The 124324-nt window shown below is 43.6% G+C and overlaps 5 protein-coding genes and 1 long non-coding RNA gene across 11 annotated transcripts in view; 4 read left to right on the top strand and 2 right to left on the bottom strand.

Moving 5' to 3' along the window:
• Positions 1-3091: 3091 nt before the first annotated feature.
• On the bottom strand, positions 3092-46557 carry cnksr3 (cnksr family member 3). Of its 2 annotated transcripts, XM_069719674.1 has the most exons (25): positions 46390-46557; positions 32082-32245; positions 27864-28066; positions 26551-26638; positions 22975-23016; positions 22053-22172; positions 21841-21900; positions 21109-21177; positions 20859-21005; positions 19324-19442; positions 18541-18728; positions 18351-18437; positions 17338-17594; positions 15130-15167; positions 13413-13455; positions 9153-9206; positions 8751-8790; positions 8119-8288; positions 6725-6798; positions 6398-6469; positions 6250-6314; positions 5846-5955; positions 5341-5668; positions 4683-4873; positions 3092-4510 (listed from the first exon to the last, which is right to left on the bottom strand). In XM_069719674.1, the coding sequence occupies exons 1-25, from the start codon at positions 46439-46441 to the stop codon at positions 4310-4312; spliced, it is 2982 nt and encodes a 993-aa protein (XP_069575775.1). In that variant the 5' UTR covers positions 46442-46557; the 3' UTR covers positions 3092-4309. The 2 variants fall into 2 exon arrangements, with proteins under 2 accessions (XP_069575775.1, XP_069575776.1); XM_069719675.1 differs by lacking the exons at positions 3092-4510; positions 4683-4873; positions 5341-5668; ... (7 more) ...; positions 13413-13455; positions 15130-15167 and having other exon boundaries at positions 16329-17594.
• A 2325-nt stretch (positions 46558-48882) lies between these two features.
• qpct (glutaminyl-peptide cyclotransferase) lies at positions 48883-56318 on the bottom strand. The gene is made up of 7 exons (XM_069719660.1): positions 56187-56318; positions 53638-53784; positions 52922-53203; positions 51490-51657; positions 50760-50859; positions 50204-50320; positions 48883-50117 (listed from the first exon to the last, which is right to left on the bottom strand). The coding sequence occupies exons 1-7, from the start codon at positions 56262-56264 to the stop codon at positions 49909-49911; spliced, it is 1101 nt and encodes a 366-aa protein (XP_069575761.1). The 5' UTR covers positions 56265-56318; the 3' UTR covers positions 48883-49908.
• Positions 56319-56732: 414 nt separating this feature from the next.
• On the top strand, positions 56733-63294 carry mocs3 (molybdenum cofactor synthesis 3). Its single transcript, XM_069719659.1, has 13 exons — positions 56733-57016; positions 57829-57961; positions 58953-59045; positions 59153-59273; positions 60067-60141; positions 60320-60437; positions 60606-60714; positions 60808-60870; positions 61363-61526; positions 61688-61735; positions 62293-62389; positions 62507-62614; positions 63089-63294. The coding sequence occupies exons 1-13, from the start codon at positions 56930-56932 to the stop codon at positions 63244-63246; spliced, it is 1374 nt and encodes a 457-aa protein (XP_069575760.1). The 5' UTR covers positions 56733-56929; the 3' UTR covers positions 63247-63294.
• Positions 63295-63395: 101 nt separating this feature from the next.
• prkd3 (protein kinase D3) lies at positions 63396-97448 on the top strand. Of its 4 annotated transcripts, XM_069719655.1 has the most exons (19): positions 63396-64357; positions 64998-65647; positions 80804-80942; positions 84681-84812; positions 85470-85627; positions 86485-86677; positions 87112-87189; positions 87277-87463; positions 87942-88065; positions 88287-88364; positions 91224-91500; positions 92294-92346; positions 92750-92822; positions 92926-93032; positions 93178-93339; positions 94295-94393; positions 94484-94751; positions 95227-95312; positions 95866-97448. In XM_069719655.1, exons 2-19 carry the CDS (start codon positions 65360-65362, stop codon positions 96037-96039), a joined length of 2676 nt encoding a protein of 891 aa, XP_069575756.1. In that variant the 5' UTR covers positions 63396-64357; positions 64998-65359; the 3' UTR covers positions 96040-97448. The 4 variants fall into 4 exon arrangements, with proteins under 4 accessions (XP_069575756.1, XP_069575757.1, XP_069575759.1 ...); XM_069719656.1 differs by having other exon boundaries at positions 63396-65647; positions 86488-86677; XM_069719658.1 differs by having other exon boundaries at positions 63396-65647; positions 92297-92346.
• Positions 97449-107282: 9834 nt separating this feature from the next.
• Positions 107283-109855, top strand: foxa2 (forkhead box A2). Its single transcript, XM_069719662.1, has 2 exons — positions 107283-107512; positions 108245-109855. Exons 1-2 carry the CDS (start codon positions 107441-107443, stop codon positions 109418-109420), a joined length of 1248 nt encoding a protein of 415 aa, XP_069575763.1. The 5' UTR covers positions 107283-107440; the 3' UTR covers positions 109421-109855.
• A 1711-nt stretch (positions 109856-111566) lies between these two features.
• The window catches only part of LOC138633448 (uncharacterized), a 15517-nt gene continuing 2759 nt past the window's right edge, over positions 111567-124324 (top strand). Inside the window, exons 1-5 of one of the 2 annotated variants that reach the window (XR_011311885.1) lie at positions 111567-111692; positions 112729-112837; positions 112937-114145; positions 114830-114856; positions 123669-123829. This is a non-coding gene — a long non-coding RNA (uncharacterized lncRNA). Of the gene's footprint in view, positions 111693-112728; positions 112838-112936; positions 114857-123668; positions 123830-124324 lie in introns of both variants that reach the window. The other variant, XR_011311884.1, reaches the window with a different exon arrangement.

Here is a 124324-nt window from a genome sequence, read left to right as displayed (position 1 = left end):
TAAATATTTTAAAATAATCTTGAGAAATCCGTTTTGCATTAATTACAAGAAACAATGAGACTCAGTCTGAGAATGAAACGTGAAAAAAAAATCAATATCTGCTCCACATTTTGTTTGGATCTCCTCTGTTACACAGATCTATACTTTAATATGCTGATAGCTGTATAATGATGACCATTTCATACCTGCCTCATCTTAAACAGGTCATACTTACTTTGATAGCCTTGATTCCAGACTTGGTGATCTGAGTCATCTTGGCCTTGGAGATCGGCGGCTTGTACTCATTCAACGAGTAAAGCTGCAACACGAGAAACAACACAAATCATCTTTAGTCGCTCAGTGAGCGTAAAAACAACTATAATATATATATATATAAATATATATATATAAATATAAATATAAATATAATATATATATAGATATATATAAAATAACCACGGAGAAGCAGAAGTTCTCCATCCTCCCTCCTGGTCCGCAGAGCTTTGTTCACCATCTGGATGTTTCACCAGGAGACGATGTGCTGATCTGACTAACAACCTGTTTTGGTCTCTTTCAGACTCCTCAGATCTGTTTTGGTCTCTTTCAGCCCTGCAGATCTCTGTTTTGGTCTCTTTCAGCCCTACAGATCTGTTTTGGTCTCTTTCAGCCTCCTCAGATCTCTGTTTTGGTCTCTTTCAACCCTACAGATCTCTGTTTTGGTCTCTTTCAGCCCTACAGATCTCTGTTTTGGTCTCTTTCAGCCCTACAGATCTCTGTTTTGGTCTCTTTCAGCCCTACAGATCTCTGTTTTGGTCTCTTTCAGCCCTACAGATCTGTTTTGGTCTCTTTCAGCCCTACAGATCTGTTTTGGTCTCTTTCAGCCCTACAGATCTGTTTTGGTCTCTTTCAACCCTACAGATCTCTGTTTTGGTCTCTTTCAGCCCTACAGATCTCTGTTTTGGTCTCTTTCAGCCCTGCAGATCTCTGTTTTGGTCTCTTTCAGCCCTGCAGATCTCTGTTTTGGTCTCTTTCAGCCCTGCAGATCTCTGTTTTGGTCTCTTTCAGCCCTACAGATCTCTGTTTTGGTCTCTTTCAGCCCTACAGATCTGTTTTGGTCTCTTTCAGCCTCCTCAGATCTCTGTTTTGGTCTCTTTCAGCCCTACAGATCTCTGTTTTGGTCTCTTTCAGCCCTACAGATCTCTGTTTTGGTCTCTTTCAGCCCTGCAGATCTCTGTTTTGGTCTCTTTCAGCCTCCTCAGATCTCTGTTTTGGTCTCTTTCAGCCCTACAGATCTCTGTTTTGGTCTCTTTCAGCCCTACAGATCTCTGTTTTGGTCTCTTTCAGCCCAGCAGATCTCTGTTTTGGTCTCTTTCAGCCCAGCAGATCTCTGTTTTGGTCTCTTTCAGCCCAGCAGATCTCTGTTTTGGTCTCTTTCAGCCCTACAGATCTCTGTTTTGGTCTCTTTCAGCCCTACAGATCTCTGTTTTGGTCTACAGATCTCTGTTTTGGTCTCTTTCAGCCCTACAGATCTCTGTTTTGGTCTCTTTCAGCCCAGCAGATCCCTGTTTTGGTCTACAGATCTCTGTTTTGGTCTCTTTCAGCCCTACAGATCTCTGTTTTGGTCTACAGATCTCTGTTTTGGTCTCTTTCAGCCCAGCAGATCTCTGTTTTGGTCTCTTTCAGCCCAGCAGATCTCTGTTTTGGTCTCTTTCAGCCCTGCAGATCTCTGTTTTGGTCTACAGATCTCTGTTTTGGTCTCTTTCAGCCCAGCAGATCTCTGTTTTGGTCTCTTTCAGCCCAGCAGATCTCTGTTTTGGTCTCTTTCAGCCCTACAGATCTCTGTTTTGGTCTCTTTCAGCCCTGCAGATCTCTGTTTTGGTCTACAGATCTCTGTTTTGGTCTCTTTCAGCCCTACAGATCTCTGTTTTGGTCTACAGATCTCTGTTTTGGTCTCTTTCAGCCCTGCAGATCTCTGTTTTGGTCTCTTTCAGCCCTACAGATCTCTGTTTTGGTCTCTTTCAGCCCTACAGATCTCTGTTTTGGTCTCTTTCAGCCCTACAGATCTCTGTTTTGGTCTACAGATCTCTGTTTTGGTCTCTTTCAGCCCTACAGATCTCTGTTTTGGTCTACAGATCTCTGTTTTGGTCTCTTTCAGCCCAGCAGATCTCTGTTTTGGTCTACAGATCTCTGTTTTGGTCTCTTTCAGCCCAGCAGATCTCTGTTTTGGTCTCTTTCAGCCCTACAGATCTCTGTTTTGGTCTCTTTCAGCCTCCTCAGATCTCTGTTTTGGTCTCTTTCAGCCCAGCAGATCTCTGTTTTGGTCTCTTTCAGCCCAGCAGATCTCTGTTTTGGTCTCTTTCAGCCCAGCAGATCTCTGTTTTGGTCTCTTTCAGCCCTACAGATCTCTGTTTTGGAGACGGTTGAACCCGCTCGGTCCGCTCACATCATTTCTGTAAACATGCCAAGAAGCAGTCAACAATGGCTCGACACACGTTGTCTGGCGGACTGAGCCTGGTGTTTGAGTCCATGTCGAGCAGTTAGCTCACCAAGTTATCACGCAACTGAGGCGGCTTCGCTAACTTGGAGCTAGCTGGTTAGCACGAGCCTGTTGAGAATATTTGTTCATACTTTTAACCCAACTCGGTGTTTGTTCACATAAAACATTGACTTCAGAGCTGCAGGCTGGATTGTGAAGGTGGATCACCCCCCGGATAAGTGTCCGGTGCCGCTGCGTGTCTGTGAGCAGACCGAGGCCTGCTAGCGACGCTCCGCTCCCTGCTGCTACCTGATGCTAACGTTAGCCAACTAGCTGCCGCAAACGTGAAGAATCCGATTCGGAGCCGAAGATCCGAACCGGGAACGAACCTCGTTGTTAAACGCTTTCACGGCCTCCATGGTTCGACTTCGGCTCGCAGGTCACCGTTCACAGTCACAGTCGTCTCCTCAGTACCCGGTTAAAGACATGCATGCCCGACGTCAGGCGAGATGGAGGAGACTGCCAATATGGCGCATCACCCGATGAGGACTCTGCGGGGGGACTGGCGCCTCCTACCGGCGCCGGTGGTGTACTACAAGCTGCAGCACTAATAAATAAAGGAGGCTGGGAAATGTCTCCTCTTGTGACAATACTTTATTTCCCTGTACACAAATGAACATACTGGCTTTAATACCACAGTTGAAAAAAAAAAAAAAAAAGGAGAAGTAACATCACACATTCATTTACATTTATTTACACCGAGTTAACACAAGCCGTGTTTGGCCTGAGGTTCCTGAAGCTGATGCTGGGCAGTCACAGAATATCTGATGTCTGGATGACATCATCATTTTTGTGTGAGTAGTACAGGCTCCGCTGGGTCCACTGGACTTGTTTTTTGTCTCCTGGGGAGTTTGTCCTGAGAATCATCCATCAATCATCTAAATACAGATGACAAATGCTACATCCTGCCTTGAGCTCAATGTACTGTATATACAGTTAATATCAGTTAGTCATAAAGTCTTTATCACATTTGAAAAAAAAAACATACATTAAATTGTCTCATACTGTCAATGCTTGTGGTAAAAACAATCTATAGTGAATTTTTGCTTTCAGGAACGAATTCTTTATTTAAAAAGAATTGGTTTTGGTTTAGTGGAATGGATCGTTAGTCTCTTCTACTAAAAATGAGGCTTTCACATATTGTGGCTTTAAATTACATCACAGTAACAAATGATTTGACACTTCTGACTTTTACAAAATCTGAAATAATCGTGATGTGACCTTAATTAATTCTGTTAGTGCAGTCTGGAAAGACTCACTGATCAAATATCATTTCTATGGCAAACAGCACAAATCCTTCACAATAGTTACTGTAAAACAGGTGTAACAGACATCGATGGTGCATGGCACCAATAATTGAACAGTTTAAAAAAAAAATAATAATAATGTGCTCACTACAGATGAATTTAAAGACCACAAAACATAACGTAAAAACAAGTGTTTCCATGTTGGACAATGGATCCATTATTTCAACATCCTCCATTATTCCAAATGTTAAAAGAATTTATGCACAGGTTCACAGAATTACAACATGAAGACAATCAGCTGTAAAATTTGTTGTAAAAGTAATACTAAGACACAGTTCACATTTAATGTGATCAGATCATGTCTCCAGCTCCATTTTAGGAACTAAACACTCTTCAATGATCCAGTTACTTGTTGAATAGCACTTAAATATCCACTTATATGGAAAAGAGGTGTCAACTGAAAGACTGACAGCAGTGTGTGTGTCCAAAGTATGCGACTGTAAAGTCCTCAGAGTCCAAACACAGTAAAAACAATCAGGAGGAGTCTTTATAAACTGGTCTCAACAACAGGCACAGCAATGACTGATGCTGCCGCCTTTGTGGCCTCTGACGCCACCTGCTGGATCTGTTTGGCACAGATCTCGTGCACCAAGGGCGCATTGGCCTCCTTCCACTCTCTGAACTTGTCTGAGGTGAGCTCGGTCTCCCACAGCAACTGATCTATTGCCTGTAAATCAGCTTCTTTTGACTGTGCAAGAAAAGAAAATAGGGAAAAATTAAACACTGGCATGAATCTCTGCATTCAGCTACATTCCTTCGCTATTCACAAACCAAGAAATCCTCAAATTGATTAAATATGTGCACTTTGGTCATGAAAAAAAGAATCAGATCTTTAGTTTTTAAGAAGGCAGAAAATGTACCTTTAATGTGCTGTTCAGTGTCCTGATAAGGTGCAGTTTGTCATTGACAGTGTGGTTTTTACAGCGTCGTATGAAGGAGGCCCTGAATTCCCTTTTGGTGGATGGTTTACGATCTCCTATGGGTGAGAGGCTGGCCTCTTTTAGATGAATATACAGCTTCTCCATCTCATCAGAGCTGTTCCCTTGATCACCTGCAACAAAAGACGGTTGCAATATATCCTGTCGTCACCATACACGACAGACATTTAATTGCGTAACTTCCTGTTTGTGGGAGGATAAGTCATAGAGACAGAAAAATGAAAGAAAACCTTCAATTCAAAAGAGACTCAGGTCAACAACATAATTTGTCAAGTCACAAAAGGAAAAAAGATAGTGACCAAAATACATTAGAAAATTTGAAACGGAACAAAAGTGACTCAGAAATTGAATCAACAACCATAACTTCTGTTGAGCACTCATGTTAATAAAAGATGTGACAGACAGGAAATGTTTTCTTACAAGTGGAACGATAAACCAGAAGATAGTCTCCTTTACTGAAGATGAAAGTTTGCTTAAAAATACAATCAGCTGAATTTGTTTGAGGAAAACAAATATCCAGTGGTTTAATGATAAGACCGTCCAGAATGAAAATGGAAAAAAGACTAAAATAAAGATTCACCTTCATCTTGAGCAGCTGAAGCATCGCTCTGCTCCCCCTGGGCTGCAGGGTTTTCCTCGTTGGACGCGGTGTCTGAGGAGTCCCGGGCGGCCGAGCTCTCCAACACCGTCTCCTCCGGTGGAGGATGATGCGAGTGCACCTGGACCGAGCACACCACCGCCGTTTCCCCGGCGGGAGGAGCCGCCTGCGAGACCAGGTCCAACCAGGACTGCCGGTGTTTGGCGAGCGAGGAGGCGGAGCTCTGCGAAGTCATCGTACTGACGGGCGAGGAGAGCGAGCCGTTAGCTTCGGTGGTGATGGTGGAGGAGTACGGTGGAGGAAGGGTGCCCTGCAGGACGCACATCACGGGCAGTTCTGTTTACCAAATACTGCACATTTACTGAATTATGTGCTTTTTAAAACAACATTAGCAGCTCCAGCAATATAAGCATAAATCAGGAAATAAGGAGGACTGCAGAAATTGAGTTTAGTGTCGCTTGTGTATCCAGCCAGAGACGTGACTGACCTGATGTGTGCTACCAGCTGGATCAGATGCATCCACAGAGTCGGAGTACGGCGGAGGAGGGATCTCCGGGCTCTCAGCTTCCTCGTGGTCGCTGGCTTCACTATAGCACTCTGAACATTCATGTTTGAGTGGGAAGACACAGAAAAAGACAGAATTCATGACAAATGCGGCACAAAATTATTTCCGGGGAGACAACAGTACTTTAAATTTGGACCTAAAATCTGTACTAACCAGAGAAGATCAGTGCTGCTTCGGAGTGAAAACTTTTTAGTTTGATTTTGTGCATATTGAGCTCTCAGAGAAGAAACTAAAAACAAGACTATGTTCTTTAAAGAGTTGACAACTTGGAAACCCAGAGTTTCCATGTAAAACCAGTGACAGTAAGCTGAAATCTGTGATCTTACCAGCTGCAGCGTTTCTCTCTGTCGGCTCATACTGAATGGAGGCCAGCCCGAGCTTATTCAACCACCTGAAAAGAAGGAATCAATCCATCAATCATTTCACCACATTTCAGATAAAACAAGACGATAAAGTACATTTTATGTGACTTACAAGTTCATGTCCTCGTGGCTCTCAGCAGCAAAATAAAACATCATGACTTGTGGGTGACAGGCTTTGAATGCACTGGATGAAGAGAAGAGGACCGAATCAGCAAAACAAGTTTTCACCGCAATTAATGAAAAGTGGGACTTTTCTACTTCATTGATCACTTTCAGGTTGTTTCCCGACTTCACTTCCAATCAGTGTGCAAGAACTCTTTCTGCGTTGCTCATTACAACAACAGATGTACATGTAGTTCCTTTTTAATTCGACCCCCTGCAGCTGGGAGGTGTCTGATGGCGCTGACCACAGACTGAACAGCGTAACGACGGCGCTTACTGTTTCTTCTTGCACTCGATGGCTCGGTCTATGATGAAGTTGGTGAGATCAATGTAGCCTTCAGCTTTTTCTGCCTGCAACACACAGATTGAACAACAAGCGAGCGTTAAAACACAGACATGACTTCAAACCACTTCCTGACAATGACACCGGCCGCCGTCGTATGGCAGGAGGCTACTTCTTCTCTTTTCTCCTACCAGACAATAGATCTGACTCAAGTCGTGATGCCAGTAAATCTAACATGTCGGTTGCGTACGGAGCATCAGGACCTGACGGGCTGTTAGTGACACCGTCACATTGAGGAAACACGGTGACGCTGGCGGGGAGACAGCTGTGGTAGAAACAGGAGTGACTCATCTGCAGCTCCTGTTCCTCAGAGTGCTAAACATTAACTGTGAAAGAGACAGCTGTATTTGTTTTTTTGCTGTAGTTTGCAACAAAACAGTTGTGTATGTAAGCGTATGTAAATAAAACATCTGTGACAAATTGTAAGCAGGTTTTCATTTTGAATTCATTTTCGTTACATACACGCTTATTTTGTTGCAGTTGTACGTTCTTGAAAGTAATAATAAAATGTTTTTTGTTATTCTGTCATATTGTTAAGAATATCGTTATCGTGGAAATACCCTGATATATTAGGATATTGATTCAGGACCATAAAGCGCACCCCGTTCAATATTTGAGTCCAAACTTAACTGATGCATTTAGAATGAAAAAGAACCAATTCAGCCGGTGAGTCGGTGACAGCCGGTAGATTTGTTTAATCTGACGTCGAAACATTGTTTTAATCACATTTAAATATATAAACTATTACATAAAATTCCAGGGAAAAGGTTGACTGATATACTATATTTGTCAACTCAGTGCATGTAAAGACCAAAACCAACACTTGATTTCTGTTAACAGATTGTGTGTCAGCTTCTCTCCATTGTTACTACTAACAATACGTTGAGCCGCACCTCTTCACTGATTTACAAGTTCTGTCGTTATGATCAAAATGATCCTGTAAACATTCACCACCTCAACTAATCCGCTGCTGGAAGTCGTTCCCAATAAATGCACTATTTACTGTTGTTTATCCAAAATACAGTTTCCAGAAGTTTTAGGAAATCACTGAACCTTTAACAGACATTAAAAGCTGCAGCTGTTTTCCATCTTTTCATGGCATTAACATCAAAAAAGAAAATCAGGAATCCCACCGGGAGAGGAAGACAGTATATATTAACCCCCCAAAATAAATTGGGAAACCAGAAGTAGATATACAACATGAGTAAGCTCCTTTAAAATCCTCTTTTTAGTTTTTGTATTTCATCTCTTTTCTGATATGAATCCAATACCTAATGTGTAATTCTGTTCATGAACACATCATAAATGGGTCTCCATCTTTGACTCACCAGCTGGTTGGCGTACCAGTAGAGAGACGTCTTCTTCAGCACGAACCAGTACTTCTTCCATTTGATACCCAGGAAGCCTTTGCTCTCTTTCTTCCGGTACAGCCAGCCCTGGTGGTCCGGCTGACCCAGCTCCTTCACCGAGATACGTCTCCTGCTCATCGTACCATTGCCTACAAACAGAACACACGTGAATGTACAGAGACCTCCTCACCTCCATCCACACAGAAACAAAGTGGAGCCAAAGAGGAAGAAAGAGGTTGCGCAGTCCAACGCCAACAACCAAAACATTTCCACTCGAGTCAAAGTAAACCACAGCGTTCGGTTCAATCACCAAATGAACTCTAAAAATAGCAGTGAACAAACCCGCACAGCATCCAGTCCATTCAGAAGTGCTACAGCACATTAATGCCTACCTGTCATAGCAACAACAATAACATTAAAATGAATGTTTGCTTCTCAGAAGAACCTGTGATGCTGCCAGAGAACCAGAATAGAAAAGAAGTGAAAGTAAGTGAGTGCTGTGTTGAGTCCCTCCGTGCTCACTAATTGTCCTGTCGCTTCACACACGCCCACCGAGGTCCAAATTACAGCTGCGTGCACACGCAGACACAAAGTGACGGGAGCAGACTTACCTCCTCTGATCTTCTTCTTAGATTTGTGTCGCAGGGAGACCTTTGGGAGGAGAAGGAGGAGGAGGAGGAGGAGGAGAGGTCAGAGGAGAAAATCAGCAGCTGTTTGAACATTCAGCCACATGCAGTCGTTCTGATCTTCTACACAGATCAACGACATCCTCATCTCTCACTTCACTTTCAGCCTTCCTCTTTATCTGGTCTCAGCTTCTTTTTTTTTGCCCCTTTAGTGAATTCATTAAAAAAATAAGAAAAGCAAACTATCCACCTGCCGTGTTACTGTAAATGTTTACCTTTGTTATCATAAAATAGGAGAAGCAGAAGTAGTTCCTGTATTAAAGGACAGCAACGTTTCCATTTGAGCAGTTTCAGTAAATGTCACTTAAATAAAGATATGACACTTACAGGGTTGTAGTCATCGGCGGCCATAGAAGGTGTCACAGATATGGGGAAGGCAGCCTGTTACAAGAAACCACAGATGTGAATGTAACCCGACAAAATCAGCCTACCCACAGATAAATGAGCAGAAAGCAACCTCTGCATTTTTCTCTCCAGCGACAAGAGGAAGTGACATCACGGGTAGGCAGAACAGACGTTTCTCAATTTGCTTTTTCTTCTGTTTTTGTAGAGAAAAAAAAGTTGGTAGCAAAAATGGGTCGAAAAAGCAGCATTTCTCCTTCTGTGGAAGTGGAAGTACTAACTCAATTTCACAATGGTCCAAGTCAGCAGTTTAATTCACCCTCTCACACATTAGCGAGTACCAAGAAGTATCAGTGAAACTGATTCTTCTGCAGCATCACACAACAGAAAGCACCTTTAATGAGAGAGAATACAAACTAAAACCTAAAACTGTCCAAAATGAAAACGCATTGAGAAATCCAAGTTGCCATTATTGACTAACTTCCTCTGGAGCTTTGAGTTCCTTTTTTTGTAAAGTCACCCAAGAGAAAGAGACACACATCTACCAACCTAAGACAAGCCTGTCTCCGGAAGTGTAAAGACCAGGTGGTGGTTTGGTCTGAGTCTTGAGTCCTGCTGCAGCTGCTCTCATTCAACCACTCACCACGTGTCTCCGGTGAGACCAGAGATAAGAGACGAGGCTCCTACCTGCTTCTTAAAACTTTACAGATTCAGACAACTGTGACTCTGGAAGTTCTCCCGGTGACAACGAACCAGCAGCTCTTTTCTAAACCAAACTCCACCACACATTTAAGAGTGTTTCTGTGTTGCACAACACAAATACATTATATCTGATTTTCCGGGTGTTTAAGTGAACTGATGATCACCACATCAACCACAGCAGGAACCTGACCGAGGAGTGGAAATGGGTGTTCAGAAACTAACTTACTGTGCGTTTTTTTTGGTTTTTTTTTTTGTCTTTGCAGATATTAACGTGTCATTTTAGTAATCAGATCCTCATTGAACAACCTGGATGAACATTGACAATATTCTTTGGTGTGAGACAAACAACACTTTTTTTTAAGCTTCAGTTCGTTCAGTTGGTGTTAAACACAGTTTGATCTATTCAGAGCATAAACTGCAGCCTGTATGATTCAAAGACAATAAAAACTATATTTGGAAAACACATTTTCCTAAATGTTAAATTACGTACAACATTATAAAACTGCTTCTGAGTTATTTATGAAAAACACTGTAATTTAAAATCAGAAGGCAGTTGGCCTACTGATCCCCTGGTTTGGTAGTTCAGCCAGAAAAGATCACCAAAGTGCTTAATTCAAAGAGTCTGAGAGATTTGAAACAAGCCAGCCGACCGTACCTGCCAGCACGACCTCAGAGAAAGTAGTCTGGCCCGAAAGCTCTGCTCAAAGTCGGACCAAACCTTGGCGAACATATTGGGACAAAGAACCGGACATTCAGAGGAGCTCGGCTGCTTTCAGGTGAGTTCAGGTCCTGCTCACTTCAAACAGGGAACCACAATGAGCCGTTTCCTCCATTTTCACATTTTATTTGTATTATTTGTATTCGTTTTGGGGCTATTTATTTTTGCATCTTTCGAATATCGCATTCAGGGAAAATAATAAGCTACTTTCTCTCAGGGAGATCGCAGTTACCACACATGACCACTGGATGTCGCCATGTTCCTGCTTATGAGCGACCAAAAACTCATCGTTGAGTTACTGAAACTGTGTTCATGCTGTGCAGTGGTGGAAAAAGTACACGTATCATTCACTTTAGGAAAAGAGCCATTACAGCAATGAAAAAATAATAATTACAAGTAAAAGTCCTGCATGAAACGTCCTATTTAAGTAACATAGCCGGTGTATTATATATAGTTGGATAAACTGGGATAACATAAATCTGAGGGGGTATGAGATAATTATCGGGAGAGAAAGGAATAAAAAAACAAAGCTTTCATGTGCAGATCTGTTTCTAAAGACTTATTTGGGTATTTCAAAACATCTGTTATTAACTGCAAAAACATCTTGTAGCCTATATTACAATTTCACATTGCTGTGAAACACCCGAATGCTCCATTCATAGTAACTCACAATAAGTGCAGTGACAGATTAAGTTTCAGAAAGGTTAGGGTCATGTTTTTTTTCTTTCGTGCTTTGAGAGATGTTGACAAAAAAGAAGAAAGAAAGAAAGGAAAAAACAAGTCTCAGAAGAATGAGAAAAACAAGTGCTTGATGTTTCAGAGTCCGCTCATTGTTCAGGGAAGCGGTGGTCTGGACATCAACACCCCTCACTGGTTTGCAGCCATAACATCGCTGCGCGAGCTGCATCCATGCAGAGGCTCGGATGTTCTGTGCCGGGACGGCGGTAAACCAGCACACACATTCCTGAGTCTTGCATTATTATAGTCTCCATTTCATTTCTGCTTAAATAGACGGGCCTCTTCTCTCTTTCCACTTGCTATTGTACTGCAGAGACTCTGAAGTGACTCTGAAGTGAGACCCCCTCCTTTTATATCTCTCACATTCTCACACTGTAGCTTCCTCTTTGCCTCCCTCCCATTTGACACCTCATCTTTCTCATCCATATCGAGTGACTCCCTCGTGTTCCCCCCGAAACTCCCCAAAATCTTTTAACATTGCAATTAAATGTGCTCACATGCTTCTTATTTCTGTGATGAGTCTCACGAAGCCTCAGTATGACACCTCGGGCTGAGTTGAAGGGCCTTTTCCTTCTGGGTTCTGGTGAAAGTGAGGTGATGTGCGACTCGTGTCAAAAGCCTGGAGGATTCACAGGAATGCAGATTGGTCACACCGTTGTGGAGCTCAATCTCCCATCTCGGACCATGCTGAGAATTGTCATGGCACTTAGTTAATGCCCCCCGACCCCCACCGCCCCCCACCACCTCCCACCCTGAAACTGTGTGTCTGTGAGGGAGAGGATTGGGGGTGGAAGAGCAGCTATTATTCCCCAGGGGGATCTCGCACATCGTAAAGGGGAAGTGCTGGAAATCATATCAGTTTCTAGCTCACTCCGTTTGGTTGGTCATCGCCCAGTTGATCTGACACGGATCACGACCCCAGTTTAGATCTAGGGTATATATATATATATATATATATATATATATATATATATATATAATTAATAAAAAAAAATATATATATATATATATATATATATAGAGAGAGAGAGAGAGAGAGAGAGAGAGAGCGCTCTAAATGCATTTACTAAATAACTGAACATTTGGATTTGGTTTGAAATAAATGAGTTTTCTTCTTTGTAGCAGACATACTGTGTCTTTACACACAAATAATCCAAAGAGAAGCTGTAACTATTTCCTCTGTCCTGGTGCTGACAGCAAGGTCGAGGTTACGGTGCAACAACACAATTGGACCATAAATCTGTAGAAATGTGATTTGTTCACTTGCCACTTGTGACTATGAGCCTAATCCATCTGACCCCTGTGGAGGTGTGTGAGTGGGATTGACAGTCATGGCACTGCGTTATGTGGTTTCTGTGTCCAAAGACAGCAAAGCAACCCTCACTTCACCCCTTGTGGTCCGTTCATTTCCACATCTGCCAAAGCTTCCAGGTGCACGATCAATTTTCCACTAGCAGAACATTCAACAAAGAAACCAGCCATGAAGGCAGTGATTTGAGCTAAATGCTAATACCAGGGATAATGCCAACATGTTGATTTGTAGCAGGTATGATCGGTGTCATTTAGTGCATCAGCATGCGAACATGTGCTGATTACTGACAGTACAAAACACAAGTAAAGCTGAAGTTAACAATCGAATAATACAAATTTGGACCTATTTATTGTGCAAGAAGGAAAGTTTAGAGATCATCAGTTACAATCTTTCCTGAAGGGGACATGAACGTGCAAGAAAATCCATCTGACAGCAGTTATATTTCTTATCAAATCTGCAGAAAGACTAAGATGCTTTAGTTGGGACTAACGCTGCCATCCCTGCAGCGATGGCACGAACTAGAAAGGAAGGTTGCATGTGTGTGTGCTGGTCTGCTGGTTTGTGTGTGATACAGGAAGCATGTATGTCGTCTTCGCTCTGTGTGAAATGTAATGAGGCTGTAATTGAGGCTCTCAATTTCACCGCCTCTCGCCACGACTCCGGCCAGCAACATTCCTCACATGGACGTAGAAAACACACACAGATGTACACAGGCGCCGTCACACTCTGTCCAACTGCCCATACGTCATGTTCAGGCTGATTTTTAATTACTTACTGCTTGAGAAAAGGACCAGGACCGTATATGTGGTTGATTATACCTGTAAGAATGAGAGAGGCATTAAAAGTCAACACCTTTCATGGTATAAAACACATAAACTAACATCAAGCAGCACTTTCCAGTAGAGTTACCTCAGACACCGAGGAGCTTAGATAACGCCATCATACTTCAGATCACACTTAAGTGTCCTTTGAAAAGTTCCAACACATACTTATTGCTTCCCAGCTTATTCGGAACCACTCATTATTTTTATCTGCGTTCCAATCGGGCTCACTTTGATTTGAGCCAAACAAAACAAAACTCCACGGAGACTGTTAAAGGGGTGGTATTTGGCTGGTGTACCAGGGGTCCTGATAATACAGTTGGAAACCAGCCAGTGCAGCACGGTGGACGAGACGCTTGTTCCCGAAGCTCAGAATACTCGATCCACCTCAGCTGGGCCTCACCCTGCAATTTCAGGGTATGAAATTGACTCTGGCTCATTTTTCCTGCCTTTCGATTGCTCTCCTCCTCCCGTCATCCATAATTCATCACGTCTTTATCTCCTCCTTAAATTACTAGTTTGCTAAAAGAGATTTTTTTTTTCACATGATGCAACTTGTTTATGGTGGTTTTAAGAAATGACAGAGAGAGAAAGCTGATTCACCTTTTCATATGTTGTGTGTTGTCATGAAAAAAACCCAAAAAACAGCTCTGTTTTTATAGATTGACCAGCCAAAAATTAATATGACACTTGATTAAATCCTCTGTCAATCAAATTCCATTTCCTCCATCAGTGTCACATGTTCATTACCACCAGCAGCAATGAGTCAACTGATTATCTACGAGACTTACTACAGCATCTGTCTATAAATCCTGAATGTGAGTAATGTGTTTTGATTGAGCATGCAGTAAGCCGGATGTCGTGTGCTCCCAGAATAGAACTGCCGGGGAGGGTATATGTATATATGTGTGTGTGTGTGTGTGTGTGTCGAGGGGGGGGTGTTATTGTGCAAGGCATTTAGTCATCGATCATGGTGTTAATGTGGGGAGTCACACCTCCTCCGGCCATACATCCGAGACCAGAGGAGACGCAGGGGCCACGGATGACGGTGCGGCGCAGCGATCCTCGCATGGCGTCATGTTGTGCAGTGGGATGAAGTTATTTATAGTTGGAAGAATCACGATTTGCCATAATAGTGACATTTCTAAAGAATCTCCGGATTGTGAAGGTGTCTTGGGGGCGGGTGGACACGTCGGTGTGTGAAACATGCTGGAGTTTCTGAGTTAAAAAAAAAAAGGTTTAAAAAAAACATGTACTTTTTTTCCCCTTTAAAAAGCACACAAACGCATCTTCCAATTTAATAATATGGATTTAGAAGAGAAAAGTCTGTTTTTTACTGCTAAGAAAAAATAAATGTATTACCTGCAGAGGTTTGATAAGGCTGGTATTTCTCAATCTCAATGATGTACGTTTTACTTTTAACACCCAACCAGCCTCCGCAGCTCAGTGTTGTGAATCTATAGCATATTTTCGCTGATCATAAAAGCAGCCGACCCACTGACCCGTCACCCCGTGGCTTGTTTTAACAAGACTCCACAACCTGATGAAAAGTAGACCCACCCTGCTCTTATGTTCCTCCTTTGACCTATAGACTGCATAACACTGTGGGGGGGGGGGGGGGGGGGGGAGTGAGTGAGTGAGAGAGAGAGAGAGAGAGAGAGAGAGACTCACCGGTTGAGGAAGTCCCTGCTCGAGTGCCAGTCAGGTCCCTGTGATACATAAAGATTTACACGTTAAGCCCTGAGATTGAGATCCACGACCAAAGTGTCAAAGTTACGTTGGATCATGATCGTTGGAAAGCGGCCGCGATGATGATTTGTGAGAGTAAAACTGTGGCGTCTTCTCTTGTCGTGAACTAAAGTGTTCGTCTGATACCTGTAATGTTTGCTGATTGTGTGTGTTGGTAAAATGAATTACTCCCAAGAAGACAAACAAATTAACAACAGAACATTCATTCATCCGTATTCTGTACGTCGGTTTGTGATTTCACATCAGTTAACAAAACATTGTGATGCAGTTTTTTTTCCACATGCGTAAACTAGCAATAATTCAGCATGTAACCATTGGTGATATGCAGGCATGAAATGTTAGTGGTTAGAAAACGTATGCAGTGGGTTAGAGGGAGTGCAGGAAGCACTCGGCCGACAACAGGGTTTCAGAAGGTGCAAATTAGTGAAGACCGCAGGCGACTACATCTCAGCGAGCTTGGGCAGAGCGAGATGTAAGGAAAGAGTGAGGAGAGATCAGAAGAAAGGCTCCTCTCCATCAGGGAATACATGCACAGAGGAAACAGGCAGGGGGAGGGGGAGGGGGAGGGGGGTCGTTCTTGATAGCAGCAGATCTTCAGTTGCATGATGAAAGGTGCTGATCCTTCTCTGGCAAACGCTTCTTCCAATCAATGAAAATGGCGAAAGCCCGCAGGCGAGGTAACCCTAACCTGCCGTTTAAATGTTTAAAAGACAACATACGCGCAGGAAAAAGATCCCCTGATGGAAACACCTGCTTCGACCATATGGTCCCGCCAGCTGGAAGTTCATCATAGAGGGAAGAAGTTACATAACCATCACCATCTGATACAGAGAAATGGTAACTCGACGTGAGCTATCCGGTTTCACCGCACGCTTAAAAAGCAGAAGCAGGTTTTACCTCAAAGGTCACAGCAGGTCAGACGGACAGCCGGCTACAGTGAGCTCATTCATCACGGCTACGGCTTCCTTTCACTTACAAAATGTTTAAAGTATGTAAACTGATACGAGAATAAAATAGCAATGTAGTTTTTTTGAAAAAAAAAAAAAACAAAAACAAGAATCATCCGACATGCGACATTATAGTTCCACATTTAGCAGTCATTCCACACGCACTGGTAAAATAAAGACAATACAAAAGGTCACTGAAATGAACTGCAATTTTTAATAAAACACTATTCAAATCTTACAAAAGGCAGACAAAGCAACAATAGACACTTCTTCCCTGTAGTTTCTGAAATAATACTGTCGTTCTGTCTCTTGGGATTTGTTGTCTTCCCACATCGAGAGCTCATAGACATCAACTTGACCTTTGTGTCCCTAAAAAGATTGATTCAAACTGCTGGCTGTAAAAGACCAGTTCTCACTGCCAAGCAGCTCTGTGTGTTTATAGGCCCTTCAGGTGGGTAACTGCAGAGTAAACTGAAACACAGGATATAAAAGTTTACTGATGAGAGTGCATAGCCTTAAAACATGCACACATATTTGCGAGTGACACGATATGAACACCCTTTTACCAACCGACGCAGCATTGTCAACTAAAGTGACGGTAGAAATCGTATGCATAGCTTACGAGAGGCAACCATTGGCAGACGGTCGTGGAACCAACTGATCACACAAATGGAGATTGAGAAAAAAAAAAGTGACAATAAAACGAAAGCAGTTTCACTAACAAATATATGCTGTTTGTTTCAATTACTTTTATTTCCTTATGCTTCAGTGTCTGAAGTGTTAAATAACGGTACCGTAGAACATGTTAACTGAAACATGGCATAACTTAATATGTACAGAGACGTCAATAAAGAGCACAAAAGGCCAAAAAGTGTATCCTCTTCATAGGCTGAGGCTTGTAGTCAAGAGATGAGGGTTGTGGGCGTGTTAAAGGGGTGATGACTTAATGTAGTGAGTACTACAAAAGCAAGTTTGGTTGAGGAGTAGTAGCTGGTAGTAGTAGTAACACATGGAGGTTTGGGGGGAGAGAGGAGGGTGAGAAAGCCCAAAACTGCCAAATAAAATCAGCTGGGCGTTAAATATCGAAAGGCACTGAGGAAGGACACAAGACAGGAACAGGAAGCCCCGGACAGGAAGCACATCATCAGTGAGTCAATAGCTTAAGCCGCGTGATCCAACTGACCAGTAGTGAGCGTTCTGCCGTGGTGCGCTTGGAGACGGGCGCCACGGGGGCCTTTTTGGTATCTTCCTGGTAGGGGATGGTGGCGCTGTTGTGGAGGTTGGAGTTGGAGTTGGAGTAGTAGCGGCTGCCCCGGATGTGGTCCACGCGGACGAGGTGACGTTCCCCCGGAGGCCTGTAGGGCGGCGACACTGAGGGGACCTCCTCAGCAATGGTGGGGATCCGTTCGTTGCTCAAGTATCGGGACAGGAGGTCGTCACCTGGAGCAAAGAGACCACGTCAAGTTACAGCGTGAATACCGTGTTTCATGAAGCCGCACGTTTAACGGCTCAAAACCTGGTGTCACCAACTGATCGAGTCATTTATCTGTCCAGCGAGAAAAGTAAATATGAGAAGACAAATAATGGGTTCTAAAGATGTTTTAGAATACATCAGGAAGTATGATTGTGAACTTTGTTAGTCCACTGAGGTTTTTATAGGGCGGTTGAACATGTGTTAGTGATCACATGCAGCAACACTGAGCGACGAGAACAATGCAGATTTGTAAGAGTAACAGAAAAACAAATTTAATATTAATTCTTCAAAGGAGTCACAGATCATTCTGCTCCAGTTTTAATGGTTAAAACATTTTTCTGGTGCTTTTGAAGCTTATAAAGTAAAAAAAAAGAATAGAAACATATTTCTACTTTCTCGACTTAGTTCTGCTTTTTTTGTGGATAAATAAATGTGAAACATGATGAGCAGTTAATATTACATGTCTAAAACATGATGTCACAGCAGTTTATATTGAGGATAGATCATATTTTTGGAACTTCCGTTTTATTAAATGTGTTCTAGTTGCAGGTCAACACTCTTAAAACAGGGCACTCATCAGTGCTTCACTAAACTGTAGTTTTGTCGCTGGTAATTTGTATAACTAAATAAGTATTAAAAAGCATCCTTGAGTTCAGGGTTTCTGAGGTTTATACAATGAAATAATATCTTTAAACTGGAAGGTGGCAGCATGTGTTTCATACCTTTCCTCCCCTGTGCCCAGGGCTTCGCGTAAGGATCAACCACTCCGACGCAGGTATCTGCTGGCATGGACAGCGGCCGCGGCTTTCCTTCACACAAGAGTGTCACATTCAGAACTTGTATTAGTTTAAGAACGCATAACCTTTAATAACTGCGAGGCGAGGATCGATGAGAGGATGAGAAGCTGCTGACCTCGTGAGGGCTTGTGCTCCCTCATTCTGGGCTGAATCACGTTGGCTTCGATGGGACAGCCGACGCTCAGCTTGTCATAGTCAGCGATGGTGCAGCGTCTCCGGCTCTCCTGATCCAGGAAGGAGTTGGGTGACTCAGAGCCCTTTGGTCTTTTACTAATGCTGGAGATGCAGTCTGTTCTCAGCTCTCTGCAAGGAACAAATGTTCATGTATTTATAACAGCCCTTCCACAACATTCTAGTATAAAGCAGCATATCACGATTCAGAAGTAATGTTTTATTATTAGCCTTATTAATTCATGTGAAGTTTGCAAACTTCTTTTTTTAGAATTCAGTTCGTCCAGCATGTTAATGGAAGAGGCTGTCCTCTCATCTTCGTAGAGGTGGAAGATGAAACACTCGCTGCATAGGGACTGCGGTGGGACTGGTGGGGGCAGTAGGAGGAGGCGGAGGTGAGGTGAGGAGGAGGAGGAGGTGAGGAGGAGGCGGAGGTGAGGAGGAGGAGGAGGTGAGGAGGAGGAGGAGGAGGTGAGGAGGAGGCGGAGGTGAGGCCATCACGGCGCACGGCACGCTCATTATTCACCAGCTTCAAAGTTCGGAGTCAGGAAATGTGCCAAAGGTCGACTGGAGGCGACGGGATTTCTCTCGGCAGGCCGGCGGACGGCCTCTTCGTTAATTCATCACTCACATTTAAGATTTTAACTTTCAATACCTTAACTTTTAGAGCTCAACATTTAAATAAATCAAACTACATAAGATAATTAGCAATAAATGAAAAGCTCACCGTGGAGTGTATGGCACCGGAGGGGGAGGGGGGATGTACAGGAGAGCTGGCTTCTCCTTCTTGGTCGATCCGTTGGCCGAACTGCAGGGAGACTGGACTCTGATCAGGGAGGAATTATTCTGGAAAAACACGGCACGATTACGAGTTGACATCTTACTGCCGACAGTCTTTATTCCAGCTGCGTGTACCGTATCAGTCTGTGTCAAAAACAAATGAAGTCATTGCTTTCCGTTTCTGCCCACAGTTTGGTTTCTAAAGACTAAATATGACTTGCTGGCAAATGGGAGGAGTTCACCAGATGTGGCGAGACGTTTAAGTGCTCGTGCGCCTCACTGAATACAAGCCTCCGTTTGAGTTATGGAAAGATTGTAAATGAAGTCCAAAATAGCCTGAAACATGTACGCGTTTACCACAGTTATGTTTCCCAACACTCAACAACATCGTGTCTTTGTGTTCACTGCTATTCTCATCAGAGCAAAATGATACACGCGTTGATACGGGATCGTAGATGTGATTTATTAATGACAAACTGAACATCTGATCTGGGAGTTCATGAATCATTCCCCACTTTCCTTCTCCAAATGGCTCCCATGTGTACAAATGATATAGTATTACAAAGCCAGTGTCCTTCATTCTTGAATCGGGGAGGTGAATCGTTTCGTCTGGAGCCTTTTTATCGCAGATAAACTGAGATGGCCGACTCTTGATACCTCGACGACTCGTTAAAACAAGATGCTGCTGGACATGTTGACGTGGTGCTCAGATCCTCTTTGTTGTTTTAAAAACCACTCCTCAAAGATATCATCTCATGTCGTCCTCTCAGACTACAGAAGACGCTACGTGTGATAAGGCAGCACTCGAGCTTGAACCTCGTAGTTTACAAAGAGCATGAAAAGAGGACTCGGGTGCAGAGACGAGGTTAAACGCCGAGTTGAGATTAATGTGTTCACACGGTGCTGAACAGCAAATTGGATCACAGTCACACAACCTTATTGGCTCGGTATTTATTGGCTACCTTTAACCTTTCTTTGAACAACAGATGTTTAAACTAAACTTTAAAAAAGGAGGCAGAACCTAAATATAATATTATAAGTCATATTGTTTAGTTTAATGCAACATCTGGACCATTTGTTTCTAATAAAACCAGAACAAGCTAACCAGACACAAACCCTACAAGCCAGCAGCTTTATCTCTTCGACTGAATGACGTCATAAAACTTTTTGTTGCCTCTTTTGTTGTGCATGAAGAACAACTGGATGTTGTATTCAACTCAGCCGGCAGCTCTTTCAGGGAGGACCTGTCTCAACTTGCTGTTTTGGAACCAACTGCCAAAAACACTGATAATTGGTTCACAATGACTCGACTCACAGGCTTGTTGATTGTCAAGGATGAATGAAGGAAGTGTGTGTGTGTGTGTGTGTGTGTGTGTGTGTGTGTGTGTGTGTGTGTGTGTGTGTGTGTGTGTGTGTGTGTGTGTGTGTGTGTGTGTGTGTGTGTGTGTGTGTGTGTGTGTGTGTGTGTGTGTGTTTATGTACCTGAGGTACTGGTGGCTTCCAGCGCATGTTCTTCAGCGGGGCGGGGGTGAAGCCGGTTGTACCTGTGGGCCTCTTCTTCAGAAGTAGAACCACACCTTTGGGGTCTTCCCTCAGTTTGAAAACAAGGTTTTTCAGCTGCCAACCCACCTGAGTAACAAGATGTGAGCACACGTGAAACCACATACAACACCATGTAAATAAGCAAACTATATATATAAATATATATATAAATATTTAAAAAGATTCTCACCACTGTCTGCTGGTTAACCTGGATCACCTCATCGCCAGCATGGATCTTCCTAGTCAGGTCTGCAGGAGACTAAAAACAATCACACAATAAAGGTTAAAGCTGGATATAAAACTCACAAAACCTCACTGAAATCAGAGCGGTCTTATTTCTGCCTGATTTCAACTGTCTGCCTTTAAAATTCTCTTTTCAAGAAGCAAATCCAATAAACAAACACCCAGAGTTCAAAATGGTGAGAAAATGCCTCCCTGTGTATGAATATCAGTGGAATTGTTTTTCATATCACACAGATGCCAAACAGGATTAACTCGTCATTATTGGTGATGATTCAGGTCCTGATTCACGATTAGTGACTGGAGGCGTGAGGACTGGACCGTGGCCGTGGCGCTGCTGCATTAGTCAGTGGCGGGTTGCCTCAGCGTGGGGAGAAGGTAGGACTTGGTTTTGTGGAGGCTGTTTGTGGTGTTTACTGGTTAGTGGAGCACAGAAACAAACGATTCCCTTCACAGATGAGCAGTTCTCAACTCCTTCAGATGTTGTAACGCCGAGCGCCCTCAGGGTCGCATGAACAGAGTGAAGAGGAAGAGGAGGAGGAGGAGGAGGAGAGTGAAATGTTTTCTCAATCAATATCAGAAACTTTTAAGGAGTTTTAAGGAGTATTTGTAGAGAGGAAATTAATTCCAGCCTGGAGAGGGGCTGAATGTTTTATTGTGGCCATCCTACTGTCGTACTCACATGTTCTGTGGTTCCAGTGATGACATGTAATCCATCGTAGGTTGACTTGATGTACATTCCCTGAAAAACAAAACATTATGGTTTCAGTAAAAATACAATATTCCCACAGGGAGCAAATGTATGATGTCGATGTGAGAGCCACAATTTGACACGCATATCATGCATTCCTGTGCAGAGAATCCAAGAAGCAGACACAATAAGAGACTCCTCACCAGACCGTCGCCCGGATTGATATCGGTCAGCTGGACTTCCTCCAAGCAGGCCGACTGGCTCATCAGGGGGTCCGAGGTGGTTCTCACCGTCTGATCACAGATGACGTTTAAAATCTTAGACTGCAGAAGAAGAAGAGGCAAAACAAAATGCACCCGTGAATAAAGGGAGGAGCTTCAGACTTTCATGAACTCCATAAGCGGCGTGCTAAACGCTCTGATGGTGCACGATGCCTCTTATTGTGTGTTTTACAGGTTCGAACCAGTCAGGTTACGCCGCAGCTCGTTCATGTTTACTGCAAAACTTAATGAGTAAAGAGGGGTTATTAATGTCTTTTCAACTGGATGCTGCTCCCCACCCCACCTTTCTTTATAAAGAACAAAAACTGTAATTTGTCATCATTAGAGGAGATTTTTCTGTTGCACATGCATTTTGTATTAAACCAGCGGTGTGGACTTTATAAAGAGTTGAGTGAGCTAATGGAGAAACACAAAATGAGAACAACAAAAGGCTGAAAATGACAACAAATGAGATGAATTCAGAAGCAGAATAAGGAAAAAGAGGAAGACAAAAAGGAGGGAGTAAAGGATATAGACAAGGAAGAGACAAAGGCAGCTCTACAGTGGGTTGCACTTGGGGGTGTCTAAGGAAGAGACAGAGTGCCAGAGGAAACCCAGTGTTAGTCCGCAGAGTCTGGAGATCGTCAGCAACAGGAAACACTGATTGATGGCTCGGGCGAATTAGAGCCGCCTCCTCCGCTGGCGATCTATAGACCCGTCTGCTCCATTCACCCAGAAAATGGACCTTGCTGCTGAAAGCATGTCACATAATCGCCACGTAAAAAGGCATAAAGGCCTTTTGCTGCTATACGGGAACTTCTGGGTCTCATTTAGGAAAGGAAGAGAAGAGATAAAGTATACTCACAACTTCCAGGATCTTTTCTTCCATCTCATAAACACTGCAGTCCTGTTGCAGAGAAGACGGTGATCATAGATTAGGCTCGTGAGCAGTAAACAACAGAGAAGAGGTTATTCAACGGCTAGAGAGCGGGGAAAGTATAGTGGTTGTGTAAATAGGATATAATCACAATCCCACATATAGAACAGAGAAAAATGGAGAACAGCCACAAATAAACAGCTTTTAGTTTTAAATGACCTCTTTGCCTAAATTCTGCGGATGCTGTAATTACATCATGCCCGCTGTGGTTCAGTATACTGTTCGGGAAGGTAAATACCATATGAACACTCATACAGTAACAATGTGGAGATGACATGGTGGGAAATCATGTGATCATGTTCAGAAAACCCGCCTCCTCCTGGTTTTCTTCAAACATTTGGATGCATTGCAGCTTTCTACAGTTGTGGGTGGGCCGGATGAGGCGGGGGTCTCTACATGTCAAACAAGATGAGCTGAAAAAGAACAACTGATAAAATCTGCTAAGTCAGCGGGGAAACTGTCCACTGTCCCCTCCGAGAGTCCCGGCACAGCTCTCGTGCAGCTGGACCCGACACAGCTGAGGCAACAGGCGCCGCTGACAACTGTGTTGGTGGCGGTGAAAGGGCCCCTGGTTAGAGGTGGGGGGGGGGGCAGCCTGTTTACGGAGTTGCCTCTATGCTGGGAATGCCCAAAGGGAAGACATCCGTCAAAACACAGGTGAAATGCTTCTGTCAAAACCAGAGAGCACCAAAAAAATCGACTTAAACGAGTGTCTTATTTCTCCAGAGCCGTTAAAAGCCACGTCGATGCAAAACAAAGGAAAACTGGTGTCGTGGACTTCACGGTACCGGTGACGTGCAGAGGCATGTGCCAAGTACAAAGCCAACTCTGTTGCTCTTTGTAAATCCATTGTGCAGACAGCGAATGGGGTTTGGGGGGGGGGGGGACGGGGTGGGGCACGTTTTTCCATATTTCCATAGCTTGCAAATTCCACAGGGGGAAAGCAGAGCGTCAGCTTTATCTTGGCTCGTCCTCCTGTTGGTTTGTTTGCAGTGACAAGATTTGCGTGACTGTCTGTGACCGAGAGCGATGGCTTCACATCAAAGCAGAATACATCTCCTGCTCTCTAAATGTTATTTTCTAAATGGCTTGATTGCCTGTTTAAAGGAATAAAGTATCATACATGTGACTTTGCCATGTTTCTTTTACTTGGGGGGGGGGGGGAGATGAAAAGCCAATTTAAACATAAAGTAGGAAAATAATCATGTTTCCACACAATGTATTTTCTAATGTCAGCCAGAATATATGGCGGTTTCAGAAAGAATTTGGCTTTGCCTGCGTAAACAAGCAATTGCATATTTCTTTTCGAGCCTGGTCCGTGTTTGGATGACTGCACTGTGGACTGAGCCAAGAGGGATGAACTAAAAATACATATTTTGATGTTTAGAGGTCATGAAACAAAACAGTATAATTATGAGCTCCAGACATGAGTTGGCATGTCTCCGATCAAGAGTCCACATTTACTCAACCTTTTTTTTTTCTTTTCTTATTTCATCGTATCAAATCATGTGAAAGTGTCACAGATGATTCTTCTAAGGCCTGTTTATAATATAAAGTAATCCTGTATCTTCATCCAAACTAAAGTCCCTAGCAGACGGGCTCCGGATCATAACTAAGCACTGAGAGGCTGAGGGTCCGTTCCCCGGGTGTACTGATCCTTCACATCATGGACCTGATCCTCCAACCACTGTGGATCACATGACTCCCAGCGTGCAGCTCTGCGCTGCTTTGATCTGCCACCACAGCGGATTTGCATGGTCGAGCAATGAAGAGGCGAGAGAGAGGAGCGCTGGCAGGCTGCGGGAACCTGGACGGACTTTACACCAGCAGGAAGTAAAGGAATATTTCAAAACTCTCCCTCGTAACATATCGGCGGCTGTACGCGATGAAGGTTCCAGTTTTAGCTGATAGAACGGAATCTGTTTTACTCCGTAAATTAGAGAGCAATAAAAGTTACATGTCATCCATTAATTCAGGAGCGGGAAGCTCGAACAAAAGCCACGAGGGATCGATGAAAAATGTTCTGTGAAAGAGAACGACCTCCCCGCCGACGGGTCAGCCAAGATGGCCGACGCGTCCACAGTTTATGGCCGTGCTCTATTGTGTGCGTACACACAGGCTCCATTCAGGCACAACACATAAACCGTGATCTGAAAAGCTTTAATTCTTGGCTGAAGTTCATGAACGGCCCGGACGAACCGCACGCCGTCCTCCCCGTCATAAAACCAACCACGGCGGACGTCTCCTGCGCGACCTTTTTATGAAGCAGCCGTTCGTGTGCCGGCCCACATGTCAGACGACAAAGAGTCCGCATGAGCCAGAAACATGAAAAGTCTGTGTGGAAGTTTGGATACTTAAACGACGTGACAGGATGGAAATCAGTTTTACATGATGCTGCTTTATAAACTGCATCTCTGCTTCAGCCACGAGAGGAAACTAATCCTTCAGCACCAAGCAGAAGTTTATTCTGCACCGTAAGCGCTCCACTTCACATGTGGGAAACGTAAACCCCCACTTCTCCTGGACGGCCATGACCGAGACACCCACAGTAAATCACCAGAGGCGCTGAAATCTCAGACTCTGGCGAGGAAATAGGCACTCTGGGAAAGGAATTTATTTTGATGCAATAACCCCTAAAATGACACCTGCAGTCTCAGCAGCCACTTTCACCGGCGACAGCAGCTTCTCATCGCACTCCGCTTCAACCTTTATAGGATGAAGGACTCATGAGACTGAACATGACGAGAAGGCCACTCAGCAGCTCCCTTTCTTCAGCACATGTACGACCAACCGCTGCCAGCTGAATAAAACTAACAGAAGTCGCCTGCTGACTGTACCGTGATGCAACGCTCCGGCAATTCTCTGAAAGTTGTGAAATATTGCGGATGTATGCTGATGCTCCGTTTTATCGGTTAGCCATCTTTCTGGGAGTCAGATGGACTCCCTCCTCATCTCCGCGTTAAAGCGACGCACGGGAGCCGCCGTCAGACAGTTCGGCCTCCGGCTGCGAGCATCTCGGAGCGGCAGAAACAGGAACCACGTGGCTGAAGGACAACGGCAGCCCGAGGACGTCGGCAGACACCTTTAAAAGAACGGCAGCGGCTTTTATGAAGCCACAAACACAAAAGCGACGTTTAGCTAATGTCCTCCCACCGAGGGGGTCTCCTCATTAGGCAGCTTGAGCAGGAAAAGATCCCCAGAAAAACATCAGCATTTGCAATAATGTGCTCAGACTGCTGGCTTCAGGCTTCTGTCATGGCTGCCAGACCACATTTCCCATAACGCTCTTCTCTTTTGCTTTATGCCGCATGTCTGTGCCCCCAGGCTGGTATGTGCTCAGCGGAAAAACCTATTGTGTGTGTGTGTGTGTGTGTGTGTGTGTGTGTGTGTGTGTGTGTGTGTGTGTGTGTGTGTGTGTGTGTGTGTGTGTGTGTGTGTGTGTGTGTGTGTGTGTGTGTGTGTGTGTGTGTGTGTGTGTGTTGTAGAGCTAACGAGCGTGCAGACCTGTTGAACTGTGGTGGTGAGCTCCAGGCACAGCTGGATGATCTTGTTCTTGGTGGCTGTGAAGTCGCTGATCCCCGTCAGAGGCGTCCTGAAGCAGACAGAGAGAAACAGAGAGCATTGGAAACGAGTGACGGGTTGTTGTGTTGGGAGTTTGTTGTGTTGGAGTTTGTTGTGTTGGGTTTGTTGTGTTGGGAGTTTGTTGTGTGCAACTCCCCAAACCACCTGGCAGTCCTTAAAATATCCCCTTGTGGTCAATTATAAATATATTAGACAAAACAAAACAGAGCAGCAGTTCAGGTCGGGAGAATTCAAGCAAATGAAGGATTTGAACCTACGAGATAAACAAACTGGAGGGAAATTCAGAGATATGATGACAAACTTTTCTTCAGTGTTCAGGTGGATCCAGTTCTACCGTCCAAACGTCGGAGCTGCAGCACGTTGAGCGTTCACACTCACTGAAGTGGGTCAACCAGAACTAAAATAACAGATGTGGAAAGTCTGAACCAACAGACCAAAATCTGGTCCAACCCAAAGAGTTGGTTTTGGTCCGGATCAAACTGAACTGGTTTGATTATTTTGCAGTTTGAAAACGTTTTCTGGATGTTGAGACTTTCAGACCAGTTGTTAAGATATTGTCTCCCATTAAACTGTCGAACAGTAAAAAGAAGGAGAAATGAGCAATGATAGCACAGAGAGGAGGAGAGAAAGTATTTAATTGTAATTTGCAATCTGCTGTAAAAATTTTGATTTAAAAATATATTATCATTTGATATTAGTATTATTTTGACAGAATTTGTTTTATCAATTTACAGTATTAAACCATAATAACCTACAAACTGAAGTCCCATTTCTTTGATGAAACCTGTTTTCATGTCCCTCGGATGCTCATTCACAGAACGGACTGCTGTTCTCATCTCAGCATCACAAACACCATTTACTGCACATCATGACATCACTGCACCCACTTTATCCAAGAGAAGCTTAATCTCAGCCAGCTAACACTTAATCCTGGCAACCTGCTTAATATGCTCTGCTTTTATGGTGTAATGTGTTTTGGAGCAGGTCAACAGGAGAGTCCTCCACCAGCTCCTCTCAAACCTCAGCATCCACGTCTGTTCTGAAACGCTACGTCGTGTTGAGTTGACCTCCGACGGCTGGTGTGACTGTGAAAACGTCTGTATCTGCTTGATCATCGTAAACACTTGAGGAATGATTTATTTTCTACATTTGGATTAAACATTGTAAGAACACAAACTCCTTCATGTGCTTGTGTGCAGCTAGTTTAGTCGGCGGTGTGATGGCCGTGTTCACACCTGTCCAGCCACGCCAGGAGGCTCTTCGCCGCGCCGATCAGCTCCACCACGGACGTGAGGAAGTCGTTGGGAGGCTTGCGTGAAGAGCTTCCCTCGTAGGCGGGGCTCTTCCTGCGGTCGGCCGTGGCCATGTGCAGACTGTTGGTAGCAGCTCTCATCCTCACAACAAGGTTCTTCAGGTTGTCTGTCTCCACTCCATAGTTCTGGAACAGGAAATCAAAACATAACAGACAGAAAATCAGCACACGCATGACAATCAAACTCAAGATGAAAGGAGCCAACACCTGGGAGGTACTTCCCCCCTCCCTCCACCCCCACCTTCCCCCCCACAGGGAAACATGTTGTTTCCTGTATGAGGGCTGGCTGCAATCATTTCTTTGACAGATATGATTTAAGTGCTTGTGTCGGTGGATCGGCCATGATCTCCCCATGTAGATCTTTCAATGGTTTCTAGTGGGCGGAGGGAGGGCGGGGGAGGGGGGGGTGGTGCACAGGCGCTCACCTGATTTCTATCAAGTTTGCATTCTTGAGCCCGGGTTGTTTCCTGCCTTGCGTTCCTGTAATTTACAGGTTATTCGCAGAAAGCAGCCGCGCTCAGCGTCTTCAGGGGTCAACAAGTACAGAACAAACCTGCCGTGAACTACCGCAGCGGACTGAGCACCAACAACATACTCACTTTGTGTCTCTGAAGGTAAAGTGTGTCTGAGAAAGGAGCTTGCTTTAACGTGGTGCAGTGTTGTGACTGAAGGAGTGGATTGATGTGTTTGCTGTAGGTTTGCAGAGGGAGGGCAGCCTGGCTCTCAGCCGGGTAAATATCAGCTTACAGGGTGTTGCATCGCTGCCAGAAATGCTGCTCCATGTGTGAGTGCCAGTAGCTAAATATGCTTTGCAAGAAGTAAAACAGCACGTGTTTGGCAACCAACAAAGGAGGTCTGCAAGTGGTTAGTGTCTCCCTTTATTCCGCTGCCTCTCCAACATGAGCTCAAAAAACACGCAGCTCCTTTCACTCATTTCAGTCCCAGAGGAAACACTGGAGTAATTGAACTAGACAAACAGTAGCTGAAGGCAGCTTCATTCATGCCACACTTGACATGAAATGAGTTGTTGAAAACATCATTAAAGAGACTCAAACATGATATATGGAAAAAGGGAAAGAATGCATGGGACCGTTTTCTCATTCAGTTATCTGCACAGTCAAAGTGGAACTTTAGCATAAAGGCAGCGCGATCGTTTTCCACATCAAACATCCCTCCTGGCTTTTTCATTAGCAGGCTAATCACACAGTCACAGCGGCTCTGACTGGCCCACAGATGTCCAGCGAGCTTTTGTCCCACACTGCCAGCTGAGCTAAAAACCACGTCGGAGCAAAATCTGTGGTTTCAATCAAATACAATCTTTCACTCTCACAACAAAATTTCAAGCCAAAATTTAACTTCTTTCAGTGTCTATTTTGGGGCACTGATTTAATCTAGAATCCAAATGGAAGGAGCTTTTTTTTTTTTTGCACGCTGAAGCTGGGCTGTGTGAAGGATTGTATTCTAATAGAAGTGTCTTTGAGTGAAATAGAGAACGGTATAACAACACAGCGCTTCCCGTCTGAGCCACAGGCGTCATGATCCGACCTGACTATAAAAGATACACCGTCTGTGGCCGGGACGTGTGTGTGTGTGTGTGTGTGTGTGTGTGTGTGTGTGTGTGTGTGTGTGTGTGTGTGTGTGTGTGTGTGTGTGTGTGTGTGTGTGTGTGTGTGTGTGTGTGTGTGTGTGTGTGTGTGTGTGTGTGTTTAATGCTGGAATGTCCAGTTTAAAGCTGCGTGTTACATTATACCAAACAATAGGAAAACACATTTACAGCAGCACTGATGAGGCCAGCTGATATGTTTTATACTGTATGCTCAACGGCCTTAGGATACAGCTGTGTGAATATCATGAGGGCTGGTGGGCGGGTTACTGGGGTCTGAGAACAAATAAAGAAGTGTTGGGTTTCCTCACTGACTCTGCAGAAGACATTGAGGCTAAGGGAAGTCCAGTAAAATTGATTGAACTGTTCTGTCTTTGTCCCCAGATAGCAGTTTGGTCCTGATAGCTTTTGGATGGAAGAGCAGTATGAGTGTAAAGGTTTCCTGAGGGGTTGAGGGGCTGTATGTTAGATCATCAGTCATCGTGATTTAGGTCTGATTTAGGTGTGTGTGTGTGTGTGTGTGTGTGTGTGTGTGTGTGTGTGTGTGTGTGTGTGTGTGTGTGTGTGTGTGTGTGTGTGTGTGTGTGTGTGGTGAACGTGACTACATCAACAGGAAGTGCCTGACCTAACAGGAAATAAAAAGAAAGTGCAGGGAGAGTGTGAGAGAGTGGAGGAAGGGGTGGAGGGGTGGAGGTGGGGGTGGCCTGTGTTCCTGTCGGTAGCAGCGACCTCGCCTCAGTTAAAGCTAATTGAATTGGGGCCTCACTTCCTCCCCGAGGACCTGAGGAAGGCCGAGGCCACAAACGGACAAGAAAACATTTATCTGCGCTGCTTCAATCAGAGGTGAAAAGCTGCCGAGTCCAGAATTCCTGCCTGAATGTCCCGAGGAAAAGAGAAAGAGGGGGACAGAACAATGTGCCAAATACTTTACTGTCACATTGCGTAGGAGTGTACGGTGCATACAAACAGACAGAGATACCAACCAGCAGCATATAGTGGCGTGAAACATCAGAGGAAAGGTGCAAAAAGAGCAACACAACACATTTCACTGCAGGGATGCAAAAGGTTTTACGGGTGAACACAAATCTGAACCTCATTACAACGATAGTTAAAGATGTTCTGGTCCAATGGGTGTAACATGTGGCACAAATTCTATGATGAGTAAATCCATCAAAACCATAAATGTGCCAAGTGTTTCCATTCCAATGATTGCAGGTAGAAAATATGCTGTAACTGATAGAGGACAGATTGATTATCTTCCTTTTACATTTTATTTTTTGTTATATATAAAAATGACACACAGATGGGAAATAAGAGTGTGCACTAATAGAAGAGATGAATGAAATGTGTTCAAGCAACAATTACAACTATAACAGACTGGATGGACTTCATCAGCAGAGTTCAGGGCTGCAGCTGCAAACTGCAGAACGTGCATCATAAGAGCTTAATTCATCACAATACAAAGAATCCAAGCAACAATAATGAGATTAAAGCTGAGTGAAGAGAAACATGCGTGAAAGCTTTACTCCTCCATGGCGTGTGTGTGTGCTGAGATGGTGGAATAAAGAATTACATTTTTGGAGATAAAATGAGCTCATCTAAACCAATCTGAGCTCCAGCTTTCAGCTCAGCAGCAGTGATGAACATTCACGCTTCTTCAGGGTAAACGTAACCATGCTGCATGTGATTAATGCAAAGCATTTTTAAGAGAATGTCAAGACAGAAACGCTGACACTGATCAAAATGCAGGAACCACAATCTGGGACTTTTATGGCACAGGAAGTGATAAACTCCAAATCCATCCCATCTGCTGGAAAAAGCTGGATCTTTCTCAGTTGGAGCACGGAGGGTTTTCATCACTCTATTCGTGCCGGCACGTTGGAGGCAGAGACATTTTTGTTGGAAGTCCTTCAGGGATCTGTGATGATGGACAGCGGGTCAGCTGACTAGCAGGAGCCAAACATGGGACCTCGACATGAACCGAGAGAGATCAGGCCGGATTGCAGCAGCAAAACTGAAACCAACTGTCTTTTCTGTCACTGCGTTTGAGACCAAAAAGCAAACATAGCTTCAGTATGTGTGTATTTCCTGCAAAGGGAGAGCGTGGAGAGAAAAGCTGGAGCTTCTTGTCCATCAAGCTCCTCGCTCCTATTTAACCAGTATTAACTGCTGCTAATAATCTCCTGCAGCTTCAAACTGCTAAATAGAGCCTGAGGCCCCTCTGACCACATCTCTGCTCCGCTCTGAGTGACACTGCTGTTCCCCGACGTCCTCGGGCTGCCTCGTGTGTTGTGGTGCCTCCACACCCTGCTGAGCTGTGTGGGAAATGATGAGCCTTTCTGCATCGCTGCTTCCTTTAGCTGCTGAACCAGAAACTACAAGCTGAGGCTTTAGTGAACACAGACACCGAGACCCACAGAGGAAAGGTCAATGACCGAGAGCCCAAAACCTTCCAGAATGTTCAGTCTATTCACTCAATGATGCTTTCAGCTGTATCTGCTGATACACGTGCAACCAACTACATCCAGATGTACTGACCAGAGCGCAGAGCAGATCGACGGCCTCCAGCACCAGTTCCTGGTGACCGATCCGGGCCACGCCGAGCTCCTCCAGGTCTTGATGTGTGATCTTCAGCAGCTGCTCCCCGCTGATCTTCTCCCGCTCAAAGTTGCTAATGTACTGCTGCAAGCTGTCGTCCAGACCTACACACACACACACACACACACACACACACACACACACACACACACACACACACACACACACACACACACACACACACACACACAGGAAAACACAAGGACTCATTAGACAAACCTGAAGTGTGTTGTTGTCATTCCTCAAAGCAGAAATATTGCAGTCAGGGGTTGGTCATGTTTACTAGCATGTGCTCTGAGTGTACGTGTGTGTGTGTGTGTGTGTGTGTGTGTGTGTGTGTGTGTGTGTGTGTGTGTGTGTGTGTGTGTGTGTGTGTGTGTGTGTGTGTGTGTGTGTGTGTGTGTGTGTGTGTGTGTGTGTGTGTGTAAAGATCAGATAAGGAACAGGTGGGACAGCAATCTGTCCCAGATAAAAACCTATAAACAGAGAAACCGTTGAGACCTTTAAGTCTGTTGTGCTGGTTAAACAATGGATGGCTATATTTGTGTGTGTGTGTGTGTGTGTGTGTGTGTGTGTGTGTGTGTGTGTGTGTGTGTGTGTGTGTGTGTGTGTGTGTGTGTGTGTGTGTGTGTGTGTGTAAGGGGGTGTCGCCTTGCTACTATTTTGGAGCTCCAATAACAAATGAGTCGGACCATTACGTGACCAACTGCTGCCGTCACTGAACAAACAGGCAACGAGAATATAGTCGACTGCGCTGCAACAGGCTCTTCTGATACGGTGTAATGACTCATATATACTGTACGTTATGATAGGCAGACTCACAAATCATCCCCTCCATGCACATGCAACGTGTCCCTTTAGTGGACCATCAAGTAAGGTTGAGACAACAGAGGAGAAAATGAGCCTTTGTGCATGTTGTAAGTAAACGCTGTTTGTCTCCCCATCAAAGAGCGCACAGAGAGGGCAGCTGCAGCTCCACGATGGCCCGGCGCCCTCGCTCTGAAAGACCCGTCAGCTGCAAGACACCCCAACTCTTTCAGACCATACATACGCACACGCGTGCACGTGCACGCACATGCCATTCCTCAGTATGTGTTTTCAGTTTGACATTAAAGTTGCCAAAAGCTGCACTTTTTATCCACATGTAACATCAACAGGCGCCCAGATAAACTGAAGAGCATGACGTTATGAGTGAAGACACACTGGGTGTGTTCCCATGGTAACTTAGTCATATCTTTTTAAATGGCACCTCATATTTTGCATTAAAAATTATCCTATTTTAAACTGCTGACCCAAAAACTACAAATAAGGACTTCGACCAGCTGTTATCTGGCTTTAAAAGGCCCTGAAAATGTAAGGTAGCATCGAAACTCAATTTATAAAACACTATTCTGGCAGAATCAATCCGTGAGAAAGTATACTATATGTGAGACCTCGAGTCATCTCCACTAAATCAAAAGGGAAAATCCATCATGACTTGTTCACCATTAGCCTCCACACAAGTCAAGTCTAGTTAGCCTCATTGCATTTTTCTCATTCCTCCGCATGCTAATTCTTCAACAAGACTTCAGAGAATTTCAAGCGGCCGGCGTACCGCAAAGGAATCCACTTCCAAATGTTAGAAAGGGACTGAGCACTGGCTGGGCAGGGCGCCTAATGCGATTAGAGGAAAACAAAGAGTCGGGATCAAAAGGGGACAGTTTCTCCTTCCTGCTGTGTTAAAAAGGCATTTCCTGTGGAACCGTCAGCACCGTCAGCACCGTCAGCAAGGGAAAGCTGTGGTTTAAGCTACAATAAGACCTAGTGATGAATGAAGGTTCTTTTCTTTTAAGCTGTTCTGCACTTTCATTCATTGGAATTAGTTTCCTCCTCGTCTACCATATTCCTGATCGTAGAAGTCCGACTTCAGAGAGTTCAGAAATTCACTCCAAACTGATCAGCATTTGTTTGAAGTAGAACCGTTCTCAGTGTGTTCTCCTGAAAGAGATCCGGCTCTTCAACGCTGGTCAGACCTGAGAATAGCGAATCCCAACAAATTCAGGGGCCTGAATAGGAACACATCACAGCAGTCGCTCCCTCTGGACTCAACCACTGACACCTGAATAAGAAGGGGTGTCCTTACAGTGGGCTTATAAAACTTTAATTGAGCTCCATCAATGGCCGCTCGGGTGTGTATGTGTGTGAAAATATCAATTTTCATTTGGGGCACTGAAACCAGTAAAAGAGATAGAGTGTCACGTTATTGTGAATTGAGTGGAGGAGAGGGGTTGGTAGGGACGGGGGGGGGGGGGCTGTGTGAATGCTTTTCAAAAGCCTGCACAGGATGAAACGCTTTGGAGTTTTATTGCCTCTGTGAACCACTTGGCAAATGTCCTCAAACTAGAGTGAGTGGGTGTGATGGTGAGCGGCGGCAGACACACACCAACAACACCAACAACACACACCAACAACACCAACAACACACAACAACACTAACCAACAACACCAACCAACAACACCAACACCAACTAACAACACACATCAACAACAACAACACACATCAACAACAACACATCAACAACACCAACAACACACATCAACAACACCAACAACACACATCAACAATACCAACAACACACACCAACACCAACAACACACATCAACAACACCAACCAATAACACCAATAACACCAACTGCACCGCCGACAGGACGAACATTTATTACCCACATAATTCCAATTTGATTGCAAATTTACTGAACACAAACTGCACTGTAATGTCAATGTTAGTGATAAATTCAGATTTTACACATGCAAACCAACAAAGAGTTCATTTGCAACATGAGTTACACTTGAGTTAGTAGTTTATTTCATGAATTTAGGTGGTTAGTTCAAATATCTTAAAAACAGAAGTTAACTAATAAACACTCAGAAGCAGCACAATCCAACAGATGTACTGTATTATTTTAATAAAGGATAATAAATCCAACTGAAAAAAACAAAAGTTTGACAAGTGATTCATGTTTCGATCCCTTATGAACACAAATCATTCTCTGGTTCCATCGTCTCAAATGGGAGAAACGGGAAGCTGTGTGAAGCAGTGGAAGTTACTTCATGGATGTAGAATATCTTTTAAGGGGACCAAGTTTAAAAAAGGTTCTTCCATGTATGTGGAAGAAGTCTGTGATCAATACCAGCGTGTAGAAGGTGATTGGCATGTGTCAGCGTGTCTCTACGTCTGTTCCCTTTACTGCCACCCACCTTCACGAGCTCAGTAAACAGTGACTGTGTGCTGAGCAGGTTATCAACACAATCGTTTCAGTGTACGTATTAATAAACATGCTCAAAACAGGCTTTTTTTCTGGACAGCTGGACAAGCAAGAACCGGACAGTCTGGACCGCACGGATGGAAGTCGACCCGGTTGGAGACCTTTGGGCTCTGCAGCCAACACACACACACACACACACACACACACACACACACACACACACACACACACACACACACACACACACACACACACACACACACACACACACACACACACACACAAAAACAGCAAACTCGGCTTAAAGGACCTAGTGAGCCTGCTCACGCCTGACGTGATGTGTCCTGGCTGATCCCATCACATGCAGACGGCACTTCACACCTGGAACGCCTCCATTCACGTCTGGAGTGACGCCTCAGATCGGATCTCACTTCGCTGCTCTTTATGCAAACACGTTCAGAAATGGAGGTCGACGAGTCGAAGCAACAACCGTGTAACAAAATGAGCCGTCGCTGCTCATTGGAGCCTCGTTTTAATGCACCATCTATTAGAAATGTATGAAGTCTGAAAAGGAAACACGATAATATAAAATAAAAGAAGAGCAAGAAAAGATCTTAACGTCTGAAAACTGTTTAGTGGAGGAAAAACACCCAAAACTACCGAAGCTGCTGTAAGGTGATAGTAACACAGAAACACCAACACAGGAACGTAGCTGCAGGAGCTTAATTCAACCTTTCTAATGCTCATTCAGAGTCGAGTAGCTGCTCCTTGCATGTGGCCCACGATGCATTCACGTACACGGCTGAAGGAACATGCTCACATGCTTCCAAGACCAACTTTAAAAGAGCAGATCGGATCTCGATGCATCCTTCATACTTCTGTACTTTTAACTGACCACCTGTGATCCGATCAGGACGGATGTTAATGCCAAATGTGAACAACTTCTGTGGGAGGAAAATCACATTCAAGATGAAGAAACAGGATATCTTCCTTAAGTTCAGTGTTCTGCCACACAGAGAAATGTTGACTACTTCTGATCAACAATGCCTTAAATGCAGCTTTGGCTTGCCAACTTTTCGTTCTCAGGGGTTTGATTACACGACCAAAAGAGCTTTTTCCCTCCTACAGAAAGAAGCAAACAAGCTCTCCCTGCCCCATCGTCCAACCCTCCCTGCTCCCAGTGGGAGCTGCTGCCACCCTGTAACTCTCACAAACACACACACAAACCAATATCCCCGCTGGGATGGCCAGTGGGAAAGCTGCTGGGTGTAGAATAGCAAAGCCACTGTAACTCCACTGTCTTTATTTGTCAGGCCGGCCTCTGAACCTGTGGGGAACCGTCAGGAATTTGACTCATTGTTCTCCACTGAGCAGCCCCATTGTGGGAACTCCGCAGCACTCGGGCACAATGGTCTCCGGCTGAACCAGGCTGTGCTGTAATTAAAAAGAAAGAAAAAGCTCCCCTCGGCTACTGCTAAGCTATCCTCTAATGCATGACTTCACAGGACAACAACAAAGCCTGTACACACTGGGAACTGGGGACAGGATTTACACAAGGATGCTCCACATCTCTACTGCGCCTGCTGTGTTCTCCTCTGTGGACAAACTCTTAACTTATAGTTCAGGGGAAAAAAATAACATCTGGTTTTACAGTATGTGAATGAGGTGAAGTTATTGGCACTTGTTTCTTGGATAATGAAACTGCTCAGGGGAAAAGTTTGATTACAAATTATGTTAGGTGACTTCTGAAAATGTTCTTGCAGCCCTGGAAACATGCAGGCTACTTCATTTTTCAACGATATCCATCTGACTGTCTATGAGCCATGTTTTAATCTTATCATCTGCTTCCTCCAGCAAACAAAGAGTGTTTCACTTGTGTGTCCTAATCTTAAACAGACAAGTACAAAACGGCAGCAACACGTCCCAAGTGGGCTTCCTAAGTGAGAAAAAGCAGCTGAGGCTTGTCCCTCCACAGGAAGACAAAGGCAGCTCTGTCTCTCACAGGGAGATGGACGATGACTGATGAGAGAGCAGGGGTCAAAGGTCGCGGGGCTGTGTGGTGCCAGCCCTTAGGTTCAGTTGAGCCTCACCTCCAGCAGCATCACACATCCCCAGTCACATGGCTGGTACCATGTCACATTTCTGAATCTGAATGCGTTTGGGGAGTGGGGAGGGGGGGAGGGGGGCAGCTCAGTTAATATTGATTGGAACAAGGAGAGGGTTCAAGTCTGGAGGCCACGCAGGTCCCAGCAGAGGAAGTTGTAGAAGGTATTTTGCTCCATGATGACTGGTCACCAGCATATCAGGAGGAAAAACAGATAAAGCAGGAAAGATTGTAGAAAAGCAGAGAAGCAGACGGCTGCAGGAACACCAGAAGCATCAACACAAACAGCTGTTGTTCATAGGCGTGGAAAAAACAGCATCCGAAAAACGGGTCGACTGAGTCACTGAGTTTGCACATGAAACAATCTTTTTCTTTTCAGACTTTCTCCACATACGGTAGCAGTGAACATGTACTGCTACTCACTTTTAGTATAGTATTGACATCAATAAGTTATTGTTGTGGTTTTAAGTGTCAAAAACCATTTTAATATAGTGTTATAGCTGCAGTAAATCTACCAATTAACTGCAGCTGATTTGTATCCAGATATTTGATTTATTTATGGGCACATCAGCACACGGCTATTCAAGATTAGGGTTATAAACCATCATGTGAAACCACTGCTTTCCTTGAAAAAAAGACATGAGCCATGACCGGTAATAGTTTGTGCAGGTAAGTGTGGGGGTTGAAGCAATAAGCTCGAAGGCCAACATAAATACGCTTCACTGTCCAGCCAGTTGGTCGCCTGTCCGCTGCAGCTCGTTACCAGCAGCATAAACACCCACGAACGAAAGCAACGGAGACCTCAAAAATGTCTCCGGCTTCACCTCCTCTCTCCCTCGTCACATTCCTGCCTCGACACCCGCCACAACATTTAGTCTTTCCTGCCCTCCGATGTTCATGTTGTTGCGGTTTGACAAGTATCCCAAGATAGTCACAGCCTTAGTGTCTAGAAAGGGCCGAATACAATAGAGAACGCTTCAGTGTTTTCCAGTTTGAATCAAAATAGAGTAGAAAAGAAATGTGGACTCTGTGTGGCCTGAGAGTCGCGGCTGAAGACACGATACATCAGAGACAGCGCTGTTTGTTTTTGTGTCAACAGGACATAAAAAAACACTCACTTTGTTACGACCTATACATCACTGGCCTGGGAGAAAGCTATAATTAAAGACTGTTGTGCTTTGCAGGGAGCCAGAGGTGGAGGGAAAGAGGCAAAAAACAGGGGAAGAGAGAGACAAGGAAAAAATAAAAACTCTTTAAAAAGGTGACATCTTCCTTAAACTAGAGTTTGAAATCAAATCCCCTGAGATACAAACAGGTCATAGGAAAAAACAGGGAACTCAGTTTAGTACTTTCCCATCACATGTATGGTGTATGATCAAGGGTGGCCCTGCACGCTGATTACAGACCGATTTACCAGCTCCATAATAGCTGCCTATGGAAACCACAATAAAGATGAAGAAGGTTTGGGGGAGGAAACGAGGCCCACTCAGTCAGGCTGCCGTGGGAATAGTGAGCTGGACGTCCTGCTACCATCACGTGGGCATATTTTCTCTCAAAGCCAAATTTAACTTTGCATCTATTGTGCTACTTTATTGTATGACAATGTTTTATTGGACTTCTATGAAACAGACAGCTATGACCGACAGAAACGAGGCTTTAATTAAACTAAAGATAGCTCCGTGCTGAGGTGGCTCGTGTGGTCGGGTGTCGAGCTACTTTCCTAATGTGGATCCCTGTAAGCATCTTTGCATAAGAACCTGCTAATTGCCATAAAGCTCCAAGAGGGCAAATCCCCCCTCAAATCTTGTTACAAAGCCTGGCTGAAAAAGTAGGAAGAAAAGACTCTGCTGTCAAGCCAAGCAGCGGATTTACTCGATCAGAACCGACAGCGGGTCCATCTCTGGCCGTGATGCAGCAGCGCTGCCTCTGCCAGCCGGGTCGGTCCGCACGCAAATCTGAGCCTGCTTCTTACCCCAGATAAACCCCGCAGGAGCGTTTTGCTGTGGCAGCGCAAAGTGCCACTGGGGGTCACCCCCTCAGCCACAATGGCTGTCAACAAGAACTAACTGGGGCTGTAAATAAAATTAAGGTTGCTATAGTGACAGGGGAAGTGGGGATAGTGGTGCGAGGTTCAGGGCACGCTGGGAGGAGGCTGTGTGAGACAGAGATGGAGACCACAAACTGAACATTTATAGCTGGCTTGTGTTCAGGTCAGGGTCGGAGACGGAGGTCGAGCAGGCCGAGAGCTTCCAGTCCATCCTGTAGAGGTCGGATAAAAATGGGAAAAACACACACGAGCACAAACTCACAGGAGAAGAATAAATACAAGCCCAGAAGTCACCGTCTTTCCCCCCAAAAATTCATAACAACTCATATTCTCTTAATAAGACAGAAAGGAGCCGTTGAATGAATTATGCAATAGAAAACATGGCCGGCCGGCCTCCAGCTGATCCTGTTCTCCCTGCTGCACCGCATGAGACGAGTCATCTTCAATGAAAGTTAGCTGTGATTGACAGCGTGTCCACAGGACAGGACACCTCTGACCTACACACACACTGCATGTTTTTACTCCACTGAACTGGTGCCGTCGGTGTCTCTACATTTTGTTTTATTGAGAGAATCTTTGTAAACACACATGCGTGTAATCTCTCTCACCACAAAAACACACTCCGCCCACTTGCAGGTGAGGTTTGTTTGTAGTCTTACGGTCACCTGTTGTGGATCCACGTCACAGCCGGGACACATTAAGAAAGGAACAGTTGTGTTCCTATGAACGCTAAATGTGCTGTTGACTGGAAACAGCTTTAATAGGACACACAGACAGAGATGGAGGGCAGGTGACAGCGTTTCCCAGGTGTTTGCACCGACGGAAACAAAAGGAAAGATCAACAGACTCGTGATTGTTTCTTCAGGTCCAGAATTCTGTCAAAGAGGAGCCACCACTCCCTGTTCAACAAACGCAAAACCCCCGTTCACATTCACTGCTATTTGTACAACATATTAAATTCATATCCAGAGAACAAAAAAAAGTGTTGTTTGAAAGTTGCGGTGGTATGCTTCCTTTTCGAACTATGTCATGACTCAGTTAAGTTCCAGCCCGACAAAAAAAACAAAAAAAACAAGCAGCAGATGATTTGAGGTTAAATTCCAGTATGATGAAGCACAGCAGAGCAGCTCTGTGTTTTTTGTGGCAGACAGATATTCTAATAAGTAACCTGAGAGCTTCATGCTCTGGAAGTTGGGTGAGAAGAAGGAAAGAAGCAAAACAAATGTCTGTCTTGAAGTTAACAGGTGTGATGGGAAAGTCCAGGAGAAATCATCTCCAGGTATTTCTGACCCAACCGCTCTGAGCTGGTGGGATTTCCTGATAACTCACTCTCTGACTTTCAGTCATAACCAAATAAAAACAGAAGCTCGGCACAATGTCCTCCTACCAGCTTCATGACATTTCCATATTATAATGTCTGCTGTAGACCTGCATGAAAAACCACATACAAACAACCACATGTTGGGCTTCCCTGTAGTCTTCCAGGTGTTTCCTAGTTTCCTGTTTAAGACAAACACTGTGTACATGACGAAATGCAGGCAGCGGGCTTCAGGGCTCCTCAAAGCACCATCAATGCTTGGAAAACACAAACTGGTCTGCCTTGTCTATTAGCACTCTCTAATGCAACCAGTGAAGAAGAGTCGGCGGGCTCAAAGACAACAATAAGTATGGAGACCTACTAACAGGCTGCACGGTGTAATCATCTAATACCAACACCATGAAAATATAAACACAATGGGACGCAAACTGGAAGCAAGCCAATTATCCTAAAGTTTAACCAGGAGACTGTATCTCTGCAGGGATGGCGATACTGAACCGAGAGAACAGCGATGCAGGAATTCAGTCCGTCTCTGTGGAGGAGAGAAAATGTGGACGAGTCTGGACTTGTACTGAACAAGCTCTGATCTGGCACCGGCCCAAGTGCCCGCTAAACCCAAAAGTGGGTAACAGTTCATAAACCTACAGCTCACTTCATAATCATAATGACATTACACTCCATTATGGTGTAAGCAGGCCGCAGGGTGGAAGAGCTTTGTGTGCATTTGGTCGACGAGGGGGACAATCAACCTTCAGCATTTTAAATCCGTTAAAAGCAACCGGTGGCCCCGAATGCAGCGGAGGACATGCGTGACCTGTTCTGTCTGCTCGGTCACGGAGCTGCTGGTTTGGTAGAAAGAACAACAGTCGCCTCATTCCTCTCATGTTCTGTGGGTATTTGAGCATAAATGCATCAACAGGGCTTTGATAGCAAAACCAACGCAGCCCTGCGCTCCCTTTTCCCTCCGCGGTGTGCAACCAGTGTGCAACACAGATCAGGAGAGGCAGAATTCTGAGCCTTCGATATGTTGAAGAACTTTAATCACATGACTGAAAGTGTGACACTTAAGGCTCGATCATGACCTGCTAACAGAGCAGCGAGTGAGGCAGGCACTTCGCCTTGCACGGGAGGTCAATCGGCATGTGACCTGCATTTACACTCACCTCAGGTTGGAGCTTTTATTCCCATGACTGAAGCATGGCACTTCCTGAGCCAATGCTCTGGGGCAGACTGGGGCCAAACGGCTTGCAGGTCCTACTAAGCTGAGATCATCTGGGAGATTTGCAATGCACATTTTAGATTTGAATGAAAAGCAAACTGGTCCAGCTGGGTTGGCTGGGTGACACTCGGCCTGCACTGACAACAACTGTTAGATATACATGCAAATGCAAACTGAGAGTGGTTTTCATGATAAGAAATATTCAGCCGTGTAAAGTGCTGTACACATTATAGATGATTACTGCATGCTGTCCAAAATCAAAGTCACAGGTAGAAAGCAACTTTTAACCTGTGAGAACAACCTGAATACTGATTAAAGCACCAACTCTTGTTTTGTCTTTGTCTCTTGAACACTAGATTAGAAACAGACACATTAACAACTGATGTTTTCTCTAGAAGTGTCCATGTGTTGGAGCTCCTGAGGGAAGAAGGCTGGGACGCCCGGCCGTGTGAGAAACAGGCCGCCGAGTGTCCAACAGCAACCAAACCACAGCAGGCCTTTTCAGCCAGCTCTCCCCGGGGGGGAGGGAAGGGGGGGGGGTCCTCTTACAGCGCTTCCCCTGGAACCTAAAGGCTGTTTTCTATGGAGAAGTAACATGGTTATCTGCCTATCAATGAAACACAACAGGTCATTTTTTAAAGCTGGATGACTGGAAACAAAGACAAAGAACTGAGTTTAAACTTTGAGTTAAGAGTGACTTCAATTTGAATAAATCTCTTTAGGTTTCCACTGTGCTTAAAGAATATTTTAGAAAGCTTTGACAGCTGTTCTCCTGATGTATATACATCTATCCTCTAAAAACAGATGAATGATCCAAACATAGACGTCCACGTCGTCTGATAGAACCGGACTAAAAGAAGTGGATGCCTTCACAACGCTGAGGTGTGCACAACGTCTGTTCACACTCCGGTTTAGGAAGTCTCTGTTTTAGCCAGATAAGGATCATCAGCCATCATTGCCCACACCTCGCTGTCTATCTAATTATCTGTAGATAAAGCTGATGCAGACGCCCATCAGTGAACTCACTCAGACACAGCTGTGATGTTTCCAGGCTCACGCTTGGTCAAAGACAAAAGCACATCCAGCGCATGTTTCTCACCTCTCTGACAAACTAATTGTCTTCTTGGCATCTTGGTGCTACTTGAAAGGCGTGATGCAGACACTCCCACATGTCATCAAACACCCCTCCCTCCCTCCCCCATCCCCTCCCCTACCCTCCTGCACAGGGTTCAACATGTTCAACGCGCATCTGATCACAGACCAGACCTCTGATCGGGGAAACAACACCCACATCCGCATCTATTATTCTACGTGTAGATATGTGGCATGTAGATCTGTTTGGTCTGAGAGGGTTAGCTGGACGACTAAATCAGCAGCATGACCTCTTACTCAAAATAAACCCGTCATCAAATTCCACATGCCTAATCTATTTCCGGATACAAGGATCTGAAATATGATTGGCGTCTATACAAGTATAGAAAATACTGGAGGACATCCAGCGTGTGCAGAACGGACATCCAGTCCAGCAGCAGTCCTACAGGTGACCCGTCTGGGACACCTTCTTAAGACATGGCAGTCTTTGTCCCGGCAAACACGAGGTGGACAAGTGGGGAGTGAAGACAGGAAGTGCATTTGGTGAATCAGAAACTATTCAGCTGCGTTGGAGCTGAACATTTCCAGCCAGTCTCAGCTGAAGCTCTGCCGTTGGATCCAGGACCGTATTTGGATCATAACTGAAGCAATAGGATTTCAACTTTGGACTTGGCGAACGTGGGTCTTCTGGTCACTGCATCAATGAAACTGGTCACTCAAATTCAACCCCAATGGAATTTCTAAAACACTACAACATACTGAAAAAGGTATTTCCTGAAACTATAGTGTGTCATTAGGAAAGTGCATGTTTGGCCCAGGGGTAGGCAGTCCGACACGTGACATATGACCTGTCAATCACACGACACCACAGGCCCAGCTGGAACAGCCGAGCTTGTGATGAAGGAAATGCACCTCACGGCATCTTGACACAATAAAATGCCCTTTCACTGGCAGTAAACACCCAGCAACCACCGCTTGATCTCCTCCAACAATGCCAGTGATTAACAACTGCCGAATACACACGAGGAGTCCGAGTCCTCCCGAGGAAAACAACCCGAGGCCAATAAGAGCGAAGGTCCACATGCAGCTCGTCCTGACACTTTGATCTTACTTCTGTCACACGACACCTCTGCAAACACTCGTGTTGTCATTGTGCGACTGGTCACCAGGAGGCCGTGACCTTGAGCTCAGCTTCCGTAGGAACGGATTACACCATCGGCGGTTCATGCCATGTTGAGGCTGGAACCTGCGGATGACTCCTGGGCCTCTTCTAGCTTCATGTCTTTTAGACGTTGGAGCACGAGCTGGCCTCGGTAGAGCGAGTTGAAGGTTCTCCAACCTCGTGTTGTGAAGGTGAAGGAAGGATCTGTGACCTGCGAGTGAACGAGCAGAGCTGTGTGCTTTATTTGTTGTGTGTCTCTGACTGCTTAAAGGAACTTTGCTCGCAAAGTAATTGTAGTCTGCACACCGACAACACCTCTAACAAAAGCAAATGGCTGTTTAGCCGCGCCAGACCACAATGAGGGAAGCAAGATTTCAGAGATGGCTCTGAAAGCATCGCTCACTTTGCTAAATCTCAAGTATATATGTGATTAAGTCTAAACATGACAACAGTGACAAGACAACCTAGTATTTACCCAGAACTCATAATTTGGTATGAAATGTCCAATGGACGTGGAGCCCGTCTCCAGCCTCCTCTGCTCAGACACCAGGCTCATGAGAGAGGCGCGAGGTCGGCTGCTTTTCACTTGGTTCTTCATTTCTACTGTGTTTGCAGGACTCAGTGGTTGGGACCTATAGACTACTGCTGAGTCAGCTTTTCAGGAGACTGGCGGCAATGGGGCCTGTATGGACAACTAATCCTGCATCCATGGAAGCCCTGGCCGGGCCCTTTTCACTGAACACATGGAAACTAACCCCCCCCACAATCCCCTTTAACTCCCCACTATACAGAAGTATTTGCAAGCGCTCCTAAATCAGCAGGTAATTTGAGACAACACTGTTATAGTTCCAAAACAAAAGGAAAGAATTTCGGCTTGAGTTACAAAAGATGAGATCAAAATTATAAATCACAAGATTTGTTTGGGGAAATTTCTAAAATGTCCTTCAGAGTAAAGTAAAGACAAACAGGCGAATAAACAGGTCCGGGCCGGTTCTGCTGGAGGAGATACTGTACACAAACTTCACTGTTTCTATGTTTGCAATGGAATCACTGCGACGGTTTCAACCAATGCTTCACATACCATTTGGCCTTCCTCATAAGACATACCAGACACAGGAAGTCAGGTCCAAAGAATAATGCTGTCACCAGCAGAGCAAGCATTCCTCTCAGTGCCTGTTTTTATGAAGTGTCAAATCCAAAGTATAAAACGACTTCTACCAATTTAAATACTTTGGACTTCCGCTGAGGGAGCAAGTTGGCTGAGACAGCGATTTCAAAACTGAAGGAAGAATGATACACATTAGTACTATTTTAAAAATGGTGAAGTGAAGTGAGAGCGAGTTCACAGTCACTCTTTACTAGTTACACCACAAAACTGGTTTCTGATGAGAGACCCAGAGGCATGGTACTGACGTCACAACTTCTGACAGAAATAAATGTGACATAAATGTGCTTTACTTCGTTTTACTTCGTGTGGCATCAAAATCAATACACTCATACCAAGTATGGTACTTTATTTTATACGTGAATAAATGCTTATGTCGGTCTGTCTGAATGACTGAAGTGAGATGGACAGACTACAAAACTTTTATTAGATAAAACAGTAGCAGACAATGTTTTCTTTTGGGGAATAATTTACATCTAAAACAAGGTAATGAATAATTTACATCTAAAACAAGGTAATAAATGACATTATATGGTATAGCAAAAAAACAAACAAACAAACAAACAAAAATCGCCATAACATTGAGCTGCGACGTCGCCTCCAGTGTGATATTATGGTATGGCGGTGACCCCCTCTTTAGATCCAGTGTCATGTTGAAGTGAGATGAACTAAAGCACTGAGCGAAGCACATGAGTGACTCCAATGTTGTCATGAGCAGCAGGTTTCTTCTACGAAAAGCGGATTATGGGGTGAAATGTTGTCGGATAGTTAACAGATGGAGGTGAGAGTTGCACCTTCGTGCAGGTATGTTGTCCCACAGGAGCAGTTTCTACGAAACCATCAGATAACGTCGATGTCGCTCCTCACAACATGGAAATGAACATTGAAACTCACCTTTCATCCAGTCCACAACTTGTTTCGGCGTCCACTTGGTTATCGGCTCCATGTCTTCTTCAACACTCGAGATCAGAGGCCGAAATGCGGCGACGCTTTGACGGAAATTAATGAAGTATTTTCTGTCCCATTCTGTCCGACAGCTCGGTGCTCTCCTCCTGTTGGTGTCCACTCGGTGCTCTCCTCCTGTTGGTGTCCACTCACCGAGCAACTCCTCCGAAATCCCCCGCAGCTCCTCACCGCCTGAGTCTGGGATTAATGATGCCTTCAGGAACCGCCGGCTATACTCGGAAAAAGTCGCATTTGTTCTCCAACTTCCGAACCACCGACCTCCTAAAACGCCTGTTTTTACTCAGACACTGATAAACTGACAGAAGATCACAGTTTAGGATATTTACATTGTGTTTGGATGATGTCTTCTTTATAGGCCACAACAGATAGCCTACTTTCACGATGGTTCAAGCTTATCAAAATAAAATTGAATGCCATGACCAACTTCCCTCACATCAAGTCTTGTTCGATTAATTCCGTAACAGCCAACTCAAAAACTATCTCTGACCAAAACTACTAACACCGAGCAGTTTATGGTATTTCACGACGTCAGGACATAGAGTTTGGAATTTACGGAGAGCACCTGAATGCAACGCGTGACGTGGGCAGTTTCTGTGAGTTTCACCGCCCTCATTTAAAAGTGGAGGCGTGTGTATCACGCAGCGTTTCCCACTTTACAGTTTTTATTGTTGCTCCTGAGAAATCAATTACACAGAAGCACACAGATTAGTGTCTGTCATTACAATTTAAATGTTGGGTCACAGTTAAATATCAGTGCTTCATATTGGTCTTATTTATCTGTATTCACGGATCATATCTCAACTAATGTCTTCACTGGTATTGTGATAGTAGCTAAATTTGTGTCGTGAGGAAAACCAACAGAAGAAGCTTCACGTGAGACTCGTTGTTTCCATGAAACTGAATGTGACTCTCCACTGCTCTCTGTTGGTAACTGCAGCTGCAAGTCTCCACACACACACGTGCTCACAAGTGTTTTATATCAACTATACTATAATGAAACTGGATATAATAAGTCTCACAGCTGTCTCAATTCACAACCACCCAATATAAACAGTTTAAGACTGTTATATACATTTTTTGTTTGTTTGTTTGTTTTTTCCCTGTGACAATATGTTGTGTATAAGCAGTTCATGCAAGACCTAACTACCTCTTATTTCCTTGGTCTTGACTCCTACACTGACAGATGTAATATGATGCATTGGTGAAAGCAGCTGGCACGGTGAGTTTACAGTTCTGCAACAGGTGGTTACGAAATAAATGAGTAGAATGCATCTACGTCACAGGATGCAGAATCGGTATTTTAAAGATGATGGCGAGGAAGTGTCCAAAAAGGACCTCTTCAGTTGAAAAGCTCCTCTCGTCTCTCCCGTTAGTGGTGGAACTGTATCCGGCTTTAATATAAGACTTTGTAAACTTTTTGCATGCAGTTCACATTGCCTCTCTTCAAAGTCAAGTAACCTTTCAACTAAAGTCACCTTTCTTGCTCATGAATGTCTAACAGTCAGAACCACATCTTGAATAGGAGAGAGTCCCATAACATAACTACTGTTGTACAGCTGCACACTGCTGAACACTCTGCACTGTAATCAGCTGCAGATTAAAGCTCTGCTCTTATTCAAATTGGGCATGCATCAGTTTGCTGTCACAACATACTGGAGGCCTCAATGCAGTGTTCAGCCTCTCCTCTTGTTCCTTGTACAAACATGCTGGCTTCTGTGCTAGTTGAACTGAACTAGGAGCTGTTTCTTTTGATTCAAGTTAATTCAAGATATTTTCTTTACTATCGCTGAACAAAATAATTTTGGTGTTGACTGACGGGCAAATTGTCAGAGGTAAGATTTTATAGAAAATCAAATTAACATACAAAAAAACACAAAAGAAATGGAATGAGGAAAGGTGTGATGAGCACGGTAGGAAATAAACAGCAGGTCACCAAGGATTTTTTTTTTTGTGTGGAAACTATTCAACTATTACAAATACATCACACAGTTACACTTTTAATCTCTTCCAAGACAAGATTTACAGTATGTTGGTATAAACTGGCATTGTAAACATTTCAGCCTGCAAAAATCCTGCTCACTTTTCACAGGAGTGGTCTGGACGGGGGATTTAAATGGTGTGGAATCCAGGGGAGGGCCTCCTGATAGGATTAAGGGAATCATGGGATTGTTGTCGAGGTGAGGCGGAGGGACGGAAAGAGTGTTTGTCCTCACAAATGGGGAAAAGGCCTGAGCACAAAATGCAGCACTGTGAGAACGGTATTGACTGCGCTTCATATTGTAGGTCACAATTACTGAAAAGTTTCATACTTCCTCGTGCAGAAGTTCACCAAGGACCAGGCATCGGAGCAGCAGCTTCTCCCCTGCTCCCAAAACACTAACACTAAAACAACGCTGTGTAAAGATAAGCAAACTCATGATCTCCGTTTTCTGAATCAACATTTATTTCAGTTTCGAAATACAGGAAGTCCAGTTTTGGCAGCGTATATTATTCTGGCATCTACATTAGAATCCAGCTAATAATACCACATAAACAAAGGCAGGCACATGAAACATCAGCACAGGAAGTTATCCACTTCACTATATAAGATGACAGGATATAAAGTGCTAAAGATGTTGTGGTACAAATTCACTCCACTTCCTGCCACTGACGGGTTTGTTCTCTAAACACTGAACAGATCTACAGTCACATTCCCCGTCGATAAAACACAGCGTGGCACCGTCTCATGCATGTTTCCATACTCTGCCCAATATGTATTTCTTACACAACATAACACATCAGGCGTTTTAGATGTCATTACATGGCAAAGCGACTGCTTTCCAATCGAAGTTGTACGCAAAGCAATTCATCATGAAATTATCAGCAAGTTTGGACTCGGATATTTAATTGCTGCCAGGGAAATTTGTAAAATAAGAGATGTGATATCAACTCAACATTGCTCTGCTTCCTCCTCTTCAGGGCATTTGGAGCAGATCCCGGACATTAGGACGGACTCTAAGAGGCCTCCAGACGAGAGCCCTCGGCTGATATAAAGAGAGCAGTGTAGTCAAACACACTGAAGATCCTGTGTGCTGATCTTGTTGCTGGGCTCCATGAAGCCTTCGTCTCGCTTATGAAGCCATCAGAAAAGAAAATACATGTCACATTACTCGCATAAGATAATATATCAAATCTTACTTTGATTTCGACTTTAAAAATAAAAAAGGACTTGCCCGTGTAATGTATGATGACATCAAGCATCTCTAAGTATATTGTCTATGTAAAATGCTCTCTGCAGTAGGCACGCACCTGATTCACAGAGATGAGTTTCAACCTCTCATCCTAATCATTAGCTCGAGGAGTACAAGTTCTTACTGCATTTAGTGTGTTGGTACCAGAAGGAGGAAACGCCGTCTATTCTTACAGCTCATCAAATAATAGCTGAGGATCTTTACGACAGTAAAATGTCTACAGATGAAGGGTACGCTGGGAGGTTAACAGGACATTTTGTGGGTTTGAAGGGATGGTGGGTCTCGCGTTCAGGTACTCCAGAACAAAAATCTGCAGGATCTTGTTGAGGTTCTGAATGGCAGCGCGATCCAGGTTCTGCTCGTTGTCATCAAACGTGTGCCACACAGACGGGAAGGGGGAAGGGATGAGGTGCAGGACCCGAACACCTGACAGAGATCACCCAGATGAGAGTCACTGAATTGAGCAGCACAATATTGTAAGCTGTGGTTGTTGTGTTGTTTGGTGTGTGTACCTCTGTTTAGGAACGGTATGTGATCATCCTGCACATGGCCAACCAGCTGATCAGGCCAGAAATAATGCACGCTGTTAGGATGCTCCACCAGCTGGTTCATGGAGTGTAGACGTTGTTCTGAGTTTATAAAGAATGAAAACACGCATCTGTTATTTTCATTTAAGGAGAGAAAAAAATCATCCTTAGGTAGTATTCAGTTTAAAAGTCAAGACTTGTGTGGATGAAGTTTAATAAGCTTTCATTCACAGTGCAGAGCAACACAAGCCAAACATCTCATGACTGGCATCACATTCTGGTTCACATGTTGAAATATATCAAAAAAGCAAAACATACAATGTGATTAAAGTGAATGCAATAATTTGACTGTCGTCATTGCCTCCGTGCGATGATGACTCATGACTGACATATTAATGACTCATAACTGACATATTAATGACTCACGACTAATATATTAATGACTCATTATTAACATGATTCATGTTTGCGGCACTCTTTCGTCAAAGTGAATAGACCTACATGGTATCGAAAGAAGTAGTAAATCATAATGATTATTCACCAACGCTCTGAAGTCTGGTGAGCCAGGGCGTTGTACTGGGAAACTGGTTGCCAAAGCGAGGGCTCGGGGCCCCGATCAGGTCCAACAACACAAACAGATCCTGGAGGAGAAGAGACAGGAAGGGCTGAGCAACGTTGGTGAGCTCTCATGACAAAAGTAGTCTACACATCCTGAAGATAAGCCCGTTCCCATAATAATCACAGCTCGGTGGCGCTGCTCTGAGATGACATCATGTGCTCCACGGTGAGGAACTGTGACATCACACTATCACCACAAGACACACAAACTGAACCCGTCTGTCTGCCTACATGCTCACACACTGGCTTCTTTAAGATACTGTCTGCTTCATCCGTCTGTGCACACGGGATGTCTCCATTTGTTAATGAACAGCTGTACCATCTCTCCATAGCTAGGATACAGAAACATATACTGATGACATCATATTATCATAGGCTGCAAATTAAAGATGATCCATATAAAGCCTTCCAAGCATCCCGGATGAAACATTTTGTGATCGGAGTTTTCTTTGAAATGCAAAACTGTTTAAGAACGGCACCTTCCTATTGAAGGTGTCTGTGTGGGCCGAGTGTGGAAGAGGAGATCAGTGCTAAGCAGATTGCACTGAAATTGATGTGGGCTAACAAAAAGGATGATCTTGAGTGTGTGATTAAGTGATTATGCTAATCCCATGTAGTCTGGACGGGGAAGGATGAGTAGAAGTGACGTGTACTATGCCGTGTAGTTGGTTGGTGTCGGTGGCTCCGGCGGGGTGCGGGGTGGTCCCCATCTTCTGGGCCAGGTGGCGCGAGCCGTACAGGGAGTCTGTGGAGGTCCACTGGAAAAGAGCCTCCTCTCCGTCAAAGAACAGGAGCTGCAGGGTCAGGTCGGGACTGGAGCTCTACATGGACAGGAGACAGAAATTACACTTCAATTCCAAGAACTTTGCTGCCATCTAGTGGATTTAAGATGACAACGACAGGGAAATAGATTTCCAAAAGAAGTTTTCGTGTTTAATATTAATTTCATTTTACAAAAAATCTGCTACTCTAATGCCAAACCTACAATGTCTTCCACATCATTCATCAGCTATAGTAGTTATGTGTCCTGCTCCATGCCAGCTAATGGATTTGTATTCAGTGTGATTCCTATTGGCACAGTGACCTCAGTGACAGACAGCTGAGTCTGATCAACATGTCCCTTGGCTGATCTCCCAGTCGCAGGCAGTGTCACCGTCGCCCGATAGACAGGCGTTGGAGCTCAAGTGTGAGACAGGAAAAGGGCAGAGGAGCAAGCTGCATGAATGCTAATGTTTCCCTCCCGCATCAATCGCTTGTGAAGCAACTGAACTTTGTTGACGGGAAGTATGCGTCAATTCCTCTGAAAGAAACATCATTTAAAATGCGTTGCCGTTGATTTATTGTTTGAGAAAAGACTTTTGCAGGTTCCTAAACATCTAATACGTGACCTGATATGTAAAGATACTTATATTTAGTGAGTTCCTTCAGGCCTTCACCTAAAGACTTTAAATTTTCCCTTTATTTATTTGTCAAATGTTTTCATAAATTAATTGATTTTACCAGCTTTAGTATGTGTAGTTAAACCTGATGAATCTTTTCCCTCTGTTATAGAGCTTTATTGGTGCATCATGAGCCACACGGATGTCATGTTCCTGACTACATGAACATGAGCACAGGGATTTACAGTATATCAGCTGATCTTTGTTTTTGGATTTCTACTCAAAACTACAGTGCCTCAATGTTTGGATGGGAATATTCTGTCTTTTTAAAAGTGAAACTGTACATTGAGACAAGTTTTTAAGAATTTACAGTATCAGTCATGTAAAGAGGTGTTGTTGGGTTTTTTAATATGTTGTTTTCTTAAGTACTCCATCCCTTGTAAGTCAACTTGAAGTCATATTGTTTCTCTTGTTTGAAGGGTGTAAACAAAACCTACAGTGATACTCAGATATTCTTGGAACTACATTGTTTTATGTCTCGTCATGATTCATGAGTACAAACAAGTCAGCGCTCAACCGCAAAAATGAAGCTGACACATTCCACCGCCCCAAATTATGTGAGTATCACTGAAAAGTTTTTTACTAGTAAATGTACCATCTAACACTTAGTATTGCTTTGGCTTTAAGGCCCGTGTGAGTCCACTACCCTCTGAGCTTTCAGTTCCTCATCCAGAGCTCGTGCCAGCTCCAGCATCATGGCGCAGGGAACAGCAGAATCTGTGGCGCCTTGAAACTCCCTCCCGTGCCATTGCGGCGGGTAGTACTTGGAGTCGTAGTGACAGGCGAGGACCAGGCGCCGGTTGGCTGATGGGTTGAGGGTGGCAATCAGGTTGGTGAAGGGCAGGGGGCCGTAAGGTGTTTGGGACACAAACCTATCCTCTGTCACCTCCCAGCCGGCTCCGAGGGAACCGAGGGTCGTTCTGATATGCTGTAAACACACAATCACACACAAAGACCACGCTTAGTCAGAAGTATTCAGTCCTTACTTCACTTCATCACCTCCTGACTAATTACATGACCCAAGTCTACGGTAATTAAAAAGAAACCCTTTCTGATTTAGACCTTGCTTCCGTTTCAGGAGTCAAACCGCATTTTATGATTACTTGTTGAATTTTAAGTGACAAGATGTTGGGTGAAGACTTCAAATATGGAGGGCTCACTCACAAGTGTAAAAAAGTGCAATATCAGCTGCTTATCTATACCTTTAGTTGCCGTGATGTAATCAATAAAATACAGTGTTATTCTTTGAAGTAAAAGTAATGCAATTTTGCCGTTTTATTAAATAGGTTTGTATGTGATGGTTCCATGTTTTCTGTACAAGTGTTTTTGTATTTCTAGCCTTGATGTTGTCTGTAAACGTACGTCCTGCACGGCCTGGCTGCCTGCAGACCCGGGGTACCTGGTGACCAGCAGTGGCCTCAGGTCTCTCTGCCACATCTGATCCAGGTCTGTGTGAGACAGGGCGGTGCGGATCTCATCTTGTGTTAGTGTGACAGCTCTGTGTTGGAGCTGGACAGGACCAGAGGAAACACACAAAATGATGTAAAACACACGGACATAGAACTGTGTTTCATTAATATTTAGGCAGGAAATAAATGTGTGCAGAAAAAATATTGCAAGTAATCCTATGGATGGTAAACATTAGTGCTGTGGTCACATCACTGCAGTGTAGCAGAGTATGAACATAGAATATTATTAAGCAACTTATTTCACTCAGTGTTCGCGATGGCACAGTTTCAAATCAACAACTTCCTAATAAGAGCAGAAGAAGTTTTCCTGTGATGCATCTCGGTTGAGCAACGATGTGGATGACACAGACTTCACAACCACGAATGTTAGTGTGTCACACAAATCAGTTCATCCTCTCACGTTACCAGAAACAACTCAGCGAGCCGACCAAGAAGGGCATTTGGGATTTTAATATTTCACATATGTTGGAAACACCTGAGGATAAAATTCACCTGGATTTGTAATGGTCACATATGTAATGCCACTTACATAGATACAACATGCTTTATTGCCTAAAAACAGCTCTGATGAATTTGATTGTAATTTAATGCTGTTAAATTAAACACCAGATGAGCTGTGAAAAACGCCTCCAGAGACACAAGAGCCAATTAGAGCGGTGTGAAGGGATATTGATTGGATGGATTCAAACATGGTTCTCCAGCGAAAGAGGCAGAGAAGAGCAGGATGCTTGTTAACATGTTGTCACTCTCTCTTGCTCTCAGAAATAGGTCTACGTTTCCTCTCGCATGACGGTGACAAAAGAGATTAGCGTCGCTGGTTTGTGCATTTTAAAGAACAGAATATGGATTTGGATTCAGGTTTCAAGCTCAAAGTGTCAATTCAATGAATGCGACGTTACATGGGCTCAAAAAACATATTGATCCTTCGTTCCCATGGCTCTTTTTCATTAGGTCTCAAAGTTCACCTGCCGAGAGCTGCGGTTGTCGTGGTAACAAACAGGGACAGGGAGCAGGAGAGAGAAAGCTCTCAGTAAAGACGAATCAAAGCCCGTGTCTGTCTGTCCTACACCGATCCGTCCTCTCCCTTATTAGACCCTCCAGATGTGGACATGTGGTGTAAGTATGTAATTTTATATTAATTTAATTATTCTTAGTCATCAATTAACTGGTTAGAGCAGAGAATGTAAAAAAAAACAGTAAAATAAAAAACAACAACTGTTTTTGAAGAAGCCCTTTTCAGTCAAAAATCAATTTGGATCAAAACAACATACTTCCAGTGACATAAATCACCCAAATAATCCCGACTGAGATCTTAAACCAGCAACTTTTTGAAAAATGTGCTTATTAAATGACTGCAATGATAAATTAACTGACAGACTGACTTCTCATTTCAGCTACGAGTCTGCGTAACAAAAAACAAACTATTTTTATTTTTACTTCCTTAAAGACAAGAGAACAAAGTTGAATTTCATTCTGTTCACTACAACGGAGGAGGAAACATTTACTCACAAAACCTGTTCACAGTATGACTCAGACATCCATTATCTATACCGCTTCGTCCTGACCAGCTCACTCTGGGTGAAGGCGGGTTTCACCCCGGACAGGTCGCCTGTCCATCACAGGGCCAACCCACAGAGAGAACATGCAAACGCCACACAGAAAGGCTGCAGGCCGGGTTCGAACCCAGAACCCAGAACTGCAGCAGTGTGTAATTGCAGTGCAGCGGCACACAACACAAAAGGTATAATCATGTGCTCACACACACTGAATGCAGCTTCACAGAGCGCTGGGGCTCACTGAGCCCCGAGAGGGTTAAAAGGGGGTCCACTTAACGTCTATAAATACCAAGACCCACAATTGGAGGATCAATGATGATGGCTGTGCTGCCATAGCAACTGGGCAGAGAGGAGAGGCTCTGAGGAGATGAACACATGCATGGCCAGTCATAAACCCAGGTGCATCCCTGGAGAATTGAACCAGTGTCCAGAAAGAGCACAGACGGTTAGTGGAACAATTCTTTACACATTACATTTAATTTTAAAAATGAATCTGGTAACTTGAGGTTTTCTTTGTCTCATGGGGATAATAGTAGATAAAGGTAATCTCCAGCCGTCATCCATCCATGCACGCACACAATCCCAATATTGACATACACTGACACAATCATTTTCATTATTTTGTGGTAGGATTTAAAAATGAGTCCCACACATTATTCAAAAGATTAGGTACAGATACTTTTTTAAGAACAAGATATTGGGAGGTAATGATTGCAGGAAACTAGATCGGAATCAGACAGCTGATAATTATCATGTGAAAACACTGCACGTGGCAAGTTACAAAAAAACCAAAAACACTTTCCTGACCATCTAAATCCTTCAATCAGGACTGTCTGACATCAACACTGGATCTTTACACGGCTCCAGATGATTTGAATTGATTTACCTTCTCCTGCGTCCAGGGGATCCCGTCGCTGCAGGAGATGAACGTCAGCCAGATGCTCAAACTGTGAAATAAACTCATTCTGGAAGGACGCGGGCGTCGCGCTCCGTCGGTGTTGTCCTCCTCTGTGCAAGATTTAGATCATGTGAAAGGCAGGAGGGAGGACCGGAGGCGCTCCGCGCGTCACTGTGTGTGTGTGTGTGTGTGTGTGTGTGTGTGTGTGTGTGTGTGTGTGTGTACAGTAATGACCCATAGAGCCCTTTGATAATTGGTCATTTTCACCAACAAACAGACACATGAACTAAAGCCTCGGAGTCACGTGACAAACCTTTCCTGTATGCCCTGTAATTACTGGTCAGCGATTCAACTTCATATCTGACTGACAAAAAACAAAACAACAAAAACAAAACGAATCAATAGAAAACGTCTGTTAGGTTTTAATTCCTGTGGATCTCACGCTTTGCTCTACGCTTTCATATTATATTCTTGAAACAGTAAATCAACTAAGTGAATTGTAATATATATTTGTATATATTTGTTTGTTTATATTTTCATTCTATTTCGTTTTTTGGGAAAGTCTGAGCAGCCCTTCGTACGTCACCTACCACGTGGTCTGATGTCACGTGGTCACCCCGGAAGTTTTTCCATGTGCATCGTACGGCGAACATTTCCCTCTCACACGTTTGTGCTGCATGTGAAGCAGACTTACAGCATCTTTTGACTTTCATCGTTTATCTTCCGGCCTGATGGAGGTTTGCAGCTTGAAGGCGCAGCTGGAGGAGAAAGAACAAGAGATCGCTGCTCTGAAGAACAAGTTGTCACAACTGGAAAAGGTAGGAAAGAACTGGAGCAGCTGTAATGTCGACATGTTGAAATGAATCTCTCAAAGTGATGTGCAGCTGAGGAGCGGCTTAATGTCCAACTCGTCCTGTAACACCACTGGACACGTGATTAATACATCACGTGGACTTCCAGACAGCTTCTTCTTCTTCCAGACATGTCTGCAGCTTCTTCTTCTTCTTCTTCTTCTTCTTCTTCTTCTTCTTCTTCTTCTTCTTCTTCTTCTTCTTCTTCTTCAGACATGTCTGCAGCTTCTTCTTCTTCTTCTTCTTCTTCTTCTTCTTCTTCTTCTTCTTCTTCTTCTTCTTCTTCTTCTTCTTCTTCTTCCAGAATAATATAATATAATAATAATAATATAATATATTATTACTATTATTATTATTATTATATTATATATATTATATATATATTATTATTATATATATATAATATAATATATTATATATATATATATATATATTATATATATATTATTATTATATAATATATTATATTATTATAATAATATAATAAGAAGACAAAGAAGGAAGGGTGATGTAGTAATGCAGTAATGTGGTGATGTAGTAATGTAGTAATGTGGTAGTGTGGACATGTGGACATGTGGACATGTGGACATGTCAACACTTAGATGTGGAAGAAGGAAGCCAGACATGATGACATATGGAGAGATTTATTTATAATAATAATAGTTCATATTAATTACAGCGATAGATTGTTGAGGACTGCGATGACACATGGCTCAAAGCTTTTCTACAAATATGTTTGTTCTTTTATGTATAATCATATCTCTGTGTTGGGACATCAGAGGCCCCCCTCGGTGCTGCTGCTGCATGACAAAGTCTCCCTCCTCCCCCCCCTCACATCCAGACCAGCACTCAGCAACGAGGACATCATGCGGTACAGCAGACAGCTCCTTCTGCCTTCGCTGGGCGTTCAAGGTCAGAGCCGCTCCACCCAAGGTCATTCTGATGTACAGTGAAGGAGGTTCAGGATCTCTGATGTACAGTGAAGGAGGTTCAGTGTCTCTCTGATGTACAGTGAAGGAGGTTCAGGAGCTCTGATGTACAGTGAAGGAGGTTCAGTGTCTCTCTGATGTACAGTGAAGGAGGTTCAGTGTCTCTGATGTACAGTGAAGGAGGTTCAGGGTCTCTGATGTACAGTGAAGGAGGTTCAGTGTCTCTCTGATGTACAGTGAAGGAGGTTCAGTGTCTCTGATGTACAGTGAAGGAGGTTCAGGAGCTCTGATGTACAGTGAAGGAGGTTCAGGGTCATTCTGATGTACAGTGAAGGAGGTTCAGGATCTCTGATGTACAGTGAAGGAGGTTCAGGATCTCTGATGTACAGTGAAGGAGGTTCAGGGTCATTCTGATGTACAGTGAAGGAGGTTCAGGGTCATTCTGATGTACAGTGAAGGAGGTTCAGTGTCTCTCTGATGTACAGTGAAGGAGGTTCAGGATCTCTGATGTACAGTGAAGGAGGTTCAGGGTCTCTGATGTACAGTGAAGGAGGTTCAGGATTATTCTGATGTACAGTGAAGGAGGTTCAGGGTCTCTGATGTACAGTGAAGGAGGTTCAGGATCTCTGATGTACAGTGAAGGAGGTTCAGGGTCATTCTGATGTACAGTGAAGGAGGTGAAGGATCTCTGATGTACAGTGAAGGAGGTTCAGGATCTCTGATGTACAGTGAAGGAGGTTCAGGGTCATTCTGATGTACAGTGAAGGAGGTTCAGGGTCTCTGATGTACAGTGAAGGAGGTTCAGGATTATTCTGATGTACAGTGAAGGAGGTTCAGGGTCATTCTGATGTACAGTGAAGGAGGTTCAGGATCTCTGATGTACAGTGAAGGAGGTTCATGGTCTCTGATGTACAGTGAAGGAGGTTCAGGGTCTCTGATGTACAGTGAAGGAGGTGAATCTTGGTTGTCCACAGGCCAGCTGAACCTGTCGAAGACCTCGGTGCTGATCGTGGGCTGTGGAGGACTCGGCTGTCCTCTGGCACAGTATCTGGCAGCAGCAGGCATCGGTAGGTAACCTCGTAGATTAATGCAGATCATAGTAGTCAAATTCACACCATTTTAGTTGTCCTTGAGATGCATACACGGGTGACCTGAACAACTCTGTGTCTCCCAGGACGCCTCGGCCTGCTGGACTACGATGAAGTGGAGCTCAGTAACCTGCACAGACAGGTGCTTCATGGGGAGGAGAACCAGGGCCAGGCCAAGGCTCTATCTGCAGCCGGCGCCGTTACAAGGTGCTGACTCAGCATGCAGAATGACACAGTGTGGGACATTGTACATTATCAACATACAGTATTCAAAAGGCAAAAGCAACTTTATACCTCGTAGAACAAATATGTTTAAGAGCGTTTGAGAAATGAAGTCTTGTTCCTCTGCGCAAAACAGAATTAGTATTTTGATATTATCAGTATATGTTCAGTAACTATGATAATTTGTGTATTTTTATGCTTTCTGTGACCCTTTGGTTACTTTTTAATGTGTGCTGGCGCTTCCCAGTCTCACCACAGGTTATATTTGGTTGTGTATTTCTACAAATATTGTGTAAACATGTTATTTCAGAAGCAGCTGGTTTTGGTGCCTTTTTGCCTCACAGTGGGCCTTCTGTGGTCATCACACACACACACACACACACACACACACACACACACACACACACACACACACACACACACACACACACACACACACACACACACACACACACACACACACACTGTGCAGCCACGGCCACAAGAGGGCGTCATCTCTCCGACTATCAAAACTCTTTTACAACATTCATAATATGAGAGAAGAGCGAAAGCTTTGAGGGATGTGGTTATTTGTTTTTTCTGATAGTTGAGCGTGACTCAGACTTCACGTCATATTCACAACTCACATGTTGCTCTTTTGTTTTTGGTTTAACTCTTTTTGTGTTTTAGGCGGCTGATCGACGTATCAGTTGTTTATTTAATCCGCTAATTATGGAGGGAAAATCAGACATTTTATGACGTGTATGGTTTCTGTTTCTGAATGAATTTATGTCTGCAGGCTAAATTCCACTGTGGAGTGTGTTCCCTACCACCTGCAGCTCTCGCCGGAGAACGCCTTGCAGCTCATTCAACAGTATCCTCAGCCTGCCGCTGGCTAATAGTCTGTCATTCATGCATCTTACAGCTGCCATCTGCTCAATCTTATTCAAGCTTATGATTACTGATTGTACTGCATGAAGGGCATTTTGGGAAGTTATGTGTTATACAGATAAACTCTGTTCATGAGGACACCTTGACTTCGATGACCTCATATATGACATTGTGGCTGATTGCTCAGACAATGTTCCCACTCGTTATCTGGTGAACGACGCCTGCGTGCTCGGTGGGAAACCTCTGGTGTCAGCGAGCGCCCTGCGAATGGAGGGACAGGTGAGGCAGAAAGCAGCCGTTGGTCTCTTTACCAACGTCTCCTCGAGCTTTCTGATGTCGTTGTGTGTGTGTGTGTGTGTGTGTGTGTGTGTGTGTGTGTGTGTGTGTGTGTGTGTGTGTGTGTGTGTGTGTGTGTGTGTGTGTGTGTGTGTGTGTGTGTGTGTGTAGTTGACAGTTTATAACTACGGTGGAGGCCCCTGCTACAGGTGTCTGTACCCAGCACCTCCACCACCACAGACTGTGACCAACTGTTCTGACGGAGGCGTGTTAGGAGTGGGTGAGTGACGTCCTTCTACTGACTTGTCGGCCTTTAACTCTGTGCAGAATACAGTCTGTGTAAATAGTAGTTCTTTTTCCACTTTTATTTCAGTTCCAGGAATTATGGGATGTTTTCAAGCTTTAGAAGTCCTCAAGATCGCCTCTGGACAAGTCTGTATCCTTGTTTTTGATTGCCATTTTTTGCTACCATGTTACTCACAGCACCGTCCACGTGCATTTTGTTTGTTTTGCGTGCGAGTCATCGGGATGAGTCACCAACAAACTGCTGAGAGCGGTTCCACTGCAGCAGAGTTGAGGAGGGAGAGGGTGTTTTGTACCTCTGATAAAACAAAGCAGGAACAGAAATAGTTTTGTCTTCATACTCTGGACTCTGCTGACGGTTCGTTGTCTCATGAAGCCGTTGTGGTTCCTGTGATTTGGTGCTGAGACCAACAGAATCGACCCGCCCTGTCCTGCCTCGCCTCGTGTGTTTCATTGTCAAATACACGTGAACACCTGGTCATGATGCGTCAGCCAAGGAAGCGTTGAACTGTTTTCCTACCAGAACTGCTGAATGTTGTTGTGGCGTTAATGTAACAGTGGGAAACATGCCAGACGAATCTCCGACTTTTCACAAAGCAGCCTTTCCCTTGACCGGGCGTGCCAGCTTCCTGCGTGCAGCAGCTGCTGATGTTTGATGCTCAAGACGCCAGATTCAGGTCCATCAGGCTGCGGCCCAAACAGGCCGGCTGTGCGGTGTGTGGACAAAACCCAAGTGTGACCCGCCTGCTGGACTACGAGGCCTTCTGTGGGTCTGCTGCCACCGATAAGGTGAGTCATAAGAGGGAAAAGTGATGGCGTACCTGACATCATTTTCACTGGAAGGCTGCTCATTGAAGTGAAGTGCTTCTTGTGCCAATTGACTTTTATTAATATGAAGTTCAGAAAATGCATCTAATTACCCAGTAATTCTGGGAAAATTCTCTTTTCAGTGCTGCAGACTGAACCTCCTGTCCAAAGATCAGAGGATCACCGTACAGGTAAGGAATATGTATTTCAGAGCAGTTGCTTGTTGCGTGACTCCGCGTATTTAGTGCCGTTTATTGTATGATTACTCCCAATTTTCTGAAGTTTTCTTGTGCATTCATAAACTGATTACATCTCGTAGCTGACCCAGCCCCAAATGGGAAATGACTTAAAATGTGCCTGTAGATTTTCTATGGGAAAGAATAACATGTTCTATTTGGCACCGAGAGCTGTGGTAGTGGATTGCATCTGTTTATATTTCTGCAGAATTGGCGCTTTGAAAGCCGCTGAGTCATTAAGCACAGAGATGGGGATCATGATTGATCGAGGTGCAGTTCAGATTGTGTAAAGGGCTCCAGTCAGGAACAGTTTTTCTTCCTGTGATTTTTAGGAAAAGCAGCTCAAATGTTCATATTGCTCCATAATTACAAATCCAGGCAACATTACAGTAATTTTGGTTTCCTGAAAGATGTAAATCAATGTCTCTTTCCAAAAACTAAAGCCACACCTCTCCAAATTTACAACAGTTGATAGTGTATGTGTACTAAAGGCTGTTCTAATGTAATTCCAGGATTATAAATCGATAATGGACAACGCCAGGCCCCATCTCTTGTTGGATGTGCGCCCTCTTGTGGAGGTGGATATATGCCACTTACCCTTCTCCCTCAGTATCCTTTTAGTAATGGAAACACAACATTCCTCCCACTGTGTCATGTACTGTATCGTCATATTTACCCTGGTTCCCACATCGGTGCGGTTATTCTCGTTATATCACTCGTGACCAGATATTCCGCTCTCAAGTTTAGAGGAGAGGAGGAGCGAACATCTCCAGTTACTTCAGGAAAGAATCAGCCAATTGAAAGGACAGCTGGCAGGTGACTGCTGGCCTCCAGGTAACGTGGCAAAACACCGTTTGGGGTCTGAACATGTTGTTTGAAATGAACGACAGGTAGAGTGACTCGTGCATATTCACGGTCTGCTGTGTGGTCTCATGCTGCCGGGCCTGAGGCTTATTTAGGACGAGTAACGGGTTGTAATGGGGTTGCTAGGTGACCCCTTTTCCAAAACAAGTACGTTCAATCTCAGCAGCTGGCCTGCTTTCGACATAATTAATATTCAAAACATTATTTTGGTGGTGTTCTTCAATCAAGGAGCTAAATTTAGCCTAATGAAGTTTTACTTTAGCATTTAACACAGACCTGATTTGAAACCTTCTCCTGTTTATACTCAATCCAGTATTAATTCAAACTCTTGTAAGCAGGTTTTGGTCCCTTATGGTGTTTCTGAATCTCATAAATTCATCCTGTAAAGCATATTAAATCGTCACTGGTGTTCTCGCTCACTGTTTTCTCTGTTGTTTCCTCCAGTTTATGTGATATGTAAGCAGGGTAACGACTCTCAGAAGGCGGTGCAGGTCCTGGAGAAGATGAGTGGATCGGAGCTGGACAGTATCTCCGTGAAAGACATCTGTGGAGGTCTCATGGCCTGGGCAAACAGAATAGATCCCACATTTCCACAGTATTAATGCATCTGAAATTTCTGTCTTTTAGTAAACTGTGCTTTGTGTCTGTCATCCTTGTTTTTTTCTGTTTGAATGTGCAAAGTGCAACTTGCTTGGAGGTAAATTAGTTTCTAATTCATTGCACACATTGCTAAATCTCACATACCAACAATAACAATGGACAAGTTCCTACAATGTGTTGTGTAAGCTACTGGGTATTAGTGAGATGGCAGTTCCAAAGCACGTAAGCATCATTGCAAAAGCAGGTCACTCTTCCTGTTTTTTTAGTTGTGTTTTTTTTTTTTTTCCATCAATCCTTAGAAGTTTAGTTCGATGAAAAGTACATAAGTTTCTCCATATCTGCTGCAGGAAATCTATATTTTTAAAATAGGGATCCTGAAGAAGAAACATGTAGCTACAGACCCCCACATTTTCCAGGAAACCCCAATCTAAAGAAAAGTTCATCTTTCCATGGTTGAGAAAAAGACTTGAGAGTCATCCGAAAACTTGAGCTACTTTAATAAACCGACAAAACAGCAAAAGGAAAGCAGTTCACTCATCGTTTATCTGAGGACACAGGAACCCTTTCAAGGCCCCTGGAACTACTGTACCCTACTTTGGAAACCAATCTATTACAAGCCGATCCGTGTCATGTGGAATAAAGTTTTTTCTTTTTTTTTCTTGGCATGCCCAAGTTGAAATAACGGAAAAGAAAGGCACATGCGCATTGGGAGCTCCATCGGAGGCGCCATTGCTTCACACGGACTGTAGTTCAGGTTTTCCTCCCCGCAGATGGAAAGTCAGTCATGTGGAGAACATAAAAGACTCCAAACCCCAGAGACGCTCGCTGCTCTTTTTCTCGTCGAGCAGGGGGAGTAGTCACAGCTGGAAGGATAATAAGATGCGCATGAATTTACAATCTGTAATAAAAGATAAGAGGAATTAAACGCACGGCACGGTTAGTCTCAGCGAGCCTGTGTGCAAAACTCAAGTTGGCATTTATCATGTGAAGGCGGCGACGCTGCGCTTTCTGTGAGTGGATTCCTAAAAGTGCAGAAGAGTCAACTTCAGGAGTTCAAAAGTTTCTTCAGCCTTCTCACAATGGAAAGAAAAGCGCTGTACGCTGGGAGAGAAGGTAAAGTAGGATTTCTGAGACGTTTCAGTCGACGTTTGGTTTTAAACGGACTTTACACGAAGACAGTTGAACTGCAGCAACATGCTCGCAGAATGTGCAGATTCAGAGCTTGTATAACTTGTTTTGCTGGATTTCTCGAGTCGGGTTGTGTTCTGCCAGCGAGCCAATCGAAAGTGGGAGGGGTGCAGATGTTCGGAAGCCCTGCTTCCAGATGTTTGTAAAGTTTAAATTTGGGTTATCACAGAAATGATGCGCGTTTTCAACTCGTACGTGTCTGTATAGCAGTTATTTGATGGTGTTGGTATGAAGGCAGGCTGGAGGAGGAACTTCTGTCAACCAAAATCACAAACGGCAACGAGAAATGTTCCAACTAAGAATATGAGTTGACTTAAAGTAACAATGGGGAAGTACTTCTCATCAACAGCAAGGCAACAAGACATCCTTTACATGTAACCTGGAGTTTGTGGTGTTGAGGAACTGTTGCAGCAAAGCACAATGAATAAAGAGCAACAGGTTTTTTCTAAGCGAGTTCATCAGAACGGATCCATTCATCCATAGATGTTCTTCTTCTCTGTTTTCACAGTTGCTACTTTTCTCATAAACAACAGCAGTGTGTCTCTGTGTATGTTTGCGGTGACAGGCTTCCTGTGGTCTGAGTGGATTATTGACTTCAGTCAGGAGAAGGAACAAAACTCCAGGATATGAAGTGAGCTGCAGAACTCAGCGGATTGTTCCGAGAGCTTTTCCTCCATCGCCTGCCCATCTAGTGAATGAGTGTGAGCTGTGTGAGCTCAGGTGGGTGGAGAGCTTATTATCCTCTTCATTTCACAAAGACAATGCCACTTTAATAGAAAACATAACTGTGCTGACTCACTACTGATGAGGACCAAAGATTCCCCGTACCACGAGTCTGTCCACAGAGATCCAGCTGTGGTGCTTTCTGCCAGCCCTCCGTGAATCCTCCACTATTCAGCATTTCACGTTTCAACCGGAAGAAACCCAATGTCTGCCTCCTCTCCCCCGTCCTTACCTCGAGCCTTCCTCCACTCTCTCCATCCGCACCACCGGTCCTCGCCGTCCGCCCCGTCGCCAAGCCCACCCGGACCGCTCTACACACGACTGTCCAACGGCAGTCACAGCGCCCCGAGCCCCACCAACTCCCGCAGCTCCTTCCACGGGGTGTCCTTCCTGCTGCAGATCGGACTGACCAGAGAGACGGTGAACCTGGAGGCCAGTGACCTGTCGCTGTCTGCTGTCAAGGACCTGGTGTGCTCCATCGTGGATCAGAAGGTAGGGATGCTATCAAACGCCTGAAAGCGTCACTATGTCCTTTCATATAATTCACACAGTTTCAGTCACGAGGGGCCACGTGCAGCCAAACCTCCTGTGAAGCCAGGTCACTCATAAGCACATTCATACCCACTACAATAAACTTGTTTTCAAACTTCAGCAGTGGAGGACCAACATGATGATGCACCAACATGTGTTATGCCATCTTCTACCATATTCATCTGTTTGGGGTTTGTTTTCCAAAGCAAACATCTGTAACGTGCTTCAATGTGAGTCACACGCCGCAGATGCATGCACACCAGCGCACCGCTGCTCTTCAGCTGCAGGGCGCACTGCTGCAGGCCCAGTATTTACACTGTGGTGTAATCTTACTGGACATGATGCAAATGCACGTATGCACACTTGCACGCACACACACACACACACACACACACACACACGCACACGCACACACAGTCTCTCTCACACACACACACACACACACACACACAGTCTCTCTCTCACACGCGCACACACAGTCTCTCTCTCACACACACACACACACACATAGAGCTGCACAGTGGTTTAGTGCCTCTTGTGTATGTTGGACCTGCTTTATTTTCCATGACATTGGTAATGTGTTGTAATGACACACAAGTGCAGCCTCAGCATAAGAAGTGGCTTTAAACACAAGTACAGGCTGCATCATTCAACATCATTTACCATCTCATATTTGGTTTTGTGAGACAATCTTAAGTGCAAATTAACGGCGCCAGCTTTAATTTGCTCTTCTTGTTCGTTTGTGTCGAAAGACGTCGGGAAGTCGTGATCATGGTTTGTGTTCTTCAGTTTGTGTGTCTGTGTATCTGTTTATAATGTGCAAAGTAAGAATGAGGGTAACACATTTTAATTTTCTTCTTTTTAATATGAAGCAGCCCCAGATAATAAGCATTATAAAGCTACAACACCACAGCTGTTATGCCTTTTATATGAAGTGGTTTCCTCTGTTCATTGTAGTCCATAAACCAAATAAGATCAAAAAGTATTTCATAAACTGGAAAGGAAACGTAACGGTACATGTGCAGAAGGTCTGGGCAGTATGCTGATATTATATCAATATTGTGATATGAAGATATCGCAATATGGAATAAATGTTGTCTCCTCATTTTAAAGGCTGCATCACAGTAAAGTGACATAGTTCTCTGAACTTGTTCTTATTGCAGTTCCATTATTTTCCTTTACCCACTTAGTTATTACAACCACATTACTGATGATTATCTATCAAAAATCTCATTGTGGGAATATTTTGCAAAAGCATTCATCTTTACAATATTGTCACAATATAGTTTGATATTAGAATTTTTCCATATCGCCCAGACCTAATTTGCATGGTAATAAAATGATTTCAACTTTAAATAGAAAGTAAATAGCATCTAGTATTGAAATATATAGTGTAAGCATATATAGTATAGATGTAGGTGCTCAGCTATTGTCTTTTTTGAGCCCGTGAAAATGCTTCATAGTTGTGTGGGATTAATGGCGTTTCAAAGCCTGATGGAATAATGAAATGGCTCCTCTGCATCCACATGTTGCTGTTTTTTAACCTCCTGTGAATAATGATGATTACTCCATTTGTGTCTGTAATTATCAGTGGTTGACTAAAAAGAGGGTGATTAACCAAAGCACTTTGATCAGCCACTAGAATATGAACATTTAGGTAGGTCAGAGCTGCACTGCTGTTCCAGATGATGATAATTAAAATACAGAAAAAAGGAATGAGCGAACGGGGAGCCGGTGAAGGAGCTGTCTGCATCGGGCCGCTGTCCTTTGCTTCATGTTGTCCAAGTTGACATTCCAGAGCAGCCGGGTAATGTTGTTGTTCTTTACGAGGTCTGCTGATTCTCACTAGCTAGTTATGAACAGTTCTGGTCCGCAGAGCAGAAAATCTCATCACTGCGCATATTTACATGGATCCTGTAACATATTGGCATAGTTGCAAGAATCTGTAACAGGAAAAGGGGGTGAAAGACGATGCTTTAAGGACAACCCTCATGGATAATCTGTAAAATTGTGGTGAGAGGTGCTGATGATCTGCCAAGATGAGATCAGAATCACCTATTGTTTTATTTTATCAGTGTGTATCGCATGCATTCATCTACAGATGGAGTCTGATACCATGTGGCAGGAAATGATCTAATTTATGACCAACAGTCATGGGAACTTTTAAGCGCTATAAACACAGTAAACATCTGAAGAAGCTGTATATTCTTTTCGTCATCATATACTGTACATCACCACCACAGAACATATCCAGCCTGTTCATCCACATCATTGTGCATTTCTTCTATTGAACACTGCCAAGCGCAGTGCACTGCCTCAAGTATTTCATGAAATCCAGCCATATGGCTTTGATATCAATGGAAAGTATGACTGTAGGCCTTGTGTGCTTTCAGTCCATCCCTGCCTCACTTCTTGTTCTAAAATATGCATGACACTGGTGAACCGTTTGCAAAGTCCACTCATCCTGGCCAACTTTCCCAGCTGAGGATCTCTGACCCTCGCTCGCTCCGTCGTCCCATTAATGTCTCCAGTCAGCAGAACTTCAGGTGTCTGTCAGCAGATGCAAGGCAGGAAAAAAGATTTACACTTCATATGGTAGTATCTACATGGAGCTAGAGTCTGGATGGAAGTGTATCCCCCCTCTGTGGTGCCATTTCCTCCACCTGGCCTGCTTCGCTAAGTGACTCACCACTCAGTCATGCAACAAACAGGGATGCTCATCCCAACGTCAGTCACAGTTTCAGGCTTTCTGCTGTGTCAGCTGTTGTGAACTCTCAGAGTGGGATTTCGTTACTTGTAAACCATGATGTCAACCATGTTGCTGTCCTGCCAGCCGTCAGCCTGCAGTGGCTGCTCCGTTTGTCCGTCCTCCTGCTGATGATCTGGGTCTGGGTCACTGTGCCAGCAGGGTGCAACCAGCAGCCCAGATGCTCTTTTCTCAGCAGCTTCTTTGGGTTCCAAGGTGCTTTCAGGCATGTTGGGAGTCAATGCCCCCCCACTGTGTCCTGTCTCTGCTCTGGGGTTTTCCCTTTACATACTATTTCTCACTACGGCAGATTTTATAGTCAAAGTGAGGAGATATGTGTATACAATGGATCAGCTTTCGAATTTCAATGTAGCATAAGTTATCAGACAATGGAACCAGAACATCTGTAGACACACGCATCATGATCTTTTTTTTTTAAGCTAAAAATGACTGAAAGCTTGGGAACATTTCACTTCAATGAGTGCGAGCCTCTACAGACGACGAACAACACAAGGAACTACCGTTTTGCTGTGTACTTATTAGAAAGTAAGAAACTATTGCTGCTTGCTATCATGAAATCTGTAGTCACATTCTTTCGGTATCTTCTTAAAGCTTGTGACTGTAGCTTAAGGACAAAACGATGGAGAACCGTGTGCTTCACTTTGCTGCAGTGCTTCTGTTACGTCCAGTTTTCTTCCTTTATTTTTTCTTTCAGTCCGCGCCTCGACTGAAGATACTTGTTATTCACTTGGTAACAAACCTTCATGCTGTAGCAGATCCAGTCTAGATGTGGTTGGACAGCTGTAAAATTTCCAGATGTTTGCATGTGCTTCTTGTATTGGGTATAATGTGTCACGCTTCCAAGGTTGACATTTCATATCTTTCTTTAACCCTTTAGTTTTGAATCAGTCTCATTGTTTGACAGGGAGTCATCCAGCCCGTTGTGATAGCTGTGCATTGTGTAGATTTTGTACGGCTCATTCCTCTCCTTGCTAAAGAGTCGACCACATGACTTGGCCACCTTCCACAGAGTAGATTTGCTTACTCTCTGTTCTCTATGCTGATCTCCAGTTGGTTTTGATAGTTGTGGTTTGGACCACAATAACCTACTTTAGCGGTTAAGGTCAACCTTAGTTTGGGGCAATATGATCCTGATAGGTTCGGTCTCAGTCAGTTAGAGCAGCTACTGCGGTCGCTGCTCCTGCAATCTACTGAATAGTTCAAAATATGACTTTTTTAGTGTCACCACTTGGCACAAGTGTATCAGCTCTGAGCCAGGCTCCTTGAAGACTCTGAGAAAAGATGAGGGGAGCCAGCCATTGGGTGGTGGAGCCCACCCCCGGTCGGGTACCCAGATCTAACCCACGATGGCCCTTTGACGGCCCGACTGTGGCTGTATGCAACTCCCAAGCGGGGAGCGCCTTGTTTCACTAGCTGGGTCCTGACTTCTCGGTCTGGTTTTTGGGGCTTGATGAATGGTGTGAGATAAACATCCATAGCTTCCACTTGTTGAGTGTTTCCTGTTTGGTGTCGCCCAAGTCCTGCAGCCAGCATGGGAGCAGTGGCGGGACAAAAGTTCATGACTCTGTGAGAATGACTCCCAGTTAGCCAGCTGGTCAGCCTGGACAGCCAGCCAGCTCCAGAACATTCCTCTTCGCCCAGGCATTTTTGGAGGATGATGTGATGTTGCTGGGTATGGCCGGGATTAGCCTGCTGAAATATTTGAAGTTAAACACTTGGTTTGGTCATATGGAGCATTTGACAAATTTATTGGATGCTGTAATACCGTGGTCAATATTGTTACGTTTTCCGTGTTTGTGGAACTGTACTTGATATCCCACAATAATACAATAGAATGTTATAGTGAATGTTGGCAGCGAACATGTTTGATATAACTGAAGAATTTACAGCCAAGGTAGCGCAGTGAAAAGTTTCTGTCTCTCTCAGAAGGAAGGTAACTGAAAATGATCTGGCATAGGGAATGGAAAAAAATCATTAAACCTTTGCCTCAAATGTTAGTTTTATGAATACTTTAATTCTGCTTGTCCTTAGGATGTTTCTGCATTTTCACTACAGCTGGAAATGCTGTGAAAGGCAGCTGCCTCCGCCACAGGTTTCCCCCACTGGTTTCATCCGTGCTGTAACTCCCAGTCTCTGGTTGAGGGCTGTACAGCTGCCTCTGTAATTAGCGAGACAAAGGCCTTTTTGAGTCCTACGTTGGACAACATACAGGAAAATAGCAAAGTACTAAAAAAACAGAAGGATTTGGATTGTTCTGAACCTTTGAGTAATATCACTTGCATGATGCAAGGCAACGGTTGGCAGAAAAAACAAGATCAGCTCAACATTCTTCGGGATTTATTAGATTGAGCTGCAGCAGTAGAGAATCATTTCTTTGGTTTGTATTTGTATGCTTTCATGAGGATTCTGTCGTTGGGTGCTATTTACCAAAACCTGTTATGACCAGAATTTTTAGCTTTGGTTTCTGTTGAGTATATAATCAATAAATGAGCCCTCTCATACAAGATCTCTATGTGGTGTGAAGGTTCAACATAAAGACTTGATCTGGGAAGAAGTGTCTGTAGGAAGAAACAATAGAACAAATGAAAGGAGAAAATGGCAAAACAGAAGGGTGCAGATGGAAAATGGAGAGACGGCATTCACATCGACCAACACTAACTGTAACACACGGGAAATAAATCACCACCACCTCCCTCCCTCCTTCCTTTCGACAGTATAAGCCCACATCTGCATGTTCCTATGGAGCTGGCGGACATATTTCACCCTAGAGGACGTCCCAACAGCACAAGGCTGTATGTGTGATATACGTGGGGCCAGACGTTTCCTGGAAAGCACATTCAGCTCCCTCTCAAGAAAAAACAGGTCAGACATGAGTCAAAATATTCACCGTTGGTGTTGGTTCTGAAACAAGCTGCTATTGTCTCAGCTTTTTTTTTTTCCCAATTTTTCTTGGTTTTCAGTGTCCATTTGCAGGCGCACTGATGTATTCCAAAACCATAAAGTTGACTAAATTGATATCACAATGTGGATTGTTGTAAAAAAACAAAAAAAACCTCTTCCATGTACAACTAAAAAGCCTACTTGCACAAGGAATCTATCAATTTCCACAGTCTTGGAGTAATTTGTGGAAAACGGAGAGAGAAGAAAAAGAGGGGAAAATATCTCTGAAGTTAAGTGAGCTAAGTAATTTCTACCATCTGCACTGCACATTTCTGCCGCCTCGCTCTCCTTTAAATGCAAAGTGGCAAGGCAGAACACAGAGCCTGGCCACAAGAGTCAAGAGAATGACAGAGCAGAGGAGCGCGGTCCTCTCCAGGGAAAGAGGAGGCTGCGACAGCCCCGTTGGCAGCGCTGCTCTGAGCCAAAACCAGCAGCAGAAGGCCGCTCAGGCACCAAGCAGGGCTTCGCTTTGGATTTGATGCGCTTCTCGTAGGTTGCCCAATGTCCTTCATTCTTGACTTCAGCCAGGGGTGGGAGATAATCTCACATCACTCCAATCTCAGCTAATGCTGGCTGAAAGGGCTTTGATTGTGATTATATTGAAGTGGCCGACAGCAGCAGCAGTGTAGAGTTTAATACTCAGGAATCCTGGCGACTTTGTCCTTGTGAAGCCGAGCACATGTAGTGATTTAAGGGTACTTCCTGAGAGACTCCGACAGTTTCCATTCATAAATTTGTAACTGTGGCACACCACGGTTCGCTGAAAGAGGATATCTCGTTTCCCTTATTAAATTACTCATTAACAGTATGAGATTTTGCTCTCCTCTGCCCAGCTTCCACCTTGACTGCACTTGCTGACAACCTCAGCACACTGGAAGGACTTCAAGCATGACAAATGCTGAGGAGGAGGAGTTGAACCTGGCTTAATGACAACGCCACCCTCGTCACATTTTCCCATTTGACCTAGTTTATCACGTGTCAGTTTTCCCGACTTGAAGAACTCTTCGACTCAACAGGCCAATACAAACAGATTCTGTCATCCATGACCGGTGCACATCTGTTAACATACCACAAATACTTCCAGTGTCCAGCAGTGAAGAGCACATGGTCTCTGTTGTGGCAACACAGTCATTTCAGCGTGGCATCATTGATACCTGCAGTACGAGCAGGTTGGAGGTTTTATTCCGTGTTGTTTTCTCAGCACTGTGTGGCTTTCCTGTCTCAGCGTAGCGAGTGATCCGTCAGACTGATAGGAAGGTGGCAGAGGAAGTGAAATTACATGTCGATACAACATGAATATGAAAAGAAACCTGTTCAGTCACGAAGGGAAAAGTTTTTTATTAGTAAGTAACATTTGCCCCGATGAAAATCACCACAGGCCAAACTGAATGAAAAATAGTTGTCGTGCATTTACACTTTTGTTTCATCGGTTTGTTTGAGCATTTGTAAACCAAAGAGAGCAGGCAGTGACTTTGCATGACTCCTTTTGTTACTGTGCCTCTTTCTGCAGTTGCACTCCCTGGTTAGCTCCCCTCAGAGCCGCTCCCTGTTTCCATATTTTCCCGCTCTTCAATCTGCTGTGGTCGGCAGAGCAGCACAGCCTGCCTGCGTTCAAACGGCTTTTCTCTGCACTGCTCTCGCTATTCTTCTTGTCTGGTTGTTTAAACGTCGAGAGAAACGGTCTCTGTCTCGGTTTCGTAGACGGCTTGAGTGTTGGAATTTGGATGGATGGACTGTTTAGTTTATCTTAGTTGTTTTTGTATAACTACAATTGAATTACTGTGAAACTGATAAATAAACAAAAAGAAGCTCTAAAACCGGGTCCTCATGATCAATCATAAAGAAAGTTAAAAGTTTTAAGCTTGAAGTACTTTCTGCAACAGAACCCACAGCAATTATTCATGTTTTTGTTTAGCAGACGGCAGCCTGTTCCTACATCCTGCTATTACCGCACACCTCCTGACCTCCAGCTCCACCAGAACAAGAGAAAGTGCAGTTGCTTTCACGCCCACATGAATTCCCCTCACTTCACCTGTTTATTTGCCCCGTGTGGAGGTGAATCTGGCGGCCGTTCCCTGATAATCCGGGCCAGAGAGGGGAGATGGAGTGTGTGCTGCAGTCTATCCGAGGATCGCAGCGCGGCTATAACTCATGAGCGGTGTGCGGGGGCCGGGCCAAGCCTGTCTTGGATCACACTGCTCTCTTCCTGCGAAGCCTCAGATCCTGTGACTCGGCCTTCCTTCTCGTTGCCGGGCCTCGTGCGCACACATGTACAGGACATGGAAGAGAGATGCAGCAGGTTCTTGTTGGGATGCAGTGGTTAGTAACCAAACAGTGACCTCACCACCATTATCTCCACTTCCCCTCAGTGCTTTCGTTCTATAGGACAAATTACCGCAGAACAGTATCGTTTCTAAAGCCCGGTCAAATAATTGTGGGATTTTCTTTGGAGTGCTTCACAGCGACGTTTTGTGAAACCAGGAGGAGATTCTGGCTGGAAACCGTCAGCTATGTGGTTGATGTAAATTAGGTAAGCGGAAGAGCTTTCCTAGAGTCTCCTGTTGATTGAAAGAAGTGTAGGGTAACAGGTGTGGAGTCTCCTGTGCTGTGGTCTGGACGAGGCCGGGAACCTACAACCTCAGTGGTTAGAGTTGGGATTCCACCTTGTCGGCACCACAGATGTAGAAACACACACACAAGCTCATACAACTTACAATAAGAAGGAAACCAGCGGTGGATTAATTACATATGAAGACCTGGTACCTTTTCAAACACCCGTGTTTCTCATCTTACAGTACGAGTCAGCTATTCCTAAACCAGGCCTCAGAGTTCCCACTGCTCAAACCTACAGAATCAAGACGCGCGCTGAGAGGTGGTTTCGTGCTGCTGGATGTCGGTCAAACAATCAGTTGCTTTTTCATATCGTCGATCCTTGTTCATACAAACCAGCAGTGAGTGGAGAGAGTCACTGCTGTTGGGAGGTTCTGCTTGTGTGGTGTGCGTATGTGTGTGTGAGTCTCAGGTTTGAAAGTGCCTCGCTACGGTGCCGTGCTCATTGAAATTGACTGCAGCATCAGGTATATTTCAGGGAAAGCTTTATTTCACGCCTGACTGAAATTCTGAGCTTTGAGAAGCATCGGGTGACACGAAGACTGGATCTATGGGGTTGAAGAACACGCTGCTGAGTTCCATGATGACGCAGCCTCATATAGTAAAAATCTACGAGTGAGCCATGAACCATATTCCACCACATGGAAGAAAACAAGTTAGTCAGCTTGTAGAGTGAGAAAGTCGCAGCTTCTCTTGCCACTAAGCCACCACACCAGTTTCCTTTCCGCTGCATGCGGCTGCTTCAGTTGATTAGCCTGAGTGGAGTCTTCCTTCTGCAGCGGAAAAGAAGTCGCGTTGTCTTCAGGAGACGCTCGTATTTATTAAATGTGTGGTGGAGAGTGATGGGATGAATCTGCTTGTTCCTAAATGTGTACAAAGATGCCTCTGAAAATACCCCCCCCCCCACACACACACACACACACACACACACACACACACACACACACACACACACACACACACACACACACACACACACACACACACACACACACACACACTCTCTTTTCCTGCCTCCAGCTGGAGTGTGTTTTTCTTGGCCTGCTGTCTACCAACGGTTGCATGTAATGCATGGTGGAACTGAAACATGCGTTTCGGCTGTTCGTTTCATGCACCAGCTGCAGAGCAGAACTGTGCAGTCAGCAGATCTACTGTATGTTGTAAGAATATTTGTTAAATGAATGAAACAGTGGGTGCTGTGGAAGCTGTCAAACTTGCATCACAAAGCTCTCATATGAAGAGATTACATAAACTGTCACAGTTGAATGGGTTTTCTTCAGGTTCAAGGACGAGGTCATTAAAAGTGAATCTTCTGCTCAATCTGTTCGATCAAAATTCAAAGGGAATTTGATTAGAAGACTAAATCAAGTGTATGTTTGTACCGAATTTGACATGAGCACCATCAAAGGGAATTATTTAAATCAAACGTATATAGAAACTGTAAATAGAGGACCAAAAACACATAATGTTGAACACGGCACTGGAAAACCAGAGTGTTTCCAGTGTGGCCTCTTTTGATGCATCACTTCAAGTGACAAATTAATAGTTTGGCTGCTGTTACTGCCCACATCTCGTAATCGTACAATTTGCCTTGCATGTGTTTCTTATTCCAATCTGTGTGGAAAACTTGCCCGGAATTACATTAATAATATTTAGTGAAAACAAACACAATTCCAGTGTTGACTTAAATAAATTAACAGTTTTCCACAATGTGTTTGATGTGACTCGAACAAAGTAATTACGCAGCTTTCCCTCAAGGTTTGCGTGAGCGCATTAATTGGATTTTCCAGTGTAGTCGTTTTGAAGTACTGACAAGTGTTTTCCTCTGTTGTGGGCGTTCAGATGCACCTCAAAGTCAAACAATAGTGTCCCCATTGTTTTGGCACACAAAACTGTTTTCCCATTTGTGAAACCTTCCCTCCAGCACAGAGTTCACTTCATGGCAGTCTGTCTTCATGTCATCGCAGCACATGCTGCTCATCTAAACTCATCTAAACTCATCTAATCATGCTTGTAGTTACTGATCAAGTTTGAATACAATATTTGTCATTTTATTGAACTTTCTTCTTGATCTCTTTTAAGAAGTTCTTAGTGACTCACTGAAATATATAACAAACAGGAAGAAGTGATCGTCTTCTGTCTGCTGGTGGTTTTGGGGCAGTGTGATCTGCGTCCTACCACGATCAAATACTTGCAGGATTATCAGTCAATGGACTTATTTATCTGGTGAATAAAAGCACCATGTGTCATACAAATCTTGTGACATTCTTTATCTTGATACCTCAAGCTAAATAAACAGGAGCTTTCTGTCTCCTGACTCGGGTTAAGTATTTCACAAGAACCGTTTACCTTGATGAAAATATTTCTGTTTTGGTGGGAGGATGAATCATCTTTCAACCTTTGCTCTTATAGCTGCAGTTGAGCGGAAGTGCATTTATTAATATATGCACATTCACACGAGATCTGAGTAGAAGAACACTTCTACTTTGAGGAGTAGAACAAAATTGTTGTTGTAGAGCTGAGATGATAACACAATTTGCAGAACAATAATTGGCAGCTAATTCAATTATCTATAAATAATCAAAGCAAAAATACACTTGTTGTTGTATGTTAGTGTTGTGCAGCATTATTTAGAAAGGCAGCGTTCCTGCCGAGTGACCTGCAGCAGGACGTTTTACTGTAACTGTCCTCCACATCTGTCTGGCCCGCTGCCAGACCAATAAAGGTGAGGCAGCCTGAGGTCAAGCAGCATACTTTTCCTCGCTGTAATCACATGGCCATCTGTCAGAGCCTGTGTGCCGCTCTCAACGCTGCTTCCCTTTTTCCAGCCACCTCTGCCACACATCACACATGCAGAGAAACACTAATGTCCAACCACATAATCAAGCGCACGCTATTCTGTTTTTAAGAGCTCTTTTTGTCCTCTGTGACCGAGTGCTTTCACACATTCGTTTTGTATTACAGCAACAGCAAAAAATTCAACAGAACATTTAACACAAGACGGTTTTAATATCACATGTGCATGGAGGATTTATGACTCACGAGTAATTTCCCTAATTTATCATCGTGTGTTCTGCAATGCGACTGATAGTAATAAGCATCGATATTCCTCAATGCTGAACGCCGCATTCGGTTTTTCAAACCAGATCATTTTTTCAGGACTTGAGATGATTTGTTTTTGGCTCCAGAAGAAGCAGGACCATATTTCAGATTTGTCTCCCCACTCCCCATCATGTCCCCCCCTTCCCTCCTCTCTCCAGCCTCTCACTTTCTTTCCCTATAACAGGATTTAGCATATCAATGGCGGATTACTTCGTTTAACAAAAGCTTACTACTGCAAATCCCCTTTCCACTCATCTTTCCAGCCTGACTTGTGGACCTCACACAGCTCCTCTGTGCCGGGTCTTTGGTGTGTGTGTGTGTGTGTGTGTGTGTGTGTGTGTGTGTGTGTGTGTGTGTGTGTGTGTGTGTGTGTGTGTGTGTGTGTGTGTGTGTGTGTGGCGGCCGCTCGGCTGAATGGATTTACGTTTGAAGATGACAAAAGACATACTTAGTCACTATGGGCTTCGGAGATGTATGTTGTAGCATGTGTGGGTGATGGTGTGTAAGGGGTGTGTATGTGCACACGAGCATGGTGGAGGTGGATGGTTTATTTTGACATGCAGCAGAGAGAAAATGTGTTTAGGAATCTGCTTTCTACATGAATGCACCCACAGGTTAGCCATCAATTATCACTTTATCGGTGTGGTCTGAACAACAACATGATAAAATAGTGTCCTAGACCTGCCAATCTATTGTTCTTGTACCTTTGGCTTCCTTTTTCTTTAATGGGACATGGGAAAAACGTAGTGTCCTCTGCCCTTGTAGTCATTATGTGCTCGCCTCCAGACGCTGCTGCTCTGGAATGCGACTGCTCTCCGTGCAGTGAAAAAGTGCCAAGAGGAGGCGAGTTGAGCTGGATAGATCTGGGTATTGAACTACATTTTTCTGTGTGAGTCCGAGGACATGCGAGTGGAAGAAAACCCCACCGTGACACTGCAGCCAGCTCAGGAAGGATGTGCCCCCTTCTTCCGCCTGGTGGTGATACTTTGAGTCATATCGCATTAATCACCTGAGAGTGTGACAGTGTTTAGGATGTCAGAAGGAGGTGAGTTGGAAATGTTTCATTATGTAGGCACGTGTCTTGTTTTGCACTCAGAGCTGAGCAGAACTTTCATTTCCACATAACTACCAGCTTCTCATGTTTGTGTTTGCAATAGTTTAGATGTTAATAATCTTAATACAGAGATTATTTCGCCACGTGCTTCATGTTACGCTCCTGTGGGCGTTGGAACTACGTGATGAATTGTTGAAATGAGAAATCTTCATGTGGGTATCAGGTGTATGGAAGCATTTCACATCATCACTAAACACATCTCTCCTTCGGGGCAAAAGAAAAGTTAAGTCTGGTTTTACATCTAAAGCACGATAGAGATTCGACCAGAAACGTAGTTTTCATGCTTGTTGTGGGAGACTGTAACTTTTTCCAGCATCCACAGGGCAAGATGTGAAGTATCTGTTTCAAACAGGTCTAATAGAGGGATGACACATATATTACTTATGGAATACTCGACAGCAGTGTGTCTTTCCAGAGACATTATCCTGGTTACTAACTGGTTAGTTCAATATGCCTTAAAATGCATCCTTTGCAATGAATAGAAGCCTATAAGCGACTATAATAATGTGATGGTACATAGTTGAAAATGAAGAAAAATTTCAGTGACCATAACTTTTTAAGCACTCCAAGTTACGTTGCTTGATCAGCAGCTGTATATAGACGTGTTTTTGTGACCATTATGTGCACATTTAAAGTTTTTGCATGGACCTGTAACTTCAGCAGAGAGCACATATCAAATTGTTGAACTGACAATAGAAAGTGTGGTAATGCTTCAGAGAGTTCGCCACTTTGAAGGGGATGAAGGTCAGGTTTTAATCGGGTACAGTTCTTGGTTGTTATAGGTGCACCTGTGTGGAAGTGGTATGATCATTTTTAATATAGCCTCATTTTGGCTTCCATAGCAACTGTGCTGCCCTGAGCAGTCTCACTGCTCAGGCTACATGTAGTTTATTCCTGCACTGAACCTATAGACAGTTCATGACTGCTATTGTAAACAACCCGTGACTGATGGTGCTTTCATAGGAAAAACCAACTGCAGTACAAGAAGTGATGTTGTACTCTACTGATCCCTGAAGGGGAACTTGTTCCCTTCCACGGAGGGAGATGAGCGTGAGGTTGGAGGCAGGGGCACCGGTGTCTCTCTACCCAACTACTAGTCCATGCTACTGCCTGAAGGACCTGAAACAGCCTCAGCAGTTAGCACTTTCTTTTTTACCTCCTGGCTTTGTTGACACAAGTCATCTAATTCACAGTGTGCTCCCCAGCCATCAATCTGTCTCACTGTCTCTGTGTTTCTTGGCAGTTAGAAGGCTCCAGGTGTCTTGTGTGTCCCGTGCCCAGACACCACGCCAACCTCTGGTGCTCCCAGGCTACAGTGGCATTGTTCTACACGGCCCGCTGTGCATGACCCTGGTTCAGGGGGAAACAGCTGGTGGATCCTTCAATACCAGCCTGCTTGGCATCAAGACCAGGCTCATGCCTCAGCGTAACACTACAGTGACCCAGATCCCACTTTGATAGAAACCACAGCCTTGAACATCCATCTACTGCTGCTTGACTTTTTCCACACTGTCAGGTGTGCAAACGGGTTGTTGTGCTGTACAGGAGATGAGAACCTTTTCCCTGGTATTCAAAACACGATTCTCTTTTGAGCTTTGAACAATATGAGGGAATAATAGAGGTGAGTGCCAAACAGATGTGGTTCTCTCTGAAGGGACCTTTTGATGGCGTGACATTGCAAGCTTCAGCATTTGCCATATGTACAGTGGATATGTGCACCTATAATGTGTACTGTATGTGTTCATATACAGTAATGTCATTATATCCCGATGACGTGTGAAGAACATTGCTCTCTAAGAGATTATGGGCTGCCCTCAGTCCAGGAAGTGACTCAGTATTAACTGGCGCTGCACTTCCTGTGCGCTGATTCTACTCTACTCCTCTCAGGATGTTTACCTCCTCCTCCTCCTCCTCCTCCTCCTCATCGTCTCCCTCTCCCACCCTCATCGCCGACCCTCCCTTGATCACATGACTTTACGTCAGCTCCAGTTCATGACCAGCTTGTCTGGTTTGTTTTGGCTCAGACACCAACAGTGACGGCGACTGCTGAGTTGGCGATCTTGGCCATGGTAGAATCCAGATGATTTATCTTCACAATCTAATAACTAAAATACACCTAATACTTACTTAGAAGTACATCAGTTTCTGTTCTGCAACAGTTTTTTTTTTATCAAGATATTGTGTAATCTTGGAAACCGGATGAAATGTAACCCTCAGGATTTGCTTATTAAACATGCACAAAGTAGAATATTATGATTGCAGCGAGGAAAATGGTTATCAGGCTTCACAGAAAAGTCCTTTTAGTTGCATTTCCTCCTACTTTGTAGTGTCGATCCCCTGAAGGAATGAACGGAGGTCTGGGTAGGAGCTCTCTTTCTGAGAATACTCCAATCCCCACACCAGTTCCAATGTAAGCCACAGGAAATTATGCAATATGGGTGTATGTGTGTGAGAGTATACTCGCAGGAAATTTACAATAGAACAGGTTGTGAATATGAGTCAGAAGAAGTCTGTTGATTTGTATCTCTCTTTATATTCACTTTACTGGATCCATGTCTTCACCTGTGTCTCCACCTCCCTCCAGTTCCCTGAGTGTGGCTTCTTCGGCATGTACGACAAGATCCTGCTCTTCCGCCACAACTTAAATGACGAGAACATCCTACAGAGGCTGACCTCAGTGGAAGACATTCATGAAGGCGACCTCATCGAAGTAGTGCTCTCTGGTACGTAAAATGCAGCGCAACTATGAACTGATGCATAACTGTGTTGCCTTACTGTAACTGTGTCTGCACACTCTTTTTTCCAGCATGTCAGATTCGTTTAGTTAAAACATGAACAAATTAGCACTGAAATTAATTTCCACTCAGCATCTCCCTGACAGAAAAGAAGACTTTGACTCACCAGACCTTCCTGAACTGTTGCTCTTGGCAAATCCAAAGGTACAGAATGACCAAAAGCTTTTAATCATCAGTCAGAACGTTTATACCTTCTAATGTGAATATATTAGGTGTTTAAAAAGTCAAATTAGGGATCCAAATAACATGTTGGTATCCCTCATGGAATCTCAGAGTCAGAATCCAGCAAGAATATATTTATTAAATATTGAATGCAGCTGTGAAAATGAGGAGTGCTAATTTTGATCTGTTTTAAAGCAACCCAGAAGGACACTTTCTGTATATTTTCACCCATATGTTAAGAGCAGGGAGAAAAGGTCAGGCACAAAGTTTAGATGAGAAACATTTGGTGTTTTTGGACTAAACAGTTGGGGATCCCTGAGAGGAACGACCCACTGGGGAGGTACCCCAAAACAGCATACCTTTTCTTCTGTTTGCATTTGCGTCGCCATTAGGAACGTTGAAATGATGTTTTATTGGTCTGTATTTTTAGTTTTTTTTAAGGCTAACGACGAAGGGATCGTTTGGATGGTTTGTAGTGAGGTTGTATGAGGTGCTTATCCTCAGACAGTGTATAGATGAGGGTTCGGCATGTCCCCAATTTAAGAACCAGGCAGCATGGAAACAAAGCAAACTGCTCGGGGTCATCATACCTCATGCAGACATTTCACCCTATTTTTTCGCTCGTTTCTTATTCCCAGCTTGTAGTTCAGTTCGGTGTGTTTGCTGGCAGAGCTTTGGTTCAGTCTGCTTCACACATTTTGTGCCGAGTCATAGTTGACACACCTTCCAGTAAACACGGCCTGTTGTGACTCGTTTAAGGGCACTTCAGTGGGTCAGATACTCGCTGAGAGTCCTTCTCTGTTCTCACCGAAACTTTGCAGCCTGAATGAAATCTGAGTCTTGAAACAAACGAAGCATTCGACTCTCAACTCGCTCACTTGCTTTTATTTTGTGTTTTGTTTTCACCGCAGTTTCCATCCGATTGTCCACCTTTGTAGCAGCCACACAGGTGTTTGGTTTTTCTTTGTGGTTTCCTGCGATGAATGAATCAGCTTCCTGTGCGGTGCTGAGACCAACACATGGCTTACAATATCTGTTCTGCTCTAATCTGTTCTCCTGCTCCATCTGTCTCCACCGGGAAGCACCTGACACCACCTGTGCTGAATATCTTCCCCTCTCTCCTGGGCCGGGAGTATTGTTTGCAGGGATTTAGATGGAGGATGATTGTATAGGTTTAGGATCCGAGGATGCTTCAGGGATGAGGAATGTACACTAACGACTGGAGAACTTCCTTCTTTTTGTTGCTGACTGTCTGTGTTTGTTTGGTGCTCTCTTTTGTGTCAGTGTTTGTGTCTCCCCTTCCCACCTCGCTTTCTCTCATCCTAATCCCCCCCACCTCCATAAATCCATCTGCAGGTGTAAGCTCCAACAGTGGAGCTAAACAGTTTACAAACCGAGATATACCCGATGAAAACCGCTGTAGGAGATCTCCGTTTGGCTACATGTGCACATGCTGTTTTTTTTTTTTTTTAAATTTCATTTAACACTCACTGAACGTGGACCTTTTCATAAGAGGGGCTTGGCATGTCAGATACTTGATCTTTGTTTTGAGAAACACAAACTGCATTCCCAAGCCTTTCACTTGCTTCAGAGAAAATATGAACCTTTTTCCGCCCCACAATTTGTCTCCTGTCATCTTCCGTTCAGTTTTCCTCAACCAGCGTGTTGTTGGATTTTGTGGGAGAGAGACGGTTTGAATATCTTCCTCTCTGCAAGAAGGAGGCAGAAGTGGCTTTTTCTTGGCTGTGAGCTCAAAGAAAATGGTTTGTTTTTCGTGCAGTAAGTGATTGTAGTAGACCTGCAGAGCGTAAACACGCTGTGACGTAGCGGGGCGGCCCTGCACACAGCGGACGCTGCTGCACAGGCCATCTCGGCCCATGAGGTTTGAGGTTTGGCCTGACCGATTGTTCCTTTTGTTCTGTTTCTCACTCCTCTTAAATTCCCAACCGCTTTCACAGGCTCCTTATTCATCACCACTGGGAGTGCGAAATTGATATTTTACAACAACTTCTGTTTGTCATAAAGATGCCAAACTTATGTTTGTCAGATGGAAACTTTTGGCCCCAAATGAAAACTCGGTGCCTCAAAGCCAACAGACAGTGTTTTCATGTCAAGCCTGTCCGCTCGTGAGAAAGGCTGCGAAGAACAACGTGTTGAGTTTGGGTTGATGCTAATTAGAACAACAAGCATTACATAACGCTGCGACTGCTAAGAAGCAGCCAGTTGTTTTGCAGACGTGTGTGAAAAAGCTCTTGAATGCCGCCTTTCATGTGTCTGTGTCATGTTCGCCTCATGACATGTGACCCGCCTCACTTCTTTCTTCTCTCTTAAATCAGCCATCGCAGTTCTCTGAAAAGAGAAAAGTTGGCCTGAATCATCTTAGATGATCCCATCTAGTATTAATGGCCCTGTAAATAGGTATGAAAATGAATTTCCTCTCAGTGTTCGTTTCTTTATTTTGACCCTAAAATGGACCCGTCATCTGTCATCACAGTGGAAATGTTGCATTCTCTTCTCAAATTAACAGATCAGATTGATTCAGTGTGACTGACTTTTTATTGCCTTTGACATCTAAGTTTCTATTTTCTCTCCAAATCTTTGATGCTTTTCTGTCTTCAGTGATGTTTTCTCTTTTCTTTACACACAGCATGTGCTGATTTTTAGCAAAGGAATGACCACATGTCATTATTTGTTTTTCAAGCCTGAATGTCATCACAGCAGCACCAGCTGAGGACGTCCTCACTTTCACTCGCTGAGACAACATGTGTTCAGTTGAGTCACGTCAAAGGAAAGGAACTAACACACACCGTGTGACATCACCGCTGCTTCCACCACACAGGTTTTGCTGCTTAACCCGAGTGTAAAGATTAACTGTTCCCTTGTTGGTCACCGTGACCACATAAATGATTGCTGTAGGGAACACTCTGAGAAAATACAGCATTTGGCAGCGTTGAGCTCCATATCCGAATCATCTTCATGTCTGTGATGATTCACAGCCATGATTCACCAAGTCACGCTTCCAACAATGAGCTCAATGTCTTGTGTGACAACAGCGGAGAGATGAAGGAAAAATAAGAGAAACGGGAGAGGAGACACTGATTTGATATTATTTCCATAATGACGAAGCTGGTCTGATATAACAGGATTATACAGCATTTCTCTGGCGTGTTGTGGGTGTGCCTATCACTTCATACCAGGAATGATTACATTGAAGTTGTGTCACTGCACATGTGATGCCCTCTACAGCAGCAATGAGGTCATAGCACCCATGTTTAATTGTTTGCAGAGTTGTTCCTGCACACGCTCACATGCATGAAGTGAGACTGGATACTATCTCCAATATTAGTCTGATATTAAAAACACAGATGACCAATAGCTGCTTTTTGTCTTTTTGATTCCTTTGTCATTTTACTGATGACATTTTTCTTGTTTCTTCTTTTCTTGATTTTTTTCTTTTCTTTTACACGGTTTCAGTTATACCACGTTTTTATTTTTTGTTGCTAGCTCAAGCCACAGTTGAAGACTTCCAGATCCGACCCCATGCCCTCTACGTTCACTCCTACAAGGCCCCCACTTTCTGCGACTACTGCGGGGAGATGCTATGGGGTCTCGTCCGGCAGGGGCTCAAATGTGAAGGTCAGACACACACACACACACACACACACACACACACACACACACACACACACACACACACACACACACACACACACACACACACACACACACACACACACACACACACACACACACACACACACACACACACACACACACACACACACACACACACACACACACACACACACACACACACACACACACACTCACTCACTTTCAGCGTATCTCAGGGATAACTCCAGCCTGTGTATTGCAGTATCCACAGTCACCAACAGATGCACAAACACACCACGTCTCTGACCTCCAGAACGTATCAGGACGATATACAAGCAGACAGGAAGGATTTGGTCCGGGGACTGGAGGCCATTAATATGCTTGACATTCAGATCCCTGTGGAGTTACAGCACGCTGGCTCGCCTTTCATTTTTGTCTTTGTTGAATCAGCTTTGAATTATACTCTAGTATTTTCATGTCAGTAGGCTGCAATTGAAGCCCTCACTGATAATAAATTAGGTTTAACAAGTGAAATATTCACAGTCATATTCTCGTGCTCATTCCTGTTTATTAGTGGGGCCATCTTGTGGCTGATTTGAAAAGAGGAACATTTCTTCCTCCCTTTTTTTCCCCCTAGTTTTTGTGACTGATGTGATCTCTGTGTTTTCATGTTGTAAGGATGCGGGTTAAACTACCACAAACGCTGTGCCTTCAAGATCCCAAATAACTGCACTGGTGTCAGGAAAAGGAGATTATCCAATGTTTCCCTGCCCGGACCGTCTCTCTCCGTCCCCCGCCCGCTACCTGCTGAAAATGCATTGCTTCTCCCAGATGAGGTGAGTTATGGTTGCTGGAAGTTTCTGAACTCAAATGCTTTGATAGGAATGAACAAACCCAAAACTATGCAAAGAGCTTTTCTTCCGAATGAAGGAGGAGATGTGATGATTTTATTTTTTTTCATCCACACATAAAATAAAGTGGCTAGAGCTTTTACATCATCTTAAATCAGAGTGGAAACCAGGTGAATCGGCCAGGAATGTGAGGCAGTCAGTCCACATGCAGCTCCCAAGCTCTGTCTCCGCTGTTCAATGTTTCTAAACTCAACAAATTTGTCTCTTTTCCACGGGCGAATCTCCTGGGTCGTGTTGTAGAATGCCACTGATGCAGAAAATTGAATTGAGCAGCACGGAGCTCTGTGGAGAGATCCTCAGTGAGGTCTTATGAAACCATTTTTGCATAAGCCCACAATGGAATATTCCCCTCTTCTGTCTTCTGTCTCCCTGCAAAAGGTCATCAGGCAGTATAATTATGGTAATGACATTAAAAGTCCACTAAGTCCAAGTTTAACTATCTTCTCACTTGTTGCCAAAAATAGAAGAAAGCTTGCTTCCTATTTCTGTCAGGAGCTTCCAGACTGCTCAGTTTATTCATACAAAATTAGGACTAAATGCTCATATGTGGTAAAACATGGGAAATATAATAACCATGTTTTTGACCACTCGGATGGTGAATAAAATTCTAAGTCATGCTAACTCTGTCTGACAGATCTCTCTCTCTCTCTGGTTCTTTTGCCATATCATTATTCACTCTGTCTTTCTCCATCACTCAAATAGTCCCTTTGCTTCCTCCCTGCATATAGTTTTTAATGTCCCTTTATCTTCCCCCTTTCTTTCCATCTGTCCAATCTCAGCAGCAGAGGTCCCACCAGGAGGCAGGGAAGCGCATCCTGTCCTGGAGCGGCAGGCCTATCTGGATGGATAGGATGGAGAAGACACGGGTCAAGGTGCCACACACCTTCGCCATTCACACCTACACTCGTCCTACTATCTGCCAGTACTGCAAGCGTCTGCTCAAGGGTCTCTTTCGCCAGGGCATGCAGTGTAAAGGTAGGACTACACATATTCAGAAGAAATGATCATGTTTTACCACAGCCGTCATCAACCAGCAGCCTGCGAGGGTACAGCCCTTTAGATCTTTTATTTGACCCGCAAGAGACACATCGACAAAGTCCATAAAGATGTAAGTGAGTAGGAGTGTTTTTTCAGTCATAGTAGATCCACATGGAGAGGTAGTGTGTGGATGAGGAAGATCAGGGAATCCCTGAGTGTGTTAGTGACAGCACGGGCAGTGCTGCGACAGGATTACACCAGCTGGGCACCTTCCATTCGCTCAGCCAAGCGGGCCACAGAGAAACTCACTTTAACCAACAACAAGCTTCAACGTCTCTCAAAGATAAAAGACATTAAGAGTTCACCGTGAAACATGCCAGTTCCAGAACAAACGTACTGTGTTTGAGTCATTTCTAAATTTCATTTCCCAGACTGCAGATTCAACTGTCATAAGCGGTGTGCTTCAAAGGTACCAAGAGACTGTTTAGGGGAGGTGGACTTCAATGGAGGTCAGTTCTGCATCCACTTTCAAAATGACAGGTATATCTCTAAGATAAGCAGTTTTAAATAATGGTGTAATTGATGTGAATGTGCAGAGCCTGCCAGTCCGGGGCCAGACTCCGACACTACCATGGATACTATGGAGGTAGACAGCAGTGATATGGACGGTGGCAGAGGACTGGACGACGCAGAAGAACCGTCCACACCAGACGAAAGGATGTTCGACATGGATTCCCCCTTCTTGGATAGAGAGAAGGACGAAGAGCCAATCAAGACTATCAGGTACGTAGATATTGCTTTAATTACGGGTTACTTTCACATCTCTTTTTGTTGTTGCTGCTGATACAGATTTCAGTGGTGGATATTACTCTTCATACCTAATATGAACGGCAATTTGCCTTTTTTGAACTGTTCCCTGTTACTCAGTAAAGAGCGACATGGAACAGGGAGAGAAGGTGAAGACATTCAACACTGGCCTGATTTAAACCGGAGACTTTGTGGTTATGTTTACCCGCCAGGTCTAACTGCCCAAATCCTCTGTTTATTCTACACAAGCGGCACACAAACATAAAACGCATCACTTCCTGTGCAGGATTTCTGTCAGGAAAGACCTACCAGACACTGGCTGGTTAGAAAAGCAAACATAAAAGGCGTCAAGAAATGGCAATAGATGAATTGCAGCGTAACCATTTATATTGAACTCTATGAGAATGATGATAATTTTGATATCATCTATAAAATCTTGTTTTCATGTGCCTAGTCCTTCCACTAGCAGCAACATCCCACTGATGCGGGTGGTCCAGTCCATCAAGCACACCAAGAGGCGGAGCTCCACTGTGGTGAAGGAGGGCTGGATGGTTCATTATACAAGCAGGGACAACCTGGTAAGAGTGATAACCCCCCAACAGCCCAACAGAAGAGCCCAGTGTGAAATGGCTCTTCTCAGCCTGCATGCTGAGGAAAACTCCTTCACTAAAGCTGTTCACATGTGTTGAGTTCAGCACAGAAGGTATTTTCCTTGTGAAATAAAACTCTACAGCTCTGTCATACTGATAGGTGGTGTTTAGACTAACTTGGGTTTTTTTTTGTTTTCCCCTTTTAACAGCGGAAGAGACATTACTGGAGGCTGGACAGCAAGAGTCTGAGTCTGTTCCAGAACGACACTGGAACCAAGTTCTACAAAGTAAGCTTAAGTGTCGTCTCTGCCTTGTTCTTGGAAAAATACGTCTTGTCCTCCACATCAAACATTCATAACAATGTCAGAAAGTTTATCAGCATAATGCGAATTGATTCAGTGTTGGCTGAATTAAATCTATAAAATCCACCCAATAGCTCCACAGAATTTAAACTGAACCGCTGCACTACTGAAGTCAGTGAGCTATTTTCATACTCATGTGTGAATGTCTGACTGGTGAGAGGTTTGTAAAGTGTGACTCACTTTAAGGGCCGCCGTGTTGCAACCATAAACCACCCTGAGGTCAGTTGGGCCCGCTGAAACCTCCCCGCTGGTTTTCCCCCCTGCAGCCTGGTCCTGCCTGCATGAAGCGAAAGGGTCGAGTCAGTTGTTTCAGCTCTCGTGTTTTCACTAACAACAGAAGGGACATTTTAAGGGGTTTTGAAGAGAAAATCAAAATTCTGAAAATATTTATGTATAATAATATATATATATATATATATATATATAAAGTGTTATAGATATAGCATTTTGATGCACAGTCGTTGTAGAAGGCAGTTGAACCCTAATAACTGGACAGTGAGATTTTATTTCCTGGTTTTAATCTTCTTTTTTTTTTTTAATCCTAAATTTCATTGAGTGCTAGCTGTGAGGGAAATGCTGCAGTTTCGATGTGTAAAAAAATCACTAGTGGATAACGTGTGACACTTCCCGCTCGCTGGCCGCACTGCAGTCAGTCATTACACCGCCGCAAGGCTTAATAGCGCAGTAATTACACCCTGAGGCCTGAGGGAGGGAACGGCAGCCTGCTAAGGTAAAGACTTCCACATGTGCGTCGGTGGTTGTGTGCGTGTGTTTAGGATGGGGGATATTATTATTGCATTGTTCATGTTGCTTTGTGTGTTTGGAGACTTGTGACACCTCCCCGAGCTGAGGTCAGAGGTATGATGGTGGGATGGTGTGTAGGATGCAGAGTTTCCAGCAGCTCACCGAAGTGTGTCAAACAGGTGGTTTCAGACAAAGCTGCATCTAAACGTCTCCTTCTCTTCTTGTTTTACTGCCTCTATTCACGCTGGTCGTGAAAAAGAAAAATAACTTAATTCCCTCTCTCTTCTCTCTCAATTATTCTGTCACACCCTGCCGCTAAAGCCTTGAAGAGGAACCCTCCGGGGGGGCGACTCCTCAGGGTGTGTTTACTGGTGGCTTTATGGGCTTCTTTATTATCAACTTGGCACTCAGCGGCGTTTAAAACCTTCAGGAGGCTAATTGAAGGCTCGCTGTAAATCCTTTCTTTTTATGCTCTGAAGTTTGGTCTTTGGTCCATTCTGGCTGCTTCAGGGTTGAAGATGTTTTATCTGTGATATGATCCCGTGAGATGATCTCCTGTACATGTCGTACAAAAAGGTTCTTTCTGGGGTTTCTTTTCTGAAACCGCTGATTCTCTATGAGCTCAATCAGCATCGCCTGTCTTTGGCTTTTTCCTCTCATTTCTCTGAAGTCTGTTGCCTGCTGCTCATCAGCGTGTGGCCGCTGTCCTCCCCGCTCCCCGTTTCCTTATACCTCCAATCTGATTAGTGGTGGTCGCGTGGCGGCTTGCTTGCCAGGCATGGCAGCCATTTTCACCATTTGGAAGCCATAATGGCTCCTCGTTTGAAGATGAGACCCCTGTACTTGTGGCTTTCTCTGAAGAACCTTTCATGGGGTGAGGGGGCTTCTCTCTGTCTCTGCCAGACGGAGTCCTGTCACACTGAAACATTGCCTCCACCCCCACCCACCCACCCACCCACACCCACCCACCCCCACACTACCCTGTGGCGGAACGGTAGTTGCCTTGTCTTTCGTCTCGGTGGCTAGCGGTAGCGCCAGCGGCTCGTGCTCAGATGGGGCCTCTGGCTCGCCATGCCTTGTAATCAGGGAACCAGAGCACCTCAACTGCCGCGGGGGCCACTCACGTGACCCGGGCCCCGCTAACCACGAGCACTTCATCTGATACTCTGTGGTGAGCCACACGGAGGGGACAGCGTGTCCCTCCGTGAGCCCCCATTGGCTGGAAATTCTCTGTGTTCTTTAGGTTTGACCCTCCCTCCTCCCCGAGGTGGAAGGGGAAGGGGGAACTTTACAAATTTACTGCAACTGTCCTGTCTGGTCATAAGACAGAGAAGAGGAAAGGAGAAAGTTAGAGCTGGGACTACTGAGTGTGGACACTTTTGGAGTGAGTGTTACTAGTGTTGTTTCCCTCTTGTGTGTCATCTTATGATGTAACATCCTTTGGATGAGCAGGTTTTATGCTCTGAAAAGACTTTCTATAATCATTTTCTTATGAGACAACAATCATTTAAAAACGTGACTACTATTTTGATTGCAAATTTAGTAACATGATGTGTTTTCAATTTGTATTTTTTCAATTTGTATTTTTTGAAAGTGATATTTACAATTTATTTTTGTTTACTTGTTTTGCCAACTTTTGTCTAGTCAGCATTTTATTACTGGATCATTTGTTTTCGTGTAATTTTTAAACACTTTTTCATCTAATACGTTAACTTTATTTTTCCAAGCAAGTTTAACATGCATGTTCATATGTGGATGGGCTTGTGTGTGTGTGTGTGTGTGTGTGTGTGTGTGTGTGTGTGTGTGTGTGTGTGTGTGTGTGTGTGTGTGTGTGTGTGTGTGTGTGTGTTTTGGCCCCTTCTCTTGTTGGAGTCTTTTTTGTTGTTGTTTATATCTTAGTGTGTTGGTTGAAATATTGACGTAGGAAACCCCCCCCACCCCCCCCCCCACCAGTTCTTGCTTGATGTTGAGTAACGCATTATGTCGTATTTTGTGTTTGGTCTGTTTTTTTTCATTAGTTGTCTCTCACCGCTCCAACAGGAAATCCCTCTGTCTGAGATCCTCCAGGTAGAGCAGTCCAGAGACTACAGTAATCTGGCGCAGGGCAGCAACCCTCACTGCTTTGAGATCATCACAGCCACCATGGTTTACTACGTAGGGGAGAACAACGGCAGTCACTACCACAGCCCTGCTCTGGCCGCCTCTGGAGTCGGCATGGAGGTGGCCCAAGGCTGGGAGAAGGCCATTCGACAGGCCCTGATGCCCGTCACCCCTCAGCCCAGTGTGGCCACTGCTGCTGGACAGGGCAAAGATCACAGTAAGTATCCTATCACAACTCTTTTGTAATAAAAACATTGAAATTGGGAACAAGTGCGTATTAACTAACCAATACAACGTAGAGTGCCCAAAGATGATGAAACCTCAAGAGGGTAATGAGGAATATAACCAGTTTGTGACTGTGTCATTAATTCATGCATGAGTTTGTGTTCCCACTTTCAGTGATGTTTTGGAATATTTACCTTTTCTTGCCTTCACATAAGATTGAGTTATTACTTGTTAGGAGCCTGACTCATTGAACAGGACAGGATGTTATTTTCTCAGGTTTTAAAAAGGTTACAATAAGCACAACCAATGCTATATTATAATAATATTATTATTCAATCAGAAAATGTCAGTGTACTTTATGTGGTCCTTTCTTAAATCCAAGATTGCTTTTAAGTATAAAATTAAATGTTTAGGTATAGTATTCGTTAAATATTTTTTCTTTGCTTTAATTTCTGACCTTCTATTCATTGGTTAGTCTCCATTTAGCCCCTGTTGCTGTCTAAATTTCCTAATTTTGAAATGTATTGCATACTTGCACCATTCCGTCACACAGCTTTCCAGATCAATTTTACAGCCAATTTATCATGTAATAAAAGGCCTCATTATGTGCAGCTGTGACTTATTGCATGCAGCTGCAATACGATGGAAGGTTGTGAAAAAATAAATACTAATATGTGAGCAATGCACCTCAAACTACAGCTACATAAAGATTCACTGTCTGCGTTGTTCATTAATGAAGTGGTGTTGTATTTGTTAAATGTGGAAATATCATTTTTCCACTTCAGAAGAGCTGTCCATCAGCATATCTGTCTCCAACTGCCAGATTCAGGAGAATGTGGTAAGTGGAGCTTCTTTTTTTTTCAAATGCCGTTGCACAATTTCCCAGCATGGGCTGCAAATTCATACATTTATGTGCTATTAAAGTAGCTGTTGTGGTGAGATCAGAAATGGTATATTGTGCTGTTTCTTTTACGAAAACCTCCAGTGGAAGCTTTTATTCTGCTCAAATGGGGAAGCTGCAGGCTGCAGGCTTTTCGTCTTATTTCCACTTCTGCATTTAGTGAAAGTTAAATATTTTGCAATAACAGAAAGCCTTTTGGAAGAGCAACAGATTTGCCGAACAGAAAGGATGTAACTGTTAGTGTTTGCCATTTTCAGTCTGGAAAGTTAACTTGTAGATGTTTTCACAAGTAAAAGTTAAATACAATCATAAAGTAACAGCGCAAATTATGTCTGTGTAGGATATCGCGTCGGTGTACCAAATATTCTCTGATGAAGTGCTGGGATCAGGCCAGTTTGGCATCGTGTATGGAGGTACTTTTCTCTTTTTATGGAAACGTCACATTTAATATACTGGAGCTCTACTGTGAATTGTTTATTTAAACATATTCTTTTTTACCAAACTATAATAATTTAGGCAAACACAGAAAGAGTGGAAGAGATGTGGCCATCAAGGTTATCGACAAGATGAGATTTCCTACCAAGCAGGAAAGCCAGCTGAGGAATGAGGTGGCCATATTACAGGTAATGAGAGAATCCATCAAGGAAAGAATAAAACACAATCCAATCATTACATGTTTCGGTGGATAGCATGTGGATCCTCTTTAATCACAGCGCATGCTACGGACTTCAGAAGCAAAGATGTCTGATATTTGATGTTTTTCTTTAGAACCTGCATCACCCAGGTATCGTTAACCTGGAGTGCATGTTCGAGACACCGGAGCGGGTGTTTGTTGTCATGGAGAAGCTGCACGGCGACATGCTGGAGATGATCCTGTCGAGTGAGAAGAGCAAACTGCCCGAACGAATCACCAAGTTTCTCGTCACGCAGGTGTGTTGCTGAAACACCGTTCTCTTCTCTTCTTTGTTCTAAGTCGTACTAGAACGCCCACAAACTAGTGTCCCTCTCTGAAAGCAGCAGATCATTTCCTCCCGTCTGTTCCCTCCTCTGCTGTCTGGGCCAAAAGCTCCACACGCAGCAAACTGGTAGCCCTGGCCAGCCGCGCCCCCCGCCCCCCTCCACACACACACACACACACACACACACACACACACACACACACACACACACACACACACACACACACACACACACACACACACACACACACGTGACCCATCCAGGTCCCCTGCTTGGGGGAATACTGCTCCATGTCTTGTTATGGGGTGTGATGAACTTCTGCTCCAGCTGTAGGGCCTGTTTATTCTTGTGGTGAGCTGATTGCGGGGAGGGAGGGGGGGGGGGGTCGGTCTGCACGGCATCTCAGCCTCCTCTCGGCCATGAATTACAGCCTCCAGTGTGCTCGGTGGCTTTGTGGCCTGATTAGAAAGAGCAGCAGGCTCTCGGGCCTTCACGGATTCTGGGGTCCCAAACGGGAGCGGAGCCATTAACAACAGCCCCATTAGCTGCGGCGAGCCCGGCTCTGATGTGGCCGGGAGGACTTCTGTCAAAGCCCGGGTCAGGATGGGGGAGCCAAGCGCACTGTGGTTTTGGTACAGGGCCACAGGCAGACATGCGTGCAGCGCTAGCTTACGCCAGGCCTCGTGAATATAGAGGAGATGATGAGATGAGAAGGTACTGGTCAACATGGAAGTATTTAAGGGCATTTCTACGCTTATGTTGATATTATTTTTCCATATAGCAGCACCGTAGATTTTACTGCATACATTAGACAACCAGCGCTCTGTTTATACCATCAACTCTACATCACAACACTTAGACGTTGGAGTTTACAGTATTGTAATCTGTGTTTTTTCTGTGTTTATGGGACTTGTGTTGGAAACAGATCCTCGTGGCTTTGAGACATCTGCACTTCAAAAACATTGTTCACTGTGACTTGAAGCCTGAGAATGTACTACTGGCCTCTGCAGAGCCTTTTCCTCAGGTAAAAACAGTATTTTTGTGTATGTATGTATATCATTTCTTTCTGTGTTTGTATGAATGTGGAAATTGATCACGCTCTTTCCTTTTCCAGGTAAAGCTGTGTGACTTTGGCTTCGCCCGAATCATTGGTGAGAAGTCGTTCCGGCGGTCGGTAGTGGGCACGCCGGCCTACCTGGCTCCAGAGGTGCTGCGTAGTAAAGGCTACAACCGCTCCTTGGACATGTGGTCAGTGGGAGTCATCGTGTACGTCAGTTTGAGTGGGACCTTCCCTTTCAACGAGGACGAGGACATCAACGACCAGATTCAGAATGCTGCCTTCATGTACCCGCCGACACCCTGGAAGGACATCTCTGCAGAGGGTAGGAACCATTTGTTTGTTTGCTCCCTCCCTTCAAACCACAACTCCCCAAAGCTTGATCTACCTTCACGTCTGTGAAGTCGTTGGCGGCCTGGTTGCACCTGTAGTTTGATGTCAAACTGACATTCAGACGTGCAGCTCCAGTACGGTCCTCCCCACCTACACGTCTGGCTCGTCTGAACTTCCTACAGACTTCCCTTGTCTGCGGTTGAGATGAATCACCTTCAGTTCTCCCCAACTGTTGAAGCTGCAGCTCTTCCCACAGACAGTGTGAAATGCAGTATATTATAAGGTGCAACAACCAGTTAAGCTGCCGATGCTAATTTGTAGTAAGCCAGCTACAGTGTCCTTACATCTTGATTTATAAACTACTGTTGGTTTTTGTACGTCTTGCCCCTTTAAAAGTCATGACCTTATATAATGTATGCCGTATGTATGAGATACGTTTATTGATACGTTATCTATTTCCCTTCCAGCCACAGATCTGATCAACAATCTTCTCCAAGTCAAGATGAGGAAGAGGTACAGCGTGGACAAGTGTCTCAGCCATCCCTGGTTGCAGGTGGAATATTCATGTATTATTACAGAATCATTGGGTCTTAAAGTTTCCTTCAGTATCAAAACTAATCTACTCAATCAATAGTTACAGTGCGAACAGGAGTTCTTCAAGGTGCGAATTTTACCAAAATGCAAACAAATAAAATCATCTCCATGGCAATATTATACTTCCCAAACTACCCACATTTAAGTCAGAAAAATAATAATTGTAAGAGTCAGAAATTCCAACAATATCAACATTAACAACTGCAAAACTATCAACAGTGCACAGGGGCCCAAAAGCTGTCTGGGGCCTACGTAATATTAATATTAATATTAATATTAATATTAATATTAATGACATCAGGGTAGCGCATCTCGCACATATATTATTTCACACAGTCTTCAAAGTATCAAGATTTGCATGTGTGGCTAAAACATGCAGCCTAAAGATGAAAATCAAAGGCAGTCAAAAGTGAGTTCAAAGCAGAATTAGTCACAATCCCTTCACGTCAGAGTCAGTTCTTCACTAAGGAGGACAATGACGGGAGTCTAAAGTTCATGTCTCTGTTCCTCAGGATTATCAGACATGGCTGGACCTGAGGGAGTTCGAGACGCGGCGAGGCGAACGCTACATCACCCACGAGAGCGATGACGCCCGCTGGGAGGAGTACGCCGACGAGCACAGTCTTGTCTACCCCAAACATTTTATCATGGCTGCCAACCTGGATGACATGGAAGAGGACCCCTAGTGGCACAGGGGACTTACTACATCACATGTATTGAGGACAGGGGCTGTCACAGACTTTTTTCATGAAGCTTTGGGAGTGGCAGGTTTTCCCTCCAGAACTGTTTGCTGTGGAAACAGAGAAGCCGATCAGGTGGAGATTTGCTCTCCAGAGGCTTTAAAAGTGGGAAAACCCAGCAGGATTAGTCGTGTGATGCACGTTACAAACCGTGAGCAGGTGGAGATGTGTGTCACAGAAGCGCATTAAGAAACTGTCAGGAGGGAGAAGCGTTCTTTCCTTCGCCTTTAAAACATTCCATGGATTTGCTCCATTTTGGTTCGTTTTTTAGAACAATCACAAACCAAAATGCACAAGTTGGACTTAATAGCAAATCATGCTAATGTACACCATTCTGGACAACTTTGAGTAATAATGTTCTTGATGTAAGAGAGGAGGTCAGCGAAGGAGAAAAGCTTGCACCAGGAGTAAAGGGCACTTTTCACAAGGGATCTACAGTCTGAGAATGAAACACGAGTTTGTTCTCATTTCAGAGCTGTTTGTGAGGCTGTCCTTTGGCATCAAACTGGAACTATCACGTGTATTTCTATGATTTTTTTTTAATGTATTTAGTTATTGTGGTAGGTTTTTGCACTATATTACTATTCAACATAGCAATCGAATAGAAACGCTATTCACTGCTACAGAAAGCAAAGAGATTTGTTCTTTTCCCAGAGTATGTGCAGAGTGACCGGAGAAGGTTGATGGAGCTCAGTATGAGCTGCTGTGTCATGAATGCCAACAAGACACGTCGTCACAGTTTGATCTGTTAGTGGCAGCTAGCAGCGTCTCAGCTTTACCAACTTTCTCTCCAGAAAGAGACCAACACACATTGACAAACGTTCATTTCAGTGTTTCCAAAGTGTTTTCCTTGGTTAACTTTTTTTTAGGAAGGCCATAACCCTGAACTTTCGGTAAATACTATTATGGAGCCAAAAGGTTAAAACAACTTCTGTGTAACAACATCCTGTTTCTGTGTCCTTTTTTCTTTACTTCCGCTGTGTTTGTGAACGAGACTTTTAAAGCCCTCCAGTTCTGGGAAGTGTATTTCTGATGTTCTGCTGGTGTCTGAAACGTTGCATCACCAGAGGCGGCCAACTTAAGTTTTACACAGAACAAAATATTGGTGTCCTCGTTTATTATGTTGTTTGGACCATCTCAACATCCCTTCTGTCTGAAGTACAGATTAAGTAGAATTTGGTTCACATGGGAGCTCATTGCACTACAGTGTTGTAGTTTGCTCTTGCTGGCGTTTTGGGAGTACGGTCCTGTTTCCTGTTGTGTTTGTTGCCGCTGGATTGGCAGGTGTCAGTGTTTTGTATATTTCAGTACATACCGATGGAATAAAAGCTCAACTTAACTGTAAATGTCTTACAGCTCTGAATGTCTTTCTGTTCATACTTCTGACCTTCACAATATCATAAGTAAATAGCAAGTACAGTTTATTTAAGTAGCACCTTTCTGAAGAAGACATCACAAAGTGTTGGAAGATGAAAGGCAGACCTCTGATATGTATGAGCATCACTGACTGGTAGTTTTACCAATGATGCAGCGTGTGTGTGTGTGTGTGTGTGTGTGCGTGTGCGTGTGCGTGTGCGTGTAGTGGTTTCACATGTCAGATCTTATTCTCAGCAGCTGGATGTGATTGTTACGCCACACCGAGCTAGTCGCTCACCACAGGCAAGTTATGACACAGTTAAAGAGGGTGGGGGTGACGGAGGTGGGGAGGTGGAGGACTTTGAAATCGCTCCTGATAAATGCTATCACAGATTCCCTTCAAGTATCAAATGTGTGTTCAGGGAAATAAAATGTCTTATTCCTGGACCGTACCTCTCAATGGGTCTATTGTTTGAAGATTCAGTTCACAATAAAGTACTACAGAGAACAGACAGCTGTCATTAATAACGTGTTTGAAGTGAGCTTCCTTTGCTGTTGGCAATCATAACAAGCCTCATTGCAGTGCTATCTTTTTCTTTTTTTCCCTGTTAAAGAGACTCGATGCTGCTCTCCTCTATCTGTTAGTCTGAATGAGTTCAACATGTGGACTTCCTTCAGAGGCCAGACGACCTCTGTGGGGGAGACACGTATACACTGAGTCGCCTAAATACAACAACACTGTTGGAGTCCACCAAGTTGCTCTTTGAATTATCATTCATAAAGACAATGAATGAAAAGCACAACAAACCGCATAGTGTAGCTTGTGTTTGTCAAATTTATGAATATGATCTTGAAAGAGACGTATCATCGAAATAGATCAAATGTCTCCCTCCTCTGGCTGCACACGTGTGTAAAATTTGAATCATTCATGCTTTCCTTTAAAGATGGATTTATTTAAACATACAGTTTTTACTGTTTAAATTCCATTTGACATTCACGTTACTCATGCTTCTACGAACTCGACTGGAATCAGTCATTTTGTGACATCACAACCAGTAAGAAAGTCACTGTGTAATTTACACAAGTATAATGTGGAAAGTACTGAACTGAGAATGGAGTTTTTAGTGAAGGAGACATCTTGTGTCATCACCATATTATTTTTAAATGAACTTTACTTAAAGATAATGGACTTTTTGAAAATGTTTTAACCAGGTTATGACACTTTTGTGAGGAAAAAACATACACAAAATACTCCAATTTAGTTTGTTTCTGGTATCTTAAAATATGTACAAACTTCAAGTTGAGTTTACACACAGCTCAGATAGTAGTCTTTCATAATGAAAAAAAAGTTACTTTGATCCTTATGACAGGGATTATGTAGTAGATGTAACATCTATGGTTTATGATGTATGAGCCTATATTATCAGGATGGTGTAAAATGGCTGTTGGAAAATAATGTCATGTGGGAACAATGCTCACAAATGAGTTTACCAATGAGAAAGCAGTTCTCTTTGCTGCCAGGAGGTGTCACTCTCTGTTGGTTAATCACTGGAGATGTAAAAGGAAGAGTTAGTGGGAGATTTCTGACAGCAGTAAGTTTACTGAAGCATTTGGTTATCCTAAGAATCTTTTATTTTCACACAATGTTAGATAATATCATTAACAAGTGTGTTTTACAGTCTTCAACATTTAGAAATTACCTGTGAAAATACTTCAAAACAATTAGTCACATATGATGACTGGATACAGCCCTCAAACTATGATCCCCATTTGAAAAGTTTATATATTTTATGTGACATGAATCCAGATTAGCTACAGGATGCGTGTCAGAAATCAAGGAGTTGAGAGATCAGAAACAGCGTTGCTCCTGGGGTTGAGAAGCTTTTCCTGGTGGGCTTCTCGGCAGGTCTCTCATCACCTCAAGGGGAGGTCCCCACCCCCACCCCCACCCACCCACACACACACACCACCCTCCACAACCACCTCTCCTCTCTTCTCCTTCATGTCCTCCATCCCTCCTCTTCTCCTCTCCACTCCATGCCGGGTATCCATGAGCTCCAGACCAAACAAGCAAACAAACAGAACAACAGAAAAAGCCATCACCCAAACAAGGTTGGTCTGTGTTGGGGGGGAATCTTGTTTGCTCTTTGGGCTAGTTCCATTTCACTGTGATGGCAGAGAAGGCCTCCCAGGACACAGCTACCCACACGTCTGTTGTTTGACTTCCAGGGTGGGGGTGGGGGGGTGGGGGGTGTGGCGAATCAAGGTGGTCCTCCTCAGTCATCTTCTGACCCAATACACAACCACCAGGCCGGGAGCCTTTACCTAAGCTGGCCTGTCCTCTTCAGCTTGTTGGTGTGCCAATCAGCTGGTGGCCTTTCCTCCTCAGAGCTGCCTGTCAGCGCCGTTCATTCATCTAAATGTTGAGTGGAATAAAGAATAAATGCTATTCTTAAGATGAGTGCTCAATACAAAAGCGCCAAAGCTCCCATATTTTCCTGTGTCTGTTATATCCTCACGCTCACTGCTCTACCTCTTCTTCTGGTGCCCTTGATGAAGGTCACCGGTCTAAAGAAACTCTTGGGCTCCAGTCTAATTCAACCTCAGAGCAAACAACGTATTTTCCCTGTTTTTCTTTTTACATGAAGACCAGAGTGACAAACGGATCCAACTGCAGAGGGCATTTCTATCTTAAACTTGCGTGTTCAAAACACTGTGAGGTGTTGAGAAGATCAACTTTCTACATCTCTATCTGCCTAATAGGGGACTTTTGTTTTTGCATTGACAGAGAATCTTCGCCCATGAAAAGATGTCATACTTTGCTTCCGTCAGAGTTTTAGACTGCAGAAATAAATCAATAAAAAACAGGGTGAAGCTATGTGTGTGGTAGCTTGTAGGGACATGAAGTCATTCTTTGTTGGAAGAAAGAAAATAAAAGCTAGAAACAGTTTCCTTGTCTGGGAAAATGCAGATGAGCAATATATGTATGATTGATTTGTTGACTCCAGCTGTGCCTGGAGAATTCCCCCAGACCATCCTGTGGAGTGGTTGCTGTGTGAGGCCACATGTACCCAGGCGCAATACGCAACCAACCCTCCCCCACCCCCCTCCCCCCGGCTGAAAGGGGTGGCCATTGAACTCTCAGGCAAGTGGGAATATTTGCTCACCTGAAAAACACACATCTTGCCAATTGGGGTCGGGTGGGCTGAGGGGCTGGGGAAGGGCCCCTGGATGCAGCTGTGGCCCAGAGAAAGACCAGACCAGGACGTTTTGTGACTGGAGGAGGACGGGGGCTCTTCTGCCGGGGGGCTGTTTAGCGGTGGCCACCCTATTGTATCTTGAAGGAGGCAGAGACCATATTTGTTCGAAGCTGCAGGAGGCTGATGAGGTGCTAATCTGTTGAGTGGCTGTCTCATTGGGCCCCTGTTCCCAATAGCCTGTTAGCTGTCAGGACCCTGTAAAAAAGGCACAATTTATGGGCCCCATGGCCAGGACTCAGCCACTGGCGTCCACGGGTAAGCAAACACAGACTGGACACTTATGTTGTTGCTCTGGTAGGGCAGGCTTTAACACCAGGCTCCTGGGGTGACACGTAGGCAACCCCTTTTAAGCCCTCTTCATGACTTGTTGGCCCCCTCGGTGCTCCTCTGTAAACACTACAAATTAGCCATGTGCATATGGATGGCCCCTCAGTCCAATACAGGAAGGAGACAACTGCCTGGTAGAAGATATTAGCTCTCCTCTAATGTAGACGAGACATATATTCTTCACCGTGAGCTTCATTTCTATCCTCATCTATGCATAACGAGGATATCACATTTAGAGTTTATTGACTATGCAGGCAGTGATTTCCTGCTCAGGGGAGAGTGAGATGGTTGTTATATGGAGCTCTGCAGCGTGAGGATGACGAAAGCAGCGCCGGCAGGCTCTCTGAGATGGGTTCAGGTCTGCAGTCAGAGGTAATCCCAAACGTGAATTTCCCCATCAACCTGGAATACAGATACAGGAGCAGATATGAACCTTACTGACCGACTGACTGTGATGGACGGGAAAAGGAAATGGACCACTCAGATGGACAGACGTGTTAGTGTGTGCGTGTCTCGGTGACGGCTGCAGTCCAGTAGATTTGAGGAGACCGAGCGATGCAGCGATCTGGATTTTAACCTTATTTCACACCATCATATCAAATCAGATTCAAACGGTTCCTGAATGAATTTAAGTGTGATGGACAGGATGCTGACATTAGTCGGTGTTCCTTAAGACATTTAGGATTAGAAAGAATATTACTGATACACAACTTTTTAATCATGCGGCCAGGTTTGCTGATGGATCTGACAGCATGGCGGCAGCGTGTGAACAGCAATAGCTCATCGTGGATTATTGCATGGGCTTGATTGGAGTGATATTTAGCCACAGAGCTTCCCACGGGAGCCTGGCACTTTAATTAACATAGTACTACTGGCCCCCCTTCTGTTTTAATTGCCTTCAGTCTGTGATTAAATGTGTATTGACTCTGCAGTTGGTCCACTAATGAATAACAATGTGCTGATTTGGTGATATTAAATCTTGTGGCTCCAATACGCATCCTGGCCACGTTTCTTTGAAAGTTCAGACATGACAAGGAGCCACGGCATCTGAGCAGATCCGTGTCAGAGTGCAGCTGCATGTAACGTGTCACCTGCATGTCATGTGTTTCATGTGTTTCTTTTAGCTTGTCTGTAGCTTTAAATCTGGCAGATTAGAAAAATTAACAATTGACACAATTTCATGTGGAACAATGTTTTCAATTATAAATGAAATGTGGCTTTACTTTCTAATAAGGTTTGCTTTATAAAATGCTTAAAAGTTGCACCTAAATGCTTTATTAATGGTGAAAAAAAATCATGGACCAATCAAGCAAATGAAAATAGATCAATATCAGGGCTGTGGAATATCCCTTTGTCACGTTCATATCCTCTCTACTTAGCAATACACAAGATACAAGTGTTTATAATAAATACTCACAGGAGTCTCATTGCTAAATGTGCATTTAACATAATTAATATTTATATTATATTTAAGCTTTTAATGATTTTGGTACATATTATCTGGAGATGATGTATAAAGCTGGAAAACCAAAAGTCTGATGGTTTATAATTGATTCATAAAGAAATAGAAAATGATCTATTAATAAAGCCAATGGTTGCCACTTATTAACCCTTTATGAGGAAGAACGCGGCACCTAAACCTGTTTTAGAAATTCTCCACATTAAACTGCAACAGAGTTGTCTTAGACTCTAATTTGGAGCAGATGCATTCTTCAGTGTCATCTGATCTGTGCATCAGGATCCCACCTTCCTCCTTCTACTCCTGTGGTCCAATAGATAAACTGTCACCTTGTTTGATAAATGGAAGGGCAGCGGTCAACACAGGCTCTTTTAGCACGACAAGAGGCAAGTATTGAATCTGCAATGCCCTGGATACAGTCAACATAAAACATATCGGATGGCATTCCTCACCACATTCCTCTCAATATCAAAAGGTGCGTATTTGAGGATATTCTTAGTGCGTTTACGCCGGTGTTTGCGCTCTGACCCACTGGGGCCGCTGCAATAACTTTGGACTCCCTCCCACTGCATCTCATTGCAATGACCACTCTCAGTTTTTATTTAGCTGGGTTGTGTGCCTTCCCAGTCCAGCTGCTTTTCAGATTCATTTCCAGGTAAACACAGTGTGGCCAGCCACAAACCTGCAGCCAACAGGCGTTGTCACAGCTGTGGCAGATAATGGCAAGTCCAAACTCCAGCCCGGCTCTGGAATGTTTACTGTCACCACAGGCAAGTTGGCAGCAAACAGTTTTTTTCCAACACTTTCCAAGAGGAAGACTCTTTCGTTATTAATTTTATTTTGATGAATTACATGCTTAACCCTTTGCCCTCCCCTGTTTTGTGTGACTTTGTGTACTCAGGAGGTTTCAAAGGCACAAAAAGGGGCTTTCTTAAGTGGATCTTTTAATTTCAGTTGAGAAGAAAAAAAAAACCCTTACTTTGAAAGTTGAAACTTAAAGTTAACACATTCCCGCCAACAGCTCCTTGGTGTTTGAAGGAATGTTGGAAGAGTTCCTCCTCCCTCTCAGAGCAGAGATCCCCCTGCTCCCCTGCCCCACTCCCCCCGCCCCACACCCGAAAAATCCTCCAGGAGTCGTTTTAGGGCCATGGAGGTGCTGCTTTCACTTCTTTAACTGAGTCATTAAACTTTCACTACTTCGTGCTCTCCCTTGTCATAACCAGTAAAGGAACGACACCTGAATGTGTGAAATGTAACGCTGATCATCATGGAGGCTAATTGATAGAGAAGGTGGCAAATCTCAGTGGAGGAGCAGAGATGGCCACACCACCGGTGTGGGTAATGAATGTGTATACTCATTGGAAAGATGGAGATTTTGCATGTGCTGCCCAGCGTGGTTCGACCCGTTGCCGTGAGTACAAATAAAAGCAAAGCTGGTCTCATTTCCAGGGTTGAGAAAGGAGTGTGATGGATAATAAATGTTGCAGCGAGGATCATTTAGCATTTCTGTGCCCCAATCAATCTGTTGAAATGATCATTTCGAAAAAGCCCATTTATAAGCTTATACATTGCAGATTAAAATTTGATGTTAATAATAAAAAACAGAAGCTAATGAAGATCTATATTTGACCAAATGTTTATATGATCTGGAGCTTAATTGCTAACTTGGTATAATGAAAAGGGGTTCCAGATAACATGGTGATAATATAATCTTGATTTTTATGGTGCAACACACCAACGATGATCTGGATTTTTTATTTTTTAATTTTTTTTTTAGAAATGTTTCAAAAAATAATTACAACAACGAATCTGCTGTTTGGTAAAAAAAAAAAAAAAAAAATCTGACTAAAAAAAAAAAGGATGTTTGTATTTCCATATCTTTTGAAAAATAAAAATGGTGCTGCTGCTCATTCGACCCCATTTGCATTCCATTGCAGCCGGTTTGTGACAGAAGTGTAACTTAATGTTTCATCATTCAATAACAGCTTTATATACTACGTGTAATAGTTCATCTCAGTTACATCTGAATCTACAGAGTAAGTGAATTAAAGCTGCTGCGGCTTCAACACCACCATCACTGTAGAAAGTTCAAAGCGAGACCTTGTTGCTTTGGTTCCAAATACATTGTACATTTCCATGACGTGCTGTGTTTTTATTATAAAAATAAAACAGGACTATTAATGGCATTCACCAGCCAAACAGAGACAAAAAGAAGCAACGTTCTACGAGACAAAGCCTGTACGGTCACACCAATACGGATTTATTTCCCTCCGTAGCCCAGACGAGATGTTGCCCAACTTTATTGTGCATCATGAGAAAAGATAATCAGACAAGTAATTGCTGCAGCGTGACTGATGTATTAGCACACACGTTACACCAGAGGATTAATCTTACACAAAATTGGGTGAAAGAGCAACTGCATCAGGCCCCAGATGAAGTTTTTGTTTTTGACAAAACCCAACATGTGACCTTCACCCATCGGAGAGAACTCTGGCAAGTTGATGATTAACCAGTGAGTTGGCAACATGTCTCATTCAGGAACACTGTCAAACAGGTCAAGGACCTTTTTTAAAGACTGAGGATTTGTTTCTGTAATTTTTGAAATGACCAACACAATTATCTATTTTCAAGTCATCTACTCTAGATTTATATTTAATACCTAAGAAACAGCCGAAGCAGGTTTTTTTGGTGAGGTTACACTCCAGTATTTAAAATGTACTAAATCCTTGACATTTGAAAACAACTACATGCCTGTAAATCACAGAGAGGGATATCTGTTGGTCCTACAGACACACAGGTGTAGACAGTTTGGACCTGTTATAGAAGCACATGAATACGTGTGAAACGGATTTACATATTTTTTTGGAGGATTTTTTTAATTTATTTTTATGATCCTTTAAGCCTTATTCATGAACGTAGCCTATTTATTGATATTTTACATGGAGACCTGCGTGCTCAATTCCCATCAGATTTGGCCTCAACTTGCACTTTTCAACATTGTCAAATAATAGTCAAAATATATAAATGCCGTATCAAACACAAACACGAGATGGTTGTATTTTTTAGGTCGTTATTGTGGAGGTATTGTGGTTTTAATGATTAAAAACAATAAGTTTAAAAACAACCAACAACCTTGTATTGACTGAGTCAAGCCAAAAGCGCCGATTTGACCAACCTCAGCTCTTCGCTGGTGCAAATCCCAAATCCTCAAACACACAGGGCTTTTTTTTTTTTTTTTTTTCTCATGATCTCATTTCCAAGTTAAGCAGACTGTGTTAGTCCCTCGTCAACACGACAGGTTTACTTGCCTTTACTAATGGGGCTCTATACTGATAGTTATGCTCTTGCGTAAATATGGAGTCAAATAGATGTACAACTACCGACACGTGGCTGGCACCGGTCTGCAGCCTCACCTTGATGTTTGTGTCATACAAATACTGTACGGGTTGCAAGTATTAAGGGGCCCTCGACACTCTGGGCCCTCCCTTCTGATACAGTGACGGCAGACAAAGACCAGGTACAAACTAAGAATATTTAAAAGGCGTCACAAAAACCAACGTATGGAAAACCAGCCTCTTCAACGAAGCACACTCTGAATTGGCTGATTTAAGATTTACATCATCTGTGGCTTTTTTATTGGTTGAGCAAATAAAAAGGAAATTCATTTGGGGTTTGTTGCTATTTTACTTTATTTGTCAAAATATGTCAAATGTCAAAAACTCATGGAAAATGTACACAAATTGAATTGATCTTAAAATGTTTCACGGACGTCTGAGTTGAAAGAATTGCCGTATGTGCTACAAACCGCAAAGCCAGTTGGAGACAACATCCGAGAGAGGGCGCTCTGCAGCTATGCCCAGCACGTTCAGCACTAATTACAACATTTAAAACCACTAATTCAGCCATCCAGGTTAAGAAAACCTTCCCCTTTTTTTTTTGTTGCAAAAATCCGTATTTGGCAAACAGTCACACACTTTAAAAGTGACAGAGGTGTAGAAATCAAAAGATTTGTTTTAATTCCATCAAAAGTGTTAAACAGCTGGGACAAAGAGGTGATATTATTCACTTCTTTGGTTTCACTGTAAAATGAACTATTTTGATCAAAAGTGCTGGAATCCATGCACTACGCAATGCATTCAGGCCAACACGTCATTATTCTCTTCAGGTTAACATTACATATGTTTAAAAATAAGACGTAACACTTTAGTAACTCATAACATTTATGCCTAATATCATACAGAAACGCATCTCTGGAAGTAGGATAGCTATTCATTATTGGTTCAATTTGCCTGAAAACATGCCTGTATGCGGATTTCACTGACAGATCAATCTTGATCTAATGTATAAACGTTTTCACGGTCTCAGGGTGTTGTTGGTGTCAAAATATGAACAATTATGTGTAGGCTTAAATGATAAATTCCTTGAATGCAACACAATAGAAATGGATTCTAATTTCACCTCAGATGAAGTGAAGTAAACACGTTGGGGGATGTGCGGAATGAAAAGCACACCACGGAACCTTTTATAGTTCCCTTTTTAGCCCCAGCTAAAATACAATAAGATTAGTTTATAATGAAGCTTTTCATATGAAACTGTTCTTTTCAGTCAGCGCAGGTGTACAACTGGGGTGGGGGGGAGAAGCTTGAGGAGTCTCACGCCTAGGTGCGAGGAGATTATTCAAATAGGGCCCAAGGCGTAGAAGTAGGGATTGGAGGCTTGCCTGGCGCACGGAGCTATATCACAGCGTTAACAAGCAGCACGGGGCGTCATTTCAACTCCAGTCACTGACAGACGCATTTCACGGCTGGCTCCATAAGACACATGCACCAGTCCTTGACGAAGGGACACACCGACGACCCAAATACACTCAGTGGTCCCTAGTCACCTGCTATTAGGGAGACGTTTGGCTTTTCCTCTTCTGGGAGACACTTTGTTAAAGTCCTCCATGATGCTTGGAGCAGTTAAAATGGAAGGACACGAACACACCGACTGGAGCACCTACTACGGAGAACCCGAGGTGGGTACCTTAAATATATATTTTTTTCCGTCTAAAGCCGATCCCATTTTATACAACTCAATATTAGCCCTGAGATAATATTAACTTTGTGATCAAATATTGACTTGAGGCGCCTCCAAATCCTCCCCCATCTCCACGCAGCGCTCTATCCTAACAAAGTTGCTTGACATGTCGGGGGGTAAACTTTTCACTCGGATTACAGTTTCATAAATCTATACGCGTCTTTACTAAATCTGATTCTTTTTGGACGTTTCCACTCAACAAACATCTGTGTTGTTTGATTTTGTGGAGGCTGGTTCAGATATTTGTGTTGCAGTGGCTATGTTTGTAAGAGCGTTAGGTGTAAACATTTCCATCTACATTACACCTTTTTTGGTGGGTTATTTCACGTTTACTTATCATATTAGTGTCATCACAAACATTGTTAAACGCATGTTTTTAATTTAAAACAACAACAACAACAACAACAACAACAACCAAACCCTTCGCGTGAGCGCAGACGTACCAAAACCTTTCAACCTTTTCCAGCCAATGCGCTTTAAAAAAAAAAAAAGAAAAAAAAAGCAGTTGTTTTAGAATGATTATTATTTAGTTATGAATAATATTAATTATGATGTGGCTTTGTTAGATTTCAACAATCATCATCTGTGTGTTCAGAAATTACGGATTGATTTATTCCTCACTGTAAATTGCCAGATGAAACTCCTGACTGCTTCTTTCCCTCGTTGACAGTGTTATACCTCCGTTGGCAACATGAACACGGGCCTGGGAATGAACTCCATGAATACCTACATGAGCATGTCCGGCATGAGCACCACTGCCAACATGACGGCCAACTCCATGAACATGTCATACGTCAACACGGGCATGAGTCCGTCCATGACCGGCATGTCACCGGGCACCGGAGCCATGAACGGCATGGGCGCAGGCATGACGGCCATGAGCGCCGCCCTGAGCCCCAGTATGAGCCCCATGACCGCACAGCCCGCGTCTATGAACGCCTTGACCTCGTACACTAACATGAACGCCATGAGCCCCATATACGGACAGTCGAACATCAACAGGTCCAGAGATCCGAAGACGTACCGCAGGAGCTACACGCACGCCAAACCCCCGTATTCCTACATTTCTCTCATCACCATGGCCATCCAGCAGTCTCCCAGCAAGATGCTGACCCTGGCCGAGATCTACCAGTGGATAATGGACCTCTTCCCCTTTTACCGACAGAACCAGCAGCGCTGGCAGAACTCCATTCGCCACTCGTTGTCGTTCAATGACTGTTTCCTCAAAGTACCGCGGTCGCCGGATAAACCCGGGAAAGGCTCCTTTTGGACTCTCCACCCGGACTCCGGGAACATGTTTGAGAACGGCTGCTACCTGCGGAGGCAGAAGCGCTTCAAGTGCGAGAAGAAGATGAACCCGAAGGACAGCAGCCGCAAGGCGGGAGACGGCGGCTCGTCCAACAGCAGCTCGGAGAGCTGCAACGGCCACGAGTCCCCGCACTCCAACTCCTCTTCCAGCGACCACAAAAGGTCCCTGTCGGACATGAAGACGAGCCAGGCTCTGAGCCCGGAGCACACCGCCGCCTCCCCGGTGTCGCAGGGGCAGCACCTGATGGCTCAGCACCACTCGGTCCTTGCGCACGAAGCCCACCTGAAGCCGGAGCACCACTACTCCTTCAACCACCCGTTCTCCATCAATAACCTCATGTCCTCGGAGCAGCAGCATCACAAAATGGACCTAAAGACTTACGAGCAGGTGATGCATTACTCTGGCTACGGCTCCCCCATGGCCGGAGCTCTTTCCATGGGCTCCATGGCGGGGAAACCCGTTCTGGATTCTTCATCCATACCTGACACAACTTATTACCAAGGTGTCTATTCCAGGCCCATCATGAACTCCTCATGAACTCTTCAGCTCTAAATCCGATGTGGACTTTCTTTCCATTCGATTTGTACATTTGTAAAAAAAAAACAACAAAAAAAATATAGACTTTGTGTACAATATGTATTTCAGATATTTTTGACGTTTCCCACCGTTTTAGTTGTCGAGTTTGTTAGTAGCCTAATTATTTTGAGAGAGGATGTTGATAATAATAGTTAAAGTGATGATAATGTGACGAGATCTGTTCAGACGTCGGCTTCAGGAATGGACCCCAAAGACAAACAACAAGTTGCTGTAAAATAGCCCACATCTGCATAACTGGACTCCTAAATGAATTTAAATGCCTCGCAGGATTTGTTCAATCATTTGTGTAATTCCTATTTATGGCTTGTATATGTGTATTCTTGTAGTGACAAGAACAGAATCTATATTAAAGTGTTATTGGTTTTGTTTTCTGAATATTATGATGTTCGAACATTATTATTATTATCATCACTATTATTATTATTATTATTATTATTATAACAGTAGATGAAGTTGTGTCTCCGCCACTGAATTATATTTACATCAGTTGTGTTCCCAACAATCAGGTTGCACGTTGTAAAGAATACATCACAACTGTAGGCAGCAGAAATATTTAATATGATCAAATAAATGTATTTGAAATATTTTACATTAAATGTACACGTTCAATGTTAAAAACATATTTCTGCAGAGGACGATACAACTAACTTCTTTTTCACTTCGTTATTTAATACCACATGAATTCCATGTTAGCGCTTAAAATGTGTTTCACACTAATTATAAAAAAAAAAATTGGAATTTATTCTTACCCATGTGCTGTAATAAGGAACATACTTTCAGCAGGGATTAATAGCTTTGCTGGATAAAACCGGGAACAATGCTCTCAATTTGTCATTCAGGAAATGTAAACAAAACAAATGTATGCTCATTAATCCCAAACACAAATTGAGATATTTATGGGATATTTAAGGGTTTTACTAACACATCAACTAGTTCGTAATATTTTGGAACTAAAGTAACAGAAACAAAAAGCGTCCAGAGTCGCTGTTTGGGAAGAAGAAAGGAGACAATAAACAAAAAAACTAACGCTGCTCCACATGTTTTCGTCGTGTATTTCATCCAGAGAAGAGCAGAACATTAATACACTGATCGAACAAGCGCAGCTGCTGAAAGTCTGCATGTGAATATTTACTGAAATCATCAGTTTACAAGTGTTAAATCAGCCATTCAAATTCCCCCACACACACTGGACGTCGGAGGCAAACTGTCACTCAAACACCATGCCTGCTTGTCAGTCACCCATGTTACACACAAACACACGCTCTCTCTCTCTCTCTCACACACACACACACACACACACACACACACACACACACACACACACACACACACACACACACACACACACACACACACACACACACACACACACACACACACACACACACCAAAGTTTAGATCGGTGAATAAGATTAAGTGTCATTGTCCCATAAAACAGCGTCCCGTGGAGCAGGAGAATAGTTGCTGGAAAAGGGGGCTGATTTAGGAACAGAGTGCCTGAATGTGATGCTCTAACTTCTCTCCCCACAATCTGGGGGTCCATTGTCTACTTACTTTTTTTTTAAGTAGTTGGACCCTCCCCTCTTGTTAGATAAGATAGGCGAGTTGTCCTCCAAATGAGTCCAACTGCCCTCCTGCCTGCTCTTCCAGGCTGAGCTCAAATCCAAGGCCATGCAGGGAGTTTGGGGACATTTCTGCTTCCCCTTATAACCAAATGACACCCCTTCGACTTCTGAACACGTAGGGCCTAAAGTGTGCGTTTATTCTCCAGACCCTCTTTACAGATCGTACTTTAAACAGCGTGATCTGCGAATAAACAAAGCCAGTAAACAATGGAGTGGAGGCTATGCCCACATATAGGAAGAGTACACACACAAACCAAATTGCACAAGTGTAAACTTTGAATAGGACGCTGCAGCTCTGTAAATTTACACAGACATTAAATTTCGTTCTATTCATTTTAGACATATAATGCTAAGCTGATTTTTTTTTTTTTTTTTTATAGCACACTGATCGATATCTCTGTAAAATAATCATTTTTTTAACTAGCGGGGCAGTGAAATCTTTGCTTTGTGCTAAAGTCAACAGTGACAGAGTTTGAGCTCAAATAAATGCCGTGATGTCTGGAGCCCTTTGCAGAAGGCAGAAGGCGAGCTTCTACAATGGGCTCCTGTGTGGCTTGCCAACAACAAGCACCGGCTATTTTGCGCAGGTATGAAGCTTTTATTTTCATATAATGCTTTCTTTCTAAATCCTTTATTTTTTGACTTGGAGGGAGAGATGGTTTTTATGGCCGGGCATGCATGGAGGGGGGTGGGGCGGGGGGTGGGGTGGGGGGGCAGATGCTGATAACCTAAATTCAAAGGAGAGGTATTGGATTTCACAACAGGGTTGTGCAAAGCTGATGGGATCTGCAGGTCGTGTGATAGAAGGTTGCTGTAAGTTTCTGGGTCTCATGATGAAGAGATCCTGCTGCAGGAAAAACGAAACAACAAAACACCAAAAACTGTCACGGACGTGATTTAGGTGATTCATTGATAAAATGCATGTTTTGAAAACCGCTTGAATAATGTTGCATTGATGAGATAATTTCTTTTGTTTCCATTTCTGGTCATTTTTGTTAAACAACATCCTGTAAAGAAGACAGCAGCTCTGTCAGAAATGATTATTCTGGATCCGTCGTGCTGTTTTAAACCGGGAAACAGGTGTAAGTAGCGGATCTCTTCACTTGTTCAGAGACATATGGGACTCGACGTGGAGCTGGTGACTTGCTGAGTTGGATATTTTTTGCAGTGTGCGGCTGACTGGTTGTTGCAGCGCTGATGTCATGAAAGCGAGCTTTACTGCCGCACTGATGATCCTGCGGCTGCTTTTATATATTGTACAAATCTATAAATCGATTTACATACGTGTATTTGAATCAGTAATCATCAAATATTCATTTACCTACTCGTGACTATGATTTTGAATGAATATAGTAATAGGCTATATCCTACTTTTTGTTGTTGTTTAGAAACTGGAACGCTTTTAAAGCAACACAATTTATTTTTGATTTAATGGTAATTTATAAATAATTTATAAAAGAAAATATTGCATATAATAATGATAATAATAATAATAATAATAATAATAATACTGGAATAAATGCCTTTTTAAAGTAATGTTCAGGGTGCCATATTTGAATCGATTTTCTAAATCTCAAGTTAATTGAGAGCCCTCCAAAATGTCCCTCTGCCAATATTAAACAGTTGTATCCCAGCGCGGCTCTCCGACCCCATGAAGGCGGGACAACAACAGTCAAGCCCTCTCCAGCGCACAGAGACAGGAATGGCCTTCTGGAGCTTTGCCGGTTCAAAGGTAACTAACCTCAATCTGTTCTGGCGGACAAAAGAGCGCCGAGGCCACATCACTGCACCTTACCATCTCCTAACTTCACCCACATTCTTTCATGTGTAGGATACCTCTGCAGCTCCTGGCCGTGCCGTCATAAGACGTTGTTATAGCAACTGAATAAAGGATGGTGCAGCCTGTTGATCTCTTTTTACTGCGCTAACCTGATTTCTCTGCATTTCTTATGGCCAGATTTGCATAGTTTTTGATTATAGGGCCTGAAAATCACACCTCCTTTTTCACAGAGACACCATGCACCCAGTCGCGTCTTTCTCAGGCAGACTGCAGGTCGTCTGCAGAATATAGGCTAAATTATCCGGTAGCATGTTTATTAAATGGTTTAGAAATGCTACAATAATGGATACCGTTTTATTACAATTAGGCATGCGTGGACACATGAAATAACAAAGGCTACATGAAATTGTGTGCTAATCATAGTTCACCTTCTTGCGTATTTATTGCGACAACAATAGGCAATTTGCCTCCTTTTCCTGTTATGTCTTTAAATAGCGTCTAATTGGACCAGATCTCTAAAGTGAGACATTTTCCCCACAGCGACGCACTTTAATGCCAAGGCGAGTTCGGGCCTCTATTTTCAATGAATGACTCAGTAGCCTATAAGCCATAAGCGCATCCACCCATGGGCGTCAACTGAACAGGATATAGCCAGGTAATGACACTGCCAATCATTACAGCATATTTAGGTATGAAAACGGTGAAATAATAACTACAAATTTGTAGAAATATTTTGTGAACGTTGCCATCGGGGGAGAAACAGCCGGAGCAGTCCGGTCTGCGTCTGTTTGGAGCCCGATTAGTCTCCACTCGGCCAAATAAAAGAGTCTTCGGTCACCGCGCGGATCATCAGGCTGCATGTCTGGATATTAAATCAGGTGTCGTTCTTTAAGGGAGTCCGATGGGGTTCTATAGGAACCACGCAGCAGGGCGTCTGCCGCACCTATAGGCTCTGCGCTGCAGCGCGCGGACTGGAACACCCAAGTAGATCTGTCTCCATGGCGACGGCGGGACACCGGTCCAACAAGCTGTAATTCTGTCTCAGCCTTTTGCAGGGGAGGGACCGTCCACACTAGCCCGACTTAACTCCTCTTTCACCAGAAACACTGCTAATCCCATATCTTAGCAAGGCAAACTGCCGTCCCTCAGTATATTAAAGGGACCACAAAGTCAAAATTCAAAGCCACCCATGGTTTCTCAGCAGGCAGCCCGTCCCGGTGTGACGCTACGCTGTCCCGTCCGTCTGTCCGTCCATCCACCGTACGTGTCTCCAATTTTTTCTGCACCTATCCACAGACGACAAATACATTTATTCTTTAGTTATTATTATTTTATTATTTGAAAAGGCCTGATCAATTAAAAACGGGATTTAAATTCATTTAGATTCATAATTGGGAAACAAATGGCCTCAACAACTGGAAGAAAAAAATGAAAATAGCTTCTCTGGATTTAAGAAATGAATAAATATGTTGGTCAATATTGCATATGTAGTGCTGCCGTTCTATTATCATGCTGTCAGTATTGACTTTTTTTTTATTATTGTCTGCTATTTTCCATTATTGGTAATTGGATTACTGGGAATTTAGAATGAACACACAATTGTAGCCCAAATCTATATAACTTTTGAAATAGCCTATACAAGATTGGTAGTACATAAAAAGGTAAATCACAAAGGAAAAGCTGCATGCTTATTTGCTATCAAAAATGCAAAATAAAATCTTTCTGTTGCCAAGAAGGGTTATAAGTTTAAAAGCTAAATAATTGTGCATAAATCACATACATTTTTGCCCCCAGAGCAGTATTTCCAGGTACACGGTTTAAAAAAACTAAACTAAAATAGCACATTGGACAAAAATATGAATGCAATATTTAACAATGGAATTCTAAGTGTAAATAACTTTGCCTTGTAGCTGTTGTTGTTGTTGTTTTTTTTTCTGCTTTCAGGCTTCTAAAAGGCCTCGGCTGCAAAATGTAGGTGCAACTTAATTTTCTCAGCATTATACTATTTTGTAAGAAAGGCAATTGTTGAATAAAAAAATTTAAAAAAAAAATCCCCAAACTATGCATACATTAAACTGGACCAGGCAGATATTGGAGTTCTAAATTAATTGCTTGGTTGTGAGGGCCTTTTAAAAAAAAACTAATAAATGTTATTTTGATATGATTTTTTAAATTAAAATTGTCAACATTTGCACATAATGCTTATTCTTTAAAAACAGCATTAGCTACTATCTTAATATTTGTATATTATTTGTTGCATTGCATTTTTTTTTTTAGCTGAACAGAGTAGAAATAAACTGAAGTTTGTTCTTCTGCTCATGACCTGGAATATCCTTCGAGAATATAATACGGGATTTATAGATGTGCACTGAGGACAAACACCCACATCCATGATTTGTGACATATGTGACTGTTTGAGACTGCTTTGCCTTTTTAAAAAAAAATGTTTACATTTATTTTTATATAAGTGCAAAACTTTTTTACAAGATGAAGCAGATGTTTGATTATTCACTTCTTATTATTACTCAGTATGACATTTTCTTTTAAACGTTGGAAAATTTGACAACTGACAGTTGTAGCCATTATTGTGAGAATCTAGATGAATAGAAAGGTCATCATGGTGACTTGTTATGATGATGATGAAAAGGAGGAGGTGTGTGTGTGTGTGTGTGTGTGTGTGTGTGTGTGTGTGTGTGTGTGTGTGTGTGTGTGTGTGTGTGTGTGTGTGTGTGTGTGTGTGTGTGTGTGTGTGTGTGTGTGTGTGTGTGTGTGTGTGTGTGTGTGTGTGTGTGTGTGTGAGTGAGGGATGGCCGGATGGACAGGGTGAGAATGCGGACGCTAGCTGTGATGTGTCCGCACTCTTCTGACACGACGATGTGACATTCCAGCGCCGAACTCCTTCATGTCCTGAGAGAGAAATAGAGAGAGAGAGAAAGGAGAGAGAGGTCCGTCAACAATGCCCATTGAGTACTGCGAGGCAGCAGCTGGTGGGACATGCAGTGACCTAAAGGCAATCTATTCAGGCCGGGACGGGGAGCCTCTCACTACCCTGCTGCTTTTATATGGCTGGAAGTGGATGGATCGTCGGTGTTTAGCCTTGCAAAGTATCGCAACAAGTCTGTCATCATGCAAATGGACGAGAAACAGTCCCCATCTTCCAAAACCAATCAAGTTCTCTGAACGGGACAACGGAGCATCGAGGCTGAAGATAATGTACATTTTTGAAGAGAAGCCTTCCATCGCATGTCGGTGTGATCGAGATAAAGTGGAGATGACCATCAAAGCTTTTGTTTCTGAAAAGCACTGAAGTGAGGCTCAGCCCCATACTGGAGGGGAGATGAGCTTCTGGAGGAGAAACGTAAAGCATACAGAAAAACTCCTCCATGCAAGATAATAGAAGTGTGATCAACCAAGCGGAAAGACACTATATTGGATGGAAATGAAAGATGATCCAAATATGAATTTAGGTATCGGTTAGGTTGGATGCTGAAGGCCTCTTTGTTCATGCGTGTGCTAAAGCTTCTAGGCCCTCTGGCAATTCCACAGGCATTTCCCAACGGGGTCTCATGCCTGTCTTTCAGATCAAACCTTGTTGGTAAAGCTACCATAAAACGATACGTCAGTCGGGAGTGGTAAATGCTGGATGCCTGCTTGGCTGTGATTGATCTGCCACGGTTTCTTTATTCCCCTCGAGACTTGATACCTCCCGGTTTTAGATTGAGCTCCTGCCAGTGCTGATGGATACTTGTTCATATACAGTATATTTTCTGGGCCCATTTCCACCCACTGTGGCACACTGAGCAGCACATGGCCAGAACATGGAAGCCAACACCGTGATATCTCCTCACTTCCCCCTCAGCTCCAGTTCCAGGAAGTGAAGGCAAAGCCTTGCCAGCCAATCACAGCGAAGGACACCCAACTCATTAAAAGTTAATGAAACCTATAACGTGGTGCGCCAGCGATTCATTTAAACCCCCAATCCAATCTCCTCTCCCAGCAAAGGCAAACAAGCCAGTGTGCCCCCAGTGCTGTCCTCGGAATAACAAACTACGGAATATTTTGTCCTGCATATGTTCTCTCGTGCAGACATGTGCACATTGATAGGCTATCTTACAATGGGACTTGTCCAATTTAGAGAATGCCAGGATGGTGTTCTGCAGAGGTGAATTCTGTAATCTGAGTCCGAGTTGAATTTAATGCCTTCACTTTACACCGCACTGCTTGTTGGGAATGGCCGCAATAGATATGCCATTTCAACATTCATGAGAATCACTGACATTCAAATAATGTGCTCATTTTAATACCGTATGAGTGAGCGTCAGATCTGTGAAAAACCTGTTCATACCTCCTCAAGATGTCAAGAACTACTCTTGATCCATGCAGATAGACAAGGCCAAATTTGAGGGTTAGCCTTTTCCCTCAGATAACCCCCCCCCCCCCACACACACCTCCCCACCTCCACCCCCCTCTGCCCAGCATGGTCTATTATTTTCAGGACTCTAACCTAATAGGAATGCAGTTCTCAATTTGATAACAACCCATCAACAGCAATAAAGTGCCACCTTACCAGTGTCCAAATCTAAAGAGCGGAACAATATCCCCCCTGTCTTTCAGACCTCCATTTCAACACGAGCTCCAGTGTCTCATAGTGCTTCCCTTGGGGGATCCAAATTAAATTCTCCCCATGTATAGTGCCACTGTCAGCCTGCTAATGAATTCCCATACCCTGACTTGAATCAAATTAATCCCCAATTTAATCCCATATAAATGGCTGTGTTTTTTATAATGGAAAGACGGATGCTCAGTTGAAGGATTGAGGAAAGCTGGGAGGTGTCTATAGGGCTGTTGAGCAGATTATAGTGAAGGATGAGGCCTGTATGTTTTCCCCACTGCAGAGTAGTCCCCTGATACACACTATTTAACCCTCGCCTGCTTGACGCTGACAGGAAACATCGCAGCGTTTGTCATTTAATATCCTTTCAGATTAAGGAGTCAACCGGCAGATTTATGGTTCAGAGCTGGATACCCTTATCTTGAAGTGCGGAACAGAAAGATAATGTGAGATGGGTGTGCGTATCATAAAGTATTTGTGACGCCCCTGGTTACCATTACATTTGCTGTGGGTTCAGACTTGTTACCACCAGCCATTGTTTGAGGTCACGGTGTCACAAAAAGCTGCCGTTATGTATTGATGCAAATGTCACATGGACTTCCCTTCATATGCAAATCTGTTGAAGAGAAGTTGCATAATTTTGGGAACAACTCCTTTATCAGTTTTTAGATCACAGGACCAGCATCGAGGTTCATCGTCATCAGTGAGCAGTGAATGACAGGTAGTTTGCTAAAGAGCTTATTTATACAAATAGAATAACATCATGTGGCAGTGAAATAATACGAATGTCTTTTGGATGCAAATATAATGGTCCACTACACGACTCAGAAGTCCAGATGGTGGCTCCAGGTTCAGTTACTGACGTGTGGCTCTAAAGGCTGGACGTCCTGAACTGCCTGATTCGGGATAACAGATAATAAACAAAGGCAGCTATTTTCTTAAAACCAAATCTGCATTGGACAAATGTTATTTGTGATAGAAACTTTGAAACTGTTATCAAATATATCAAGACTGTGATTTTCTCTATTTGCAATAAATATAATAATGCATTTGCTTCAGTAAAATTGACCCAAAGTTTGTCTTTAAATTGGTTGTTTGACGATGATGAAGTAGTTGACGTTTGGAGCTCGGATGGGTTGAAGGCATACTAAGGAGTTTTGGAAGTCCAAATGTATGATATACAGTGTATAGTTATTAAGTAAGCAGTCACGTGGGACGGATATGAGGATGACAGACGGTTCTGAAGTCAGTTTGGCAGTTCAGGGGACAGTTTGGAGCCTTTAAAGCTCGGTCCACCAAATGTCTGAACAGCTATGGTTTATTGAGGCATCTGTAAGCTTACTCATTTTATTGCCAAGCTTGGCTCGTGCACCTACCGTCATGGAGAGGGAGGAAACACACACACACACACACACACACACACACACACACACACACACACACACACACACACACACACACACACACACACCACAAAAGTTTGCTGTTTGCCTTCATTCCACCAAATCCTTGACAGCCGTGCTATAGCCCATCACTATTCACACCATTGTGCTGTCACAACAACTAAACACATCATTTGTGTTGCAGAAACTCATCCTTAATGTATCCAATACCAAATGTTTGGCGACTGAGAGGAGATGGTTTTGGGGGTGGGCTGCATAATTTGCGAGGAAACATTTTACCGAACATTTGGTGATAAAAACGCCGGCGTCGGCCCCCAGGCTTAAAGCAATTAATTCAGGATCCTGACATAAACTCTCCAATCCTTTGACAGCTTGGAGCTGAAATAAAAATGCTAGTTCTCCTGGGAACGGCAGGAGATAGCTGGCTCTTTTCTGGACTGTTTGCTCACTGGCCCTGAGAGCAATCTTCCCCAGTCAGAATGAAATGCAAGGACACAAACAATGTACCGGCGAGAGAATGGGAGATGGGGAATGAACAGTTTGGACTATTTGCTCAGCAGAAGGGCAGCCACAATGGCCGGCCCATGGCTTTCCCATGCATCAAGCCTCTTAGTCTTAGGCCTCCCTTTGTTGCCTGGTTTCTTCTTCCCTGGCCAGATAAGAGCCCAGCTGCCTTATACTTTTAATTCCCATTGTACGCCATACTGTATGGTCATTTATCTGTCCACATCCTGCCTGCCACGTTGGTGTTGTTTAATTGAACGGGTTATCGCGCGTGTATCTCTTCACCATAGCATGTGTACTCGTTTAGGGGTTGAATCGCTCTCACTTTGCCATAAAAGCCAGGCTGGTGGCCGGGAGGGGGAGGGGGGGTCGCGGCTGACCCCTCTCCTCGTCTTCGAGATGGAAGCACAAGTCAAGCACCGAGTGCGACAACGACACTCAGGGGATTTTTTTTTGCACGAGGCTGAGTTTTCATTTTAAAGTAGCTTCGATCATTTTTACTCATTAAGGAAAATGTTGGCGAGTTCTGTTTCTCGACCCGACAAAAATGTGCTTTTGCAGCCAAAGGCAGAAAGCCTCCGAGGGCTCTTCAGGGAGAAATGAGACGCGGCCATTATATGACCTAATGGCAACTCCAACCAGAGGAGAGGGCAAACAGAGCGAGTGTAGTGGCTCTGGCGGAGAGAAGGATCCATATTGTGCTCTTTTGTTTTGGTGTGTTGGTTTGTGTTTGCATTTACATTGACCAGCTCTTTGCTGAATGTGTATTCACACTCAACACATGCAATGCAGTCTGTGTGGCAGGAAACGGAGGCAAGTGTGCTTCCCTGCTCAAATCTGCTGGGAATAAAATAACAATAGCGGATTAATCTGAAACAAACAAACAAACAAACAAACAAAAATGAGTAGTGGGATGTCACAGGAGGATCAATACACATAAAATGAAGGAGCATATTCATGCATGTGAGCAGACACTTGCCTAAACACAAACACTCTCAAAGAAGCCCATCCCCCTCTGTAAAGGTTGTGATGTCAGGGACCCCCTGGGTGGTCAGACTGAGGATCATTTTAATACAATATGATGCCGCAAAGGAAGCCTTGACAAGCTATGTTTTTGCCGTCCCATCATACTCCTTTAAGTTATAATGTATTTAAAGAGAGCAGTGATCTCCGTCTACAAGCAACCTACAGTATATATATTCACATAGCACTGCATGAAAACTGTTCCGTTTCTGCCAGAGCAAAAAAAAAAACATAACCCACGATGAATCCACAATGGTTTATTCTAATGGATAAGCTCTTAATCTATCAGATCAGATTTCAAAGTGCCAATAGCCGTGCCAAGACAGGCCCCAGGAAGGAAAACCCTTTTGTTTGAGGCAGAAATTTTAAATTTAAGACCAGACTTTATTCACTAATCACAAAAAAGAGATAAAAAAGAAAAGTTATGACCTGCCACGGAAGAAATACCTCAAAGAGGAGCATCATTAAGAAACAGTAAGTGCTTGTTTTCACATCCACCCTCGGCGCACCGACAGCGTTTTGCCAGCATGTCAGACCTCAGGTACAGCAAGATAAATAGGCTCTTCTTTCTGCCTGTGAGAGCCAAGCTCCTTGTGGGGTGGTGCTCTCAGCTTCACGCTCCAGCAACACTGAAATAAAGCTCTGTTCGAGGCATTTCAACACCGCTTAAGGTTGTCCGTGGCCGTGTAATTTATGAGTTGAGAGGACTCCGTTTTAAAGTTAACAACGACCTACAATCTTCCAGCATTCATGGGTGGAGAAAAGAGCTGTGTGAGTCATAGGAAACTTACAACACTCCTCCAATTACCTTAAACAATGGTGGCCTGAGTGATGCCTGCAGCTTTCTGGTGGGTTCAGCGCTGAACGTGGACGTGATGTGACCTAAAGTAATCGGATGTACAGACACTCTAACAGGTCGGCGGTTCTGTCACCTGGAGGTCACAATGATAGAGCTGCTAGGACGTGGTGAGGACCTTTCACTTCATGCCCCGTAGCTCTCAGTGGGTGGTCACAGACAGACAGACAGACAGACAGACAGACAGACAGACAGACAGACAGACATGCTTGCTATGACTGCATTTTTGGCATTTGTATTTGACATTTAGAGAAAAAGATATTGGCACAATTCAGGTATATTTCTATTTTTTTAAAGTTAAGATATTTTGGACAAAAGTACTATGTTTATACATACATTTTCAAATTATAAAAGATTATAAAATGATGGGTACTTTTCTTTTTCTGTCCCTCTTGAAATTTCCAATATTTTTTTCGATGTATTATCCACACTGTCCTCGTTCTATGTTTTTGATAAAAACATTTATTCTTTAAAAATAGCTAATGATTATTCATGATCAGAAGTTATATTTCATCATAAATATAACAAAAAAATCTGCCTTGTTAAAACAGATTTGTTTTTACGTGGAGATGTGCTTTATAGTCACATTTATATTTCCATATCTTGTGTTTGTCCTTTCTTGCAACGAGTGGATATATGACTATAATTCTGTTTTATTGCTGAGGCATCACATAAAGGGAAATTAAACCGTGCACACTATCAGGTTAAGTTTATCAGTGGTATCACATGTTTACATCACAAAATGTATTCTCACTGTAATTATAGTTATTAACTATGATTAGTTAATATTATAACCACAAAAAAGGAAAAAGAAAAGGATTGAATAGATTTAAAAAAAAATTTAAAGGGCCTGAAAAATTGTTATAGTAAAAATAATAAATTAAATATTTTAATTGTCTTGGAATTTATGATTAAATAGGAATTATTGATGAAATAACAAGATATGCCTTTGATTAAAAAAAAGAAAGAAAAAGAAGCATCTTGCTTGATTGATATCTTTGATCTAAAAGATTTTAATGTGGTGGATTTCTATAAATTTGAGGACAGCTAATTGCCTTCAGCTGCACTAAATTTCAGGTAAAAATTGTAAAGAAAAGGCTAAACAAATATTTGTAAAACAAATTATGAATAATATATATAGATTAATATAAAATTACGCATGAAAAATAAAAGTATCTAAATATATACATGTATATGCGGCTGTATGATAAAAAGGCTGAATTTAGTTTAAAATTGTATCCAGTGGGTTCAATGCTGCACTGATCCAATCCAGGTGAACTTGGTATACTCGGTACCAACGGGCTGCTGCGACTCGGTGTTGATGCTTTTTATTTATTTCTGTTGGGTTACTGAATCAAAGCTGGGATGAACGTTGCTTGGATGATCTTTCAGCCTGGAGAACTGGGTCAGTTTACCCGTTACCGTGTCTGTGCAACCAAAGCGGGGTCAATTTTAAATCACCGATTTCTTTAAATATTTAAAATACATTTGAAATACTAGTTTAATCAAATATTTATTAAATGTAAAGAACAAAAATCTCAAACACTAACAAGAGCTAATGTAAAATAATACAATATGATTTTTGTAATTGATATATTTCTTTATTTACAATGACATGAAATTTACTGACAGGTAAAAAGTATTTAGTGCTTTTTATATAACTGAAATGACTGCTGCAATAAGAATAGCAGTTTCTTGCATTAGTATTGGATTAGATGAATGTTAATTGCTAAAGTGTTTTAAATTTCTTCATCTAAATGTCACAGTTGGTGTTGCACCTTTTTGACTCCATGTCTTTGCTTCATATTAGTTGTATTGAAAATTCCACTGGTGGCCCATCAGCCTGACATGGCTCTACCGTTCACATTACCTCTCGGCCAGTGTGCGAATGTCAACACCCTGTAAACACCTTTAACACACATGCTTGAATGCGACGGGCGAGTTAACTAAACATTCCTGGGTGTTCCCCGTAAAGGTCTACCACTCAGCCACCACTGCACTGACCCATCTCCCACGCTCCAAACTGCACTCGCGGAAAAAAGAATTTGTAACACTTCCTTCTTTTTTTTTTTTTTTCTATTTTCTTTAAAATGTCACAAATACAAAACATTAAATTCCGTAAAACAGCAGTTGCAATGATCCCCATTTCTTTACCATCTGGCAGTTGTCTTTCGATGTGCTTTAAAATGCAATGGAACAACACTCTACAAGGATTTGGGAATTTGGGAGTATAATTCTAGCCGTGCGCTTATCGGCGCACCCAGACTATTTGAGTGTTTTGAGATGCGGGCTCCCTGAGGAGGGATCGAAGGCGTCCTAGTAGAACTGCACATCAAATAAATAGGAGGATGGGATTTATATGGAGGCTGTGTCTCTGTCAAACAGGGCTCTGCTGACTGAAGTGATCCCCATGGCCCGAGTGGAGGAGAGGAGGGAGAGGACGCCTCAGAGGGAAGAGGGATAGCAGTGGAAGAGATGATGCACTCACACACTCACACAATGTCCCTCTCAGTCCTGCGTTGTGACCGGCCCATGGCATTGGCCAGGTATGTCAACAATGTTTGCCAAGCCATCCATCACCCATGCACCTTCCCTCCTGAAACAGGAACTTTTGTTTGAAACGTACACTTGTTAAGCCCATCCTTTGACTCCGCTCAACCTAATTTATTTCCCTATAGCCGAGACCCAGGATTTATTAGTACCTGTTTTTTTCCCCTTTATTTCCTGCTAATTGAAGGTTGCTGCAGTGCAAATGTGTTGGTAGAAACACAGGCGTGTTGTTACCGAGAGAGATTGGGAGCTATAATTTGGGGACATCGGTGGCTCTTATCACTGGTGAACAGGGTTAGCAAATAAAGTGCGTAGTGAAGTCAAGCTGCATGTAAGGAAGAGAAAGAGTTGTGATGGCGCTCACACATGACGAGGAAAATGCTTTTATGCTACAGTGAAATGAAAAGAAAACTTTACAGTTTAGCACACAATGCTCGGAAATCTTTAAGTGTAAATCACGTTTGTTCATATCATTCAAATCATATCAAAGA

Source organism: Brachyistius frenatus, unplaced genomic scaffold (assembly GCF_029030835.1).
Source record: "Brachyistius frenatus isolate BFR_SWC_R1_liver_20210118 unplaced genomic scaffold, ASM2903083v1 Contig_220, whole genome shotgun sequence".
Classification (NCBI taxonomy): domain Eukaryota; kingdom Metazoa; phylum Chordata; class Actinopteri; family Embiotocidae; genus Brachyistius; species Brachyistius frenatus.
The sequence above is the reverse complement of the archived record's forward strand: the minus strand, read 5'-3'. Positions and strand labels throughout refer to the sequence as shown.

Bases quoted from the DNA above. Each gene is read 5' to 3' on its own strand.
- cnksr3 (XM_069719674.1), bottom strand. From the start codon at position 46,441: ATGGAGCCGATAACCAAGTGGACGCCGAAACAAGTTGTGGACTGGATG. The intron at 8,289-8,750 runs GTAAGTCTGCTC...TTCTGTTTGTAG, and splicing joins TAAGAAGAAGATCAGAGGAG to GCAATGGTACGATGAGCAGG. The intron at 4,511-4,682 runs GTACATTTTCTG...TTTCTTGCACAG, and splicing joins CACTGAACAGCACATTAAAG to TCAAAAGAAGCTGATTTACA.
- qpct (XM_069719660.1), bottom strand. From the start codon at position 56,264: ATGAGTTTATTTCACAGTTTGAGCATCTGGCTGACGTTCATCTCCTGC. The intron at 50,860-51,489 runs GTACACGTCACT...CTTCTCCTCCAG, and splicing joins CCAACCAACTACACGGCATA to GATCTGTTTGTGTTGTTGGA. The intron at 50,321-50,759 runs GTGAATAATCAT...TTATAAACTCAG, and splicing joins CACCAGACTTCAGAGCGTTG to AACAACGTCTACACTCCATG.
- mocs3 (XM_069719659.1), top strand. From the start codon at position 56,930: ATGGAGGTTTGCAGCTTGAAGGCGCAGCTGGAGGAGAAAGAACAAGAG. The intron at 59,274-60,066 runs GTGCTGACTCAG...TTATGTCTGCAG, and splicing joins GCAGCCGGCGCCGTTACAAG to GCTAAATTCCACTGTGGAGT. The intron at 60,438-60,605 runs GTGAGGCAGAAA...GTGTGTGTGTAG, and splicing joins CCCTGCGAATGGAGGGACAG to TTGACAGTTTATAACTACGG.
- prkd3 (XM_069719655.1), top strand. From the start codon at position 65,360: ATGTCTGCCTCCTCTCCCCCGTCCTTACCTCGAGCCTTCCTCCACTCT. The intron at 92,347-92,749 runs GTAAGTGGAGCT...ATGTCTGTGTAG, and splicing joins GCCAGATTCAGGAGAATGTG to GATATCGCGTCGGTGTACCA. The intron at 93,033-93,177 runs GTAATGAGAGAA...GTTTTTCTTTAG, and splicing joins ATGAGGTGGCCATATTACAG to AACCTGCATCACCCAGGTAT.
- foxa2 (XM_069719662.1), top strand. From the start codon at position 107,441: ATGATGCTTGGAGCAGTTAAAATGGAAGGACACGAACACACCGACTGG. The intron at 107,513-108,244 runs GTGGGTACCTTA...CCTCGTTGACAG, and splicing joins CCTACTACGGAGAACCCGAG to TGTTATACCTCCGTTGGCAA.